The 144,179-nt window shown below is 29.5% G+C and overlaps 5 protein-coding genes across 5 annotated transcripts; 2 read left to right on the top strand and 3 right to left on the bottom strand.

Moving 5' to 3' along the window:
- Nucleotides 1–2,508: 2,508 nt before the first annotated feature.
- Nucleotides 2,509–18,335, top strand: LOC129958370 (uncharacterized). The gene is made up of 6 exons (XM_056070808.1): nucleotides 2,509–3,113; nucleotides 4,315–4,472; nucleotides 8,394–8,566; nucleotides 13,542–13,677; nucleotides 17,054–17,183; nucleotides 18,154–18,335. The coding sequence occupies exons 1-6, from the start codon at nucleotides 2,726–2,728 to the stop codon at nucleotides 18,243–18,245; spliced, it is 1,077 nt and encodes a 358-aa protein (XP_055926783.1). The 5' UTR covers nucleotides 2,509–2,725; the 3' UTR covers nucleotides 18,246–18,335.
- Nucleotides 18,042–32,947, bottom strand: LOC129958371 (uncharacterized). Its single transcript, XM_056070809.1, has 4 exons — nucleotides 32,851–32,947; nucleotides 21,382–21,522; nucleotides 21,064–21,217; nucleotides 18,042–19,144 (listed from the first exon to the last, which is right to left on the bottom strand). Exons 1-4 carry the CDS (start codon nucleotides 32,888–32,890, stop codon nucleotides 19,003–19,005), a joined length of 477 nt encoding a protein of 158 aa, XP_055926784.1. The 5' UTR covers nucleotides 32,891–32,947; the 3' UTR covers nucleotides 18,042–19,002.
- Nucleotides 32,948–34,336: 1,389 nt separating this feature from the next.
- Nucleotides 34,337–39,655, bottom strand: LOC129959380 (uncharacterized). The gene has a single exon (XM_056072199.1). It carries the CDS (start codon nucleotides 39,653–39,655, stop codon nucleotides 34,337–34,339), a length of 5,319 nt encoding a protein of 1,772 aa, XP_055928174.1.
- Nucleotides 39,656–56,607: 16,952 nt separating this feature from the next.
- Nucleotides 56,608–94,294, bottom strand: LOC129958938 (NADH-cytochrome b5 reductase 3-like). The gene is made up of 9 exons (XM_056071688.1): nucleotides 94,147–94,294; nucleotides 86,463–86,603; nucleotides 84,015–84,087; nucleotides 82,848–82,954; nucleotides 80,875–81,004; nucleotides 77,180–77,263; nucleotides 70,883–70,968; nucleotides 66,437–66,536; nucleotides 56,608–58,403 (listed from the first exon to the last, which is right to left on the bottom strand). The coding sequence occupies exons 1-9, from the start codon at nucleotides 94,162–94,164 to the stop codon at nucleotides 58,231–58,233; spliced, it is 912 nt and encodes a 303-aa protein (XP_055927663.1). The 5' UTR covers nucleotides 94,165–94,294; the 3' UTR covers nucleotides 56,608–58,230.
- A 237-nt stretch (nucleotides 94,295–94,531) lies between these two features.
- On the top strand, nucleotides 94,532–130,231 carry LOC129958450 (striatin-interacting protein 1-like). The gene is made up of 16 exons (XM_056070944.1): nucleotides 94,532–94,763; nucleotides 101,698–101,770; nucleotides 102,281–102,355; nucleotides 102,451–102,706; nucleotides 104,835–105,010; nucleotides 105,257–105,384; nucleotides 105,489–105,677; nucleotides 106,332–106,697; nucleotides 115,966–116,037; nucleotides 116,149–116,223; nucleotides 116,320–116,417; nucleotides 117,468–117,695; nucleotides 127,579–127,645; nucleotides 127,742–127,846; nucleotides 128,158–128,362; nucleotides 129,162–130,231. The coding sequence occupies exons 2-16, from the start codon at nucleotides 101,764–101,766 to the stop codon at nucleotides 129,428–129,430; spliced, it is 2,316 nt and encodes a 771-aa protein (XP_055926919.1). The 5' UTR covers nucleotides 94,532–94,763; nucleotides 101,698–101,763; the 3' UTR covers nucleotides 129,431–130,231.
- Nucleotides 130,232–144,179: the final 13,948 nt, after the last annotated feature.

The raw sequence follows: 144,179 nt of genomic DNA, 5'->3' as shown, positions 1-144,179 counted from the left end.
CAGCAGTGAACCCTAAATTCTATAATTCTGTCGTGTCACAGTACCGCTTGCATGAAAGGTGGCCTCACCAGTAGAAATCACATTAAAAAAAAAATCGTTATTACTACTATCATGTCAAAGCATAGCAACAGTTAACTTTAGTCTCTTGTTTTTGTCTGTTGGTTTGATTTCATGTACAAGTTGTACTTTTTATGCAGTTAGACGGAGCCTTTTGTGAACCATCTTATGAACAGTTGATCTGGGTATGTTCAACTGATTACTGCGTCGTCTCAACGATTTTTTCGGACTTCGTTGCCCTGAAGTACGGATTCTATTGACATTATCTTCAGACACTCTCAGCCTATCAGACGACTTTTGTTTCAAGACACTTAACGTTTCTTTAAAAGCACGTAGTCATTGACGTATGGTTTTATCCGTTGTCCATATGGTATGTCCATACTCTCGCCGATAGTTCCGCTCTACATTGGTAACAGATGCAGTTTCTATAAGTCAGATAACACACCGAGGCATTTGTTGAGGTGTCACCATCGCACTGCATTATGGAATGAAAGTCTGCTACATTGTTTCAAACTCAATGACGCCCGATGCTACCTAGTGTTAAAAAAACAAACCGAAACTGGTATGAATAAAATTTGATGAGCTACTGATTTCTTCAAAATTAACTGATCTGACCAAACTCATACCATTAACTCGATATGATTTTTTAAACCCCGGAGTTCTTTTATGGATACCCTGTGTAATGAATGAATCACTCCTTGCTTATTTTAGTTTAAAATTCGTCGTTTTTTGTTGTGTTTTTAATAGAAGTTTTCTTAATTCAAATTGTTGGATAAATCGTGTTTTGGGGGCTGCTACAAATTAGTCAGATTCCTCTGTCTTCATTATTTTACATTGTCTGCTTACAAAAAAATGATTTGTCTTAATATATCTGTAAATGTATACAGATATAAACTAACATTGGATATTCACCATAAAGTAAATAAATAAAAAAAGAAGGGTGAATTTTTCAAATATTGAGAAGAAAAATAATAGAGGTTTTAATTCCAACTGCCGTAATGACAGAGCAATAAGGAATGAAAACTCAAGTTAAGTTGAATTTCGAAACAGATTTTTTTTTTTTTTTTTTTCTTAACATCATTATTTTTTGTCCTTTATACCAATTTTGATAGTTTGAATTATTACGATGTAACTTATTTCTACAAAGTCATTTAAATAATAATTAGAATTTTTATTTAAATCTGGAAAATGTTTCATAAATCATGCATATCAAATGCATGATTTATTGTTATATCCCTTTCTAATGTACTTTGTAATGGAATTCTTAATGGATATATTTAATGGAAATGACTTTTTCTGTAATAGAATTTTCACTAAGTTCTTGCTCTAGTGGTGTTTTGAAATTATACTACGACTGTATTCACTATAACTATACACATTTTATTCAGAATTAGCTTATAAATTTATCTATAAATTTGCTTAAATTTTAATTTCATGTTAGTGGTACCACTTGATAGTGAATCTGAGAAAAAAAAAATCATTCAGTAATGTATATAATAATAATAAATGATCAAAAAGTTAATAAAAATGTGTATAGTTATAGCGAATACAGTCGTTAGACTGGTTAAAAATTTTATTTTATTTCTTTGTTTATTAATAAACGTACTTTTTTTAAAAAAACTTTATTTCATATTCTGGTTGTTTAGTTATATTAACGTCCCGTTGTAAAGCAACACTAGGGCTATTTTGGGACGGACCTCGTAACTTTGAACCGCGGTCAGGTGACGAGGCCGACACCTGAGCTGGCACTTCCCTCTCCACACCACACCAGAGGGAGGACGTTTGGCATGACGGATTTAACGTGCAACAGACCACCTTACACGACGGTTCTTCGGTGGAATAGCGTCTCGAACCTGAAACCCTACGGCTCACAGGCCGATACCTTACCACCAGGCCACCATGGCCTACATGTTCTGGTTGGAAATTGGTTGGGAAGTAGGTATTATCGAAAATTGTTCCCAGTTGAACTCCGCATCTCCTAAGACCGCCTCTGTCTTCTTGAGTGAAAGTGGAGATTTGAGAAGCAGGTTTTTAAACTCTTTTTATTTAGCAATGAGGATATTGTTATTGTGGAATGCAAGTTTGCTGCATAATTTGATTAGAAGTTGATCGCTAGAGAGTTCATTGAGATCTTCAATGATGTTAGAGTAGTTAATATAAATATCTAAGTCAATAATGGACTAATAGTCATTACTAAAGTGCTCTTGTGTAGGAAAAGCAATAATCTGAAGGTCGAGAGCGTCTGTAAAAGATTTAATGCGTTTGCTAGTTTGCTCTGTGCTAACACAATTCGAAGCTCAATTTTTTTTAAAATTGTAGTCCTTAGTGAAGCAATCAGAATGAATCCGAACAAACTTTATTGAAGAGTAAACAGCAGAAGCAAAACCGACTCATTGTTATAACCGAAACTTTATTTTTGCTTGAACAATCTGACGTAACGTTAACCGTGATTGCTAGAAAATAAATGTCAACATTCCTTATAATTTAATTTTTAATACTACTAATTTTCCGGTGTTTTTTATTTATGGATTTGAGCTTTAAGAAATACTTGATCGGCATGAGTTCGTTTGCTCTTTGTAATACATGGTTTCTGTGTGAAAAAAGAATGAATAATACTATCAGAATCAGTTTATAATTTGTTTTTATCTCTATATTTTTTATATTTGCAATGGGTATCCGGTTAGAAAAAAATAATTTATTTTCTCAGGATATAGAAACTTTAACATTTTTACTTAGCCGATTATCTATTCAAAATGAAGAACAAGTAGATTTATGTCTAAAGGAAGCTTTTGATTCAAACTCTTCGCAAGTGAAAACTGATTCTTGTAGTAGCATTGCACTTCTATTTATCTATAGACTATCAAGATTAATTGGGAACGCAATTAAATATTTAGTTACTTGTTCTTTTGTTGTGTTCTTTCTGTATTTATTTATTGTGTCTCACAATACAACCCAGAAGTTTGTCATGAGAAACTGTCAAAATTTTATTTATCCAACAATGCGCTCTCTTCGTCTATGGACATTGCCAATTTTGAGAAAATATGAATTTCTGTCTGGTAATTTTTTTTATAAAATAATTTCCTTTACTCATTGCTTTGTTCTTGAACAAATATCTTAGAAATATTCAAATTAAGTGTCACATTTCTTTGAAGTTTTATTCCTATAAAATTTTCTTAAGTTAGTAATGTTATCTTAAAAATTTTCACCAAGCATAAAATTAAAAATTTTTTTATGAAAATGTTGATTGTGTGATATTTAAATAACCTATCAAAGAGCAGATCAACTGAAGCAAAGCTAATGTTGCATGTGTTTTTTATTTATCCCTAGAGTAAATAAATTTTGGCTATGTCTGTGATATCATTTTGGAAATATAAACTTTTTATATTGATATAAAAGTTTATATCCTTTTTTTAACTAATTAAATTTTTATTTGTTTCTGCAAAATAAGATAATTGATATAAGCTGGGAAATTGTAAAATGTGAATTGTTCTAAAAATATTAATAAATATTGATACTGACTCCAGTTCCAGTAATTATAAAAAAAAATTTATAATTACTGGAACTGGAGTCACATTTTTGTGGAGATTTGAAATAGATTCTGCTGACTGTTTTTGATATATATAATTCTGATTGTAAATTTTGATCTTTAGTTTGTTAGATTATATATATGGAATTTAAATTATTATTTTTGAAACTTTTATTAAAAAAGCACTAATGAGAAAAATAAAAATATTTTAAGTCCTGAATTAAATGTTTCTTAGATAGAATTTATTGATTTTCTTAACCTTGAACTACTGAATAAGAGTGATAATTGAAAGCTGAAAATATATATTAAATTTATATGTGATACTGATTTCTTAATATTTTATAATGTCCAGTATTTTTTCAATGTTGCTTTATTGATACATGTTTTTAATATCTAAATCATTACTGAAACTTTTTCAATTGAGTCTTTGTAACATATATTTTTACAGCTTTCTTTATACTTCTGAAAAGTTCTTAAATTTATTAATTTTTTTTAGTTAAAATAGTTTTGTCCCAAGTTTTTATCAAAAAATAAATTTGTTCCTAAAATAGTTTTTTTATAATTATTAAAATTTTTAATTATTCTAATTAAAAATTAATTTTTTTTATAATATCACATTTTATATATAATCTGGTTTAAATTATTTACTTGATTTCTTGCCCTTTTTTAAAAATTTAATTAAGTAAAACAACATCTTAATAAATCAAAAATTAACTAACTATATTCTGCAGATTGGCATGAAGAAGAGTGCATTCTTCGAAATCCATTCTACTATGAGTTACCTTTGGATTGCTGGCCATGTGAAGAAATACGAACTCTGGTAGATCTTACAGGATTTTCTAATTATAGCAGTAACTATGTGTTTAATGAACAGCCTTTTATTGTTAGAGTAAGTGGATTTTTCTTTCTTCTCAATTGCTTCTATGGGTAAATACACATTTAACTGCCCATGAGTATTTTTAAGTGATAATGTATAGTTTTTAAATTATAAGGAATATAAACTCACAGTATAGTTTATGCTCAGAATTTTCTTTATATCTAGATCTTATCTTCCTTATAAACAAAGCTGTGCTTTATAAATCTTTCATTAGTAGAGTCTTGGCTTCCCTTTCTATTTCTATCCTTAATTTTAGCACAATGCCTAATTAACTTTAGACTTTCATGTGTGTGCGTTTTTTCACATACACAAATTTTATTTTTTATTTGTATGAAGTTTTAAATATATAAAGAAGGTATTTCTGATTTTGACATTCCTGATAATAAAATTTGTTTTAAATTCTATCTGATGCAATGCTTGATGATAAATATATTTCAAACAATAAAAATGATGTTTGTGTTACTGGAGAAAAATTAATGCTTTCTTCATTAACAATTCATTTTTTTAGAATTTTAAGTAATATAAAATGATTAATATTACTGTAATAGTTCAATATGAATAAATCTGTTGCATAAAATTTGATTTTTAGCCTAATAACAAGGAAATGGTTATTAATGCAGTAAATATAAATAATTTAATGTCAAGGAAAGCTGTAGAACATCTTTAATTACAAATACTAATGATTTATAGAATAATATATGCAGTGTAAAAGATGTTAATTTTTCTTTCATTAAATAATGCATTTCATTATTATGAAGTTCAAAATGTCTTGAACTTGACGTAATTCATTATTGGTATAAGATATAAAATAATGTTTAGTACAGACATAAGTAAGTAAAAATTTATGCTAAACACTAAACTTATTTTGAAATAACTATGGAGATCAGCTAGTGATAATAATGTTTGGTTGGAATTTCTATAAAATATAGCATTTGTACTGAGAAATACAATAAGTCATTGAAAGTATTTGTTAAGAACCCTTCCCATCCTTCACCTCCCTCTCACATGCACTTTACTGTGTCCCTAATTAATCCTAGTATTCATTTTTGAACATTCTGTTCTCCTGTCCTCAAACAAAAGATGACTTCTTCATGCCATGTTCTACGATTGCTTCTTTTGCTAAATAAATAATTTAGCTAAATTAATTATTACTCAAGTATTTTCAGAAAAAGAATGACAGCAGTTGATTGATAGAAGTTTTAGTTGATGAAAAATCATTCTTTATTTTACTGATAGATTTTTTATGCATAGTTTTTTTTTTTTCCCCTATATTTTACCTCTTTTCGTAGGTTACTAATATAGTTTTCCCTGTTTGTTATATTTCTTGATTATACAAACTTTTTTAAACTTTAATTTTAAAAGTTATTTCATGGAATTCTAAAAATTAAGTGAAATAAGGAAGAGCCAAAGACCAGCACTGAATTGCATTTTTCAAAAAGAGCTGTTTATTTTGGCATCATGATGATGTAAGCAACCTTCTTTAAAAAAAAAACAAGGTGTAACTAATAAGGAACTTAAATTCAGTTGCAGCAAGACATAGCAAATAGGACAGTCCCTTTTTGAATGAAGTGCAATGATTGCTGAATCTGATTCATTAATTTAATATTTGAAAGGTGATTATTTTGAAGTTGGACCAAAGCATGTACCGTTAGTGGAAATAACTAAGATAATACAGGTCCACACATTTTTTTGCTGTTTTTCTCAAAGCTGATTTTGTATTTCATATACTGAAAATATATATGACATTATTTAGTTTTGACAATATTAGCTCTTGTTTGCAAGATATGACTGTACTCTTTGACTGACTGGCATGTCAGAATTTGATACTGGGTATGATTTTTGATGCACACATTGAACATTCCTTTAAATCTTCAACAGCTTAGTTGGAAATGAGATGAATTAAATAAAAACTCAAGAAAGAGCTATTTTGTTCTATTCCAAAAGTTTGTTTTGATGGACATTTTTAAATGAATATTGTTTACACACTCTCTTTGCAGATTCTTACAACTGCTATAAAATGAGTATCCTTTCTGCCCTGGTTTTGGAACAATATTCTTTTATGGCCATGTGAAATCATTCACATAGTTCTCCATTAGTGTCAACATGAATTTCAAGAAAGCAATCCGAAGGTTTTGGGTGTTTAATTTAAGAACTTTTCCATTAATACACTTTGTAAAACTTTTAAATTGATTGTGAAAAATTGCTACAGCACTCCTCCAAATTTACATTAGTTTAAATAAAATTAAGAAAATAATCAATTAAATACAAAAGTAACAACAATTTTTTTCTATTCCTAAATATTCTTTTATTTCACATTCATGAGTGAACTTTGTTTACTTAATCTTTTTGTAGATTGCTACAGTAATTTGCCATAATATGAGTATTCCATCTGCTGTAATATCAGTGACAATTCTTTATCTTCATTTATCCATAATTGCTTACTAGTATTACCTAGAATTTCAGAAAACTATCTAAATGTCTGTGAGAGTAATGAATATGCTCATATTGTAATCAAAGTTTCTGAAGCTGTTAAACTTACTCTTGAATAAATCAAGATAATTTTTAATCTTATGGTTGTTGAAAAGTTCTTCATAGCAAGGACAAATAATATCCATTCTTTTTGCTCTGTATCATTCAATAATCTGTGAAATGATTCAATGAATTATAGGAAATCAAATGAAAGTTAAATCAAATTCATCAAAATGAAATGAATGCTTTATAAACTGTCTGATTTGGCTATCATAAAAAAAATCCATTTTAAGTTTTTTCCATTTATTCCATGCATTCTTTCCTTTCCTTTCCTTTCTTTCTTTTATTTATTTTTTACTTATGTTTACAAATCAATTGCAGTCTGATCAAGAGTTGTCATAAAGCTATTTCATTTATCCTAATTTTATATGCAGCTCAGGCAAGATAATTCTGCCTCATTAATTTAAATGTTCATGAATGGCATTTCTTTTCATGGCAACTATGTTTTTTCTGAAAGGCTACTGTTTACTTATCCTGCTGTTTTGTTTGGCTCTGCTATCCTATAAATACAATAAATCAAATATTTTATGTAGTCCTCTTGCTGATCAAAAGGATCTTTACCGTTTTAATGATATTTGTAAATTTAGTTTTCTCCATGACCAAATTTATGATATGAATATTTTTTGTTCATCCCAGAATTTCTGTGTGAAAACAAATGCTAATATTCTCCTTTTTTTTATCCTATGTCATTCTTTTATTAAAAGAATTTTCTTCTTAAAGTTTTTAATATTTTGTAATTCAGCTACACTTAATCTCAAAAAGTATTGCTGACAGAGAAGAACTGTATTTGTTTGAAATTAGCACACCAGATGTTGTGAAAATCAGTTACAGAATTCAAGACTCCTCCCCCCACACTTTTGTGCCATGTGCAATAAATAAAGACTACATTTAATATCTGAACAACTTTGCAAGAAAAGAAAGAAAGGGGGAGGAGATTCATCACATATTTTATTTTAAAAATTTCTTGAATTACTTTTTGATGCTTTATTATTGTCTATATTTATGTATTGGTAGATAGAAAATAATTTGTATATTTTATCTGTTTCAATCCTGGTATAAATAATATTAGTTTTGGGATGCTGTATTATATATTAATTTTCTTAATTTCAAAAATTAACTGATTTAAAAAAATCATTTTTGTATATATATTAAAAAAAAACTAATTGGTTACCAATTGTTATATTTCACCTTTAAGCATTGATTCATTTTCTTTGATTGTGTATCTACTTCAGATAGATGCTGATTTTTTCTTATGCATGTGTATGTGTTACATATTCCTAATGATTAATTGAATTTTGAATATCCTCTGAGCATTTCATCATTAATTCAATAGTAAAATTTTATATAACATAAATCAGTAAAAGCCATATTATTATGATTAATTCTTTTGTTTTACACTTTTAGGATAGTTTGCAGGAAATTGTATCCTTTAAAGATTTGAAAAACCTTTATAAGGATTATAACTTGGCTCTTGATCAAGGGACGGCTAGGTTTCTGTGTAGTGAAAAAGACTTTTGTTCTCCCAAGGATGTTTTTTCTGAAAAGTCTGCTTCTAGAAATTCATTTCAAGTTATGTGGTAAGATGATTTCTTATAACAATAATTGTTATTATGATCAGCAAAAAGATAAGTTTTTTTTGCTGTGGCAGCTGGGTTTCCAATTGCTGCAGCTGTACTGTTTGTAGAAAATAATTTAACATTGAAATTTAAAACAAAATCTATTATTGAAGTGGTAGAAATCAGTCTTAAAGTATATAATTCCTGAAATGAATATCTTAATGTTTTTCTGCTGTAAAGGGAAACAAAAACAATAAATTTCATAAACTGAAATGGCAGTGTTTAGGATTTCTGTCTTGTATGTATTGCTCAAATTAACAAATGCAAATAAATCTGTCATTGCTCCTTAAAGTGGTAAAATTAATCCTACTTCTGTCAGAATAATATAATTACGAATAAGGGGTTATATAATATATGGTTAATTCCTAAATATTTTACTTTAATTGCTTAAATAATGTTTAATATTTTCATTTACCATAATTTAAATAGTATTTATCGTATAGCATTAACAGATTTTAGGTGGCTTTAGTTATTAATTTTCAAAGCATTCTAGGAAGAGATGAGTTTCTCATTTAATATTTAAAAACAGTTTCCTTATGTGAAAAGACCATCAAAGAAATGTAATTGTGTGGGTTCAGTTTTGCAATTAAATTGAGTTTTTGAAAATGTGGTTTTCTACAAATGTATTAAATAAAACGTAATTTTTTTTCATCTTGGTTTTTTTTTTTTTTTTTTTTTTTAAATTTTAATGCTTAATGTGTGCATGCTTGCATATGGAAGCCAGATAAAAATAAATAAACCTTTGATGGAAAGATTGTACCTGTTTAAAATTTTTAGCATTATTATTTAGTTTCTAATAAATAAAGTACTGCTGTGTTAAATTAATACTTTTGAAGGCATTTTGATTAAATTTGCTTAAGCTCAAACTTTTAAGGCTGCAGTGTGAAGGTATAAAGAGTAGGGAGCTAATTATGTTATTTACGTAATCCTTCAACTAGGGCTCAAAATTACTGCTATAATCCTTTATCTAACCTTGGAAATACCGGTCATTCATTTTATAAATCAAAGCTGAATATATAAAGTATACAGTGTGTCCCCCCCCCAAAGAAATTGGAGCAAACTTTTATTTCATTAAATATTGCGCCCAGACATATACTTTCAATTACAAAGTTTTATTAAATAAGACCAGCAATTGTGTGAATACGCTTAGGCCTCTGACGAAGTTCATAATAAAAAAAAAATTAATGGGCCCATATTGCAGTAGTGCCATTTATTAAAAATTTTGTTTATATTCATTTATGCATACAAAAAGTTTCACACTTCCATCTACAAAATTTGTAGAGATGTTAAAAGACAAATTTATTGGCTTAGATAACTTTTTTATCTCTCTGACGAAAATGTTTGTTAATTCATCTAGAGTTGTGTATTTCAGGGATGATACACATATTACAATAAATAATTAAAAGGACGAATCAGAAAATAAAAATATATTTATTAAATTGTAAAAAAATAAAATAAAAAAATAGTTTCAAAAATAGCCAAAATCTACATTAATTGAAGCATATGCAAAACTTGTTTAAAATGAACATTTTCAATAGCTATACTAAGTTTCGTATTCATCTAACAATACTTGCATCCGCATTACAAGTACATATTAGTTAAATAACCGGAATTTCAAAACATTACTGTAATATATAATTTTTAATGAAATCTTAATATTGCATACACAATTGCAAACAAAGAATTTATATTTTTCTTTGGAATTGCACTTTTACTCCGAAGTTTCTTAAATATTCAATTTTTAAAGTTTCTCTTCCCTTCTTTATTAATCGAGGTTGAACTGTTGGCGAATCAAAGTGAGTAATAGACATGTTTAGCAAATTTCTTTCTTATCATGATAATTAAATGATATTCTACTAAGCATGCATGAATTTTGTTAAGAATTCGCCCGACATGGAATTGCAGACTACCCGATGGGTGAATGTGTAATGATAACGCCCACAAATTTTCTTTAAATCTTTATTTATTTTCTATTTAAATAGCCCGTTGCTTGAACATGGTACAAAGACATTGTCAAAATCTGTACAGGGGAAGAAATTGCTATGTTGATGATACTGATTATACACATTTCAAAGAATATAATTACCCTAGACAATGGTAAAGTTAACCGCAAATCATGTAATTCTGTTTTCTTAATTAGAGCTGTTTTAAATTTAACTTCAAACAAAGATAGAAATAGGATTCAATAGTCAAATTTTAAATCTTTGAATTCAGTTACAATAATGTGTTATTTGAATGTCTCAGCCACCTCATATTTGTCATTTGAATATCTCTCAATACTTTTGTGACTACATTCATGATATATTTAAGTGTGAGAAAAACTGTTTAAATATTTACATATAGATACATCAATTTTCCGTTCAATTTATGATAAATAAATGTATTACAAAACTGATATAAGCACAAAAGGCAAATTTCTTATATTCTTTTGGAAAATATGATAAACCAGCTCATAACAATAGTAGATCTTGATGCCAATTTAGCTAAATTCGGTGTTTTGGATACAGTTTGCGAAACTTCTCTATTATAGTTCGTCCACGGATTCTGAGACGACCACATTTCGACGACTCCATCTCATTAAGGGGTGAGACGCGGAAAGATGAGTGCATTTCCAGTATTCCCTTTGACCTTGGATTTCGCCTATTAGATACTAGTAAATGTAAACATCCCCTCTTTCATCTTTCCTTTCACCCCTATTTTCAAGAATTAAACTCATCCTAACGCATGCGCAAAAACGCGGAGGGTTTTACAATCCGTTGCTGAACTATATATGATTACAAATCTAATTTTCTTGACCTGGCACTATGTACACCTAAGATCATGAGACTTTAGAACTTATTCTGAATCATGCTAGTGTGCATATAATTTTTAACAATTTGCCGTCTACTGAAACATTTTTTCAAATGTACATGTTGACACTGGTTAATCGTTTGTAGTTTTAATCATTCTATTCATTTCATAAAAGTCTCAGAAATATACTTTTGCAGTAGTAACAGTGTTTTCAGTTTAGATACATTTTGGTTTCTTGCAAAAACACAATGCATAATTCTTCAATTTGATTTATAAATCTTATGCTTTGATATAGTACATTTAACCAAAGCAATGATATTTTCTGTCTTAAAAAATGGTGGTAACTGTGGCAGCAAAGCTTTTATACCTAATAAGCATCTATGACTGTTATCCATCTGTGCTTAGTAAATCTTGTAATATATCTGGTGATTTTTTTAAGGGCATTGTTATAGCTAAAAGTCACAAAAATTCTTGAAGAAAATTTTCAAAAAATTATATTTTTGCCCTAACAGGGAGCATGGAATACTGCACAGAAGAGCCAGGTGTCCCCAGCCCCTCTACAGGTGTCACCCCTGATGACAAATATTTGCATATGATAGTTTTTTGGTACTGGATAAATTTATATTTCTAAAATAAGTACTTTCATCTAAATTTATTATAGCCCTTCTTATTAATAATAATTAAAAAAACCACATATCTGCGAATTTTGTACTTAAAAACATAAAATTTAGTATATGCATCGATGAATGTAAGCAAAATATTTTATTAATTACTTCTTTAACACTATATGGGGTTTTATGAAAATTAAATTTTTTAAACCTTTTATTAAGGATCATCACAGTATTCAGGGCATTTTCTTACAACTGCTTATGTTATAGTATGAAATTTTGTATCTAAAAGTATGTTGTAGGTGCAATATTTAGAGAAATAAACGTTTCTTCCATTTTTTGGGGACATCCTGTATAAAATAAATATTGCAGTTGAAGTTAGAAATAAAGTGTTGGACTTAGAGAAGTATTTTTAAATGTGGATTGGTTCTCTATTTTATACTAGTATACAAGGTGCATCTAAAAATTTCGGTGAATAAATGAATATCTCAAAAGCAACGTGATTGAGATATGCGGTCAGGCGCATGCGCAGAAAGGGACCTATGGGGAGACGCCATGTAGCAAGGAGCGCAAGAAATTGACTCAGATTATTTTGTTACGACCATCGAATGGCGTGTGTGCGAAAACTCAATTGAAATGAAGCAGTGGATTAACATGAAGTTTTGTTACAAATTTGTAAAAAGGTTACTGCTATGCATCCAACGTGTTCACCCACAGTTGTACAGGACTGTTAAGTGGAGTCTGTCGCATGACAATGCTCACCCCCATATTGCGATCCATGCACGCAACTTCTTGGGCAAACGTCATGTAACTGACCTTGCACATCTACCGTACTCACCTGATCTGGCGCCTGCGGATTTCTTTTTGTTTGTTCTCAATGGAATTCTGAAGGGCACATGTGACGCCTCCAATGGAATCCTGAAGAAACATCCGACGACGTGTGACATCTGTACTTCACTCCATTCCAAAAGAGGCATTCGCTGACTCATTCCGACAACTTTATCAACCATATCAAAAGTGTATTGTTGTCAATGGATATTACTTTGAAGAAAAATAAAGATATTTTGTTCCCATTATTTGTTTTATATTCCGATTCACCGTACTTTTTAGACGCACCTTGTAATATTATTTAAGTGCATATGAATGAATGTATTAGAAATACTGTTTAAATACAGTTATTTCTACCATTCAATAGATATAAATTTTAAATGTGTTACATTAGTGAATAAAAAAATAATAAACGTACTTTTTAGTTTACAGAATCATTATTATAAAAAGTTATTGGAATATTTATCCAGTAAACATTTACTGAAATAGAATTACGTGTACATACATTACATAATAATACATTGTGTCATAGCATTTGTTTGTTTATTTAATCAATTCAATTAATTTTTAATTGTTACTGATTATAGTAAATACTATTACTATTATCAGTAATAGTATTTACATTTCATTTTTATTTATGTTTATTTAGTATTCACTTTTGGGTTTTTTTTATTTGCACGTTTATATTATAGTATTTTGTTTTTATACAGGAAAATAAATCGCGTTGCTGCTGCTCGTGTAGTTCGAAAAATTTTCCCTCGTCCATACTTCATACCAAATAATAGTGAAGTTGCCTTAGAACGTTACTTATACCTTAGTGGAGCAGAAGCACCTCAATTTTTCTTGGTATTGTTTTTCTTATGTTAATGGCTCATTACCTAGCTTGAGTGACATCTAAAAAATTGGTTTTAATGCTATTTTAAGCTCTTATCAGTAAATTAATTTAGCTACTACTTTGCTTGTATAAGACTAGCGTCTGTTATAAAATACAGGATTAATTCTTGTAAGCTTATTTTGTGCAGTAGTGTAAATTTTATAATGAAGAAAATTTTAAATATCTTATTTGATTTTCTTTTGTGCAGAACTTTTGTTAATATTCTACAATGATTAAGCAATTCAAATTAATGGTAATCATCATAATTTCATTTTAATAGCCAAATAATATTCTGTAATTTTATTGTTGCAGTAATATGTGAATAAAACACTTGAGTAACTTTTATAAATATTTTACTATCTTAGTTTAAATAATCATAGTAAGCATTTCTTATTTGTCATTCTTGTTAAAGGTTTGAGCCATATAGCTTTTTTTTAATTGGATTTTATTTTTAACTTTCAATATGTTATTTTTATGGATTATGTTTATTTTGTACACAAAAAGAAATGCAAAAATTTTTTGTAAGACACACTTGCATACCATCTATAGGAAAGTATGACATCAATTTCATATTTAATAATTTTACGTTTCTCTTGTTCATCTAACATCAATGAAATTAACTATATTAATATTAAATATTTAAGAAATAAAAAACAGTATTATAAAATGCTGTGTGCATAATTTGTATTTTTAATGTATCATGTAATCATAATATTTCTTTAACTTATTTTATCATCTATATCTTTTAAAGTTTTTAAATCCCTCCTCCCCATCTAAGATGAGATGAAATTCATAAAACTTCAGTCCTGATAGAAATTTAAATATTTACAATAAATAGCATGATTAAATGGCTTCTTATTTCATAAAAAGAGGGTGCAGTAACGATTCTTATCATCACATAAAAACTTTTTCATAGCAATGTAAAAAGAAGTTATGGGCAATTTCATTGTGCAATTCTTTTAGTTGCATTTTCAGTATTTGATTGAATTTTTGTATACAGGGTGATTATTTAAATCCCTTTATCTTAACTTCTGAACGACAGCATCTATTGTCATAAAAGTGTTATATATGTATAGTAAATTGACTATGAGCTCATAATGCGACTACGTACAGCGCCACCAGACGAAAAACTGTAGAGTTAATGTTACTATCTCGAAAAATTTACCAGATAGAAGGAGATGTTGATTACAAAGTTTTAGAGCGTTTTTGTATAAAAGACACCTGGTGTACATTAGCGCTAAGTACAAAACAGTCAAAATGCACATTTATTTTTTCGAAATTGTGATTTCATAATACGAGTTAAAAAGATCACAAGATCCCCTTATTTTCATTGTTCAAACTGCTGTCCGGCTTCTAAATAAATTTGTATTATTGTTTGAAGTTCACGTTGCATACTTTTTAAAATATCAATTTGTGCGCCGATATAAGCAACAGTAATATGTTATCATAACTGTTGCATTATTGGCAAAAAGGTAGCATATACTTAATGTTTGAGTTATTCCTACTGGAAAAAAGTAGTTTTTAGTATTTTTTTTTTTTTTTAGTAAAAGAAAAAATCTTTCTTCCTTTTATCCATGAATTGTGTCTTCAAAATTTCGGAAAATGCGAAAACAAATATACATTTTAAGCATTTTGTTCTTAGTATTAATATACTCAAAGTGCATTTTTATATTACATTGAAATGCCTGAAAAACTGGTACATCAATCTATTTTCATATAGAACCCCCACTAGCGCGCAGAAATGCCGTAACACGGTTTGGCATGGATTCAACTAGTTTATGGAGATAGTCTGTAGACAGTTCACACCATGATTCCTGCAGGGCAGTCCACAAAGACATGGGAGTGCGAACTGGTGAAGATGTACTAAGGACAGACATTGCAAAACATCCTTGATATGCTCGATAATATTCATGTCAGGGGAATTAGGTGGACAAAAGAGGGAACGAAAGTCAGAAGAGTGCTCCTCAAGCCACTCAGTAACTACTGTAAACCAGTGGGGTGGCGCATTATCCTGTTGGAATTGCCCACGTTCGTCGGAATGCACACAGGGCATGAATGGATGCAGGGGGTCAGAAAGGATGTTAACGTACCGTTGACTTGTCATGGTCGAATCTAGACGTATCAGTGGTCCTATTTCATGCCAATTATACACGCCCCATAACATCACAGAGCCTCCACCAGCTTGAACAATTCCTTGTAGGCATGAGGGATCCATGACATTTTCTCCACACCCTTACACGGCCAATTACCCGATACAATTGGAAACGGGACTCGTCAGACCAGACGTTTTTCCAATCATTAAGAGTCTAATGACGGTGTTGGTGAGCCCAAGCAAGGTGCAGAGCTTTGTACCGCTGATTCAACAATGGCACACGAGATGGTCTGCGACTGCAAAAACCCATATCAATTGGGGCATGTTGCACAGTGCTTACGCTGACACTTGTTAATGGGCCTGCATTCAAATCCGCAGCAATTTGAAGAAGTGTTGAATGTCTATCTCGTGCAACGATTCTTTTCAGCTGTCAATGATTCCGTTCTGTCAAGGTCTTTATCCGGTCGCATCGCAGCCGGAGATTTGAAGTTTTACCGGAAATCTGATATTCGCTGTACACCCTTGAAATGGTCTTGCACGAAAATCCAAATTTCATCGCTACTTCGGAAGTGCTGTGCCCTGTCTCTCGTGCGCTAACGATTAGCCCCCGTTGAAAATCACTTAAATCTTGATAATCTGCCTTTGTAACAGGAAGAATCTTTGCAATAGCCTCCTCAGACAACTGTTGTTTTATATACGCAATCAACCGCATCGTGTTATGCTGATTTGTTGAACACATCTGATTATTTGCATACGACCTGCTATACCAGCATTTCTGGCTCTTCAGTGTAAATCAATAATGTTCTACAACTTTGTAATTATCTTATACCGCTTACAAGATAGGAACGCTTACTCCAAAGTTTTCCATTAGATAACTCAATGAGTGGTGTAATCGTTTACCGTACAGCCTTTTTATTGTGTCTTAGTTTTACTTCATTATATGATACTATTGTTCAGAAGTTAAAAGGATTTAAGTGAGCACCCTGTATATTGTGTAAATTTCCTATGAAGAGCACAGTTTATATAACTTTTCATTTTAAAAAAATCCTATCTGCGTATTTCAGTTGTAATCTGTTGAATATGGATTCATTAAAAACAGTAGAAGTATATTTGATTGAAATGCCTTTTGATTTACAAAAAAAAAAAAAAAAAAGGTTGGAAATATATATTTTTGCAGGGAAGTCATTTTCGTGGTAAAAAAATGATGTATTATAAATATTTTATTAGATTTGTTTTCAATAGAATTTCGCTTTCAGCCATTAACAGATTTTGCTAACGTTTGGGTTGCTCAAGGTCAAGGATATCGTCTTATTGTTTTGGATCCATCAGTGCCATGTTTATCCAATTGTTCTACAGTTTCTGTTCTTCTTCGTCCTAAAGATGTTTGTAAGTAGGCTTCTTAATCCACGAGTTATTCATTGTTCAATCCTGACTTAACATTATGTTAAAATCGTTTTATATCGATTAATTAATCGATATAAATAGTTAGTTTTAAAATTTTCTGTAATATTAAAATGAGTATGCATTTCAAAATCACAATATATCATAATTTTGAAATGAGTTCCTTTGATAAATGCGGATTTATTTATTTTTCCCTGGCACGTAACAGCAATGTTGGTATTGTTAATCCATGTGAATATTGTGTTAACCAACTATCTTGTATACTTTTCTTCAAATTGGTTAGAGATGATTTTCAATACATATATTAATCCATTTAAAACTTTATTTTGGATGTCTTTTGAGAAAGATAAAATAAGAACTACAGATATAACAAAAACTCAAATGCACTAACATTTATAAAATAACTTACAGATCGATTATTAATGTTTTAGCTGTTTGTTTATTGAACAAATTCAAGTGCATTACTCAATTATGCAATTTGTAGTGAATTAATATTTTTAACTTCTGAAAAATGCCGCAATCAATAATATATTTCAAAAAACATTTTTGTTACTTTTATAACTTGGCATTTCATTCATTATTCAGAGATTGATGAATTTGTAAAAAGGTAGAAACTAAACTGTATAAATTTTCTAAGTTACGTAAATTATTAACTAACAGTTATCTACCGCCATCAATTATACTTTCTCTTTTAATTAGCTATAGGAATTTTTCTGCAGGTTGAAGAAAGATGCCAGGTTTGTGTTGTAATTTTTTGTGTGTAAAATCCTCTCTCTCCAGTACTCTATGCATATTAATCTTGTATTTCAATGTAGATAATTTGGCAAGAAGGTAGCATACAAATTTCTGGATACCGATAAAAAATTCTTTATTTTCATTTTGTGCTGATTTTTTGCAATTAATACAGAAGTAATTTTTTAACACCAAATTAATCAGTGTGATTTTTTTTTTCCAGTATATTATAACTGGCAGTTTTGGAGGCCACGTTCACGTCCAGCAAACTTTAGTGAAGACATCAGTATAACATATGTTGGTTCTTTTTATTGAGCACTTTATTTAGAGAGAAATATCACTGTTATAATCTGATACAACAATTAGAGTTTAAAAAATATATTTTATTAAACATTTCTAAGAAAATTGACTTTTATTCATATGAAAACATCCATTTATCAAACTTACATGCATATAAAAAGTATATTTTGTGAATAATAAAACCAAGACAACCAAGTAAATAAATATCACACCCATCAAGTTCTAAACGCCACCTAAATATATCCAAATCTGTAACAAAACAATAGTGCAATAATGGACGGAATCAAAATGAAATGTACAAAATGAGATTCACATCACTAACATCTAGAAATTATGTAATAAAAAATCAATGTATATTAAAATATACACAAAAATAATGATACACTATTATTACAAGGAATGTATCACATTAAAATACTTTCTGTTTTGCAAAATGGAGGTAGCCAATACATAAGTGACAACCATCTAAGAATATAACTGACTAAACTGTACATCAATTTGTAGATTGGATAAGGTTAACAATTTTGCAGTCGAGCTAATATTCCACACCCCATTATTTTTCATTAAAACTAGAACTATTTAAAATGTAAGGATACATTATGTAAAATCAAATGTTTATGTAAATAAACTCCTGAGTGATTGGTTGAAAATCTTAAATCAAGATTCCATTAATGAAACATGCTTTAAGGCATACATCTTCCTTGAATAAAAACTAATCATTCATTTAAAAAAAATCTTCAACATTTAGTATATATAACAAAATATCTATAGATCAGTTTCTAAAATGATATTTAAAAATAAACAAACTTATTACAACAAAAATAATTATATATTTGTTGGAATGTAGAAAATGCCCGTGATTGCACCATTGGTCAAACTCGCAAAAGCAATATGTCACTTCATCCCAATGTTCACTGAAAAAAAAGTCAAACAAATTATAAATAATAATCAAAGGGGATTCCTTACAACTTACTATAAGCTGATAAACAATTTGAATGAAAATTACTTCATCCTGACTTGACATTTTCTTGAAAACTTTATCTTTTCCGAGGAAACAATTCTCTAGCAGTTACTGAATTAACTAGCACCATTTAACTTTTTCTTACGATGAAAGGATATCTAATCAAAGTTCAGAATTCAATATCAAAAAATTAAATGAATCAATCTTAATTTATAAGTTATTGAAAATCTTTCAGATCAAGAAACATTAAACTTACAAAGCACAACGAAATTATGTACAGGGTGACAAAAAAAAAATAACGGGAGGTGTTCATAGTCCTGTAGCGTGTTATGTACTGGACGAAATATAATAAAATTTGGCCACCATACACATTAAAGTATGCGGTTTCGATTTATCACGAAAAAAAAAATTAATACCAAAAAACACTGATCGGAAATCCTGGCCCTGCAAGCGCATAATGTGAAAAAAAAAAAAATACATAACTGCCAATGGAAACACAATAAATAACACACCAAACACCAATAAAAAACGTTTATTATAGCAACTTACAAATTTGTCTCAAGGTGATCATCAGGCTGATGTTTAATTAATTGCATGTGGTACACGAGGTTTTCGATGGTGGCTCGCAGCATATTGACATTTATTCGTCTGACATGTAACGTTATTTGTTCTTTTAAAGTAGGAATGTCGGGAGCATGTCCTTGATACACAATGCCTTTCAAGTAGCCCCATAACCAGAAATAATCCTCGGCCTGGTTGTACACCAAGAATTCCTGTTGTTTCAAATCTTTCTACTATTCTTCGTAAGTTAGTTATGGTCATCGGTCCTCTACGTAACTATTTTAACCGCCAATATTCACGAAGAGCAGCACTGACATTTTCATCCCGCTGATAAAACAGCTTGACTAATAAAACACGCTCACGTAGTGACAACGTCATCTACGGGCGAATTCTTGCACAATGACTTAAATTCCAGCAATCCTTCCTTTTATCTTCGATATCATGTCAGAAAGTACTCGTACATGCAAATTACATAATGAAGTTTTCGATCGCAGAGCCAGAATTTTCACTATCGGCGTTTTTTATACTATTTTTTTTTTCCTTGATAAATCGAAACGGCATACCTTTATGTGTATGGTGACCAAATTTTGTTATATTTCGTCCAGTACATAACCTGCTACAAGGCTCCGAACACTTCCTGTTATTTCTTGATCACCTTGTATAATAATTTATATATGTCAATTTAATAAACCTTTTGCTGTTCCGTAAAAATCTGAAACATGCATGACACTAATATTTCAGATAACTAATTCATTAATTTTATATCAAAAGTACACAGCTTATATTATCCTGTTAAGAATTTTTCCCCCTAGAAGCATGCAATGTAAATTAGCAGTGTCAAATGTCATATTCTTGATACCAATCCTGAAATCAAGTGCAAAGAAACCCACCACAATAATAAAAATAGCTCTTATTTCATTTTTGGTGCACTACTCCCCCCCCCCCCTGAACGTAGCAATTCATTAAAATATCAAGGGTTTTTTTTTTTTATAATTATGGTACTTTACCGTCATATATGACAAATTGAAAAACTGAAGAATATGCAAAATAAGCAAAAACCTCAGCTAGATTGGAAAGCAGATGACTAAATATTTTTTTTAATGTTATTTCAGAGAACTGATTTTGCCATGGTCATCAATATTCTTCAACTTATTTTATCCTGCAAATCTATGCATCATAGTTTGCAAGAAACCTTATTTATTTTTTAATGTAGTTGGAGCTTTTAACACACCTCTTATTTAGTGACTCTTGCATAGAAATTTTAAAATCTATTCATTTATTCCAAGAATTTTTTGATAACTTTATACTTACTTTTTAATTTCAAGCTGAGTTATATGATTTTCAACATATACAGCAAGCTTTGGTTGTTCAGCTGCTTTTCTGCATCCATCATATCGATCAGCAGGAATATCTTTCTTTTGCCCTTCCAAATTTGATAAGCAATCTCGAGTAATAAATTTATCCACTAAAACATATCAAGGTGAAATGTAAGATAAAATTAAAAATTCAATCTGAAGTAAATTTAAATTGCCATGTTTAGTTATTTTTATGTTTAAAGCATGCTCTAAATTAGAAAAATGTTTTGTTTATGTAAAGGTTAAGATCACAATAAAAAGAAAAAAAACTTACCTCCTTTCCTTTCGATGATTTTGACACATTTATCATCTTCACGTGGACAGGTTATTGCATGATGAATGCGCCAGTCAACATAAAATTCCTCACATCCAGGTTGAGAACTTACACAACTGTAGCACCATAGATCACAAGAAACTAAAAAGCATGAAAAATCTTGTTGCACATGCTTACAATAATATATAATAAGCTGAGTTCATCTTACTAGTCTCATAGCATAATAATGCTCAAAAAGTCACAGAGGTTTTAAAGCATTTTATATTCATTTTACTCTTAAATTTTAAAATGCTGTGATTTTTTCATCAGGTATCTAGAGGGGAATTCCACTAAGTATGTCACAATTATCCCATGAGAAAAATAGAAATATAACATTAATGTAGAGCAGTATAGTCACATTGCTGCTATAAGGAATTATAATTTCTACAAACAAACTGAGAGAAAGTCAAAACTATGAAGCAGTCTATTCTAAATGTAATAGAGTAAGCTGACATAAGATAAGAAGTTAACATCTGCATAAATTCAAATACATTATTTTAAAGTCACTTGTTTTTATATAATATACAAGGTGTAGCAAGAAATTGGAACAAGTATTTATTTCATTAATTATTGCAATTAGACACATACCTCCAATTGTGAATTTTCATAAAATAAGGTACTCAAATGTGTAAAAATACTCTGGCTTCTGTACAGGGAAATAGTAAAAAAATTACAAAAATTAAATTTTTGTACGACTCACGTAACGAAAAAGCGTCAATGAATAAAATGTTTTTCCTACATTCATCTGTAAAGATATAAAGTTTCATGTTAACACCACTATACTAATAGGTATAGAAATAGTCATACTAATAGTTTAAAGCAAATTTATTGACTTAGATCATTTACCCATATTTCTGATCTGTGTTTGTGCGATGGTTTTGTTTTAATTTTCAGAGATAATATACATATGACGAAAATGCACTTAACATTATTAAAAGGGTAGTGTCAGAAAATAATATCTCATTTATTAACTTTCATTAAATTTAAAAAAAATGGTTATATAATACATTAACTGATGTGCAGAAAAATTTGCTCAAAATAAATACCTTCAACAAAGTTGCATTCTTTTGACAATACTTGCGCATATGCGATTGAGTTCATCACTTGTGACTTAAGATTTTTGAATTTATTGACGAAGATCGAGAACGTGCACTGCCAAAGCCAATTCATTCCTTAGTTCAGACATAATGTCAATCAAAACTGAATGAATATATCAGTCACCATTCAGTATAATGTTGTAAAAAAATGGAAACAACTAAAGAGTTTCTAAAAATGCCACACAATACGTTTATAGAAAAATGACTCTGATGATGGACATCTCGCACGAAGAATGGATTTTACCACTTCAAAATTGATTGGTTTGAAGTTTAATGCTTCTACCTCGATTAAAGCATTCAACTGTCCAAATTGCATTTTTCTGAAAGGAAGAATTTGATTTTACACAAAATGAGGCCTAATTGTAAAATTCTTGGTGTCAATCTGAAGTTGTTAATGTAAATATTGTAGAAGTCCATGGACTGTGCGAATACTATATGGATGCCAGTTATTGAGTTGAAATAATTTTTACATTTTCGACTTTGGAATGTTGAGTTCTGAACTGATTGTTTGTACATTAGCATGAGAGTAGCTTAAAAATAAGCCAAAGTGTAATTTCTAAACGTTCTGTAAACACACTTCATTGAAGGATTCCAGGAATTCGGAAAAAGACTTTTGTATTCTACAATTAGATCGACGTGACGATTACATACAACATAAGCCGTCAGCATATCCAAATGTTCCTTACACAAGTGCAAATAAAGAATTTTATTGCTCAGAGCTTCAGTGCTTCTCCGAGATATCTTAAATGTTCAGTTTCTTTTTCCTTCTTCATAAAAGGAAAGATGTAACTATCAACCAATTAAAGTGAAAACATGAACGATTAGCATATTCATTTGAAGTTAGGAGGATCAAATGAAATGCTGCCAGACAAATATTTGCATATAACAGTTTCTCTGTATTGAACAAATTTGCATTTCTGAAATAAAAATTTCATCTAAATATATTATTAGTCCCTCTAAATTAAAAAAATAAGCATCTCTCTGCAAATTTCATAGACAGAAATATGAAACTATATGTGTGCACAGAAAAATCTAAAAGACACAATTTATTTATTAATACTTTTAAACTATGGGAGACGTAAAGAAATTCAATTTTTCTACTATCCCTATCTACAGAAACCAAAGTAATCAACATTTGGCCACCAAAGTAATCAACCTTTGGAAGTATATCTCAAATTGCAATAGTAAAGGAAATAAAAGCTTGCTCCATTTTTTGGGACATCCTGTATAAATTATTTAAAATAAAATTTCTGCCATGTTAAATAGCGTTCAAAAATTTACAAAAAAAAAAAAAAAAAAAATGTTATGCCCTTTTTTTAATTAGATATGATCTCTTTTATATCTTTTCAAAACAGAATACAAGGTATTAAATGCAAATTAGACAAACATTTGCATATTAGCATGAACCTTTAACATGTGGGTCTTCAAAAGGGGGAGTGTGTTAAATCCACGTAAAATGCAAAATATAATGACAACCCTTGGATTGAAATAAGTCAAATCCACAGTAGTTTCTTTTAAAGTGACATACAACAGACAGAATCTTTTTAAACAAAAATTCCATTATATATTTTTTTTATTTTAATTCAGTTTAAGGTTTGTAAAATACCCCAGCATCAGCATTTTAATGATTTCTTTTAATTTAAAATATGGTTAAGTCAACAAGTTCAAAATTACACTTTTAAGATGAAGATTTATGGAAATATTCAGATTTTTTTAACTGCAAGTAAAAATGTCATGAGAATAATGTAAAAGTTATATTTTGAATATATAATTTACAAAAGTTTTAAGACCATCAACAGAAAATCAGATTTTATGGAATTTCAAAACAATTCCATTAAATCTGAAAGAATAGGGACTTTGATATATTATTTTTGCTTAAATAACTTTGTTAGGCTATTTTTAAAAAAAGAATAAAATAGCCATACAAAGTTATTTAATGAAAGTAACTATTTTTTGGCACCTCCTTCATTTTAATCACAGCTGCAATCCTGTTAAGCGTATCATAACAGACTCGCGGTTAGAAATCTGTACACCAGACATACTTTAATGCTTGAACAAATGAAGCACCTGATGATTGTTTTTCCCCGACTTTATTTTTCATAATACACCATAGATTCTCCATGAGATTCAAATTTGAACTATCACTTGGCCAGTCGATCACTAGAATTTTCTCTGCCGTCAGAGCGTTTTTAATATTCCTAGATCTGCGACTTAGATCACCCCTCGTGCATGAAAATTAAACATTCATGAATATTCATGTGAAATTTTAAATTTTCACATAACAAATTAAGGTAGGTTTCATGTGGCAAAGCAGCGGCACCAGACATAGACACTGCATGTCATATCATCTGGCTTTCATAGTATATATCGTATATCTATCTTTTTCCTCTTTGGCACCGAAAATCTGTACCAAATGCAAAAAATTGCAGCATATTTGACTTCCGCCTTTTTTTTTTCTACTGTAAATAAAATTGTTTTTTCTTTATTTTTAATTATTTTTTAATTATTAATAATAATATTTTTTTTTACCCACAGTTTTTACAGTTACCATCAACTTTATGGTTTATGTATATTTGAATGTTTCAAAATGTTATCTTGAGATTATCGATGTTGTACCATTTGAAAATAATTTATAAAGAATACTTTTATTAAAAAATTATCTCATCCCTACTTACTTCCCCCTGCATTGTCAACAGCAAAATTCAATGAATAAATGGTGATAAACGAGATGGACATGTATATTTATAATAGCAATATATGTCTAATGCAATCAACACGAGATGATGCAACAATCTGCAAAAATGATGAAATGTATTAAGCTACTGAAAATTAGCCGTAAGCTTTTGTAAACAACTGAAAAAGTTAATTCTAGGTATAATACAACTTTGATCAGTTGGTATATACCTTAGAAGTTCTTAAAAAATTATTGGAGAAAAAAACGACAATCATACGAACTATTCGTTTTTAAAAAGTGAATTTACCTTTTATAAAAAAGTAATTAGAACTACAGAATATGTTGTTTTTTTAAGTGTATTTATTAGAACTACAGAAAAAGTCTACCAGATTTCTATATTAAAATTTTAAAAAGACTTAAAGACTTTAAAATTACTCTGTACCTAAAAAAATTAGAAGTGTTATTTTGCTAACCACACTGCACGAAGATACAAACAAGATTTCGGAAAAGCTGATATAACTGTCTTCTTCAATTTGTTCAAAGGCCAGTAGATGACCAGTAGAAGTAATAGAAGTATATTCCTGAAATAAATTTCAAACAGATGGCCTATAGGAATAATTTTTCATTTATGAGCAGTGACACCATCAATTTTTGTGTGTTCTTTCAACAAAAGAAGCCACATATATAATTTTTTAAAAAAGGAAAATAATACATTAAAAAGTTAGCTCATGACATATAGTAGCAAGCTTTTTTTTTTTTTTTTTTTTTTTTTTTTTTTCCCTATTACATATATCACAGCTTCATGCATTGCGTAGAGTTTTGTTTGGAATCATACTATTCTCTAGTTGCAGCTTGACCATCCCATCATACAGTTTTGTGTAATCCTGCAAAAACCATAGGTGGTGCTACCCTTTCATTTGGAACCATGAATATATTTACAGGCCAGAGGACAGCATGTTCTAAACAGAGCTCTAGGCAACACACAAAATTATGATAAAGAAAATAGAGATATTTGCAACATCTGGAGTAATAGCCAGTCCAGTCGCTCAGCCTTTAAGTCTCTCAAAACTACAACAAATTACCTAAATACGATCAAATTTTTATTTTCCAACATACAAACATAATTCTAAACTGGATTAAAGCTAATAATAGCCATTTCAGAAACAAAAAAAAACAAAAAAAAAAAGCTTAATACAATAAATTACTTGAAGAAATTGTTAACTCAAATGTCTGTAGAATCCTAGGAAAGAGAATGGAAAGAGGGAACAACTAGCCACCATACTTTTGATATCTTACTCAAGGTAACACTGATTTTTAGGCAACAGTTTAGGAATGAAATTCTATTCATAAATGGACATGCCCCATTTCAAAGCTATTTTGATAGATTCAGAATTGCTGAGCCGGACAAATTTGCATGTGATCAAGAAAACTCATCCGTCCATTTTGACAGCTCCTACCTTCTTACTAAATTCCACCATATCAAAATTTCTCTAAATATTCATAAAATTAACTGACTTTGAAATCTTGTTTCAAATCCTCATTTAAGAAGAGTGAACAACAAATATTAGGCAATTCATGCAGTCCAATGAGCAGCAGCTTAGATGCTGAAATACAAATTTGTCACCATTACACAAGTACAAAAACTCTGGCAAAACACTACAATTCTACAGATGATACTTTTTTTAAATCTCGTTTCATTTTATTCTTTTTATGTATTTTTTTTAATTTCAAGAATACAAATTAATATGTTTAAATTAAACATATTGATATGTTTATTATCCTTTGTTACTGGACTTCACAACTTTTTACACACACATGCATTTTCAAGTATTAATATTATATTCTTTTCCATTTCAAGAATCTGCGGTTGTAGCCTTGACTGCTCTTGTTTGAACCCTGCTATCCTCTATACAGAAAAACACACTTTAAAGTTGTTAATCTTTCCTTTCATTTTTATTCACATATTTTTTTCATGATTTTTTATTTGAAATTTTATTAGCACTTATCTCGTTATTCTAGAAAAAATATTTAAGCAGTAGGTGAAACTTTCCTATTTGCATATATTTATACAAATTTGGATTTTCCCTTTTATTATGCAGGGGACAGTAAATAGGGGTGAGATATTTTTAAATAAAAGTTTTTTTTTATAAATTATTTTCAAATGGTACAAAATTGATAGGCTAATCAATTCGAACATACATAAACCATAAAGCTGATGATAATTTTTAAAATATAAGTTTTATAATCGAATTAAAATAACAAAAAAAATGTCTCATCCCCTCCTTTATGTAAGGAAGGGGCGGAAATGTTTTCAAAAGTATATTATTTTTAATAATGCACATTATTTTCAAAAATATTACGGGAAAAAAAACAAAAATTATTTCACTCATGTACCTAAGGTTTATTGTATATTATAACACTTATCTAACATTATATTTTTAGAAGGAAAAAAATATGCTGGTGCAAGACTAGTTCCAGCAACCATCTTTCGTGTGTGTAACTTTGCTATAATCTCTACCTCATAGAACAATCAGTTTATTATGAGAAAAATAGTTTCATTTTTCACATAAAGACTATTTTAAATATCACCATATTACCATCTTTGCCCCCAACTCTATTTCTTGATTAAAAATTCATCTTTTCATCATTTAGTTTGTAAAATCATTTAACGTAACAGATGACATCTAAAAATATTATCATGATTTCAATTTTCCTATATTCTTTTCAAGAGATAGTTTGGAAAAGTTCTTTTCAAATGCCATTACTCCAGTATTTTTCTTTTTTTTTTTTTTCATGGTGATTTATAAATTCAGTTTGAGGTAAGAGTTAACTTAATTCTTTAATTTGAGCATTTTCCGAAGTGACTGACAGTGACAACACTGACAAAAGCTAATTTTTTTCATGCACATAAGTGTTTGTGCAAGTTAAATATTTTTAAAATTAAATATATTGCCAGGAAATGTTTAAAACATTTTTTATAAAAATTGAGTAAACATAGAAAAAAATTTCTATAACAAAATGATCAGTATCATTGAAAAAATAATTTTTTAATGCTAAGATGATATAAATCTCCTTTTTGTGCTGTAATATTTTTGGAAATTATAGAAGGAATGCTCCAAAATTTTGCCTGTGTTTTAATAAATTAAAATCTAAATTGCAGATTAAAAAAACAAACACCTTTAAAGTGTAAAATTCCCACCTTCCATAGGGTGTGTGTATGTATGTATAAGCCAAGTTTGATAGCTCTAGATCAAACGATCTTCTCCTACCATACACACATTTATCTTTATTATAAGCACAGGCGAGAATAAAAATTTCTCAAAAGAATTTTTTTTTCCCCCAAACTCTTTGAATTTATTAAATTTTCTCACTAACAGTGTTTCCCAACTCATTAGATTTTGTAAGAAAATTTTCTGGCTTGTCGAACAAGTGTACTACTTTTATGTTCAATTTTAGCAATTGTTTCTTTTAATATTTTTTTAACAAATTAAATCTGACTAACTTTATTCGAGCCATTGGTAGCTATTCCTCGAAAAAAAATTAGGCAATATTTTTAATGAGCTGATGCTGCTAATATTTTCAATACTTTAGTAATGTTGATCGAGTGAATTCCACCAGACTTCTGTTGTGAAACATATAATATTTCTCAATCAAATTTGCCACTTCAATATTTTCGTTAATGCTGTATCCTCTTTAACAGATGCTAGTCTATGAAAAAGAATGAAAATAATTTTCAAAACTACTAAATTTATTTCTTTAACATAAAGGATTAAAAAAACTCTCTAATTGCATTTTTTCACATTAAAATTCTTGAAATCAATTAAAAAATTATTTGAGCAAAAAATATATACATTTCATGAAAATGACATTTTTATCCTTTCTAAAGAATGTACAACACAGAGCATGTTTCCTTATTCTCACACTCACTAGCTTTCTGCCAAAACATTTCTTACTGAGGCATAATTTACTGGAGATCTACCTGCATTTTAACATTTGAGAAACAGTATACCAACAATTATGCTTCAAAAGCATATAATTTAATCGAATATTTTGTTTTTAGAATATAAGTCTTTCAATAATTTGTTCCCTCTTAACTCTTGTACTCATTTCATAAAGAGAAGAACTTGATACATTATTAGAAAAATGAAACATAGCACAAGTAGTTTACAGAAGAGATAACATCATCTAAAAAACTTTTCTTTCAAAACTCTAAAAAAACATAATCATTGTTTTACTAGCTTATCTATATCAAATGTATAAAAAGGTAAAAATGGGCCATCACTCTGGTACATTTTATGAAGTGGCTTAACCCTTTATTTACTGACAGTACTTTAAAGTACCATTTAAATCCGGCTGTTATCTACACAATATGACTATTTTTTTGAGCAGTATTTGAAAGAGCGTGAAAAATGTTTTCCCCATAAAAAGCAGTAAATATCATCCAAAAAATAATATAAAATTTTTTTTATCATTAATTTAATTAGTTAAATTATTTTAATTAAATAAAAATGTTTTTTTCCTGCATTTATTCTGCACCAAAACTTAAATAATGGTTCAAAAATAAATTTGAAAAAATAATGGTGAAGTAATTTGGTAAATAAAGTTTTAACATGCTCTAACACATGTGAAACAAGTAGAAAATATCACCCCAAGACATTTCTACATATTCCCTAATATAGATGTTATCATCATCCCTCCTATATAAAAATTATGGACCTTGGATAAAATTGTGAAAGCCACAAACAATCAGATTTTTATTTTCAGTCATGCACATAAGCATTTGCAACATAGTAAAAAAAAAAAAACACAACCGAATAAGCATTTTTAAAACTTTTCGGCCAGCCAATTAAAACCAAAATTGCCACAGAGCTACAATTTAGTGATGAGACATCTTACAACATTTCAACAATTTTAATTATTATGTTTTTAAGTAACCTCATTTATATGCATGTAAATGTACAGATCGACAGATGATGGATTCGTTTCAAAATTTGATACAAATTTATGTTTTAAATTCCAAAACTGTGAGCTAAATTTTATCAATCTATGTGATTTTTATCTTTGTGATTGGTTTAAATGCACTCGGACAGACAAAAAAACTTACTGTGAATGGATTTCACTTAAAATTGGATGGAAATTGACAAACTTGGTGCAAAGACAACATACAAAATTTTATGTTTCTAGCTTAAATCATTTTTGAAATCACAAATAGACATAATTTCAAAAATGTGTTTTATGTGGCTTGAATTGTTAAGAATGGCCAAAATCTGAAGCAAGACTTTATTTCTTCTTCTTGAAATTACAATTCTTTATTTTTGAATACTTCAGATATAAGCAGGTGTAATCATTAGCTGACTGGACACTCTCATTTGTGCCCTGCTTCCGAGAAGCCCCACAAGAGAGTTCAGTCTATTCTTAACTCAGGTGAATGGCATATCTAGGATAAGGCAGAAAAGACACGTGGCTTTATTGCTATTACAAAAAGCTCCAAGTTTTTAAGTTCTTATTGTAGATGTAATTTGGGTTGAAGTGTAGTTTAGTGTGCCCCCTTCCAAGTTTGTTGCCAATATACCAACCCAACAAAATGATCTTATAGTAATCCTAATGCTGCTTTGTTTACTACTTTTTGCAATGGTTGAGTAGTATATGAACTACAACTATCCTATGAAAAATGTTAAATTAAAAATAATTTTAAAAAATAAAGATTTAAATCAAAGATTTTAATTTAGTTCTGTATTACAATTAAAAGTTTTTTTTTTTCTTTACTACTAATAAGACACTACAATTTTATTTTTAATGTGAATATGAACAGAAAATATTTATTATTTTGCAATTTTTAACTGTTGGTTTGGGCTTTAAAAAAATCGTCTGAATTCTTACTTTAAAAATCTGCAATGGAATTTCTTGCAGTTCTCGTAATTCTTTTTGTGCTCTGATGGTTCCCCTGATAATTTGTTATATTGATAATTCTGCAAGAATGGATATTTGGTGAATGGGATGGCAGGAAGTATTTTAAACCTGCAGAAGGGATGAAGGGTGAGCGGAATATATATATTTTACGAGTTGAAGAGGTTAAGAAAGGAATGTTTGTTTGCATGTACTGTTTCTGCTATCCACACAATCCTTATGTCCAATGTGCTAGCGAAGCTACTAGGTTCCTGCTCCTAGTGAAGCCGTAGGAAGTTGTTTTTAAGTTAAAAAATTCTGCCTTGTGCCTTCTTCAGATGCCGAAAGGCATCACATGCTCTAAATTTTGCTTAATACAACAGACCGGCACAGCCAATTTGAAAAACTTGTTTATTTCTAAACTGTTAAGATAAGCAACGACTGCGATCCCAACAGTTAAAAAAATTTAAATAAAAATCTCAGATACAGATTTAATAAATCTCAGATTAAAATAAAAATTACAATACTTATCTGTAAAGATCACAATTTTGATGCAGAAAGTGATAATCGTAACTTTTTCCAGAAGTGTTTGTTTATTTTATCCGCCATCTTTATTGGCGACTTCGCATCCTTCGCACAGCAAGGGGCACACTAAACTACACTTTTACCATAATTTCAAGGTTTTTCTCTCACACACACACTTTTTTTTAATATGTTGATGAATTTGACATGGATAAATATTTGGAAAAAAATCTCTACAGCAAATTGAAACGAGTCAAGCACTTGATATTTGGAAACATGAGTTAGTAATATCATTTAACAAATTAAAAAATATATATAAGAATGGACAGTATATAAGGAAAATATAATAGAATACTAGTCGATAAGTTTTAATATCTATTTTTGAAATAAATTATAGACAGCCCAGAGGTTAGCAGTTTTCTCCTCTCCATAGGTGTGATAAAAATATTGTCAATTTTATCCTATTAGATTACTGTTATTAATTAGTAAAGATAATATAAATTTTTAAATTCTAAAGGGATTACATTAAACGACAATTACTATTTAATGCAAGACTTATTAAATAACTTGTTTTAAATTCAGTGTTGTATAACTAGTTACCAACTGGGTTTAATTAAAGGATACAATACAACTGTTAACCTGTAATTCTTAAAAGGAGATAAATTACATAATATGGTAATCTAATTGTATTCTTAGTTAATATGTAGCGAATTTTCAACAATTTGGCAGAGATCGGCAAAAAATCTGTAACATGTTCTTTAGTTTTACTCTAGAATTACTGGAAGAATCATTTGGGTCAGATTTAGTATAATATGTTATTAATTTGGCATAAATAATAAATAGGGATAGCATAACTACCCTTGTGCTCTCCGAGGTGTGTTCTCGAATTAATATAATACATGCGCAACATGTTAGACGATATTTACAATAAAATAACGTGAGTCTAATATATTTTTCAAAATTTGTTCACCTAAACATTAAGAGATCTGATATAATGAGCATTGAGGGAGGAGAAAACATACTCCTGGAACATATTTGTGGGAAGAAACCTCCATAATATTGAAAAATAACACTGTCCGAATAAAACCAGAAAAATACACAAACGTAAACAAACATTATGAATATATGCAACACAGACAAACATAAAATTACAATTCACAGAGAACAAATCCTGTGTACACAAACCTAAAGTAAAATAAACGTTGAAATAATTAAAACAATTACAATAATTTAAAAAAATTAAAAACTTACTTTGCGAAATCGATATTACAAATATCAACAAACGAAACATTTTGAATAACAACCACACCTCGGTTTATTTATGTTTAACGATGCCATCAAAGCTAACATAAAAAATTTTTTGAAAAAACATTCGATTAAAGTGTAATACAATCATTATCGATGAATATGATGTTTTCTCAATTGAGTAATGAACAATCGCACTGTAAATAATTTTGTACAATAAATTTGTATCAAACATGATATGGTATTTAAGCTCTGAAAATAATACTGTAAGATAGCCTTTTTTTGGTCGAATGGATTCCAAGAACACCAATCGGAAATAAAAAGGTGCATCTCAAAGTCAAGTATTTTATTAAAATGAAGACTACTAAAGACTAAAATGAAGAAGTACTCCAATTTAGGGATGAAGAATTTTTTAAAAGCTATTATTCTCAAAAAGTTATAAATACCAATGATAAATACCACTGACTAATAGAAAAGATTCATTCATCGACTTGAGGTGGCGCATGATGCATATTTGACGAACTGTTATTTTTAACTAATATCTAAAACCACACAAATAACAGTGGTAAATACTACTCACGGTGAGATGTGATTTAAATAATTAGTATGATGATGACTTTTATCATCATCATTATTATTATTATTACAGTTCCTAAATCACAATAGAATGCTACTATCAATTCGACCTGCTGAATCCCTCTGAAGATCGAGATCGAGATGCATAATCCTAGATTTCTTGAGAAACAAAAAATTTTTGCTATTGTTATTTTTGAATATTTATTCCAAAACACTATGTTTTCAATCATACTTTAAATTTAAATTCTTTATTAATTATTATTAATTTATTATTTATAAAATACTTAATTTATTAATTTATACAAACAGCAATTGACTTGATTCATTTATTCAAGATTTTTTTTTCATTTTATTACAAACAATTTACTTAATTTATAATTTAATTAAAGAATTTTTTAATTAAAAAAATGCTATTTCTTTAAATTTCGTGTTTTAGTTCTGCATTCTGTTTATAGATGGCTCCTGTAGAATGAACGCCAATAGTCATGTTGCTGAAATTCCAGCTGTATGCAATCCGGATACAAAACGAAGAAAAGTCTCGGTCTCATACTCGTTTAATATATCAATATACAAAACTGTAGCATTATTCCTCGCAGTGATTAGAACGAATAGGAAAAAAGTTAGTCTGACGTAGCGGAAACAGCTCTGAGAATATATTGTCATGACAACCATGTAAACAATAAGGTACTTTTTTCACTTTTGGAACGAATATTATACATATACAATATATCATTTTATACGATCCACTTATTCCTACCCAAGCAATTCCGAAATAGTAATTTCATCAATTTATATTCCATTCTACCCGACTTTCTTTAATACGAAAGTCATTAGTAGGTTGGAATATAAATTGATATATAAGAAATAACGTAATTAATACTTAATTCCTCGTGAAATCTGTAAAATTCAAAGGAGTTCACAAGTCCAATTTACGAGGAACTTTTATGGTCCTTCCTAATCTGGTTTTAGTATGGTGTATCTCCTCAGAAATATCAGTCCTTTCAACAGGAGAATTGGGAACCTGCTCAGCAGGTAAATCAGGAACATGATCAGCAGGGGAATCAGGAACATGGTCAGTAGGTGAATCAGGAACATGGTCAGTAGGTAAATCAGGAGTCTTCTCAATAGATAAGCCACTTTTTCCTGAGGTCTTCAAAACATCAATTTCAGTTTTTGCTGACACTTCCAATGGATAAAGCCTTTGGAAGGGACGGATCCTCTCACCATGGGAGGTTCTAATTCTCGCTACTCTAGGGACACCATCTTTGCCAGGATAAACCTCCAAGATAACACCAAGAGGCCAGTCAATGCGTCGAATATTGTCATGACCAATCAGTACAACATCGCCCACTTCTAAAACATCACTTTTCCTTGTCCCTCTGTGGACCAGAAGAGCAAGATATTCATTTCTAAATCTTTGTCTAAGATCCTCACGCAACTTCTGCAAATATTTGGTGCGCTTTACCAACGAAGATCGATCTACTTTATCTAAATCTGGCGTTTCATAGTTGCTGTTTCCGTGAATAAACATGGCTGGAGTCAAAGGTAGCAATTCATTTGGATCATCTTGTATGTATGTCAACGGTCTAGCATTGATTATGGACTCACAGTCACATAAGATGGTTAGGAGTTCTTCATAATTTATAATAGATTTTCCTAATACTCGACGTAAAAGCTCTTTGAGCATTCTCACAATACGCTCCCACCATCCACCCCACCAGGCTGCTGTGGGTGGGATAAATTTCCAAGTGATTTTCTGAGCAGTTGAGTACACAGAAATTTTATCCCAATCTAATGCTCGCAACGCATTATTTGTCCCTACGAAATTAGTACCGTTGTCACTGTAAAGTACTGAAATCCTGCCTCTTCTTGCAATGAACCTTCTTAAGGCTTGAATAAAAGTATCAGTAGTGAGTGATCGGACTAATTCAAAATGCACTGCTCTGTAGACAGCACAAGTAAATAAAACAATCCAGGCCTTTCCTTTCGACTTAAGATAAAGAGGACCTGCATAGTCTACACCTGTTACTTCAAATACCTTTGTCTGAGTAACTCTATCTTTAGGCAGTGGAGCGAAGGGTACTTCAAGATGTTTAGCTTTATAACGCTTGCAAATCACACACTCAGAAAGAACCTGCTTAACTAATCTTTTGGCTCTAATTATCCAAAATTTCTCTCTAAGCCGGGCAAGTAATATTGAAGAGCCTGCATGCATTGCTTTTATATGCTCCTCTCGAATTAATTTTACTACAATATCATTGGCAGGTAAGAGAATTGGGAACTTGAAATCTTCCTTCTCACAACTATCTGCTAGTTTGGTTCTTATTCTCAGAAGCCCATTTTCATCTTTAAATGCTTGCATTTTAGCAAGAAATTTCTCATCTTGAAAGGCATTTGACTGCATGGACTTGAAACACAAAATCTCTGCTTGTCTGAATTCTTCATAGACTAAGCTTCCTTTTAGCTTGGTTGCATTTGAAACGTTATGAATAAAACGTAGAATCCATGCCACTACTCTGATGTTTCTACTATAGGTGGAAAAATATTCACTCTTTATATCTGTTGTTTGAATATTCACCATAGAGGTCACGATAGCTCTTCTCTCTTTATTCACTTCTTCCTCATTGACATCTACTACAACATCACTAACAGGCCATTCATGAGACGAAAGATACAACCAACTGGGACCTTCCCACCATTTCGAACTGCAAAGCTGCTTCGCTGAACACCCTCTACTCGGACAGTCCGCTGGATTCAGTGATCCAGGAACGTGTCTCCAAGCTTTGACTGGTGTCAGCTTCCGAATTTCTTGAACACGGTTGTAAACAAATACACCCCACGGTTCTTCTCTCTTCAACCAAGCCAGCACAGTAGTAGAGTCTGTCCAGAAATAAACATTGTCTGTTGGAAACTCTTTCAAGACAGTGGAAGAAAGACGAGCAGATATAGCAGCACCAAGAAGTTCCAGCCTTGCAATAGTTGTTTCCTTTTTCCCACAAGGTGCAATTCTAGTTTTACTCTGCACCAGTTGTATGTGTACAGAGTTTCCACTATCAACTCGTAGGAAAACAACCGCAGAATAGGCTAGTTTGCTTGCGTCGCAAAAAAAATGCAATGAAATATGCTCAAATCCGCTATCACAGTGTAACCACCTTGGTACTTTAACATGCTTCAAATATTCCAGCTCCATTAGCCACTTCAGAAAATCTTGACGTGTTTTTAGATCTACTTCTTCATCCCAACCGATTTTAGATTTCCACAAATTTTGTAGCCAGAGTTTTGGTAGTAGCAACACTGGACTGGTAATCCCCAAGGGATCAAACACTTTGTGGGAAGCAGCAAGAATATTTCTTTTCGTGATTACCTCTTCCATTAGTTCTCTCAAATCAGGAATATTTATTGAAAGAGTATCACAATGTCTGTCCCAAATCGTTCCCAGGATGATTGTAGGACTTGTTATTGGATCAGATGGGCTAGAGTGCTCCCACCCTCGTAAGTCAAATTTTCTTTCAGCCATGATCTCTGTGGCTACATCAATAAATCGTTCTAGCTCCGACTGGGTTTTGACGCTTGCTAAACAATTGTCCACGTAAAAGCTGTTCATCAACTTTTGAATAATGCACTCAGGGTATCTTCCACGGCCTTGCTGCGCTTCTTCCAACTTTCTCTCCAAGTGGTATTGGATTGTTGACCCAAGCAAGAAAGGGCTGCTGGAAACACCAAACACCACTCGGCAATGTCGGTAATGTATGAGTTCTCCTTTTTCACTGTGCCACAAAAATCGCAGGAAATTTCGATCCTCCTTATATAGACTTATTTGTAAGAAGGCCTTCCGTATATCAGCCGAAATGCCAAACCTATACAGTCGAAACCTTGTTAACATGGAAGGGATCAATTCAATCAAGTTTAATCCCTTTTCCAAACAGTCATTGAGGCTGACCGCTCCCTTTTGTTTTGATGAAGCGTTAAAGACGGGCCTAATTTTCGTAGTGCTGTTCGGCTTCACCACATGTCGATGGGGCAGATAGTGACAAGCAGACTTTATTTCCTCTTGGGGAACTTCTTCAATTATGCCTTCTCGTTCCCATTCTTTAAAGACATCACCGTATTCTTGAAATAAGTTTTCCTTCTTCAGCTTATGGGTTGTCACTTGCAACCCTTTGAGTGCCAAATTGAAGTTGTCTGGAAGAGGCAAATGACCGTCAAGCCAAGGTAGGGAGACAAGGAATCGCTCTTCTTCATCGACCTTGACAGTTCTTAAGAAGTGCTCCATCGACGCTTTATGAAGCTCCTCTTTGGTTTTTTGTTCTGAAGGATCTTGGATCCCCAAGGAATCTAATCTCCATAATTGGGAGATATCCATCTCTTTCACAAATAGGGAGGCCACCAGCATAGCATTGCATAATGACGACATCTCATTCTCAGGAACTTTACCTGACAGAGTCCAGCCAAGTAGTGTCTCCATGGCAACAAGCCCACAGGATAGAACTCTACGCTGGCCAGTCATGAGCTTCCCTATCACATCTGAACCAAGAAGCACTTGAACAGATTGTGGCTCCTCCCCTACATCTGATAGCCTGATCTTCATCTCACGGAGCTCTGTAATCCATGAACCTGGAGTGACTGATGAAATTTTGTCACATATAGATGGCTGGTCTAATGCTTCCAGGTTGCATGTAACACTGTTGTCTTGATTTCTCAGTTTTATCCTATAGCAATTATGTTCGCACTTGTCAGATTTAATGCCCCCAAACAATGAGTGCATCAGAATTTCCTTTCTGAGTGGGATATATCCCATTTTCTCAACAACATTCTTTAATACATAAGTCTTTTGTGACCCAGAATCTAGAATTGCCCTAACTGGGATTTCTTTGTTACCACACACCATTTTTAATTTCAACGTTTGGAGGAACACCCTGGGACTAGAAGTGTTGTTGGCCATATTAACTTCAACATTTGGACTCTTATTCTCACTCTTGAATGAATCTTGATTCTTAGCCTCTAGAGACTCACACATAAGTGGGACATGCTTTTTCCCACATATTACACATCTTAAAAATGCCTTACAGGAACGAGATGTATGCTTTGGTGTTAAGCAAGCAAAACAACATTGCTTCTCTCTTAAAATATTATACCTTTCAGCCAAACTCATCTTCTGAGCTTGAAAACAGTCTGGGCTCGAGTGTTTCCCAGTACAGAAAACACATTCTTTCTTCACTTCTTTTGAAGTTGTAGTCAATAAATTGGCAGCTGTAGGTACCTTTTTCATTGGAAAATCTCTTACTTTTTTCTTATTAAATGATTGGCGATTTTCATCTGCACCCAAGCCAAAACCAGCCATAGCCAAGTTAATTCTTTCTTCGCCCTCCGTTTCTGCTTTAAGAAAAGTCATCAAGTTGGTTAAACGGTCTTTAGCATCGGTTGAGACTGCCGAAGAAGCACTTCTATTCCATGCTTTCAAAAAGTCCTCTTGAAAACAAGACTCCACCATGGGATAAAGAATTGAAGCACATTTATCAGTAGTCACTCCTAAAGTCTCTAAGGCTCTCAGATAAGATTCGAGTTTATCATAGAGAGATGTCATCGATATTTTCTCATGTTTCTGAACTGAGATTATCAGCTTTAATAATTCCCGAACATAAACTTCTACTAATAGTTCATCTCTCCCAAATCGTGCTTTTAAACTTTCAACTGCTTTGGCATAATTGGCTGCTGTTGCCGGGAAGCTTTCTACTACTTCTCGGGCTCGTGATCCATTTACAGTAGCTTGCACAAGATATTGAAATTTGTTCTCAGGCGCGATTTCATCATCGTTATGAATGTGTTGAAATTGGCTCCAAAATTGTAGCCAATCTTTAATATCGCCATTAAACTGTCTAAATTCTAATTTTGGCAGATTAAATTTCTTTTTAGCACCAGATATAACAGTATTTTGAGACTCACCTGTAATTGGCAACGTTGCTCTGATTCTCGCCAATTCCAGTTCGTGTTCTCTTATTTTTCCACTTTCTTCGTATTCTGTTTGCTTTTGTTTTTGTTCTTCTTTTAGTTTTCGCTGGCTCACGGCCGTTACTAAAATATTTGTCACAAAGTCTGGATCATCCAAATACTCTTTGCTATTCAAAATAATATCTTTCAGTTCAGAAATTTTTACCTTATCAGGCAGTGTCTCTCCAATTTCTTCAGCTACAAACAACAAGTCCTCTTTCAAGAAGCCCTTAGCTGTTTTAAACATGTTTGTATTCAAAAACAATGTCCTGTCGCGGACGCCAGAAATGTAAACAATGTCAGTAAAAATATCGTTGCGGACGCCTTTTCTATTACAATTCACTCAAATGATCAAAAGATCTCCAGATGAGTGATATACTCACGAAAAAGTGTATTAATCAGTGTTCTTAAATGCAATTAACGACCTGATTGCATATCACAGCTCTTTATTAACGGACAAACACATTCAAAACAAACTACACTATTTTCAAGATGTTGCCATACAGTACAAGCTAAATCAAAACAAAACAAATAATTCTTAGGTTATAGGTGGACGGTTTGTATTCAGACATTGAAAATAATATTGCACAATCTTAAATTGAACACATACATAAGACAAAAAATAAACAGAGTGAAATGTTTTACAACATGTTACAGTAATCATATTCTAGTAATATACCTATAATTTAAAATATTTTAACAAGTTTAATACTTTTTAAAATTGTTAAATGATATTTAATCTTTCCCAAAAAGTTCTTTCAGATATTTTTGAACTCCACATAATCACTTTTATTGATTAAGTTGATGATATACTAACTCTCAGCATATTTCTTAAAATTTAAATAATAATTAACTTTTAATAAATTTCTATTCACTCAAATAAACTAAAAAAAAAAAAAACTTAATGAACTCAAAAAAAGCGTTAGAAATCATTTCTGAAGTTAAATATTTTTCCCCAAATTTGAAAGAAAATTACATTCCTTTAATTAATCTTGCGGTATTCTAAACTCAAAATATTACCAACACTCAATTAAAATAATCAAAATAATGTCAAATATCTTTATTGAACAAACATAACAATTAACAAAACATTAAAAAAATAACATTTCTAACACATAACGAAAATTCTATAAAGCGAAATCTTTTGGAAGTTCATACGTTTAATTATAAAATTTTGTTAAATATAGATAAAAATTTTACATATAAATGTTGCGGTGAAAAGGTTCTGAAATTTTAGCAGATGTAAATTCAGCTGAATGATTCAGTACCTAAGAAATAAACGCATTTTGATTACGATCAAATTATGCAGCTTCAGCTGCTTTTTTATATAAACAACATTCAAAATTCCCATGTTTGACTATTGTGAATAAATAAGTCATTTAATGTATTTATATACCATGACTTATAATTTATAAGAAATTCAGTCACAATCAATTTGCCTTTCTATCTTGCCCTTTTATCTTGTATAAATAAAATAAGCACAATTAATCCATTTAGTTTCTTTAAACGTGCTATCTGTTACGAAAAAATTAATCAGCATCTTATTTAAAAATTTAAATTATTAATATTTTGATTACACGTATTTGAAATATTTCTATCTAAATATACGAAAATTTAAAAAAAATACCAGTTAAAAAAATAAGCTATCAATATATGCCAGAATAGTTAATGTGGTATTAATTGAATAGCTTTGATTCTTACATGTCAAAACAACTGGAAAATTATTTTAAAAAGTTAGTTTCAGAAATCTACAGTATATATAATAACTATATATTAAAAAATAAATACATTCATAAAAACTTAAAAAATGAACTTAAAATTTAATAAAAACAAAATGCACATTTTACTGATGATAACTAGATTCAGCATGCGGAAAATAATATAAAATACGAAATTTTTTTTATTCCGCGTCTGATTGTCAAAAAAAAAAATCGAATTTAAGTGCTTTATTAGAAACCAGGTAAATATCAATGCTAGAAATATTCATCCATGTGATGAAAGTTTTAAAAAATTATTATATCAGTAATAATTATATCAATAATTATTAATCAGCAAAAATCAAAATGTCATAATTATCCCATACCAAAAATGAAGGTTATGCAGCATATTTTAGTTGCATTTGTGAAATCTGACTTGCTTGCGAATGAACTTTAACGACCATCAATACTGCAATGCTCATTAATCCTTAAATGGGGACGTGCGGTCAGTGAGACCGCTAGCGATGGATTTTCGGTCACCCATATTCTATTTTTAGTACCTGTAGCTCCATGTTTTATGACCTTCAAAACACGTGCACTTTTTTAACCAATGCTTTTTTAAATAATTCAGTAATTTCTTTAAGCGAGGTCTCTAAGACCGGTACTCCCTCTTAGTGTCCCAGTGATAAACATGGCTTAGCAGATGGCGCTAAAACTTGGGCCCCGAAATATCCAGTTTACTGATCCTATTATGAAGCAGTGCTCCAGACACTTTTAAATAAAGCAGAAAGTGATTTTAGTGATAATATAATTGTACAGGATAGTTTTATGATGAAAGTTCGCATTCAACTGATTCTGATACGTAACTTAAAACATAATTAATTTTTCTAGTGATAATGTATTTTGAAAAATTTATAAAAGATATTAATATACCAAGAGATATATATACAGAATTTATAGGTTGATTTTTATACTAGTTCTTAACCTGTACGTTTAAAATGCCATAGAAAACCGTGCTATGAAAGTCACACAACCCGATAGAAAAAGTGCCACTTTTACCCATTGTCTTTTTATTTTTCATATAATTGTTGAATTTTACATTATATTGTCTTCTATATATCTTCATATACTGTAAAAATAAATATGATGTAAGAAGTAATATGTTTTTTCAAGAATATTATTTATTGTAACATGTAATGGGGTCAATTCACGGTCACGTGTCAGGTACCAAACAAAACACTTCTGCTCAATTTTCACCCGTTCTGCGCATGTCGTGATGTCTGCCGATAACGTTGAAGAAACCATTGCTTAGTAAATATTACGCTAGCCTATCAATTATTAAAAACTTCTGATTTTTTTTTTAAAGATATTATTTTGAATTATTTTCTCCAAATTTTCTTAGTTATATAATTTCATTTCTTATATTAAAATTTTAATTAGCACTTTCAATGGAATTATTGTTTTTGCATAATTAATTAACATTGCTTTTTAATTCGTTTGGTGCCGCTTTATTCTTTCCTTTCTCATATCCTCCCCCCTTTTTATACGAAGGATACATTTTGACAAATGACTATGGCAGTGTTTTTGAAAAATTACATATGTTCTTTTTTACATATTATTTAAATAGTATTGAATGCTGAATCTTATGAATACAGTTCCCCCAGTTAGTTCTTTTTAAAAATAATTATTACTCTTAGATAAGTTAATATTTTAAAGCTTACTAATAAAATTATCATATTTTTTTTTCTCATGTAATTACTTTTATAAATATTGAGACTTTGATGTTTTCAGTTTGCTCAGAGGAAAGAACATGAAACTCAAATTAGTATATATTGAATAAATTATGTTTACAATTTCAAATTATGAAATATAAAAGGTATGGATACCTTTTTTTAAATCTATGCAACTTATGAATAAATAATTACATTTTAATTTGTAGAAGTCATTAAAGGAAAACAAACAAAATCATGCTTTCATAATTTTTTTTTACTCATTACAAATATATATATATATATATATATATATATATATATATAGAGAGAGAGAGAGAGAGAGAGAGAGATAAAATATATGTGATAATTATTTGAAAAAATATGATCAAATGTATTTTTCAATATACTCACTAATTCAAAAAACTAAAAAAAACTATTTACTATTTATCAACATTTATTTTTCTAGACACTTAGAAATAATACAAACACAGTATAAAAAGAATGTCAATGTAAATGATGAAATCAATTTTATTCAACAGAAACATCCTAGATACTAAAGAACAGTTTTTTTTTATCACTAATAAAAACATAATGTTGAACAATATACTTTTAAAGTAGAACATTTATGGAATTTTTTTAAATGCTAAAGTTACATTGAATAAACATGTTTAAGCATGTTTTACTTTTTTTTTATGGTCATGATATATATATATATATATATATATATATATATATATATATATATCATGACCATAAAAAAAAAAGTAAAACATGCTTATAGCAATGAAGTTGGGAATCAAAATTATATAATAAATGCTGATATGGAAATTGATTTTCAATGAAAAGACCTGTATTTATTAAAACAGAATACACTGAGGTGCACAATGGTATAACATGATATTATGATAACAGTCAATTTCAGTTTAAATACAATAAACTATTGACATTTCATTTTTAACAATAGAAAAGTTGTTTGATATAAATTCACTCTGAATCCATCACAAATCTGCAAATATAATTAGAAAACTAGTAATATTCACTTCCACCTAAGTTTAGCATTATAGCAGTTGTTATTTTTGCGACAGGAGTTTGTTTACTTACATAAATGAAATTTAGATAAGATTTTGTAGAAAAATGCAATGTAATATTCATGTAAAAATTTTAAAACCTTCCAAGCATATTCAAAATTATCAGAAATTTCATCAAATGTGAATAAAGTAAATTAGAAATGCACTCACGATTTTGTGTTTGATTGTTTTTGACGGCAAATCGCTTAAAGATTTCTTTTTCTTTGAAGAGATTTTCTAACAAATTACTGGAACAGCTATATTTAATAAATGAACACACACTGAATGAATTCTTCAAAATGATCGGAGCATATCACCGACTTCGAAGGCTTGAAAAAATCTATACCAAAGCTATCAACCCAAGTCAGGATTGTTGAAAGGAAAATAATAAAACATTTTATCATGACAGTCACTCTTGTGTTTCGCATTAAAGCATGCATACATCAGCACACCTGTATTTCCTCTGTTAACACATAATAAGAGGAAAGAAAATGACTCAAAAGTTATAACTTCAAATGTAAACAAAAAATCCGCTTCATACTTGGCGGAGAACGTTAATGGCAGACTAATCGACGAGAGCGGCGCGGATGACACTTAAATGCCATGTGCAAGAAGTACATGACATGTGACTTTCACGTCACATGAATTGACCCCATTTGAGAAGAAAATGTATGTTCTAATGCATTTATTGTTTTCAATGATAATATATTTTGAAAAATTTCCAAAACCTATCTATATATCAAGAAAAATATCTGCAAAATATATTGGCAGTTTTTCATATTAATACATTCATTAGAAAATTTAATTTCAGTGTAAATGAAACGCGTTCTTGTAGACCGCACCTCCACAGTTAAGTCCCAAAATTTCACTTCCCCAGTTAAGGGTTAATGAAAACTTGCTCGCTGCTTTTCTTACTTACTGCTAAAATGTGCTGGTGCTCCATCATGCATTAAACCAAATGTTCTGGAGTACAGTTGTCGGTGTTCCCTGCAGTAAATCCAGAAGAACGTGCTGGAAGAAAACAAGGTACTTTGTGCCGCTGAAGCGTTCGGGCAGAAAATACGGTCCCAATAGATGACCCTGCCCAGATATTAATATAACGTTCGACGAGATAGTGATGCGGGGATATTCAAATGACCAAATATTCGCATTGTGCGTGTTGAAGACACCTTCTCTCATAAAACAGGCTTCATCTGAGAATAAAACTTTAGCAGAAAAGTGTGCATCTTCCCGTGTAGCATCAAGCGTGTTAACTCCACACGATTTGTGATTTTCACAGAAAAATGTTACCTGCAAGCCTATGTTATCTGGTAATTTTTCATCTACTTAATGCCTATTATTCTTGTTCTGAATTCATCATTCGAATTTGACAATGCTCTCTGCGAGCTTCGGTACTGATTTTGCAGCGATGTTTTCTGATTCACATTTTAGTTTTTCTTGAATATCTTTAAAACTCTCAAGGTCTCACTACGACCCCCTGGATCATCAAATCCACATGTTACCAACATAAAAAATAACCTTTAAGAATGTACTTTCACTTAGAAAAAATTCATAGTTGAAAGACCCTTTGTTATTTTTTTTAAATTAATTTTTTACTGTTTTTCTGTAACAGTAATTTTTTACTGTTTTACTGCTACTGTGTTTTACAGTTCTCCGACTCCCTATATTTTTGCATTTTGACCTACCACCTAACGTCGTTTGGGACCCTATGTTGTATGGTGATTCTTTAATCTCTTAGTGCCTATCACCCATAGAGCTGATATATAAATGGAGGGAGCTAGTCGCTTGTTTCTTGTCTAAACAAGTGTACGCAATATGAATCACGTGACTTCGGAGAAATCTAGCCTTTAGAATACCTTTTTTGGCGCCATATCGTAAATCTTGGCACACTCAAAAACTGCAGCGCAACATTTTGCTTTCCGGCATTATGGCCGGTCGGTTTTCCTTTCCTAAACAATTTTTATATATATATATATATATATATATATATATATATATATATATATATATATATATATATATATATATATATATATATATATATATACCCCTATTGTTCTTTCTCCCGTTTCTGGCTTTCTCATATGCCATGATAGAATTAGTATGCTTTCGGTAGCACAGTGAATTGAGATTCTGTCTCTCCGCAGTTACAGTATGGCGAGTTGGTCAGTGGGATCTGTGAAAGTATGTTGGGAATGGGTAGTAGTCGTATCGGTCATTCGTCCAATAAAGAATAAGATATCTGCTCTGTTCAAGTTGGTTGCATGGAGAAATATTTTGGACATCATGTTGAACGTTGACATGCCTATTTCATCTTCCTTCCATTCCTTCTGTCATCATCTCGGTTTTAAGGATGTTCTTCAGGTGACATTTTGGAACCTTCAATGTATTTTAAACTTGATTCGAACTAGCTTGTTTTGATTAAGTTCCTGTTATTTTACTCTCATCATAACCTACATGGACCTTCATACATGAGACTTGAATATGGGGATTTGCAAGGAGAAAGAAGAATGTGTCTCTGACTAATTTGCTATAGGATTTTGGGGAACTTGAGGCTTGGCCTATTGTCGACATAGATAGTGATTTGTTCTGATTAGGTGAGTGAAACTGCAAATTGGACCGCTCTGTTGAGTACAAGAAGCTCTGCTTGGGAAAATGTATTTTTTTCAACAGGGTGATTGCCCACTTGTGTGTAGCGATGGTTGCATACTGCATGACAAAATATGCTACCCCTAAAATATTATTTATATACTTAATTAATTTTTTATGGCATTAGACTTTGGATTTCGAATTCAAAATTTATTGAAACCACTTAATTTTGTGAGTGAAAGACATTGATAATTTTTTTTTCTTTTCTGAAAAATGAAAGAAACTTATATTTTTCAAATCAATAGTAAAGAAAGTAAAATTACACAAATCAACCCTTTATTAAAAAAAAAAATATCATGATAAATTGTAAACTGCAGACTGCTTCAACAAAATATTATCGCAATACACTTTTGAAGTAATTTAACACAATTACTTTTCATTGTGGATGGAAAATCCTGCATATTTTTATTCAGAATTTGTTTGGCGACATGATGGTTCAGAGAATTGTTATTTATAATTGCAATAGATAATGCAAAAACGTGGTTAAGTTCGGGGTGCAACAAACCCTCCCTCCGATTTTTCCCGAGTCGGCATTTTGGTCAACAGACAACAATATTTAAAGGAATAATCGAACATCTTTTCTTCTATAGTCGATGACATGTGAATAAATATGATGGGGGCAAAGGGGGGGGGGGGGTAGACAATGACATTTTACTTCTGAAATCCCTAGTTTTGCGAAATACGTACAGATATTTTATTCAACTAATTTAGTCAACAAATAAATTTTTTGCCTCTGCGAAAGCAGCAAAACCATGTTTGCTATGCAGAGAAAATGTCGATTTTGCTTCATGTCGATCATGTAGTACTCGTATTCGCCAAAATAAACTTTTTAATTGCAGATTCAAAATTACATTATTTATTTATATATGAAAAAATAATTCGTACTACCGTTTTATATCTATTTTTCTCTCGAATCGATATATATCAAATCGCATAATCAATGCGATTAGCCGGTAAAGGATGATAATGCTAAATACAAACAATTAAATGAAAAACAACAGTATGAATTTTCGACTTTCAATGAGAAGACAAATAAAGACCGAAAAAAAAAAAAACTCAGCAGATAAAATTTTTAAAAATATATCATATGCAAATTTTAATAAACAAATGTCTTTAAATTATAGAAAATTTTCAAATTATATATATTCAATTAATGTGCCATAATAAGAAAACTAAACGAATTTCCAATTATTAGACTTTAATTAGTAAATAACAGAAATAACCTAGTTACACAGATTTGACATAAGTTACGGATACAGTGAAAATGTTAATCTTGGAACCAACAGGAGACCACACCGCACATTAGAGAGATTACCGATGCCAGTCTTGGAAGGCCCCTTAATGGGAAATGTCTCATGTAATGCTTTTAATGTCATAAAACAAAAATGTCAACAACACGATCTTCGTAGGATTCTTAAAAATTGTTCACGTAATTTTCAGTTCCTTGAAATTATTCAAAGGATTCTATTTGCAGTAACACCTACTTACAGTAATGATAATAGTAGAGTAATTACTATTTACAATAAATTTTTGAATCAAATTCATAATAATTCGATCTTTTTTTTTTTTCCTTTAAAGATTTGATGAACGTCAAAACATTGTCCATAATTTGAAAATATTTTAATTAGTTCAACACATAAACTAAAATTTTTATTAATTTCTGAATTGTTTTTATTATTTAAAAATATCCGCACACCAAGTTTTCAATAATCGAAAGATAATAATTTTAGAATTCCTTAATTCACTCGAAAGATGGCAAGAAGTTTTATAAGCGATTTAACAAAAATTCATTGATGGAATATACAGTTTCTATCAAATTTCATAATTGTTTTCTTTTTTATCTTCACTTTTTCTATTCGTAATATTTATTTTTACCTGTATTGAATTAGGGAGAAAGCCGTGGTATTTTAATAAAAAAATGTTAATTAATAATAATGTTTCAAATGTAAATATTTTCATACTCTATGGAAAAAATTATGCATAATGATACTGTTATTAAAACTTTATTACTACTTCTGTATACTAAAGGCATTTCGATAAAATGCATATGTATCACTAAAACTGTAATAGAATAATTAGGACACTCACTATGGTTTGAACAAATTTATTCTATATCTTAAGGTTTGAACAAATTTATTCTATATCTTAAGGTTTGAAGAAATTTATTCTATATCTTAAGGTTTGAACTTTCTCTCTCTTTTGCTATTTCCAGCAAAGAGAAATAATTATTCAAATGAAAGAGTAAAATCAATGGTAAAATCTCATTTCAGAAATTCTTTAAAAAAAAGTATATTTACATATTAAATTGAAATTGCTTTGAAATTCAATTAAAAATATCGAAATTTTATAGACATTTCAGAAGTAGCATTTAAATTACAAAATGTTCTACCTTCAATTTTCAAAATTGTTCGTTAACATTCTCTTCATCAATCAGAATCTTGTGAAAGATAATTTAGTGACCCGAAAATGGTTTTCAGCCATATTCAAATGTGCATTAAGTGATGACAGTTTTGTTAACTTAATATTGCCCTTTTCTTTAAAAGACATGACAATGTTGAAACAAATAGTGTCGATTAAAATTTCATAAAATAAAACTGTAGATCAAAATTTAATTTAAAGAAAAAAAATCCATAAAATTTATTATTATTATTTATAAAAATTACTTGTATCCTGGCAGAATTTTTTGCTTATCATAATTCATGATTCTTTTTTTTTGTTATTTTAACAAAATTAATTTATAGGAATATTTTTCATATCACCGACATCTCTTATTTTCTAGACTCTTTGATCATATATGGTATAACAATATATTTCTAATTAAAAATAAAGTCAATCGAAAAAAGATATTGTTCCTCACAGTATATTTCATAATTACACTATTTATGACTTAGACACTATGAAAATATTAACTTTTTAAGTCGGCAACGTTCATCATAAAATTACACATTTTTACTGTTTTATCCCCATTCCCCAAAGTAAGATGCTCACCACGTCCTGCAAAGAAGAATTTTGGTTATCGCCCAGTCCTATTCCACATTCATATAATTTTCTATAGACAAAACTGTAAAAAATTTATATCATAGACTGATTATTTAATATGCATAAAAATCATATCTATCACTAAAATAAAAATTTTAGGCACATTTTGGGTAGAGAAATTTTTTAAAAATTGTAATCTCTTCAGAAACATTTTTTGCAGCACTGCTATTTTCTGAGTTGACAAGCCGTCGCTTCTTATGACTACAACTTCTACGTCGTTAGAGTTTGAAAAGTTATCTAATCGAATTAAGAATAATAATACTCTTAAGATTGTAGAAAATAAACAATAATGATTTGTTAAATCTTAAATATACAAACTAAAGAAAAAAAAAAAAAAAAAACCAATCAATGTGTCAGATATGAAATGAAGCAATACCAATATCAGAATTCTGTGATTCATGGCTTCTATATATTTCCAATACATCTTTCTTATTATGATATAAGCTTTTTAAAATTTACTGTAGTACCATGATTCATCAAGTTTCTTTGTAAACAAATTATGCATTGTAATAATAGGAGAATGTTTTAATATGGCGCATCCTTCGTAAAGTTTTATTGTCATGCTTTGCTTTCAAGATTTTTAAAAAATCGAGAGTTTTATTTGGATAACTCTGTTTTACCCAATTATAGATACCTTATGAACTCAGCTTCACCAGCGTTTCCACCGATATAAAGAACGATCTTGATATTTACTAACTAATTCAGCCCAGATTTCGGATGAAAGCAAGTGTAAAAGAAATCCATTGACAGCACAAAGCAGTTGATTTTGTGCGAAAATTTCCAAAGAATGAGTCATCACGATTTCAATCTCATTTATCTTTAGTTAAACCGTCATTTGAAGAGAAAAGATTAATAGCACTGAAAGATTTGCAAAATTGTTGATAGTAAATCACAGTCCACTTTCAAAAAGTTTTCCTGACATATGCACAGCATGCTTTATTTACTTAATTGTTTCTGTGACAGAAGCTAAGGTTGCATTTTCATTTTGAAAACTAAAATTAATTAAAGACCATTTGGGGTAAGAGATGGGAATGGCTTGCAATTTTAACTTCATTTTCAATTAAGAAACACCGAGCCCCAAAAATTATTAATGAGCTTGCACCCTTAACAGTTAAAAAACGTAGATATTTGCAATTCAATGTAAAAATAACTTACAAGCAAATATTTTGTTTTAATAATATGGCATATGTTTTAGAATAGATAGTGTACAACATTAAAAGTTTCGGATATCATATATTTTTTGTTAAATTGTATAATTATTGTTTTGTTTTGGATTAAACAGGAAAAAAAAAAATATTACGTAACAGTCTACTTTAGCGAGATGTTTATCGAAAAATTCTTTATTTAGATTAAGGTGCATAAAGTTAATTTAATTATAAAAAAAATCACCGATCTTAATTATAAAAAAGTGTTAAAGTAGAGGTAAAGAATGAAGAGGGGTGGTCTAATCTCATTTGTTGTCTCAGGGCTCCCAAGCGTATAAGTACGGTTCTGGTTACTATCCAATTTTTTGAGATATTTTTTTTTCTTTCATTTTGGAAGCACAACTTTTTAATTAAAAATTGACCTCTGGTTTATTGGCTTTGTTCGAAGAAGGAGAGACCGTAACTAGTAATAATTTTTGGAAGAATGCTTATATTCTTAAATATATTTGCAATTCCTTGGTTATAAATGCTTTTTATAGCTTATATTAGTTTATAAAAAATATTCCACAATATTGATAATTTTAGTGCCAGATATAAGTATGTCGGCCTTTATACTTTATAACTTGCCCCGACTATGGGGCAAACTGTAACATACGACAGGCAAGTTGTAAAAAATTACAATTATATCCTCGCTATCATTCTTTTATATATTAAACTGCATAAAGCATTTGGAATTATTATCACTTGGATAGTGGTAATAAATGATAGAAATTAATTAGCAGTAAAATAAAGAAGAAAAAAATTTAACCAATCAACATAAAAGAGAATCTGCATCAGAATTTCATTTAACGCAAGCAACTGATAAGACTGTTTCCTATCGCGTACAATTTGTACTCGCATTTTTGCAAATTAAGCATTCAAACCATTTTTTTTACCACATTTGTGGGCCACAATGACGTGGTTCGTGGTGTTTTTTAGGAATGTTTCTGGTTTAAACCCCGATTTTTTCGAAAAACTGCCATGTAAGCGCTCTTAGCATGCGCTAGATATTTCGGGGATGCCAGTCTAGGTATGTCCCCGTCATGTGACCGCTGTTCAAAATTATACACAGGTTCCAAAATAACCCTAAAGTTGCTTCATAATAGGATGCTTATGTAAAATAATTTAATAAAATATATAGCCAGAATTGCAGTGCGCATATCTGCAAGCTTAAACAAAACGATTCTTTTACAGAATCTGCATGTTAGTTCAAAATCCTCTTTTCTATCCATTTTTCCTTTGTTTTCCCTTCTGGGGATTTTTATTTTAAACTTTTCATTTTCCCTTATCCTTTTTCTTGTTTTCATTCTTTATTAATTATATCGCTATGTTTATAATTAATAAAGACACACACACACACACACACACACACACACACACACACACACACACACACACACACACACACACACACACACACACACACACACACACACACGCACACACAAAAAAAAAGTGAGCCTTTGTTAAACTCTTTTCTAAGGGAATCTTCAGGAAGAACCTCATCTTTGAGAAGGCATGCTAATAATTAAATCGGAACATGAAGCGAACACATAACGAATTGGAACTACATGAACCAAATACAAATAAAAAAAAAGGGCGCAATTTGTTATGTGTTGCAACTTGCAGCATTCCATAGTTTCGGACATTTTTGTTGATTAATAAAAAAATTTAGCTATTAGAAAAAAAAATTAAAGAAGCTTTTTTTTTTAGAAATAATATATAGACAAAATAAATATATAAAATATTTCTAAGAAAATCAACTAATTTATGTTAAATTAAATTTTATAGAATATCCCCCTCCCACAAATAATTAGCTGAAACAGAGAACATGTACACAACTTCTCAATACCCATTTCGGCTGGGAGCTGATTGTGTCGATGTGATAGTTCCTTTCATAAAAATCCTGTTTAGTGAAAATTTTGATTAAAAATTTTAAAAACCACTGCATGTTACAAATAGACACTTGATTCCCTATATAATATTTTAAACAGCTAACAATTGCAGTTAAGAAGGGATTTTAATTTTATAACCTCCGTGAAATGTCATTTTACAGCAATTTTAAAGGCTATAAATTCAGAATATATCACTTCAAAGCATTCCATTTGCAGGAAAAGATTTTAAAATATCCTCTGCATCTTATTTGACATAGCATTAAAGAATAACATTATTTTATAGTTAGCCTCTAAAACTTTCATTAATTATTAAGAAAAATGCAAATGCATCTATTTTTTGTCATTTTTAGGGATTGCAATACCGGTATTTTGAGCCATTTGTACAATTTGTAATACCGGTATTCACCAGTTTATCGTTTTTTCGTTATTTACTAGAATTTTTTAAAATTTTCTCCACTATATGTTCAGGGATCGCCAACATAGCAAAATAGTATACGTTTTTGTTTTTATTAGCTAATTAATTGTTTAAATCTAAATTAGCGAAACATGGATTATCCCTGAAAGAAGATATTGTATCCATAACGACAGATGGAGCAACAGTTATGAAAAAAGTTGGAAAATTGATTGGTGAAAATCAGCAATTGTGCTATCCTCATGGAATTTAATTAGGAGTAATAGATTTGTTATGCAAAAAAATAAATAAATAATAAATAAAAAAACAGAAGAATCTAAATACCGTGGATATAGAAACTTCGGATTCCAACTTTGAAGAGAGTGAGAGTGATATTGACAATGAAGATAATAACAAAGGAGAAGATACTGCTAATGAGGATGAAATATTAACCCATCAAGAATCGCATCCTATAATTTATAAAGTTCGAAAAATTGTTAAGATATTTAAATGTTCCCCTTTAAAAAATGCCATATTACGAAAATATATATAAACTGAAAATAAAATAGAATATATGTTAATATTAGATTCTAAAACAAGTTGGAACAGTTTACTCCTAATGATGGAACGATTTTTGAAACGGAGAAATCCAATCTAAAAAGCTGTAATCGACTTAAACCTGTAAATTAATTTTTCAGATAGTGAATTCGACTTAATATCCAGAACTGAGTCAACTCTACTTCCAATAAAACTGACTATTGAGGCATTATGTTGGAGAGATTCTAATTTATTAACAGCTAATGCAAAAATAAATTTCATGTTGCAGTCACTGAAAGAACAGCCCACATCACTATCTGAAGAATTATATATTACATTGAAAAATCGCAAAAGAAGAAAGGTATACCGAAATAGAAAATGTCTTATGGTATTTACATAATTATAATGATTTTAAAAATGAAAATGAAAAAAAGAAAAGAAAATAACTAATTCAAATCTGATTAAATTTAGAGTAAATTTTCTTAAAATTTTTTTACCCACAAACCTATCCACATTCAGAAGAATTCGGTTCAGTTATTGATGATTATGATGACACTAATGTCGATAGTGAAAAAGAATTGTCTCTTGAACAAAAATTAGAATTAGCGGTAAATAAAAAAAAAATTTCAACGGACCAAAATACAATACAGAAATCAGCTATATCCAAAACCATCCGGCGAGAAATCGATTTACTTGAAGAGGTAAATACTTGGAAAAAGTATATCACGCATTGCTAACACTAACCCCAACTAGCGTAGATGCCGAAAGAGCGTTTTCGATAGCTGGTAATTTTTGTACAAAATTACTTTTCAGGCTTAATGACAGTACAATTGAAGCATTAGGTTTTTTAAGATCACATTTCAAAAATTTGTAACAGACTGAATAGTGATATTTACACTTTTTTGTGATTTAAATAAATAAAATGTTCCTTTACTTTTTTTGTGATTCTCTATATACTGTTATAATTTATAAGTTAAAAATTATTTTTTGTGATATTTACACTCTTTAATAAAACTGGCAAATAAAACAAAGAAACACCTGCGTTTTCTTTCTTTTTCTAAAATTTCTAATACCGGTATTAAAACCGGTATCCCAGCATTAAGATCTAAAAAATACCGAATAGCGGTATTGAAATTTCGGTCCGATATTGCAATCCCTAGTCATTTTGTATGGTAGAATAGAAATTTCATATTTTCCTCCATTTACAATACGTTTTGAATTTCTTATAAAGTAAAATGGAGTAATATAAGTGCTTCAAGAAGTATATATGACAATACCAGATCAAAAGATATCAGTAAGAAAGCAGTTAACAGTTGTCGATACTACGATTGATAAAAATTTCATGCCCCTCAGTGGGGGGAGGGGGATCAAATGATTTACTTTTGTTCAAAATTGATAGAATACATATATACATATATTATATTTATATCGGAAGAATAAGAAAGATTAAATATCAAATATAATCGATAAGTGTAGCACCTTCACTTAGCTTGAGGCCAGTACATAAAGATTAGATTGTTTAAATTAAGGGCAGAAGATTAATAACAGCAATTTTGACGCTTAAGTCCATTTAATAAAGATCATATGTGATTTTGTTTTCAATATTAAATATTTGCAGGAATTTTTTAAGGATTTTTTTTATTTATTTATGTGGAAGTTTATAATTTTTTATTATGTTAGAGCAAAAAAGGAATATTGCTTATGTATGAATGAAAGCAAAGCTCAAAATGAGGCCAGCAGTTAAGTGGTTACTGTCACAAGATTGCCTCAGAAGAATTCTTGTTGTTTCAGAGGGAGTCATACGATCAAGAGTATCGTTGCAACTATTTAGGAGATGCTTTAGAATGTGGCGGCGGGAATGTAAGTGTCTTCTGTTTTACATCAACTGATTCCTGCGCTCGATGTTCATCTGGATTGAACAGACCAAATCATTAGTTATTTGCGATCGCAATTTTATAGCTATTCGAAAAATAAATGCCATTAAGTTCATATCGATGATGGAAAATTTCTCCGTCGATAATATTCATCACTACAGAGAGGTACAAAGTTTGCTTAAAATAATATGGAGATGAACTTATAACTTAGCAAATATATGTTCAACATCTGATCATATAATAATGGTAATTTATTTAAAATTCATACAATCATAATTTTGCCTTGTTATAATATTTATTTGTGATATTAAGAGTCGATTTTATCAAGGGTAATTTTGACGTTAGTCATATTTCAATTTATAAAAGATCTTTAAAAAAAAAATATAACACTCCTAAATGTTATATTTCAGATAAATGTACAATGGAATAATGCTCAGTAGTTCTCTTTTTTCTCCACCAATGTAAAAACGTCCCATCATTTGAGTAGCGATTGTTCTATCCCACACTATTTCTATACCCCCACCAGAGAAACGAACATCAACTCCTACATCAAAGCCTCTCACCTCTATTTTTGAAGTGCTCCCCCCCCCTACAGTGGACATATCGAAGAGGTAATGGCTCTTCTGCAGTGCTATTAAATTAAGTATTACACTGCTCTATATAGGAACTATTTTTTGGTATGCAACTATTTTAATGAAGCTCTACGTAAAAATATCTGACAGCGTTATGCTTAGGCTTTGGAGACAGACAACTGGACCTCTTTTTGTAATTCAATGTCTAATAGCTTCTAAAATACCAGTAAACTGGAAGAGATTTATCACCGACTGGACGTCTGCTGAGACACTAATGGAAGTCAATACCACGCTAAATTCTGTCAACTTTAAAAAAACCCCCAGAAACTGAAGTCTAATGCAACAGTATAAGCTATCACTTTTAGAAACATTCAACATATATAATCTGTATTTTCAAATAAATACGCGCTTTGTGAATATTCTTTTTTGTCGTGACTTCATTTATCGCTGGTTATATAAAGTATTTACAAGATCATGAAATGTGACATGATGGACATATTCATTTATGATGCCCCAAGAATTTTTTGCAATTTTTATTAGAAATCTACAGTAAAATGAAAGTGTTACATTCTATACGGCATACACAGTTTAAAGATTTTTAATCAACCTTTTCCACAATACAAAGTCTGAAATAGACTAAACCTGTAATAGTGTCGTTTGTCTGCAGGTTTATCGATATCCAATAACCAATAAAGCTTTGAGTAGCAAATTTAAACAGTCAAAATACAATATATGAGAGAAAGTGGAAGAAAAAAATTTAAAAAAAGCCAAAAGTATATTAATAATTCAAACTAAAAACACTACAAATAAATGAATGCAAACATCTATAAAAACAAATATGGCTATAAAAAATATTTTAAAAATGTACTAATAGCAAAACTTAACTGAAAACGATTTTTTTTATATCTATACTTACATAAAGCTCAATGTGTGTGTGTGTGTTGGCGCTCAACAGAAAAGTCCATTTGATCTACAGCTACCAAATTTGGTACGTGTATACCTTGGAGGTCGGGAATGTGCACCTGGGGTCCCTTTTTTTGAAATTTTAATTAGAATTTTAATTATTAGTTAAAAACTAACTTTCCCGCCCCCCCAAAAAATCATTTCTTACCCCAACCCAATCATTCGTTACCCCAACTGGAATAGAAAAATTCACGCATTTGCGTTACCATAACTGGCGTAGAAAAGTTCACGCATTTGCGTTACCATAATTGGCATTGAAAATTCACGCATGCGCTTTGTGTTCTGATTGTTTACGTCTATTTTCAACGGAAGCGGACTTGATTTAAATTACTTTTAGGTTAGTTGTATGCTTTTGTAATTAAATTGTATTTATGTTAGTTTAAGTTCATCGTTTTTTAAGTAATTTTTTTTACCTGTTTTCGACCTATTATTTTAAACGATTCTGCTAATTTTCCTAGTGTTTGATGCATTTAAAATTAAACATTGCTAATTAATAGACCTGCTGATGATGAATCTGAAAAAATTTTGTTGACAAACTCTTGAGATATTACATAAATTACGAAAGATATTCTTTAGTGCCCATAAGGTTTAAATGCTCAGTGACTCTGTTTTCAGTAATCATATTACAAAAAAAAAAAAAAAAAAAAAAAAGCTTCGTTTCAGTAAAAAATATTATTATATTAATTGCAGATTAATCATTTCCACTTTAATTTAAAGCATAAATTCTACGGCTGCTAACAGAAAATTAGAGATATACAGATTACGTTATGACTGAAGGCCTTTATAATATTATGAGTGAATTGAAATTTGAAGTTTAAAAATATTTTAATGAAGAAGCTTTTAAAGTAGGAATTACATAAAATATTTAATTATTAAAATTTTAACGAGCATTAAGATTTAAGGCTAAGGCTAGTATTTAAATAAGCAAAAGAAAAAAATTATTAATGCCCTAAAATTATGAATTGAGAAGACGGTTTTCGATTTGATATGCAATTGCAATTATTCGACAGATAAAATTTCACTTAAAAATTATTTAATTATGTATCAAAGAAAAATTTGTTTATAAAATTATTTAATACATCTGAGAGTAAATGAAAATTACAAATGCTAAGTTATCTTGGAGTACATATGAAAAATTAATTGCACCATAAATTGCCCTTTAAGCTCATGTAATGAATTGAGATAAAGGATTAAAAAAGAAAAACCTATATCTCTCTACACGTAACAAAAATTGTAAGCGAATCAGTATGCAAATCGCCACTTTGCATCATAACCCAACTGATCCAAGTTCGGTACACAGGCGAATTTAATCATAGGAGGAGGACCACACATGACAATAAAGATGCCTTCCCCAGGAGGTGGCAGATGTTCAGTAATCATGTCAGCAGAAATAAATCCACTGCTGTATTTCCATCCTGAAATAATTAAAAATAATTCACATAAATTTTAAACAAATCTTAACTGCTTTGGAAGTATGCATCGCATGCAAATTATTATCAGAAAGCACATCACAGAATATTAGATGATAAATCCTGATTCAAACTGAAAAAAAAAAAAAAAAAAACGAAATATGCTAATTATTGTTATTAACAAAATTATCTAAATAATATAGTAACTACTATACTATTTAAAAAAGAATAAAAATGTTGTAAAAAGTGAAAATGAAAAAAAAAAAAAAGTTGCTACAATTTTTCTAAAACATGAATTTATTTCCTGGCAAAAACACGATCTTAAAAACTATGCAAATAGAACAATTTTACACGCTCTTGGCAAGTGGAGTATCGGGATTTTTTTAAGAATTTCAATACATGTAAGCACAATGAATCGGCAGATATTTTATTATATCTAGCAACACTATTAGAGGAGGTGAAACAAATGTTACACAACTTACATATAGGATGTCTATTCTAATTGTGGTCCAATCGTTCTAAATCGTTAGAGATAAGCATAGGGCTCTATCTAATGTTTCTAAAATGCGTTCTTTTAGTCCAAATGAGATAAAATTTGAAACTACAGATAATTCAAACGATGCGCTTGACACATACATACACACATATATAATTTAGTACAAAAATTACCAATAACTGGTCCTATATGCATGATATTTATTTGCATATAGTGAAAATATGAAACATCTTTTGCTTAACAGAGCATGCTTATTAGCATTATACTTTAGAGAAAAAGAAGGCGGATTCTACACGAGCATTAGTTCTCTTCTGCACATCATGCCAATATTGCAAGAAAAGGCGTTACTGATAAAATTGTTCTACCAGAACCAGTAAAACTCTGTTTCAACAGTAAAAGGATGCCATCGCATAATGAGGATACGATGAAATCCAATGTCTCCATATGCCCTAGGCAAGATGCAGAAATCTGAAACGATTCGTCATTCTTCCAGGTAGAGGACGAATAGTGTCTGTTAGCGTCGTAAATACGGCTACCGCAGTCAGTCGTCGCATGGTAGTGTGAATGTGCAAGTCATTGAAGCCAGCCAGCAGTTAGTACTGAATATTTTATTGTACTATACGAAAAACTTAACGGCAGATTTTGCATTTTCCTCCCTACAAAATCAAGCCTGTGCACTAAGGTGGGACAAAAATAGCCTTTGAGATTCAAAAAGAAATTTTAATTGATTGCAATACTCCAACATCTTGAGGCGCCGCAAAGAGTTTAAAGTTTGTAAAAAATTTAAAAATTATAAACTTTGAGAAAATATCCTTTATGAATTTTTCGTACGTATAATATTACAAAGGATGGTTTTAAATACATATATAAGCATGACAAATAAACAAAATTATTAATTACATAATACAATAATAGTAATAAAATATTTTTTAATGCCAAATTTTGTGTTTCGCCCTTCTGTATCCATAATGATTAGAAATGTTACAAGTGCAAAATGCACGTTTCTACTTTATTGCCACATTTAACTGTCTTTTTTGGTATTTACTTTTGTCATACTCACACGTGAATCAATTTTTATTCTTATGTATCGTTCTCTTGCGATTAAACCACAGAGATTTTGAACCGATTCGAGTTTCACAGCTCTTTCCACTGCCTGCGTGTGACAAGGAAACCGGAGAAAGTCAATAACCGGGTCCATTATACTGTTTGGCTCAACTTCAGATGCTTTGCATATAAATGTAATATAACGAGTTAAATATAATACCAATATTACCTAAATGGTTATAGGTAGTATTGATACCTAGTTAGCTACCACAAGCGCTTTGAGGAAGAAAGAAGCAAGAAAAAGTAAATAACTACAAAAAATAGTCAAGTTTAACCAAGAACGGATAATAAATACTAGTGTTTCAGAAACGGTTATTGGTGACAATGACAACGCTGAAGATCAACAGTATTCTTTACAAAACGAGGCAAACCAACCAGATCCTTCAAATATATCTTAAGACTTTGGTTGAGTGCAGTTTGAAAGATATGTCTTTGTGTGGTTTAATATTAAATTAAAACCTTCATATATTTATGGTTCCAAACATCTGTTAAACAGTATCTCATATTCAAGATATCTCAACAAGGTTACAGACCCGATTATTCAAAGAATGCTGCTCCAGAAAATATCCCTTTGTCCATAATAAGTGATAAACGTAAAATTCAACGTGAACTTGGTTTATGACGTGTTTTAAAAGCAAGAACAGAAAGTAGAGGCGGAGTCAAGAGGTTTAAAGTTCCAAAGATAAACTTTGATGCAAAGGCTTTACATCGACATGATCTCATGACGTAACTGAACCCGCCACATTTTGTTAAAACATGTTTCCAGAAACTCTCTTAAAGAAATACATATTTCACTTACAGAATCCTTCTCTGAAGCAATTTTGAAGTTATGTTTAATGTAACACCAGCACTTTGTAAGTAGACAGTTCAACTTCAAGCAAATCACCAAATTTTTGCCAAAAATAGGATGTTCTAGCATTTGTCTTGTCTCCTCTAATTTAGTCTGAGCCGTTTCTACTCACAACAAAGCATACAGACTAACAAATCATTTACGTTAATCAGTTAGACGGTTACGTTATCACAATAGACGGAGATGCCAACTCAATCGAACTCGTCAAAGTTGCTGACCTGACACCAGCTCTGAGCTTGTCATCACACGCAGACAAATCTCCGCCTCCCCTCAATAACACTTGCTCTGCGATGACTCTTGAGTCCTGTATGCCATACCAATGCAATAGTAAAACTGCTTTTATATTTCTATTCATATTGCAACGCCTATTTAAAACTTTTTATTTCACAATCGTGACATGCAAAAATCCTTGAAAAAGTTCCAAAAAGTGTGTTTTTATGAAATTTTAACATCCTTGCGGCATCTCAAGATGTACTCCAATTTTTTTCATATTTTTAATTAATCTTATTCACAACAAAAGTCAAATTTTTGGCGCTATTACAAATTAAAAATCAAAAGCTGATTTTTTTTCATTCCACCCTACTGTGCATCTATTGCAGAATGGGGAGTGAGGATCGTAAAACTTTCGCACTTTTTCTAGAATGGTAGTTAATGTCTCTTGCCCATGGAACATTCTGTGGAGTAACGAAGCCTAATTTTGCCTCAATAGGAAAGTTAACTCCCTTTTCTCACAATTGTCGAATTTCGACAGTGAAAAATCTCACGCTATCCAGGAGCAACCCTTGCAAGCTGAAAAAGTAACAGGAATATATGGTTTTGCGATTACTTTTATAACTGGGCCATTTTTTTTTAAAGAGATAACTGCAAATGGAATTCAAACTTGTTCCGTCACAGGACAACGGTACCATAATAGCTGAGGGATTTTATAATCCCACAACTTTAACTGCGTGGATGCCTTCAGAATATCATCATTGTGTAAAGCAATTGCAAAGACAGCATTTCACAGATGCACGGTTGACCAGCAATAATTTTCCAGTAACATGGCTTTCTCATTCGTTGGAAAGTCCCTTTGGGACTTTCGGTTGTGGGATTTCCTAAAGGACAATATCTACTGCCTAAGGTTAGCCTAAGAGCTAGATCTGAAGAACAGCATTCAGTGGCATATTCTTGATATTCTGGCAAACGTATACCGGTCAGTTGAGGAAAATATGGTTCTGCGATTACAGCACATTGTTAAACATTAAGAGGAATATATTAAAGATGTTGCAATGCTACATTTTTCTTATTAATTAACTTTATACATAAAATTAAATGTTTTTATATGTATTACAGAATCTATCGGCGAATTTTTGTAATATATATATATATATATATATAATATTATTTGTTGTGAAGCATGATGCAGTTTGAAGACAATGAAGATACTTTTAATATTTTTCAATTCTTTTTAATATCCATCGGGAAAGCATAATTATTTAAAAGCAAAGACTCGGACATTGCGCATAACCACAGCGCGGAATAAAGCAGAAGTGGGGAAGAAAAGCCGAAATAAATTATCCCTCGCCTTATATAACCTTAGATTTTGATAGGGAAAATATTTCTCCACAGTGCTAATATATTAATAAGATTCTGATAGGGATTTCTGACATATGTCAATCACATGTAAGGGAAACACAGGGATCTTTTAAGAAAGAATGTGCTTACTGGACATTTTTACCCCTTCACGCCGAGCGTGTGAAAATATCGGCGTTTAGCTGACTAAGCAATTTTATAAAGCTTCTCTTGAATGAATTAAGTAGAAAAAGTGGAATTGGATCACGAAATAAGAGAATGAACTTACTGTGGGCTAAATTAAGATAAAAGCTTGGAAATTAATTAAGTTGAAATTAAGAGTTTAAAATATCATTACATTTTTTCCCCCACTGCAAGACGTGAAAGTATGTCGGGCCCTTGACACACAGCCTTACCTTACAGTGGTGGTCAAATAAGAAAAATTAAAATTTAAAAGCATATTAAAAGCGATACCAAAGTTTCCCTTACCATCACATTATATAAACATTAATTCAGAAATCCCATTCATCATATTACATTAGAAGCATAAAAAGAACTATTTTTGTGAAAATAGTATATAAAAATCTTAATAATCATCAGTAATAACAAAATATTAAAAATTAAATGATATAGTGTACAAATGTATTCTTGTTATTATTCTGTAGTTCACTTAATTTGATGAAAATAATCTGACAGTCTTGCTTATATTATTCTTAAATTCTAGAAAGTCTGACTCAACAAAATTATTAACATAAAAATAAATTATTAAATATAATATCAATATTATGATTTCACCCAAATGAAATATCAGTATAGTAATGATTTTAAGTAAAGTATTTTAACTGTAAATAAAAACACAAGATTTAAAACTTCAGGTAAAAAACTTGGGATATGAAAATAATACTTGCAAAATTGAAATATTTCATATTAAACATTTGGAACTGAAACCATAAATATAAAATTCAAAAATATGTAATGAAATTCTTGAAAATAAAAATAATACTTGTAAAATTGAATGGTTTCATATAAAACTTTTGGAAATGTAAATAAATGAAGATTCATGTATTTCAAATAAATCATTTAGAAATGATAATAATAATTGCAAAATTCAAAAATATCAAACAAAACACTTGTGAATGAATGTAACAAACGCAAGACTCAAAATACTCTTATAGTATTTGGAAAAGAAAAAAAAGTATGTAATATAAAAAAAATATTTGTATTTTGTAAAAAACAAGAATTTGGACACAGTCATAACAGACGGCAGCTCAATAACTGTCAGTGGTGCAAAAATTTCCCCTGAGGTATTCACTACATTTGTCTAATTATCATGTGCCATTAATTATTAAGTATATAAGAATCTTGGTATGTTACTTTTTTCGTTCACAAGGTTTGTATGCATAATTTTTTAAAAACCTTTGAGTTAGATAGATACAGCAGAAGGCTGGCCGGAACGAAGAGCGTCGGCGAAGAGCTATTGCAAGATTCATTTTCCTTTCACGCGGATTTAATTTTAATTATCTTAGTTCTTTTCATAATTTTTCACAGGAAACTATCCTGTCCACTTTTTAATATGTAATATTATTTGTTGTGAAGCATGATGCAGTTTGAAGACAATGAAGATACTTTTAATATTTTTCAATTCTTTTTAATATCCATCGGGAAAGCATAATCATTTAAAAGCAAAGACTCGGACATTGCGCATAACCACAGCGCGGAATAAAGCAGAAGTGGGGAAGAAGAGCCGAAATAAATTATCCCTCGCCTTATATAACCTTAGATTTTGATAGGGAAAATATTTCTCCACAGTGCTAATATATTAATAAGATTCTGATAGGGATTTCTGACATATGTCAATCACATGTAAGGGAAACACAGGGATCTTTTAAGAAAGAATGTGCTTGCTGGACATTTTTACCCCTTCACGCCGAGCGTGTGAAAATATCGGCGTCTAGCTGACTAAGTAATTTTATAAAGCTTCTCTTGAATTAATTAAGTAGAGAAAGTGGAATTGGATCACGAAATAAGAGAATGAACTTACTGTGGGCTAAATTAAGATAAAAGATTGGAAATTAATTAAGTTGAAATTAAGAGTTTAAAATATCATTATATATATATATATATATATATATATATATATATATATATATATATATATATATATATTATTTAATAAATGTCAAGTGTATCATTTGAAATATCTGTAGTTTAAATTTCATCTTATTTGGATCAATTTATCACATTCTAGTACTCTTAGAAGTGGGAAATTTATTTTTTGCTAATTTATTTTTTGCTTTTTTGCATTTTCAGTTGGAAAACTGCTATAAATGATAAAAGAACGATATTGTATGCTATTTGAGTCAATATACTTAACACTGGAAAAAAATTAATTGTCTAAAACAGTGATTCATAATTTAGTCAGTCTTGGTCGCGGAAGAGTGAAATTTTTGGTTCAAAATATTAATAATACTTTACTATAGTAAAACCTCACCAAGTCGTCACTTGGTTTAATTCGTCGTTTCCTTTTGGTTCTGACAATATCTCATACGCAATAATGTAAAATAAGTGTCCTTTATACGTTACCAAATTTAATTTTACTCCAGATAATTCATCACCCTCAAAAGTGACCCAACTTAACTTTTCTTCTTCTTAACTAATATTTCTTCTCAATTTTGCATGCCATCATGTTGTCTTTTCAGCCCCGCCCCTTCACTTTAACCATTTCACTTCTAACCAGGCCAAATCGGCCCGGCAAATTCTAAACTGGAGAGCCGATTTCTGTTTCAAACGACGAGTGTAGATGTAAAGGAAAAAATCCCTGGTGATAACTCTTTTTACATCGCATACTCCCAGTTTGAAACAGAAACCGGCTAACCAGGATAGAATTTGCATAGCCGGCTGAACAAACGGTTGAATGATAGAATGAGCACAGCCGTCAGTGGTCAAAATCTACGCCACTTTAATAGATCTTGAGGGTTGCATAAAAATTTCAAAATTTCCTCGGCTCAAAACAGGCTTAAATACAATTTTATAATGTCATTTAAAGCATTTTTCCCAATTAGAAGTATATGCCCCTTTCTACTTTCTGATATTAGCTACTAAATCATGATGAAAGAGGTATTGAATATCCAAACTGAACTGAATCATCTTATATATATACATTTGAGTTTCATGCTGCCAAGATTAAACTAGAATTGCCCAAATTATAGGTGATAACAATAGAGCAAAAATCAAAACGACTTATTATTCCTTTATATTTCTTACACATCTACAGCATAAAAACAAAATTAAAAGGAATTCTGCATTTAAGATTTTCAGTTACATTAAAAGAACAGCAAAAAAGAGGAGATAAGGTAAAAAGTTCAACAATTTTTTTTTATTATGTTAGGTGATCTGAGCAATTCTTCATTACTTTTCAATTAAAAACTTAACTGATTTTGAAATTTTTTAATATTTTTCTGCAAACATCCACATAATAATAAACAATTTTATGCATTACTATATTCTAAAACATGGTTAACACTTAAGTTATGTAGTATTTTTAGAGATACTGATTACTGTAAGTAAATGATTATATTTACTGTGGAAAAAACTTTGAAGAAAATCCATATTAATGAAGAAATGTAAACATAACCATTTTGGAATCTCTCATCATCAAATAAACATAATTTCTTTTGATAAGTCAACCATCTAACTCTCCGACCCGCCCTAAGGCACACGGATTTAAACCATAGAACTGAATGACCGGACCGCCGCAACAGCAATAGGCGGGAACTGTGGTTGAGTCCTAAGGGCCGTCACCGGCCACAGTACAACCTTCCCCGAAGGAAGTACGTCCCGTCATCGATGGGGGGAGCCAGATCCCCCACCTATTTGTGTACCCTCCAGGGTGGCGAGATCCAACCACCATGCCGGAAGCATCTCATCCTCATTTCGAGGTGCCCCCCCCCCGAGGGTCTTTCTTTGATAGGAAGTAAAAGAAGTTCCCCGAGGGAATTTCTTTTGATAAAATAAAACGCAAATTAAACATATACTAACCATCTGAGGGACGATCAACTGTAAACCACAACTGAAACTGGTCACTATGTTGTGCTGCAATGGTCTGTAATTCTTGTCTTAACAAGATATCATCTTCAGTCTTAAAAAAGAAAAATAATTTAGAATAAGTAGATATAATATGCTAAAAATAATTTCACAATCACAAAATAACTGAAATTTTTGTGTACAAGAAATGCTATAAGTTGATTATTTCTTTAAAAACCTCATTAAATAAAATTTATCACATTAAAAATAACACTTTTTGACAGAGAATACTAACTAACACGAATGCATATACAAAAGGAAAGAATTAGACCTTTGAAACATGATTTAAATAATATATTAAACCATTTAATATATTATACAAAATTCGAATGATGTACATTTGGGGGAAAAAAAGGGAGTCATGCTGCTTTATGCTAACATTGTTCAACGTACAATCCTAAAAAGGGTATCATTCAAAAAGAATTACCATACTCTGAAAGATTTTTGAAAATTTCCAATACCAACTGCTAGTTTTCTTCTCAAATTTCATTGGTCTAGGTCTATTCATTTTGAATTATGAGCTACCAACGTTTTGATCTTCTAATTTTAAAATAAAATTTTAATTTTTTATTCATATCCTAAAAAATAATATAATTATAGATCTCAATTCTTTTTGTTATGGAAATAAAATATTTTACATATTTTAAACACAAACTTACTACTAAAACTTATCATTAAGTAATTTTTAGCATGCGAATTCTTTTCTTTCAAAATTATGAGTTCGAAACGAAATCGAAGGACAAAGTCATTTTAAGGAGGCATGTGAAATTATCAAATCATTCCTATGAGTAATTTTTCCTTTAAATTATGTTTTCTGTTTTACCTTTAAAACGATGCATGTAGGGTTCACACATTTCAAAATGTCGATAGCATTTCATTTGGCACTCAAATGCAATTGATCATGAATTTTGTGAAACAAATATCATTTTCCGCGCTTTTGTAATGTAAGAATATATATATATATATATAAGAATTCGTTAGAAGCAAAAAATATGAAATCAAAGATAAAAAAATATTTCTGTAGCGTTAATATTTTATTAATAGTAGCTACATTTAAATGTGGATGATAGTCTCTGTTCTTGTGGCAAGCTAGATATGTTGCGTCGACTCACGTAAAGTCACTAACAGAATATAAGAAATTACTGAAAAATAGGAATCTCATTTCCTAATAAATACTTTGTAAAATGAAATAGTTACAATTCTAGTGTGATGACCTAGTTATTTCTTTTTATAATTAATGCATAACGGATTCTATAACGAATTTTCCATATGCTGTAACAAGAAAATGATTATTTGAGTTTGTTTAAATTTATTGATATTTGTTTATGTGCTCAATATTTCCCATAAAAGTCTCAAATTTCATAAAATCTGCTGTAATTGCAATTATTATAACAATTGGTATTTTAGTTTACCATTAATTTTGTTAAGTATAAAATTACTTCAGTATTCAAATGAACAGTAGAAGAGGATCAAATAAAATTTTAAAATAATAAACTTCAAATTACTTGAATGTCGAAATAAATAACCTTCTTGAAAAATAAAGTATTGTAAAAATTACTCTGGATAAGCAAAAATAATTTAAAACAAAAAATTATACAAAATTTTCAATGAATTTCATTTTTAAGTTTCTACTTTTTTTAAAAAATTTGATAATTACAAAGAAGACAAGAGATCGTAAGTGACTTTTTTATAACATATTTGGGGTCATTTCTTTTATTTGTTCTCAATTATATGAGCAATCGCAATTTGTCAAATAATTCTGTTGAAACGCATAAAAGGGTTATTCTTTTATCCTTTCGAAAAGAATTTAAAATTTTTAAGCATGACTGCAAAAATTACACCCATATTTCACAAAAATTATAAATTCTAATATAAACGAATATTAAACTTTCTTAAAGACATCCTACGGTATAATATTCTCATAATTATATAGATTATCATTATTCCCCTTTTTAGTTTCCGTTTGTAAGTTTCTATTATATCTGCTTTTTAAGTTTCTATTCATATCAGAAGCAGCAAAATATGTGATGAATAATGGCGTAGAAAAGTGCAACAATTATGGAATTATAAATCGGTAGAATAAATAAATGAACATTTAGAATGATGTTCTGTTATTTACTTTCCACGTCTGCAATCCTGTATATGTATCTTCATATAATGAATTCTTTAGTAATAAAAAAAAACATTTGTATAGAACGGTAAGTTGTAGGTAAAGCAAGGAAGAAAACTAATTTAAGAATATCAGTGAATAAAATGCACTGTTTTTAAAGTGCTAATAAAATAAAGTGGTGCATCACGTCTATTTATGAGTAGCAAGTAATGATAATAAGAATAGTATATACTAAAAACGAAAAGTAATAAAAAAGGGAAAATAGAATAAAAAATAAATTAATTTTTTTCTGTCCCTCTATCAGTAAGAAATTAATTTTAACTCAAAATTTAATATTTCTTTCAAAAATGAAAAAGAATATATACTCAATTTTATTTATTTACTCACACAACAAAGCTTTCCATTTTGATGCTCTTAGCATAATGGCGATTCAGACTAAAATGCAATTTAAGCAAAACTTTCAATGTTCTTGAGTATTTACTCAAAGGAGAAAAACTACTTTTTTAAAATTAAAATTTCATTCTGCATGAAGTAGCAACCAATTTTAACACGTAGATCGCGACTAAAAATGTCTTTAAAGGACCATAAAAGTAAAAAAGATCATTGCCTTTAAGAGGGCGAATAAATCTCAACTTCTAAATACGGAAATGGCCCCTTACAGAAAATGTCGATCATCTCCCGATGTAATCATGGCATATTAATCAAAATTTATATTCTGGGTATTTTTCCATGCAGAATCTATTCATGATATCAAAAAGGTTGTTGCCATAAGAAATTCCAAAGTTCATACAATATTAATTATGTAGACGTTCCCCTGTGAACACTTTACGTACATCCTTTTTTAGTATACGTTACTAGTTTTAATTTGGTATATTTGGTTTTCATATATGATGATCGGGGGTAGAAAAATTTGGTGGCTCCTTTTTTCTTCCGTAACTGTACATACTTTTAAACATAATTGCAACAATTATTACAATATTTGCAATTTCATCTCTCATAAACATACAAAAAAAAAAAAAAAAAAACCGTTTTTAATGCAATGATTTAACTTGCATTAAATACAAATTTCTGCATGTGTATTGGTGGATGTGTTTGTGATTATTTCAAAACTAAAATGCAAATTTATACCATAAACTTAAATCTATAATGTGTTAAATAATCGTATTTCTAAATTCTAGGGAAAAATTATCACTAAATTCCTTCAATAGAATTTTCTTTTAATTTGATGTGAATGTCCTTGTTATTATTATCCTAATACCAATAAGAATAGTCTAAATCATTTTGAAGTGGCACAGTGAAGGGAGCGTGAGAGGAGGTATCAATACCCCGAGGCAGCACTCTTTAACGAAACTGGGAATATATACCTTCGTTTATTTCAGATTTTCAAAAATAAATGTGACTAAGGGATGGAAAAAGCCCCCTCCCCCTCCATAATATTATAGACGTCGTTTATGCCAATGATCTTGCTATTATTATTCTTATTTTTAGTAATATAAAAAAAGGTTGATAAGCTTTTGCAGTTCATTTCAGAGGAATAATGGTAATTTAAGCTAAAGAATATAAAATAAATTACTCACAATCATAAACCGAACATTAAGCAATTTTATGTTTCTAGCATCTAATTCATTTTTCTTTCTTTTAACCTCAAAACTAACAGCATTCAGTATTATGGCAACATACATATATTTTGCAACATTTTTTGATGCAAAAGAAGAAGGAAGATAAACTTTTAATTTGGATTTGCATTGCGCACAATAAGTTTATTTTAATGCTTTTCACTATTATCATCCGAATTGATAAGATTTACGATATTTTAGTTCTTTGCCAAGTTTTTGACATGTAATATGAAGATTTTAATTTAGCAAAGTTTTAACTCGTAAGAAAAGTTTATCTCAGTGCATACTCAGATTAAGCACTCAGAAATATATTTATTGTTGTATGCGAAGTACAAGATTTCAAACATAATTTATAAAAGTTTAATAATCTTAGAACAAATAAAAATGCTGGTGTTTTTTTATATGACGACTCTAATCCGATTGTTTTTCATATTTAATTGATTTCAGCTAACTTATTTATGTGACTCAGGTCTTGGTCATGTAAGTATATACTAAATGAAAGTAACACTGTCAATAGTTAATTTTCTTCAGAGACTTACAATCTTTTCTTGAAGGAAATTCACATTTGTAAGACTATCTAGCTTTGTTTAGTGACATAAAACAAACAGGAAGTTTCTAGTTACATTTTCTCTTTTATCTCATGTTCTTAAATATATGATAAAAATACCACTTTACCTGATTGGCAAATAATAGAGACATCTTCAGCTTATCACCTGGATCTTTGAGGACTTGTTTGATCAATTGATACATAGGAGTAATACCTATGAAAAACGAAATTTTATAAAAACAAAAATTTAAATAAAATGACATGGTTTCACTGATATTTATAACTTTTTCAACATTCCTTGGATTACAAAAATTTAGAAACAAAATATATACATTGAACGACTGGTAGTAAATTCAAAAATCAAAATGATATTGACAGCAATGTTGCATAAAGCAGTAACGGTTGCATTGCTTTAAAGTTTTATAATTTAGAGAATTATATTTAAAGAATTTTTTTTTCGCTTGTAAGACTTATTTTTTTTATGCTCTTAACAAATTTACTCATTACAAAATACAATAATTAGGTTTAACCAAAAGTAATAATATGCCAAAAGCAAAACATAAAAAGTAAAGCTATGGGAGGGAAAAATTAGGAGAAAAAAAAACAAGAAAAATTGTTAATAAACTCATTTTAAGCACTGGTTTAAAAGTCAATCAAAATAAAAGAATTAAAAAAGCATGATATAAAATGATAGGAAGAAAGTAAATGAATTTTATTTGGAATATGGGTCATATCAAAAGAGAATCGATCAAAATTACCATCATTAATAATCTGCAGCTTTGCTATATTAAAATATTTCGTAAGATATCAATGGATAATATCTATATGAGAGGCAGAATAAACAATTTTTTCCCGTTACAATCTTCTTTTTTCATTCAAAGTGATTTTTTAAGATAAATTTTATACTTGTTCAAATACACTGGTTTCCGAAAATTATAGGGGAAGAAACCGCTAGCAAATTTCTGGTCATAAACATCAGAGCATCATGTTTTGAGTTTCATTCGTCTATCAGCCGAATTTAGCCCGATTGCATCAAAAAGTGCATTCGATGTGTAAGTGACAGACTGCTCAACTCTTTAGTTTCTCGCTTTTTTTCACACTGCGATTTCCGCATCACGCAATTTTCAGATAGTATGGCCGCTTATTATCTGACCAAAAAACATTACCACGTAAATCCAGAAAAGAGCAATTACTTTGTAAAATTTAATAAATTTTCAAACAAGTCATACAGTACATATAAAAATGATGCCGTATCAGAATATATTAATATTAGAGAAACTATTGTCTTTCAAACAGCATTGGGCACATGATTAACCAGTTAATTAATCGTGCTCATTAACCATTAAACAGTTATTTAACCAGTTAACTGCGTTCGGTGCGCAAATACGTCAATCCGAATCTTCATTTTGGTGCGTACGACGTATATATACGTCGTGTAAAATAAAAACACCAGTAAGCCTGCGATAAATTTTTTAAAAAAAGGGGGTAAATTATTTGGTATAGTTATTCTCTGCATAATATATTACTTTTTAAAAAATGAGTTATTTATTTTTCCTATTACATTTTGTATTCCTCGTACTTTACTTGTATATCGAGTATTCCCCGTTAATGATTGCAACAGGTTAAACAAAATGCGCGAATTATGAAGACCCTTAGTAATTTCTGGTTGCTGGGAACAACGTCATTATTTTTCAGTTTCAAAAAAAAAAAAAATACTTTGGTTTTTTAAAACTATTGTCGACATTGGTCGATCAAGTATATAGTTGCAAAATACACATTTCTTCAAAAAAATTTCCCCAACTTTACACTAGTTATACCATTAACATTTTCTTCTTCAGCAACTTTTAAATTTTTAATAACAATATTTTTTCCAACAATGAATTGTTAATTTTTAACCTAATAAAAATGAAATCTTATTCGCATTACTATGATTTTTTCGCAAAATTTATTTTACATCTATATATTTTGGGTTTGACATGTATATATATCATCGTTTGATTTTGATTGCGCACCGCATGAGGAACTAAATAAGTTCTGCAGTTAATTGGTTAAAAACATTTGTAGTTTTGTACAAATAAAAAAACACGAGAATGCAATTTTCAAAACAGTCGTTTTTTAGATATGAGTATTCAATATCAATTATCTAAAGAATTACGATGGCATATCTTTGGGGGAATAAAATGATTTTTAATATATTTTCGATTTCTTGATTATAAATACTTTTTTTAATAGCTTAACTATCCATTCAATATATGTCTCAAAAACATTCAAAAGCTTTTCTGAATTTAGCAATATTTTTCAAAAATCATCTGCTATTACAACATGCTCCAGATATAGGGCAAGTTGAAATCATAAAACTTAAAAATGCTTTCTCTTTACCATTATTTTTTTATTTAAAATTCATAAGACATTTCGAAATTATAATTTAATACAGTGATAATAACTGTTATCAAGTGATTCACAGTGAAATATAGAAACATTATTTAACGAATCAACATAAAAGTCTGTCTAAATCGAAATTGCAGTTAACGCACGCAAGTAATAAGCTTCCTATCGCACACATTTTGCAAATTAAACATATACCCATCTTCTTCCATCAGAATTGCAGCCTGTGGTGGTCTCTTTCTAATGTTTTGGCTTCGGACCGGAGTGTCCCTGATTCGAGACTCGATTTCACCGAAGAACCGCAGTATAACCTGGTGTACGCTAAATCTGTAGCGGTTAAACATATTCTCGCTAGTGTGTGGTGGAAGCTTAAAAACTGAGCAGCAGTTCAGGCGCTATTCTCTCCATATGAATGCTATTCAAAATTGTATGCCTAAAAATAATCCTACCGTAGCTTTAAAATGGGGTGTTAGTGCAAAATATTATAATATATTGTCAAAGTTTGTGTGTGTATCATAGTGTAATACTGAAAGAAAAGCCTCGAATATGCATGCACACATCCTTATTTGAGTGCAAATCTACAAAAATCTGTATTCTTTACTGATGAGTCCAGATTTTGTTTGTAAAACAATCAAAGAGGATTGTTGGTTTGGAAGGAATCAGAAACTTTCATTTATGCCAGATATATCAATGAAAAAGATTTGGTGGGTCCAATGTATGTTCAGATATCTCTTTAGATGGTCATACTGAACCAGATATTGTTCTAAGAGGTACTGTCAACACTTATTTATACAGAGAGGAAATTCTTGATCCAGCAGTTTGTTCTTATGCAAATGTAATAGGTAACTCCTTCGTCCTAGAAGACAATAATGCAAGACCACACATAGTTCGATTGATGAAGAACTATTTTTGTGACTAGACGAATATGTATCTCAGATCTGAACTAGATTATGCATGTACAGGATGCTCTATGGAAAAGTATAGCAGCTCATAATCTTCTCTCTGCAACCTTGACTTCAAGTTGCCTTAAGAAAGCAATGGGCGTGCTATCAACAGAGTCGGTAAACATCAGCATTTTCAAAAAGGAACATTGCTATCATGCTTGTATGGCTGTTATAGATCATTACTTTTCATAATAAACTGATCATACATTAAGCTTGGATATTATGCTTTTTAATGTGTTTGCATTTTGTGCATTTGCAAGACAAAAAAATTAGTATTATTTTCTTTTCGTGTCTAATTTGTGAAGCATTTTTTTTATTAATGTTTCTGGCAAATTTCGTCATATTCCAATTCATTATTTTCCTCTAATTTTAGGAAAGCTAGTTTCAAAACTATAAGAGATGAATTTCGAAATTATTTAAATCTATATTTCAATAAAATAATAAACTGTCATAAAATTAATGTAATTATGTGTTAAGATATGAAATAATTTACATATTTTTTTTTTACTTCCATTATTATTTTGTAAGTGTGGTATTGATATAATGATCTATTTATTTTTATTTAGATAAATTATACTGTAATGATAACCGTTTTATTTAAAAATAGCAACTGCTACCTTGACCAGAATAAAATTATATAAGGTACTTTTTTTTGATAGAGCCATCTTTTTTTCTAATTAGATTTTTTCCCTTTAACTTTGAACTAGCGTTAACGATGTAAAAACTATTGAAAGAAATCAAAATTCTACCTTTTTGGTAGTTTTTCTGTAACTGTGTTACCCTACGAAAATATTTTTTGAGGGAAGATGTTGTGTATAACTTCAAACGTTATTACCTTGTTTTCATCTGAATTTTAGAAACAAACATTAAAAACTTCTTTTCTTAGTCACATGCAGGTGACTACAAATAGTGAAATGCATCTGCTGATCTCGCACTTCCTGATGAAATGGTTTTGGAGACGGTGTCTGTTTGGTAATTCTGGAACATACCCTGTTTAACATGCAGCCACAAAACTGACTCCTGGTTTCTGCCTCCCCAAAAATTGGCAGCTTACTGTGTTCTCCTCGGAAAAAACAGATCGAGCATAAATTCTTTACAGGCCTTACTAGGGCCAATAAAAACTGAAAATAATCCAATTAGAGTGAAGAAGATTGGCGATTGGATAATAGAAGTAGCAATATATATATATATGGGATAAATTAGAAAACTCAGTTGGAGAAAAGAGAGATATAACTTTTTTTATAACTTCAACTGGGTTGTCAATCTGAGAGCGCTACATTCCGAGAGGAGAGCTATTCTTTACAACTTCCGCCGATTTAGGGTTGACACATTAATAAGGTGATGTGATAAAGTAAAGAAAGCTATGAGTATAGGTAACGTTCACGGACACCCTCTAACATTGGGGGCCTCATGGGAATCAATACCGAATTTATTAACAGAAAACGAAAGAGACTGGTCCCTTGAATTAGAGATGCATGTGAAGAGAATAAAGGAATGGCCAGCGTGCTTGGATGCTACCTCAATGATGAACCATGGTGAGTGACTCCTAAAGTTGTAGATAGAGTGATGCTTGCAAAAGGCAAAATCCTAGTTGAATGATAAATCGCCCCCTCCCCCCCCCCCCGACTACAGAAGCTGCAACAGAAAGTGGAGCGTCTGCCTATGTAGTATTCACATGTTGGTATTCCATTGATCACATGCTTTACTTCGTTTCGATGACAACTTTAATCTGTGGAAAACCTACTTTCATTGCCAAGACTATGTCTCAATTTCGATGATTTTTATTTTAAACTGACTGCATTTCCTCACCTATGGCTAATTTTGAGGGAAATGAGTGACCTTTTTTCCAGCACAACAAAAAGATAAGTGAAGATATTCTTTCATCAACACATAATTTTACATATTTAAGAATCCCATATCTTAAAGTTGAAAAGAGAAAATTCTTCTAATTAAATAAATATGAGATTTTATGCATTTTTGTGCACACAGATTTAATCTAAAATTTAGTAATTAATATATTTTTCAAATCTTTACCATGTATCAGTGTAATATCATCAATTTGGATGTTAATTCAGAAATGATTTGAGAGTGAATCCTAAAATATTGAGTTAATTTCATTATTATTTTCATAATTGACTCTGAATATTATTGTCATATTATTTATAATTGTGAAGTAGATGTCAGGTGTTTTAAGTGCTAAGTTTTACTTGATAAGATAAGTCAGTATTCTTTGTATTTATTTTAAAATGTTCTTGCATAATACTGACATATTGTTTTGATTCTAAGCAAATTATTTGAGTGAGAAGAGTAAAGTTTAACTAAAAAGTGATTGCTTAAGTTATTAATTGTAAATTCTGCAGTGTTGTGCATATTTGTATTAATTTTCTCTTAGTGCTAATATTTTTTTTAACTTAATTCATGTAAATAAATGTTAAGACATTTGTTATTTTTGATAAGGCTGTCTTTATTTCCCCATTCTCAGAACCTAACAAAACGCTTTTCCAGTTAGACCTTCAAAACGAACTTGCTTATTATTTAATGTTATATGAAATTTATGTAGAACACAATGCTCTTTTTTTGTTTGTGGTACTTTAAAGCTTCACTTGTGAACAGCTTAACTATTTGCTAATTAAGAGTTTCAGTACTTCTGTTTAAAGAATTAAGTATTTAAATAATCACAAAAAATACTTTTATCTTTATAAATTTAAAGGATATATAAAATAGATTTCGAAAGGGAATCTGTAGGTTTAATAGGCTGAATATTAATGCTCTACATGTTTTTTTTTTTTTCTCAAAATAGTTAAGATAAAAATCTGATACATTGAAAACATTTAAATTATACATTTTTTCACTTAATTCATTTAATATAATTGTATTAATATATTTCAAATGATTTAACAAAACAAAGAAATTGTGAGGAACCAATGTCAAATCGATACATGGATTTAAATTTTTCACAATTACTTATTTTGACCATAAATTAGTTATCTTTTGAATCAAGCCGATTTTTTTTCCATTCAATTATCGTTTCAGATGCAGCATTAAGAGTTGTGAAATGAAGGGGAAAGGGGAACAAAATAGTTAGGCATATCTTACCAGTTCCTCCAGCAATCATTCCAATTTCTTTTACTTCGTAAACTTGGGGAGGAGACTTGTGATCTATCTTTACACTGAATTTGCCTATAAAAAGGGAAAATAAGCAGCTGACATGAATAATAAAAAAAATATATATATCTCAAAATAAAAATATCAGAAACATGCAAAAATCAGATTGGTAGAGTTCAAGAATGTTGACATTTAGAAGGCAATGGGAAGTTATGGATTTTTCCTCCTACAATTTCATAAAATCGTTATTTCCTTTATCCTCCCCCCCCCAAAAAAAACAGTCACAAAACAAATCGTCAAATAAATTTTAATAAAGAGCCTCTCACATTATGTTTACAAATTACATAAATAACAGAGAGTAAAAACAGATTTCACTTTCGTGAATTTGACTTCATTATCTTGAACCAATCGCGCTATAATCTAGCAGAGTATATAAATAAATATCACATCAAAAAAGACTCAAACAAAATGGAAATATATGTGGAATTTTTAAAATCCACATGAATATAGTATATGTTCACAGAATCTTTCACATAAAAAATTGATTTATCTCGAAATATTTAAAGTAAACTCTTTGCATTAATATCTTGAGGATAATTTTATTCATTACTTACTGGCTTTTTAAAAAGGCAAAAATGAATATAAATATATTAGAGAATGCATTATGTCATTACAAAGGTATATTATTATTAATTTCAAATTTAAAAAGCCAGGATACTCATTTGATTGTGCAGAAGAATGTTAGAAAAATTCTTTTCTGAGCACTAATTAATTCTCAATGTCACTAAGTGTGAAGAAATATAAAAAATATATAACTTCTCAATTTTAAATAACCATACAACAAACCTTTTAAGAAGTAACATTTTTAGTATGAATATATTTGCTGAGCTTCTTCAGCAGTGATACGTTGCAAAAGCGACCTACAAAAATTAATAAGGGGCATTTTGGGAAAGAATTATGACTTAAAACGCTTTTAAAAATTTAGTTTGACAATCCAATTTTACACTTTTATTTTTGTTTCCCCAAGAGACTACTTAGATTTTTATATGCTTTATTAACTATAGAAAACTCTCATTTGTTTAGTAAAGCAATTAAATCATATCAATGTTTCGCATTTATTATATCTACAGCCAGCAGATACCAGTATCAACCAGGCGGTGATGGGCGGCGTTGTCGTTTTGCTCACAATGACCTGTTTGCAATTTTAGTGAGCACTTACAGAATGCCAAACCCCCTCCAGCTGTGGGATAAATACAAGTACGTTTTATCAGAAGATATCGTGCATAGGCTGGATGGCACTCACAATGACCTAATCATTAACGGAGCTTAGGTATTGATTGATTGCGAACGAAGTCGCGGGTAATTGCTAGCATTTACTTATTTAAACACCACTCTTGGATCCCCTTCTTAACTCTGCAAGAGTCTATTAAAATAGACGTAAAATTTTCATAAAAAATTTGTTACCCCCCCCCCTCTCTCTCTCAAAAAAAACCAAAACAAAATGAATCTATTTTTCAATGTTTTTAGAAATTATTTAAAGTAACCAAATGTCCCACCTCCACTCTATTTGTAGAAGGGAAAAATTTGCTAACACTGAAAGCACTCTCATATAATTATTGCTTGTAGCTTCATTAATATTTTATAAAAAATTTATAGCATTTAAATTTTTCTAAGTGTTTGTAAAAGTATGTTTGCAACATCATCAAATTTCATTCTAAAGTATGCATTGTTGAGAATTCAGTTAACCACGTGATATCCCTGGGCGGAACTAGCTGCCAATCATGTGTCACGTGGTCTCCCTGTTGTTTAGTATATATTTTTTTTTCTAGCAGAAGCGAACTGGACTCCTGTACTAGAGGGAGTGTTATCTCGGCTCTCGGCTCTTTCCGAGAGAGTTTTATGTGTAGTTCTCTAGGTTTTCTACACTAAGGCGTATTCATGTGCCTTTTGTTGTTATTGTTACCAATAAACCCCAGAAAAGACAACATGTGTCTTCAAGTCATTTCACTCCAGAACACAATCTTCACTATCGAATAAATTATTGTTCAATCAAGAAACGCAACGATAATTTAACATGCACCACAGTTTCTAATTAATAATAAATTAGTAAAAGTTTTTTTTTTTTTTGTTAACATTCCCTAGAATACAATCCACTGAAAACGGCGAATGATGTTCTGCAGCCCACAACTGGGGATACAGTATTAATTCTATCGTAAAGAAGGGACATTAAACGGTATAAGAGAAAGATTTGTTGTTGATGCTACTGAAGTTAATGAGTGGCACGAGCAAAACTTGCTTGGTAAAGACTAATTTGCATTCTTTGTTCTCATCTTCTCAATTAGCTTCTTTGTTTTTCTGTGGTCAGATATTGTACAAAATCCCTTTTTACCATAATAAGTAAAGCGATAGCAAAGAATGCACAGTACTTTTTCACTGACATCAACCTTTTACATACTTTCTCCAACCAATACATCACTTAAACAGTTTTTTTCTTTTTCGATTTTTGTTAATGTTCTGCGATTTCGAACAACAGGAAACAATAGTCGTCATCCTGATGTCACAAAAATGAGATCAATATAACGTACAAAAATGAAAGAATGTTAAAAAAAAAAAAAAAAAAAAAAAATCGCAAAAATAAAATGGCTGATTTCAGGGAGAGCTAACAACGCTGAAATTGCGAGTAGTTGCTTTCTTTCATTCCGGATATTTTTTGACTGAATGAAACAAAAAGGCGTGAAAGAAAAACACTTATAAACATCCCTCCAAATGCTAAAATTTGATTTCGAAATGCGACCAAATCCCCCGTTCTTTGCCCCATACGTGATTTGGATTCTGAATGGCATTCGGCAGGATTGCGCAATATCTTATTAAATCAAAACTTTTTCATCTTAGAACCGTACATAAAACTTTGGAAAAATGTGCAATTTTTGTTTGCATTACATGCATCTTTTGTGAATTCAATCCCCCCCCCCTCCTACTCTAACAAACTAACGAAATTTTTAATGCAGATTTGCATTAATGTGAAGGATGATAGAATTCGTTTCCAAGAATACTGAAATCCGGGGGAAAACACTGACATTTTTGCAGGAAAATGCCATGTATGACAAATGAATATTAATTGATTGCTGCAAATATTTAAATTTTAAAACTTAATCCAATTACTATCTTATGAATTGTGCAACTAAATGTATCGAAAAATAAAAAATACACATAAAAAAATCAAATCTTTCAATCAATCAATCTAAATCAATCTTTTACATACAAAAACATCATATGCTAGGTATAATACTGAAATAATAATTATGATATGCTCATTACAACATTAACACAGAAAAAACTTAACATACATTAACTGTAACAGCGGGGAAGATGAAAATCTAACAAGAGAAAAATTCCAGGTAAAAACAAAAAATACCTTGCCAGGTAAAAACAAAAATACCAGGTAAAAACAAAAAATACCTTGCCAGGTACAAACAAAAAATATCTATAATAAATAAATATAGTGTATTTTAGACATTAAAGTCACGCAATTCTAACTATAATTACAGCTATACTTACTAAAAGCTGTATTCATTAGATTAAAAATTATCCACTTAGGCAATTACAATACATATATAAAAAATTATTTACAGTTACAAATATGATTAAAACAAGTAGTACATCCATGAAATAGCTATGTTACAAACCTTTTCCTAAATAAACTAATTTGCCAGAGGGTCCTCTCACATCAATGGAATCACCAATTTTCATATTATTTAAGTACTGTGACATTTTACCACCATCTGGGAATTTTGGATGCACACCTTTGAAATAGACCTAAAAAAAGTCCTTTTATAAGCAATTTTATAATTTTTTTTTTAAATCGTTTAACTATTTTAATCAAAACACATGATCAAAAAAAATTATCCAAATATTAAAACATGAGTATAAAAGAAATCGCTCAAATACTTTTTTCACAATTATTATTTATTTCAGGTATCAATTCATATCATTATTATATAAATTCGTCTTTAATATAAAAACAAAACTTTTTATCAATTTCTGAAAATGACAAATGCAGTCGAACAAATCTCATTACGTTTGAAACCAAAGTTCTGCTAGATAAATATTTGAAATGTTACAAAGAGTCATTTGAAATAACTAAATAATAACGTGGTTACAAAGAGTGGCATAAAAGGATGAACAAAGACGCGAATGCATTAAATAGAACGAAGATGTGGTAGATTATCAATTTCAGCAAATGAGCAATATATCAATTAAATTATGGATTTGTTGTCTTTTGACTGTTTAATAATAAAAGATATTATTAAGGAGAATTCCTCTGATCATAAATAATGTTGGCTTCTAAATTATTCTAAAAACATTCGATCTCCCGATTATGCATAAACAATTATTAATGAAAAGACATAATTTTATACATCTGACACAAACATAGCTCAGCAATCCAGTAAATTGAGGCGAAAAAAAAAATATTATACATTGACATGAAATACTAAAAATTAAGTATGAAGCTTTAAATGAAATGTAGCATTACATAAAAGCAAGTCATAATATAATGTTGAGCTATTTTTGCAATTTATATGGCTCTGTAATGCATTATACATTCTAACAATTAACCAAACTGTTAATTAAAACATATTATCTAGCGTTTAGTAACTTTTGCAAAAAAAAAAAAAAAAAAAAAAAAAAGAGAGAGAGAGAGAAGAGAGGGACCTTTATTCAATAATGGCTTTTGGAAAAATATTGATGCAATAACTTAAATAAAAACCATTGTATATTTATAAAAACTTTCATGAAAAACAAATGAACAAGTTTCGAGTATTAGAAAAAACCTAGCCAAAGTGAAAAACAATTGGGGGAATTATTTTAAACAGCATGCAATAAGTGATGATCAATAAACTGAAATCTTGTGTTTTATTAAAATTGATGGGCTTTCTTCTTTTTTTATGCATAAAGCTAAAATGTAGAAAAATCAGATTAGATTGAGTTTCTATTATGGTCTGTCTTCAAAGAGTCATAAAAGTGTATATGATTATCAAGGGCTGACAAACAATTGTCAAACAGGAGGTAGTAATGAAAAACAACTGATTTTTTATGCTACACAAATATTTCAAATAAACAAATAAAAAAAACCCAAAGCTTTGAGTTTAGTAAATTTCGAAAAACATAAAAATCAAGGCATTTTGGATAGCTTCAATCATGAAACAAAATATGACAAATACATTAATTTCTAAATCCCAGTTCTCTTTACTGTTATTAAATCAAATATTATTTCAATGTTGTATTAAACTGTATTCAGTATTTTACAAACTCAAAAATAAAAACATTAGCAGTATTAAAATAATAACTCATTGCAAAATCTTAAGTTAAGAAATGATTATGAAACATAATAAATGATTTTTAGTTATGGAGAAAACTACGAAATTTTTACTATCAAATAATTTCAGAAGATATTTTATTTTTGAATTCAAACGGCTGCAGTATTTACTTCTCTAAAATATTTATCAAATTTAAAATAAAAGTACTGTAAAAAATCATACAAAATAAAAGCATTCCTACTGAGATCAACTCTCCCCATGTGCATTCATCAATTTCAGTAATTTTCTCCATTCAGCAATTTCTTTCTCTCATTAAAAAGTACACAAATTTAAGATTTTACCTTAATAACGAGATCAAAATGTCCTTTGTCATCATCGCTTGTAACAGGAGTATAAGGCCGAATAACAATATTGCCATCAATTTTGGCACTCAAAAAGATGTGCTGACCTATAAAGAAACTTTGCTTAGTTATTCAATATCAGAAACACTCTTCCATGAGAAATTACAAGTTGTACTTAAAATAATAAATGATCAGTAGTCTAACACTAATGAGCTTTCAGATCAAACTCAGAAGTATTTATAATCTCTATATAGACAAATATTTATATACTAATTACATGATGAACTAATGTGGATTCTGCAATGCTAATTTTAAAAATGCAATTATCAAATAAACAGTTCTTGGACGAGTTTTATTCAATTTAAATAATAAAATATCACAGTTGCGTATTTTTCCAATTTGAGGCTATTTAGTAAGAAATTGCTTAATTTAACTCAAATAAATTAAAATTTGAACGTGTATTTTGCATAGAAATAATGTTTTCTTAATGATGTTTTATGAACATCCAGAAATCTGATATTATTCAAAACATCAAACCAATTCATAAATAACTGTTTTAAAAATAAATAGCAATATCAAATTTGGATGCCTTAAAGTTACATTTTGCATCATTTCATTAAAACTTTCCTTCCACAATTTATTCGAAATATCAGAAAGATTGTAACAAAATGTTTTTAAATTTATTTGAGTATATTTCTCACCAACTTCAAATATTGATTTAAAATGCTATTGACCTACTGTATATTGTACTTTTCTCCTGTTTAGTTTTCAGTCTTATTGGCGACAGTAAATATTTTAGAGTACAAATGAAGGAAATATCTAAAACATAACACAAGTAACCTTTAGAAATTAAGTGAAATAAATGGTATGATAATCCTGATGTTAAAATAATATGAATGCGGAATGTCAAGAAAGTGTTAAACAAGACTACAAGCAATGTTAGAGTTAAAATACAAATACAATTAATTCATTATAAATTTCATTTGGGAGAATGATGAATGTTTGACATGAATGTATTAATGTGTTAAGAAATTGTGAGGAGAATGGTACTAAACTTTGCCATGCTTTCTGCACTTGGCTCTACTCAATTATAATTAATACATAAAATTAAAATAGAATTCTTTAAAAAAATTTCCAGAAATATATTCTTATCATTGATTTACTTACCAACAGGAAGACCAAGGATATGATTTTCACTAGGTAAAGCAAAGCGAAATCGCCGAGTATCATGACTAATAACCTTTAATAACAATAAAAAAATGTTACATTTCTCAAACACACAAATAGCACAATGGTAAGAAAATGCAGCAATAGAATTGTCACTGAAACAAATTCACTCTTTTGTCATCTGAGAAATCATAAAATTTATCACCTAACAGCATTTTCTTTTTCTTCAAATGACATATAAAACTATTCATTGCTATTCAATTCTATGTATTTTAGGTGGATAAAATATTAAGTGGTATCTATCAACAATACAATACAAATATATATCCTCTTACCATTCAACAAATTTCCCACATTTTCCAATAGATATAATGATAGAATCCAAGTAGAAGCGTTAGATTTTGAGCAACCATGCACTTTGTAATTATCGCATACTATCCCTTATCAAAATTATGCATAATTTTAAATATACTTTGACACCCATCTCAAATGAACCGACTTTCACAATGTTGTATTTAGTCGCACTATAATGAGTAGCCACTTTTAAAAGTAAAAACATTATGCAAAAACATTACTAGTAATCAAATTATCAAAACAATTTTAAGCGGAACTACATTTAAATGAAAACTGATTTAGCAGATTATTATTATTATTTATTTTTAAGTTTAGGACTCAAAACATAAATAAAACATGTGTTAAAAATACAGTAAGAATTTTGGAAAAATATATAAATAGTTAATTTTACCTGAACTTTAATTTTAAATCTAGTTTTAATAATAACTAGAAGAAAAAAAGCACATTTTTGCAACATCACTACTTTTTATTACAGACACTAAAAAAACACAATAATACTAATGGCAGTAAAGAAATGCAAAATGGTGGATGGAGAAGAGGGGGGGGGGTACTTCTATGCTCATGCTATTTTACTTCTATGTGTATAGGAATTAATTATATTCCGCAGGTGTATATAAAAAAAATTTTAAAAATCATACATATATTTAACTGTGCTTAAATTATTTTGGTAAAGGATTTGCTCTATTTTTATTTATAACAAGTCAGAAGATAACAATAAGATTTATTATGCAAATTTATACTGAATTTTGCATAATATCATGAATTTTATCAACTATCAATCAAATATATTCATTGTAAAAACAATAATTTATTTTAAGGTAGGATCAACAAAATGTAAGCAATTAATTGCCAAGTAAAATTCATTTATTTAAGTAAAAAGTCAAAAAACTGCGATACCAATTTTTATAACCCTTAATAATTTTAAGTAGCCTTGATGTTCCAGTAAAAGCATTTTTTTTTTTTCACCAAGCAATATATGTGTTAAAAATTTATGAGAATAAAGTTCGAATCATATTAGTATGCTAATTCAATTTAATTTCCCTTTTAAAGGATTTTGATACTACTTCCTCAAATCACTCCTACGTTTCTTACATTTCACCGATTGACATTCTGAAATTTCAAGCTCCCTTTGTACGAAAATATCTGGGAGTTATTCTCTTCCTGCTTGTGAGGTTCATATTTTTTTTATCTTGGCTAGAGCAGACTGGATTGGTTGAAAAGAACAGTTATGCTGTTAGGTTTGGGTTGAAATCAAAACATCAATAAACCACTGATAAGTGCGATTGAATTACGAAAGCAATATATATATATATATATATATAATGATTTCAGTGTTAAAGATGCAAATTTTTAACAAATGAGAAAGTTTACCTAGGTTTGGGGAAAAAATACCCTGAATTTCATAAAATAATAAACTGCACCAAACATATGTACCGAAAAGTAAAATAAATATGATTACCTGAAAAAATGAATAAATGTATACAAAAAGTGCTTGAGATATTAAAAATATTGTAAAATCGATAACTAAAAGAAAATTAATTGATCTCAAGAATAATAAAATTCGATTTAAAAAAAGATGAAATCCGTGTTTCAGCGGAAATGTGTCTGCTAAAGAGTAAAACCGACATTGAATCAGATGAAAATTTTACAGCCTCGTTGCAAAAATTTGAAAAATAATAAATTTTTTTGTAAGCAACACTAAGCAATAAATGTCAATGATTCTGAAGGGAAGTAAGGTGTTAAAGAAAAACCTCCAACAAAGGCCGAAATGTGTCAAGCTGTTACTATTTTAGAATGCGGCATGCAGCATCGATTCATAGATTTTAAAAAATAGTACAGGTCCGAACTAAATGTTACGGAATAATTGTCGAAAACCAATAGTTAATGATCTTCCGAATTGTAATTTTTGAAATAAACTACAGACACTCCCCTCAGGTAAACGTTTGTATTCTTTTTCCTTGATGTGATAAAAAGATAGTTGATTTTATCCTATTCGGTTACTATTATCTATCGTTAACGTTATCAAAATTCTTAAGTTCCAAGATAATCACATTAAGTGGCAGCTACTGTACTTGTAAATTCGTGAAAAATTACCTCTTTTTCAATAAGCTTCACACTGTATTTGACTGTAGGATCCTTTAAGAGCTTAGGTGTGGATTTTTTCTTTTGTAGCAAATAACGCAGAAGCAATGCAGTAATAGTCACAACTCCAAAGGTGACTGCATATGGTAAAACCTGGAAAAAAAAATAACATGATAAACAAGCATTCATAAAAATTCAACTTGCAAGCATATAATTAATTATGTATGAAGAAAAAAAAAAAGATTAAAAATCTTTAAAAAGTTTGAATTTTGAAAACTTAATTTTTTTAGATAAGAAAATTATATAACTAACAACATGAAACGAATGAGATTCTGCTTATCTATGAAAATCACAGTTATTTTATTCTGGAATCAGCAGTAATACAAGCTGCATTTTCAATGATTTTTTAAAAAAAGAAGAAGAAACAAATAGAGTAAAAATTAACATATCTTTTGCTATAGCAGCCATATTATGGGGAATTAATATAGGTAATATTCATCCCTAAACAGAGACAGGCGTAAACAAATACATTTATAGGTAATAATACTGTTGAAAGGTTAAATTAAAAAACGATAGGAGAATTTGATAAATTATGATATATAATTATTTAACTGTCTAGCTCTTGTGTCATACATATATTGAATTAACATATTTCTGAGCTTCAAATTAATTAAAAGATAATATAATTTGCTATAAAAATTATGCGGAATACATAAATCTCTTAAGCATTCTATTGGTTTTTAGTTATATCAAAATGACCAAACATTTCCAAAATTGAAAGTTCATCTAATTGAATAAAAGAGAAAAATGAATGGTCGTTTGGTTAACTCTCAGTTGATTAGGATGGTGCGGTCTGATAGACTGCAAAATGATTTTCCCATCGCCACAAATCTATTTTTGCATCAGCTGAATGGATTTGGCCAACAGCTTCTAATTTCGAGATTTTGACTCCATGAGTACATTTTCTTGAAGTTCGGTATCTGTTTCCTTTATATTCCAGTTCTTTATTTTCTCACAATTTAGTAAACCGCAATTCCTAACTACTATTCCAATACTACCCTAGAAAATGGTATAAAAATTTGGTTTTCAGAATATTATTCAACTTTCTGATCCTCATTATGACGCAAAACTTTAAAGACTTCATCTAAATAAAGTAGGAAAGATTTCAGTGATAATTTAATAGTGGATTTTTTTTATTATTATTATCGAAAGTTTGCATTTGGCTAATGCTGAATTAGCCACCCTTGAAAAATGGAGAAAATCAATAAGAAAGTGAATCATTTTCATATAAAAATAATTTCTATAAAAACAAAAATAATTTAAAACGGTCATGTGTTGGGCTAAATCCGTATATTCACGTAACAGATGAATTAGGTCACAGCTTATGATTAATTTCTATAGCTATTGGTAATGAGTAGGGCTGGGCGATGACCGAACTTCATCATCACGATATATTGTCCAATACAAATCGATAATTTCCGATATATCATGATATCATTATTTATTTATAGCTATTATAAGTTATAAATAGCATCTTTTTACATAATGACTGATCAGTATGATTGCATATAAAAGGAAATTTCAATTTATATAATAAAAATTATTCAATACTTTGCTACCAACGCGCCAAGTTGGCGAGCGCCCATTATAGGGTTGCTCCCTTTTGTAACTGCGCGGGTCATGACCCACGAGAACTGGCTTAGAACTCGGAACGCCATGCTTACCGTTGGTAGCGGGGTGACTCCATGCCCCTTCTCATAGTAATAAACCGCATTTTATAGAAGCATCGTTTCATCACTTATAGCTACACCGCAATTCCGTAGTTTATTTTAACTAGTTACACCGCATTATTTAGTTCATTTCCCATTCTCAATTGTGGAGCCATCATCGTCCTCCACAACAAAAATATTTGCTTCCTTTTGAATAAAAATAGTTGGAAAATAAGTGTGTTAAAACCCCTTTAATAAAGCGTGCCAATGCCAAAGTAATGTCTGCATGTTACAATAACAAATCGTGAATGAATTACATAAATTTTTATTCTTATTTTAATAGTATTACTTAAAAAAACAGCACTTTTTCCAAAAATAATCCAGCTCATTGCATAAAAGTTGCCATTTGGCAGCAGCAGTTCATTTAATCTTTTTAATATTTCTTTTTGGTCAAGGCTTTGAAGAGCCAGAAGCAATTTTTTTTAACTTGAAAAAGGTAAGCAACAAACAATACACAAAATGAAAAAAAAAAAAAAGCAACGAAAGAATGGTAAATGAGTTAATGGACAACATGTAGTGATAAGCGGGAGGCTTTCTAAAACTGCTTTGTATCTAAAAAAAATTCCATTGATGAAAATGTCCAGTAGCAACCATAACATAAAAAACATAGACGACTTTTCAGAACTATCCAAAATCATTTATATAAGCTTTTTAAATTGAAACATTATAATCCTAGAACACAAGAGGAGATGACTGCAACATCTATAAAAATTGCGATGGAAAAAATATTTCTGAATAAGTGTCCTCAAATATGACGGCTGATCAGAATAAAGTATAGGCTGTGAAATTTTTAAAATCCATTCAAGAGTGTAACCTTCGAATATATCAGCCTTAATACCAACAAATCGGGTATTCATAGACATAGATTAAATATATTGTGAACTTTGCAGAAATATGGTTACCTAAGCCTAGTAATTGATGTAATAATATTGGTTTCCAAAGCCAGTGAGCCAGTTAATAGGTAACAGCTATTCAATTAAGATTGCCACACATCGTTCAATCGGATACAGAAAAACGAAGCATTTTTGTATATACTTTTGTAAATAATTATTGTTTGCTTTGCAATTGGCAAGATGTTATATTTGCCTTTAGAACTATCAAATAAAATAAGTAGAAATTTAATAATCTTGAGCCATGTTTGACTCAGTAATTACTGTTATCTGATTGAATTATCTTGCCACTTAGAACACTTACAAGAAATTAAAAATGGCAGTGGAGTGTTATTAAGAACAATGTTTGCTCAGAGTATGTAGTGAGACACTGCTGCAAAAATTACATCTTACTTAAAAAAACGCTATGCAACTTTTTATATGCATGCTACGTAGATCAGCTTATTTTCTAACCATAGGATGTTTTCTGTTTTATAACAATGCAAGTTTTTTATAGAAAAATTTATACATAATTTTAAATTTGTATTTTTAATTTTAATATTTATTTCTGTATTTGCACAATGTCTTTTATTGCAAAGTAAAGGATATGTTTTTTAGTATTTAACAAAAAATAAAAATGATAAGATAAATAGTAATTACTAAAAAATTATGTCAGCATTTATAAGAACTAATAATAAAAATCAGTGACCTTTTCAAATGTGTTTTAAAATCAATAAATTACTCTTTAATTTGGACATCATTTCTGAAAAGGTTGTCAATGATGTAGAAGCATAGCATAACAAAAAAACATCACGTTTATACCATAACTGAATCAAAATTAAAGGATGCACTAGAAAAATTAACAAAATTTTATCCTGTAATAAAAATGGACAGTAAAAGGCTTTAAAAATTATATATACTGAATTTGAAAATTAACCATGCCTCTTATATTTCAAGTCATAAATTTTGTACTTTAAAAAAAAATGTTCTGCGGTATATTATTTAGAATTATAGCATTAAAACTAACTAGCAATTAACGTAGTCCTTGGGGTTTTTTTTTTAATTTTTTTATTTTTACTTATCCTATTTTCTATCAGTAAAATTTATAACACAGAAGTACATATGTATTTTGCAACATCAAAAGTTTCTAAAAAGTAATAAGGACTAAAGTATTTAATACCATAATTTTTTCATTTTCTTGTATTTTTAAGAAAGTTTTATACTTATTTTGGTGAGTTGAGCTTTTAGATTCTCACTGATATCAATGAGACATTGTAGAAATGAGCTATTACAGAACATGAAAGAATCAACTTCATAAGGAGACTAAATTTAAACGACAAATTGATAAAATAAATGAGAATGTCCTGCAGCAGTGTAAAAAAGCCAATGAAAAGTTTTAAGCTGAAAGGAGTGCACTAAGACAGCAAAGAACAAAGCAACCATCTATATTCATGAAAAAGTTGAATGACTGTATGAAGCGTAAAAGGAAATTCATAAATTAACTAGCTCACTAAAATTAACATCTAATGTTGAAAACAAATTTGAGAAATCATGCAAAACATGAGACAATCATGTATTACAAAAGACAGGACAGCATATTTATAAATATGCAAAGAAAAAAATGTTTGTAAAGAAAGTTAATTACAAGAAATAACGACTTTGCAAAAGAGAGTGAAAAGGATTGTCTATTCTGTCAGAGAGCCTTCTTCACAGATGGATTGTGGATGAACCTGTACTTTTCAGATGAACATAAAAAATTTTGGAGAAAAACAAGCAAATGCAGTGCTCTAATTAATGAATATGAGAGAAGCTGTTAAGTAGAGATGGTTTGGGGGTGGCATAGCAACTTCTGAAAAAAGTAATGTGATTAAAATCAAGGAGAATTAATATTGATAATAATCTGTATATTTTGAAAGGTAATGCGCATCAATGTTCCATATTAGAATCTGAGAGATCATACTTCTTCCAACAAAATAGGGATTCTGAGTATACTGTTGGAATTTATTCTTTAACGTATGAAAACAACTTAAAACCCTTCTCCAGGTACTAGGCATTACCTTTAATACCATTTGTAAGACTAGCAAAACTGTTTGTTCAGCAAATTGATCACAAAATGGCCGTTCTAGACAAGAGACAGAAATTATCATTTTCTGTCACAAAATTTAATTAACTGAATGCTATTAAGAATGAAGGCAGCAACCAAGGCCAGAAGCCATTAAAAACAGCAACTTGTTTCTGACATTTATTAAAGAAATTTGCCATATTTTTCCTTTTTGTTTGCATACTACTTTTTATGATGTAAAATAATGCTATTTTAAGTTAATTTATTAGTAAAATTAAACTTTTATATTTTTGTAACACTTTTTATTATGAAATAAAGCAGAACTTTACTGTTATTGAAATAAATTGTCATTTTTTAGGCAGTTATAACATAATTTTGATTTTTCTTCAAAAGGTAGCAATACTCTATATATTTGCTTTAGTATCTAAGCATTTTTTTTTTTTTTTAATCAGTAGGAAAGATTGCTCTACCAAGTAAAAATATGAATACAACACTTTTAAATCTTTTTTCAATTGTGTCCCTATATTTGTTTGAAAAATTTAGCTAAGATCAAATAGCTAATCCAACAGTAAGAAAATGAAAATTTCATTGATCATAAATGTAAAGAAAATGACTTTTCAGCAATTATTAAGCATATTTTAATAAGTATATTAAATAAATAAAAAAAAACCTTTTTTTCATAAATTTTAAATAAATAATTTTACAAATAGTTCATAAATGTTAAAGAAATGTGCATCATCAAAATTTTAAAGATTTTATATTGGACTGGAATTTTCTATTTGAGAAGCTCTGATCTAAAAAATATAAAGCTTATAGCTTCATATATAAAGCAAGCATTAACAGAGCAGTTCAAACAACTTTTATCTATTATATTTGATTTAATATTCATGATAAAACTCATTTCATCTGTGACTATTCAAAATCAAAAAGATCAAAATTCTGTATCGTTTACATAAAAGAAAGTCAAAGAATAAAAACATATTCTAAAGGAACATCTTCTCAACTGTTTAAAGCATTCACATCTCAAGCTTATTATATCACTGCCTACAAGGCTTAGACCAGAGTGGGTTTTGCTTTTTTATATATACTAATATCATGGCAACCAACTTTATCATCATTAAAAGAAAAGAATAAAAACACTAATTCATAATTCCTACTTTCTCTATGACACAGACTTCACTTCGATAACAAAATTAAAATTAATCAATAATACTTAAATATCAATCAGAAATACTGGCAGGAATAAATTTCCTAGAATATTCTAAAAAGTTCCTTTTTATATAATATAAGGTACCATATTCAGAAAAATTAATAGTGTCAATGATACTGATTCTCTCAGAATTGCAATAAGTAGAGAAAATATATATATCAGTGAGTTCTTGCATGATTATAAAAATGAAGTTATTCAATGTTTTGTTTTGAAAAATTTAAGCAAACTGAAAATGAACCTGAAAAGAGCCAGCCAATAGTTACAGAATATAAACCATATTGATTCATAATAGAAAACAAGAAGACACCTGTTAGAAAAAAACATTATTGTTTTAAGAAAGCAAAAGAAAAATTCACATCATTATTGATATTAATGGAAAACTAAAAATACAAAAGTGAAGGGGCAAGAATATAATATAGAAAGTAGGCAGACGATAAAAGTAATAACTTGATTTATTGAAAATTATTTATAAATCTTTCAACGCTGGTGTGGTAATGCAGAGTCCTTTTGTCTTCTCCTTCCATTTAAATTTAGAACTTAATATTTCAGTCGGAGAGATACTTCCCCCCCCCTCTAGTTATGATGTCTACAGATGCAGAGATAGTTGAGGATTAGATATTATTTGTGTACTATCTGCCATCTCCAGTTCATTGAGTAATTTACAGAATACACCAGTTCACTTCTTATTTAGATCCAGTATTAATAAGGGGAGTGAGATGAGTTTGATAGACTAAATGTTTGTAACAAAGTGTATAAATAGTAATTATGTATGTTAAAGAAGTTTTAATGTATGCAAATGTTTAATATATATTAAAAAACACTTAAAACCTCTCATGAAAAAAATATTGAAAAAAAAATATAAAGCTTTTAGAATTAGAAGACTTGTTTATCATGTGGCTGAACAAGTATGTGAAAAAGCGATTTTTGCAACATTTGTTTGCATTTTAATATGTTAAAATACTCATTTAAATTATTATATTAACACTTCAAAATGAATTAAAATAGAATCAAACTGATATCACCTGATGAAAGTGTACAAGCGCAGCATTACCACACCAGGATTAAATTGGACTACACATTAATAATTTTAGAGATTTGGGCCTTGCAATTTGTTATTTGTCTAAAAATAAGGACAACTCTAACACAAAAGATTTAAAAAATATTAATTTAGGTCTCTAGCTCTAGATATATTTATACTAATAAACAACTAATTTCATTGAGAACAAACACAATTTCATCTAATTATCTAAACAAGTTTCCAATAGCAATACAAAAAAAAAAAGGCAGAAATGAAAGCTTGATATGCAATATACAACAATTAGCTCATCACATGCCTATTATCTGTGGCAGATAATGCATAACATTGGGAAGAGCATGATTATTTATACCATTATCACACAGAAAGTATGATAGCCAACTAAAAAAGAAAGAAAATGAATTTGAATATTTGATCTGAAATTAAATTATATGTTTTTAAGATCATTCAAAAATATTACTCTTTGTCTACTTAACTAAAGAAATCTAAATTTAAGAATTTATTTCCGATTTTTTTTTGGGGGGGGGCGAAATCAGAAAAGATAACACATATTATTTGAAAAAATAGCGCAGTTTATTCAGGCCAAAATCATGTAGCAGACAAGAAGTCATTTAATTCTAAACAAATTATATAACAAGCATATCAGATTTCTATTTTAAAAAAAGAATGAAAAAGAGATAATTCAAAAAATATGCAATTTCAGTTCATTTTCAAGGCATATACAAAATCATGAAACGGATTTCTACTTACGTTAGCAGTACTGATCATTTTCAAATCAAAATTTAATACGATTTCACCGCAAAACAGAAGAAAATATTTCCCGGTTTCACGATTTAATATTTATATAATCAAACAAATTCTACAACTTTTTATTTACAAGGAAAACCGGTTTGCTAAAGTTGCCAGATTGGATAAGATCAAGATAAAAATTTTCCCCTTAAACAGCTTTAAGGTTATGGTAGTAAATCTTAAAAGGAATCTTCAGAATTGAATAATTTCTTAAAATGCTCGGTTTTTCTGTCAGTTTTTTAAAATTATTATTTTGTTTAATAATGCTGAAAATGAACCACTATACGCCCGTTTATTTATTTAGAAGTTAAAATATTCCCTATTTAACTGTAATTGTAATGAAAACTAGGACTATAGTTCTGTTTACTAACATAGTGAACGGAAATTTACTTTACTTTCGAGATATATCAGACATTAGTGAACATAATTATAAATATCAATGGAGTAATAAGAATTAATTCTCGTCTATTTTGTACTTGAACATTTCTTGTTGGATTTCAGATTAAACAGTAATCCTGGCGGACAACGATAAATTCGTGACTTATCCGGGGCCTTACCAGCCTTCGAGAATAGTGGGGGTATGATATTGTTTGTAGTATTAACAATGATCTTGTAACATTCCTCTTGTAATAAAATATTTTTACATGCATCGGCAAGAAAAATTTTACCGTTTCACTTGCTTTTGTTGAATTGAATTCCGATAATACTGACCTAAACTATCGTCTCCCCTTTTCTTAGTTTATCCTAGACTTTAAACCCATTAACATACTTCATATCATGAATTTAAAATAACTGATTATTTACAGTGTAGTGTTCCTTTGGCTAAAAATATGTATATGATAGTGATTTAATATAAACTACTCGCTTGTGGGACCAGTTTCTTCGTCCATTTTATTATTTTTAGACAGTTAATTTACAAATATGGAATGTATTAAAAAATGTACCTTGATATTTGATAAGATTTAAAAACTTTAATTGTATCAATCTACTCAAATTACTGCACATGCAAATTGAAAAGTATGTGTAATGTAAAATAAAAGTGAAAGTGCAAATCCTACTTCGAAGTTATTGTTTAAATGAAGCAATTTTTTTTTAAATTTGAACTTTGATGTTAGAAAATGTGTGCAATTAAATATTTCGATAGTTGAATTTGAATTTCCTATTAACTTTGAGAATATCTTTACAGTTTAAGTGTCAAATTAAATTAAAGAAAAAATTGAATGGGAATGAAATGGATATTATTAAAAAGATAATGTTCTTAGTTTTAAAATAATGCGAAAACCGTTTTTTTTGAGATAATAATTTTGAAGATCTGATTATCAATATCCATAGGCAAGTCATAATAATTAGCCAATGGTTAAACCTGTTTTCCCGCTCATTAATCTTTCTGCTTGATGTCTATTTCTTGATTTTATTACTTTTTCTTTCCTCTAATTGAATGAAACTTTTGATAATATGGGGAATCTTTTCCAGAACAATTGTAGTAACATTCTACAGCTTCATTAATTTATAAAGTGTTGAATTAAGTGAAGTTATAAAAATGTTCATTTAGCAATTTGAAGATTTGTTTACATTTTATTGTTGTCATTCAATAATAAATGATAAGAGTGATTTCTTTGCCACATACATTAGTGTTTTTTGTATAGATATTTTCTGTATTAGGCTTTGTTCAGTTTTAACTACAGAACTGTATTTTTCATTGATTGCTAAATATTTTAAATCACCCTTTTAACAGTTTCTAAACTTAAGAAAGTTATGAAACTTTTTTTCAACCCTTTATTTTTGTAAGTACCCAGTAAAGTTTCACCTACTAACATTTTTTTTATTGAAATTCAAGAATGCTTCATATATTAGGAAAAATTATACTAATTTTTTTAATTAAAAGTTTTTACAAATACTTTTGAAACATAGATAGCTGTAGATGATCTAATTATTTAATTTAAAAATTATATATACTTTTACTTTTTTTCACTATAAAGAGATAGTATTTTAATAATAAAAATATTTATTCATGTTCTTCTTATTACTTTCTTTATTTTAAAAAGTATATATTTGAAATCATGTATCTCAATAAAGTTTGTTACATAGTCTTTATATCAAAATTTTATTAAGTATTTTTAAATACTTAGCATTTAAAAATTCTTTGGGCAAAATTCATCATCAAGAAGTCTATCCGTTTCTTGGATTATATGCATGATAACATAACCATATAAACATACAATGAGATAGGTGTATGATATCTAGTGTATTTTTGTATCACAAAAATATAGATTTGTATCAACCAAATCTGCCAAAATTTTAACTATTTATCAGTCAGTTTATTCATATGTATACAAATGCAATAACTTGGAAATGTAACTATCTAAATTCATAAGTTTTAATGCATGATTTTTGCATAAAAATTATAAAAGAAGTTAAATGCAAAGAGACTGAAAGCTAATAGAAGAACATTCTTGCTGATTTAATTCATTAAATTATTATAAATTTTGAAACATATATAATTCAGTTACACATTCATCATACATTTTTTTGTTGTTGTACAAATTATCTGTTATTATTCATATAATAATATGAAATCTAGCTTTTTGGCATACTAGCTTAATTTATTAGATGGAGATATTATTTATTAATTATCTGCGTGCATTTTAAAAAGCCTATATCATTAATTCAAATTAATAGATTTTCATTATATCCAAATTTCTTCATGTGGTGTACCATCATTCTGTGCTCTGAAGACCATTAGCAGATTTAGGTGTTTTGCAGCCTTAAGCAGTGAACATCATGAGGCCTGAAATTTAATAAACTGTCGAATTTTTTTTCACATTTCAATTCAAAATTTTAGTGATCTATTTTTAGGTCAATTTGATAGCTTTGTTATTTGAAAGTATATATGTTTTCCTTTATCACTGTAATAATTTAGTAATGAAATAGGAGACTAACCTATTACAGTTGATACTGTTAATATTACACTTATGTTTTATAATTTGTATTTTTTTACAAATTTATTTATTTGGTAATCAAGCTAATTAAAAATTTTTGTCTCACCTACATCTCTCCCCCAAATCCAGTGGTGCCAATCAATTGCTTAGTCCAAAAACCCATTTCTGGGGGGAAAATCATTGAGCTATTTAAATGCCATACATTGAAAATGAAATTCAGGTCAGGAAGAAAGAAAAAGCTGTTAGAATATAATTTATTCAGACTGGATTTAATTACTTTAAAATAATTATAAGAATTTGTGTTGAAATATTTTCATTTGGCAGATTAAATGTAAACTCTTAGAAGATGTTTTTTCTGGTACAGTACATTCATCAGATGTATTCTGCTTAAAACACACCCTTCTTCATCTATATAGATCTTAACAATTATATAATTTATCATAAGATAACTTTTTAATGTACTTTTTCCTGGTTGATAGTTATCATTGACCTGGAGAAAATGACATTTTTGCCCAATGTTTAATTAAAATATAGCCAGTATAGAGTCTGATGTAATATTAAAAACACTGATTTTTGATTAGATCATTTTAAAACTTTCATTTTTCAGTATTATTCATTTTAAAAAATCTGTATTCTTTTTCTTAAATATGTTTTTTAGTTTGTATATAAATCTGTTTTATATGTTTTAATTATTTATATGATAAATTTTATTTTTATTTTTTATTCTTTATATTCAAGTCTTCAATAAGTTTAATCATTCTAAAATATTTGCTTTGACAACCCCTTGATGTTTCAAAAATTAAAAATGTGAGAAATATTATTGAATTTTTTTCTCTTTTAGATATTAATAACTCAGGTCTGTAATGAAAAAAAATGTCTGAAAAATAATTAGTGTTTATAATAAAGATTTTTTGTTGTTGTTAATTACTAAAAAACTGATTTCGAAAAAATCCAACTGGCAGTTTTAACACGTCACAAGCCTGATTTGTTTGAATTTTATATGTGTGATATTTTTATCACATTTTAATTATATTTATATATTTGAAATAAGACTTTGATCTATATAAATTCTATGCAAGAATGAATAAACTATTATTTATTCAGGATTTTTCCTTAAACCATTAAATTGTTTGTTAGACACAGGAATAAACCTAAAGAAACCAAGTTGAAATTATTCACTACCCTGTTGATGTAGATTTGCCTTCCGTTCATTGTTCTTTTTTCTGCCATTTTTCCTAATCCCCTGTCCTTAGGTTATTGCTGTATTGCCTATAGGCAAAACTAGTCATTCAAAATTCTCAAAATTGTGTGGAGGACTGTTGAAGGAATAAAAATTTGTTTCAGGAGTATTTGAAATGTCTGATAAATTGTGGCAATCCAAGAGCTTTACCTGACCTGAAAAACAGCGCTTCATACCATGTAGTCAATATTTGTGTGTACACATGTTGAACAGTTGTAGAACATACCATCTTGCACTTTTGTATTGTATCTGAAAATGAAGAACATCATGTGAAACATGTTGTGCTATAACTTTCTTCTGCTTCAATGTTTGTTGCAATCTGTTTTGTTCTAATAAAAATTGTAGAAATTGTTCAAAGTGTAAAAGTTTCAAAAATACTACTAATTGTACTAGTATTTTCTATTCATACACATTGTAAAAGTATTTAAAGTTCATATAAATGATCAGACTTTGGCTAAATGTGTCATTTCATGATTTCTGGGCTAACATATGTTATCCCCCCCCCATGAAACAAATTTCCATCTCAATATGCAATCCTCCACACAGTTTTACAAATTTTGGTTGAGACTAATTTGAAATAGGACCTTTCAAACTTTCAGTGGAAGTGCTTTTTACTTTTAGTTTGTCTTGCAGTTGACAGAAATGGCTTCTAGAGCATTACCTAAATTACTGGTTATTATGTTAACTAAACCATGCATTTAAAATTTTGTGAAAAAAAGTTGTTTATTTTATTTTATTTTTTTTATTTTGATTTGAAATTGTGGAATAGTAGAGAGGAAAAAATTAAAATATGGTACTAAAAGTATTAAAAAAAATTTTGATTAATCCGTAAAAAGTTTTATCTCTACTACTTCATATAAAATTAGACTTTGTAAAATAATTTCTTAAAGTATTAACAAAAAAAAAAAAAATGTTTCAAGTACTTTTGTGAATAGATCACATTTTATCTTAAACAAATCTGAAGAAGGAGGTATTTACAGAAACTGACATCAGAAAAAGAAGAATGAAAATTTTGAGTTCAAAATGGATGGAAAAAAAAAAACACACTAGAAAAGACTAGAAGTCTTTCAAACTAATAATGGTAAGCTTTCCTGGAAATCAAAGAGATTCAAATTACTGATCTTTCATAGAAGAAATGTCAGCAAATGAAGACATTAGGGTGTAATATAAGCATAAATGCTAATTTTCTCCATTTGCTCGTGGACTATTGTTCTAAAAACTTAGCATGCAACAAGGTGAAAGATTTCACCCATATTGGTAATTGAAGAGATCTAAGAAATATCAGAAAAATATGGAATAGCAGTATGATTACCAAATGTTGCTGCATATTGAAAAGCGATTGTGCCTGTTAACCAGTGGCAGCTCGTCCATTAGAGTAAAAAAACTATATATAGAGTATTTCAAAACTATATATAAGCTTATTTTGTGATGTTTATTGATGTTTTCTTCTTAATAATACATTATTTTAACGACTGCAGTTTAGACTATTCATTATGTATTTGCAGTTAAAACAAGAAAATTTTCCATCACTTTTGGAAACATTGCATCGAAAAAAAAATATTGAAATTAAAACCATATTATTAGCTTCTATCAGGCTTCCAGCATAAAATAATTGTATCTGTGTTCATGAAACACTGTTAAACTGAGGGAAAATTTGAGAAGAAACAGTCTTCTGAGAGCTGCACTGAGAACAGCCTAACATAGGTGCTCTTATCTTCTTTTCTTTCTACCAACCTTGTTTCTCTTAACTTGTCTTAACTTAACTTGTAATTTCACTTTCATATTCCTGTGAAGGAAATGTTTTGAGGTTGGTATGTTCAGTATTAAACTGTTTTTCTTTAATCAATCATTCACATATTACAACTGAGGGAAATAAGCATATTTTGGAGGTGATACATATTAATCAAGAATAGGAATAGCAATTTATGTACTCATAGGATATCATTTTGTTGATGTGTGTCGTTCATTTAGACTAGACTTTTGTCAATCACTTAGATATAATTTCTAATTTGAGTACCTTTAAAAAAAACCTAATATGCTGCTTATTTAGTTCCATTAAAATGCAAAGAAAGGAAAAAATTTCTGCCAGGTTGTAATTAGTTTAAGAATTTTTTTTTTAATAAAAGTACTGGCAACTTTTGCTTTTTTGTGAATAAAAGAGAGTTGGAATCATTAAAAAAATTAAACTTCAAAATTTGTATGAATTTGCTTATTTTGTTAACTTTCTTAAGTAAATAATATATATAAATTTGATAGTTTAAAAATGCTGCATGGTCGACAAACGAAATTTAATATGTAGTCTTTAAATCAAATTTATAATTTCCAGTGAATTTTGACTAAAAAAATTTTATAAGAAATTCTATCTATATGTCTGAGTGTGTGTATGAGTTTGATAACTCAAAAATGCAGATCAAATTAAATAGACAAAATTCAGCTTTTGGTTTTATTACTAGAAAAAAAAATTGATACTTCTAGATTTGTATCAAATTTTGGACTAAATCTGTTGAAGGATTGACTGTCAACCAATCTAAATATGCTTTCCCATTTGAATGTGATGACTCATAATTGCAGCAAGCTAGGTGAAGGAATTTTAGAATATGGGTTTATTTTTCCAAGAATTAAAGATGTATCTGAAATTCCTTATCATATCCATTTATTGGAATGACTGTCCATACATATAAGAACATGGTAACTCCAAAACACAGTAAGTATGATAAATGAATTTTGATGTGTATTCCTGACATTAAAATCATAAAATTTAGAACTTATTAGACCATAAGGAAAGTTACAAAATGCATAGTTATTATCTTCACTATATAAAGCTAAATACAAAACATGTCAGATTTTGTTAGCATTCAAAAGAGTTGAAGATAGAAGATTCCCTTTGGTTTTGATAGATAATGTATTTCAAATCTTGAGAAATATTTTTTGAAGCACTACTGGATTTCAAGTTGACAAGCTGTCTCTGCTATCAAGTTCTCCAGAAGAAAAACAAAAAGAAAGGGAGGGGGGAGAGAAGCCACTGCAATAAGGAATAATAACTTTTTTCATTAATTCATATATCATTTGAATTGCAAGATAACTTGAGCATACTTGCTAAGTATACATTTATGAGGTAATAAAAATATTAGAATATCCTAATTTGAATTTTATCCCATATGAAAATGTAATCATTTTGTGAAAAAGCATAAAGTGATAGGAAAAAGAAATGGATTTCATTTTTGGAATCACCATTTAAAATCATATAAAAACAACTTTCAGAATTAAAATAATTTTTTGAAAGTATTTTTAACAGATCTGTATTATTATTTACTGCATATTTTATCTCTATAGAACCTTTCTTCTGAATCTTCAGACCTTGATTTTGTGTATAATGATGCCGATGAACATGTTAATGAAATGGCAGGTAATGATCATTATTCAATTTTTAAAAAAATGCTAATACATTTTCTACAGTATTAGACTTTATAAAGTTTAATATGTAATGTTGAATTATTTTAAAGACTTCTAGATAAATAATTTCTTTTAATTAACGAACTTTGTTAAATAATTTGAAAAGACTGTTATCGTGATTTACTTTGTCTCATTGAATCTTAAGATATTAGAAAAGAATGTTCTTTTTTATTATTATGCAGTTTTTAATATCTTTATTCACTTTGATTATGTATATTTTTTGTACGATTGCAAAATTATGAGAGTACCAAGTGGTTACTCACCTTCCAGAATCATTAAGGTTGCAAGTATTTATTTTATTAGGAATTCTTCTGCGCATCTTTTAATTTCAATGGTAAATTGATTGTTTTAATGAGAAGAATTATTTCCAAAATATTTTGTTCTTGATACTCATGTATATTTAATTTTTGCATTATTTTTATATTGCGCTCATTTTTAAATATGCATTTTTTTTAAAAAATAGAATTATATAGCTATACAGAGGAGGCTGATTTTTTTATTCACAAAAAAGCATTTGAAGACTTAATGGAAGAATATGGTAAATATATTCATTTACATAGCTATTTCATTTTTATTCAAGATATTTTTTATTGAATATTGCTAATAACAATATTAAAAAATAATATTTTGAAGGTTTACCTATTCGATGGACATCTATGAATGACAAACAGAAAGAAAAGGCAATTCTACGTCTTCTTGACTCTATAGAAATGTCTCAACGATCTACTAGAATGCAAGCAGCTAGAGCAGTTTTGTATTTAGTTCAAGGAGTTTTTGGTGATTGCCTTGTCTTAGAGACACAAGCTGAACTGGCACGAGCAAATGTTTTTCTTTTGTACAATTATGGTTTTTTCCATACTTTTGTACAACTTTTAAATATGGAAATTGAGTATGATATACTTTTTATTATTTGCTTTCATGTAAATGTAAAAATTAATAAGTTCGTTTTTTAGCTTCAATGGATTGTTTTTAACGATAATTTTATAAGATAGAGATAAAAAGATAAATTTAATTCTGAATATGAGGTTATTTAGATATAGAACAATGAATTATTGGTGATTACTATGAAATTTTTCTTCAGTTTTTGAGCTGTGTCTAGAGTGATTGTTTACCGCTTTTCACCATTGTAACAGTCATTTGCAGCTATTGACGGTAAATGCAATTTATAAATTGGAATTAAATATTACTAAGATTAATTGTGCATCAAATATATATTGGGATTGTATGAATATTTGTTGTGTAGTAAATTTGCAAACCTTTTTTCCCTTTATTTTAATTAACATGCATTTCACATTTGTATGAAAAAATGATTTTAATGAAGGCAATTTTCAAACCATAGCTAATTTCCTAGGGTTTGTTTTTTCTTTTTATATTGGTAAAATTTCAGTCTCTCTTTTCAATCAGAGTGACTGAAAAAACCCCAAAGATATCTGTTTTATTTAGTTTTTATTTCTTAACCAAATACTTTCTAAAACTTATGAAATTGCTTTTGAATGTTTGAATGAAATTCATGACTTAAAAATTCAGAAGTTTCAAATTATGTGAAAATAAATATCTAATATCAAAACCTGATATGTTTTATATATGAAGGCATTTTGAATAGCTAATGATAAACATGTTTGGTTCTATTTCACTCTGGAGTACCATTCAATACAAGAAATTAGATTGATTTTTTATAAAGCAAGATTTACTGTTTATGAAATTTCGAATTTAAAAAAGTCATTTTTGCAACATTTTTTTAAAATACCTTATTTGCTTTTAACAATTTTAATGCATTAAATAAATTAATAGAGCCAAAATCAAATGATAACTTATTGTTTTAAGAAATGGAAATTGGGTTCAAGTTCATTATGAAGCTTACTGTTTTTATTAGCACCATGTGTTAATCTCAATTACATATTTTGGTAGTTAAAGATGCATAATTTCCAGACTTAACATTTGTTGTTACAATGTAAAAAATGAACTTATGAAATAAGTAACTGGGAAATGGTAGCCAAAAAATTCTAATTAAAATGTCTTGGTTTTATAGTTTAAGTTCCTTCAGTGATGTACCATTATTCTTTAAATTATATTATTAATATTTATTTTTGGAATTGTGTGATGTAGAAATAACTAAGCAAGATGGGTTATGAATTTCTCTTGCATGAAAATATAATGTCTAATGAGAGACATTGGTTAGGTAACAATGTCTCAGTTTTGGTGGAAGACAAGATTTAAAATCCAATTTCACAAAAGATTTGTTGTGTATATGGGCCTGATGCACCCTAAATCTGATGTCAGGAGTCTATTGTTTTACTGTTAGTGTGACATGGAAATTTAGGTGAAAGATGTTGATACAGGTGCCAGTGTTATTATTTGATCATGGTTCAGAATTAGGAGGTCTATTTCAAAATAAAACATTTATGTAACTAAATTTAATTAAAAACTAAACCAAAATACATTACACATATGACTTCTAAAATATGCAGTTTTTTGCCAAAAGAAAAACATTTTTAATAATATTACGTTGTCAGATATAATACATTTCCATGGAATTCAGCATTTTCGGATTCAAATTTTAGTGTTCTTGAGATCTGTTAATTTTCTTTTAAGAAATAATTTTACAATATTTTTAATATCTCAAGCACTTTTTGTATGAATTATTTTGTATTACTTTATTGCTCAATTAATCATACTTATTTTTCTTTTTGTTGTTCATTTTGGCACAATTCATTATTTTATAAAGTTCGGCCTTTTTTGTTGGAAACCTGTATCATGTCTGCATTGTCTGTTAAATACTTCAGAATTTTATATATCAAAATGTTTATATCATTTATTAGTGATACGTTAAGTAATATAATGATTAGCTGTTATTATTTTCATATTAAACAGTTTACTGAACAGATTTATTATTTTTATTATGAATAATTTGCATTTCAATATTGGTTGTAACATTTTCTGTTAAACAAAGAATTACGAAACTGTTATAAATGTTCATTTTTTTACTGTGTACTTTAAATGTTAATATTTATTTTTAGAAATAGTAGTGCTGCAACATCTGCATTAAGAAAACCGGCTGTATCTTTAGGAGATAGTACTGATATTCGCATCATTTTGAATGTTTTGTACACTTTTGTTGAAGTCATGCGTGTTGAAGTGGAATCAGATACAGATGAGATGAAAAAATGCAGAGAAACTTTTCAGAAAGAAATAGGTTTGTTTGGATTTCATTTATTATATTAACCCAGATTTTTCTTTTTTTTTATACATATATTTCATTTAGAGAGTTTGTAATTGTTACAGTTTCATTATTAAATAAGTTGCTATAAATAGTTAATTGTGAGGGTTTTGTAAAAGCTTTAAAAATTATTTTCTTAATTTTCTGGAGAATGAAACTATAATTCTTCTTGAATTGATGTTGTTAACACTATTATGAAGTTAAATATTCATTTTATTTTAGGCTTACCTTTATTAGGGGAGGATCTTCTAGCTCATGTTTTATTTCAAATGGTTACAAGATTCTGTAGTGGTAGTGCACCTCACTTTCCAATCAAAAAGATTTTACTCTTGCTGTGGAAAACAATTTTGGTGAGTTCAGTGAATTTATGGATGATATTGTTTTATTTACGACAAGATATAAATTTGAATATTACATTTCAAACCAATATTTCTAAGTAAACTCTGATTTATAGGTCTCATTAGGTGGAACAGATGAGTTACGGAGATTAAAAGCAAAATATCGTGCTGAAGCCGGTTTACCACCAGTTCCTGATGATACTATTGAAGTTACAAGAACTATGAGAGCAGCATCTCCTCCTGCCTCTGCAGCTGATCTGATTGAATCTCAACAATCAAGAAAGAACTACAGACAATTCAGACGTGTAATTAATTTTTTGTAATTTACAATATTTCTCTGTTATATTGAAATAAATTTTATTTCAATAGTTAATCAATTAGTATATCAAACCTTCGGATTACAGGTTTTTATTATAATAAAAATATTACTTGTTTTAAATACAATTTATGTCTAAATAAATAAATTTAAAAGTTAAAACTTTTGTTTAATTTATGAATGGAAAATCAGTTGATATATACATATTTATTGCATTCAAAAGGGTTTTTTTTCCCCCTTTGTGGTGATGATTTCAAACTTAAAGAAAGCCATGAATCATAACTTAAAGTAAGGTTCATTACAAATTGCTTTAATTAGTTAAAACAAATTTATTATTTATCATTACATCTTGAAATATTTTAAAATGATCTAGTAAGTCAAGTGTTGGGAATTAATTTCATTCTAGATTGGAGCACTGACCATGTTTTAATACCAAGAATGCCACTGTTTCTAACTGCAGTTTTTTCAAAAATAAAAAATAATTAATTCACATGTATGAATAATTATCAGAATTATATTCTGAGGATTTATATATTCAAATTATCATTTCTTTAAATGTTTATGAATTTTATTTGTTTGTTAATATTTTAAATTTATAATATAAGTACAAATAATAGGGTTTCTTTTTTTCTTTTTCCTTTAGCAACAAAGTTTGGTGAAGCAGAATAGTATGGATGAAGCATATCAAGACTTAGATGGAGATTCTTTGTCAGGACCTGATGATGAGCTGCGTTATATTGAAGAGCATCAAGCTCAAGCTGTTGGAGAGGATGAATATAGACCTCCAACTCCACGACCTTCAACACCACTGCCAACATCAGCATCAGATCAAAATAATTCTGCTTCAAATAAAGGACTTCCATGGGTTCCCAAAGTTCGAACGAAAGATATTATGAATTTTTTAGATCATACAAGAATAAAATTTGTTGGATTTCAGTTAAACAATGACCAGACATCTTTGGCTGGACTTCCTCTTCCTATACATGAAGGACTTAAAGTTTTAAAACAGGTAAATTATAAATTTAGTTGCACATTTTTTTCAAAGAAAATAAATCATAATTTACCCGTGTTTGTACTCCAAACTATAATTTGTTAGTAATGCTGGTTTTATACTGTGCAGACTCCAACTTTATTCTAAATTAGTTGATATACCTTGCCTGGCACAAAATTGAAATAATTTCGGCTTTTATTCTTTATTAATTAAAAATTAAATACTTTCTAGTTATGAATCTTTTATTAAAACCTTCCTTATTCCTCAGCATTTGTGAGCAAAATTTGACTTGCTTATAACATAATAAGTATTTACATAATAACAATGACTACAGTTATTGTATATCAAATCAGATGTTGACATATACACAGTATAATCATCATAAGCTAAAAAGTAAAAACAAATTTAATGTTAGTGTTTAATGGAATGTCCAACATGCATATAAAAACCTTTTTAAAAAAAATAATATAACACTTGCAATATAAAAGAAATAGTTTTGTATAAAATATTGTAATGTACAGAATCTCTTGTTATGGGCAACTTTATTTTTAATTGAGTGAGAAAATCAGTTGCACTATTTTCAAATCTTTTATGCACCTTGAAAAATTGCAAATTGTTTCAAATGACTTTTAAAAACTGTCAGAAGTTTATTTTTTCCTCAGTTAACAATTTTTACCGAATGCATAGGTTAAATAAATGTTTGAAGTAACAAATTCAATGCAAATATATAAAATGATCAAATAAATAAAATATAATAGTCCTTTTCTTATATGGATTTTTTTTTTTAATTTATAGAAAATTAACTGTTTAACAATCACTAAAGCTTCACTAAAAACTTCTTAATTCTATATAGTATATACAAATAAAATTTTTAGAAAATCTATTCAGTAATTTAGATTTCTATAATGTACAAGCTATTTATGAATTTTATTTTTATAGATTGTGTCTCTGTCTTACTGTATTGATAGATGTTTTCAAATATCTGTTTATTGATAACATTCTTCAACAAATTTTGGTGAAATTTTTCTAAATGCATTCAGTTGGCGTTATTTACATTTTTATAACCCTAAGGGGACATAATATATTCATGTCATTGCATTATTACCTACAGTATTTAAATTATGAAATGTGAGGGTGTGAAATTGATGAAAAACAGAATTCATCATTACAAAGTGAAATTAGCATAAACCTTCCACACATTTATTAGGGATTTTTTGAAAACTATGGTTACATAAGCCAATTAGATAATAAATAACTACATTTACTACAATTTCATGTTTGATGCTTTCACTTATCCTGCGATTTGTATTGCATTTTTAAAGCATCTTTCTTAATTGTTAACTACAATCCTTCATCATTCTCTTGCTCCATTTTCTTTTAAAACGTTTCTCAATTTTCAGCAATGTCCTAATGGAATCTCTCTTGTGTTCATCCTTAATAGATTCACAATTCTCTTGAGAGAAATCGAAATAGACATAGAGACTATAGACTATAGATCCCAAGCAGCAGGGGGACAAGGAGGGCTATTTCCCCCCTGTCAGCAACTACTTGCTCCCTCCCCCGTCGGCAAAAGTGTTCACCACTTCAGAATGGTTCCAAAGAGTTGCACATTATCGAATAAGATTATTTAAAAACCACCTTAAAGTTAATATTATGTAAACATTCGAAATATCCAAGTAACGGTTAAAGTTTTTTGACTATATTTGGCAAAATAATCGATCGGGTAATAGGTCAATATGTCGTATTTTGCGGACAGTTTTTGATAGACCAATTAAGAACTAAATACAGTGGCTGTCGAAGACGTTAAGTTCGTAGATTTTCAGACATCTGATTCAAATGTCGTTCATTAAATTTATAATTTGTATTACTTTTGGCAATATGATCGATAAGGTAACGAGTGAATAAGATATCGATGAGGTGATAGTCTCATTTTCCTGGCAATTTTTGGTCGGTCGACTATGAACTCAATGCTGTGAGTACTGAAGACGTTAAGTCTGTAGATTTTTTCATTTAATCGTTCATTTTGCTTATAAGTTGCACTAGATTTGGCAATATATTCGACGAGTGAACAATATATCGCATTCTGCCGACAATTTTTGAGCGGCTGACTATGAACTGAATGTGATGAATGTCGAAGACTATATCCACAGTTTTTTTAGACAGTTGATTCATTTGTCGTTCATCAAGCCTTTAATTTGCACTACTTTTGTCAATATAACTGACAAGTTGACATGTGAATAAGAAATAATACATGTCGCATTTTGTCAAAAAATTTTGATCGATTGACTAAGAATTCAATGCGATGGATATCGACGATGTTAAGTCCAAATTCTCAGTCACCTGATTTAAATGTTATAATGTTCATTCAGATATATTTTTATTCTATAATTAGCAGAATAATCAATAAGCTGGTAAGTGAATAAGACGCCACATTTTTCCCGACTAATATTTGTCCTTTGACTAAGATTTTGTCATAAATTAAGGAAAAAAAAATCGTTTTCATCGCGCATTTAGATTACCTACCAGTAGAAATATTAGAGAAATTGATGCTTTTATACTATTCATGAAAAGGCAATAGAGTTGTTTTCCATAATTCATCATTCAAATTCAAAATTAATCGTCATCTTATTCATCTATTTGCTACTTCCTCGGTAACGAGTTGGTAAAGTTTATTCATTCCACTATGATAACTGTCAACCTAAAATCTAGCTAATGGTTAAACTAAATTTCATAAAACACACATTTTTTTTGACACTTTCGTGCATATGCATGCTATAAAGAGTAACTTTGCTGTAGCCAAATTATATTAATTCATTATAAATCACTGGAGTAAGTAAATTGTAAATTAAGTTTATTTAACAGTAATTTTTTTTTTTACAATCTAATTTATTAGGCTACAATTATTACACTAAAGGGATATTACCGACTGCAATTGGCGACAATAAATAAATATCTCTGGTATAGTAGCTTTTTATCTACATTAAATGAGTTTATCTAAGTATACACTGGATTTGTTAAAAAAATTACTACTGAATTCTGCAGACTCTGTATTCAATATTATGACTATGTAATCGGAGAACGTATCGTTTTTATTTTTTTCTTTCAATTCTTATTCGCGGCAAAAGCTGTATAACTTCAGATGTTTTTAAATTTTTAATGGACTTCGTATAAAGATGTCTTGATAAAAAGATGATTAAAATAGTTATTCATAGAATATTTATAAATAACGCATTAACCTCTTGATATAAGAATTTATTTAACTTTCTAATTAGATGACATCTTATTTGGGACAATTATTATTATTATAATTCCTAGAATAATGGTAATAATTTGAGGTAATGATGCGTTTTCAGGGGATTTTTTGCGTTTTAAAATATTTAATACTTTCATTTAATTGTAGATTAAAAAAATTAATAATTCCATACGCGAGTCAGTTCGCCATTGTATACGAAGGGGTTAAGAAAAACCAATGCATGCAATTGAGGAGATAAAACTCACTTATTGGGAGGAATATTAGCTTGCAATAACTTCGAATTAAAATAAGTACTTAGCCATAAGAAAGCATGCCTAAAAATAGAGATAGTGGAATTCATATTCAAGATCTAATTGTTTTTTAATAAAATGCATTGATTTTTTAAGCCTAAATATATATTGAAAAATAAATACATGGGGGATCTAACGTTTAAGAAATCCATTTTTCATAAGAATATATTTCAAAATTAACATAAATTAGTAAGTTTATACATGTATTTACAAAATATTTTTTCCAGCCTTCTTAAGAAACAACATCGTTCTATATTATTTGTGTCCAAACTATAGTAAATTTTTGTTGAGTACGCGCACTTATTTTTTTCGGATTCGAAGCGTATCTGAATTCTTGTTCGTTGTAGTAATCCTTACATAACAAATATTTTAGGTAGAGGACGAAACCGAAAAATCGAATTTTGGCGAAAACATCGAATATTTTTTATTTATTTTTCTGGATTTCTAAAAAAGTTTCTTTTATAAAACTTTTTGTTTCAACGTTCATTTTATAACTAATTAAATAAGCTTCTAATATAAAATTGTAAGAGCATGCATTTGTTCATTTAGCATGACACGTCATTCTGGCGCAACCTATGTTTCTATCTATATACTACAATCTAAAATGGAATATAATCACATTTTTTTTCTAAAATTAGATCTCAGAGAAATTAAATCTCAATAGTCTCATAAAGAAATACTCAAATATTGGCAATTTTTTGATAGTAAAAGAAAATGAGAACATTTTTTTATACATACATTTGTAAAGCTTTAACAGCGAAAGAAAGGATCAGCATCTGAATGTAAAAGAAGCTAAATAATACTTTATTTTCTTTAATAAAATGTAAAATTAATTATTATGAGTTATTTTGAAGCCAAATTAGTAATATTGTGCTTGCCCCCTGTCGGATTTGACTTGCTCCCATGTCGGCAAATCTCTGCCGCCCCTCTGCTCATCCTTTTTTAGTTGGATGTACTTTTGTTTCCCAAAATTTATAATCCATGAACCAACACTTTTAGATCTATTTCGTACTGAATTTCTATCAATTTAAAAATATGGTGGAACTAATTGCCTTTGAAAATCTCGCTAATCGAGGACCAAAGAGACCCTCTATTAACTTTGCATGATTTAATCTAAGAAATTTTTATGGCAACTTCAATTTCTTGTCGTGTACTCTTAAAAATAATTTTTTTATTAGTTTGTCCTTCTTTGATATGTAGCAAAAGGAAGGAAATCTTAGAATAGAATTCATTTTGTGCATGTTTTATGTCAGATTGGAGAGTTTCTCTTGCAGATTAGATGTTTTTACTGGAATGGAGCTCATTAGCTTTGCTGTTCATTCATACATGAAATCATAATACTGATGAATTCCTATTGCAGTCTCAATAGAAGTGCAATTACCTTGATATTATGGTATTTACTTTCAACTCAATTCAGAAGCATACCACGACAATAAGTTACCATCTCTAACCAGCACGGTATTGATCTGCCGAATTAAGCCATAAGATCAATTGTAGAAGATTGTAGTGATTTACATCTCCATCACCGGTTGTAGTAATTTTGTTTATTGTAATTATTTTCTCCTTTCCACTTGTATATATGTAAATAAACAGTTTCTCTTCTGCCTTGTTAGGATGTGGTAGTACTAATTTCTTTCCTTTTGTAAAATGTAGCATAACTTCCCTTGAATCAGTGGTTGGACTATTTAGAAAATATTTTTATTCTAAGCATATTCTATTGCTCCCCCACTCTGCTATATACATTTATTCTTTTTTATAGCCTTTTTATTAATTAAAAATATATTACTTTTTTTTATAAATAAAAAGAGTCAGATATTAAGGTGAGTTAATGTTCTCTTTCTTATTTAGTGACACTTCAAGTTTTCCACTGAAAGTTCCTGTGATTTTTAGCACTAAACGACCTTTCTTGTTTTCATATGATTCTTAGATATGAGAATTATGTTCATTTGAGATAAAAGGAAATTTGCAGCTCTGGTGAAGAGGAGAACAGCTTTCAAACTCATATATGAAGCATTTGTGAAAGGTCTCCACTTATCATATCCATGATTAAAGTAGAGAGCATTCATTCAATCATCTATCTTTATGCTTGCAATACAAAGTCAGAAAAAAAGGCGTGAACTTCTTTCTAATATGAAACAGTGAAATATTAATGAATGTTCAAGCAACTTTCAATATTGTAATCTTGGTGCTAATTCATGTTGAGTCATGTTATAAGGGTTGTCATCACTTCTACAGGAAAAATCAAGATAATTTGAAAGACGCTCTTTGGAATCAATTTTTCCATCATCAGAGTTCATTTGATATTTTATTTGTGCTTCTAGAATAGGTCAACATTCTTCATGTGAAAGAGGTTAAATGGCTGAGAGGGATGTTCTTATAAGTTATATTACTGTTCTTTTTAGATATCCCTTGCCAAACTAGTGATATATAGAAATGGCTGTCTGTTGATTGATTTCTGGGTTTTCTCCAAATAATAAGCATTGCTCAAAATTTTGATTGGCCATTCATCCAATTTTAGAAGTTGCAGGAGCAAACTTGCAAGCGATATATCATACCCATGATTTATTTTGATCTCTACTTCGACGACCAAAATAACAGTAATGATATATAATCGTATGATGCTTTACACTGTTGTTTCTATATCTTCACGAAATTGTTCAATATGTAGAGATATCACTTGATATTTTGTACTGATATTGATAATTCAAACAGGGTGCGACCGGTTGTATCTGATTGGAAAAGGGTTACATTACAAAAGTTTTCTGGCTAGTGTACACAAATTCGAGGCATTTTGAAAATAAATTCATGAAATTATAAGCAAACAATAACAGACAATTAAAATGTGAAAAAAGTCGAAATATTCACTTGTAGCAGTGAAGAATTTAGTGCCTGTAAAACCCCCATTGAATCCAGCAATAAGCAAAACAAATGTTACTCACACTGTTGCTAATCTAAAAAGTTACTGTATTTTTTTATTGCCAATTAAAATGAAAAGGTTCCTCTAGGCATTGCCGATCTAATTTGAATATATATATATATCTGCTTCCATTTATTTATTTCACTACAATTCTCCGCAATTTGCTCTGTAAACTAAAAAATACAGCTAATTATCATTTTTTCTATCATTTTGGTTTTTAGCGACTCAAGTTTTATTTAAGTTGACTATTTTTGTTTAATTTATAATTTCATTGTTGTTTAGTATTATTTGTTTACATATTTTAGCTTTTTAGTGTCTGTTGCTCAACGTTGTTAAGACTTTTAATTGATCGTTTAGGCCTTAGTATTATATTTATGATGACTACTTTGTTTTAGAAGTGAGATGTATGTCCTTTCCTATATTTTCTTGGTAACAGCAAATATTTATATCAATGTGAAATTCTTAAATGAACTCTTAGATGGTTAATTAAAGAAAATTGAATTTTCTTTTTAAAAAAGAGTTTTTGTGAATTTTAATTTTTTTTAAAAATAATATTTACTGTACATCATCTGCTAATTTTTCATTAATATCATTCACTTTTCCGACATTCATATTTGTGGAGCTAAATAAAATGTTCCCTCAGTGATAATGGCATGAAGCCTCTTTTGATGGACTAAATCAATGTGCTCTAACGTGTGAAAACTGACTTTTCGGATAAAATATTTGTCAACTTTTTCTGAATTCTTATATACCATGACTTCTTAATAGTTTTCTTTACAAGAAGGCAGAGGGAATTACAGTAATTCCAAAGTTAGAAAATAAATATGGAATTGTTGGAAATAATACGCTGCTTACTTTCCGTGTTTCGTCTACACTCATGTCCATAAATTAAGGATAATGCAAGTTCAGTAAAAGAAAGAGTCAGAAGCAAAACAAATGTGATTTATTTGTAAAGCCTATTTATTAAACAAAATGTAAAGAGCAAAAAAGATGCTATATGTTTGATATCATTAATAAAACATTGCGATTTTTCTCTCCTTGGAGAGTAAATTATGAAAAAAAAAAAAAAAACATTTTACAAAATTAATATTACATGGTTGGTATGATGGTTAATACATAGTATGTATCCCAGACGATGCAATACAGTCCAATTCCTTGGATACTTCCAGCTGGGTACGCTCACATTCCAGATGAACGATAATTCTACCACATAAAAATCATCCAAATGCGTCCTTTGTGTCATAACTATACGGTTATTGCACTGAAAGGCCTATAAAACGCTTGCAAACAATTTTACTTCTTTGCCTGTATTCCTTATTTATCACTCTCGTCATTGTGACGTAATATCGGTGTCATCTGGTGGCTCCCTGCGATTTGCATATGATTTTTGATGTGTGTAGTCATTTGACGGGTGATATATGTATTTTAGAGTTCGATTTCCGCATGACTCTGAATTATCCTTAATTCATGGGCATGAATGTAGTTTAATATTCAACCAGTAACAAGCAACTGGGATGATGTCATACATACAGTCTTGTTATGATGCAATATGTCATTGGATGACGTCAAGGAGAATTGTTGAGATGTGATCAGATGTATAGCTTATTATATGTGCTTGTAAATGTCTTCAAGTCTGTGCCGTTATAATTGTCTTAGATTTAATTCGGAATAAACGATAATTACTTCAAGCTATTTCTCATCTCTGCATACTACATTCTGCTAATTTCCTCTTCGGAAATTATTGCTTTAATTAAAAAGTAAGAAACATACAATTAGAAGGAATTGAAAGTATAAGAAAATTCATTTAAAGAAATAAAAAAATCCGTGAAAAGAAATAAAAACTTTTAAGTCAAGACGATTTTGAAAAATCTGAATTAGTGGCACTGAAGTTTTTGAAACCCAAATATTTTTCTGTGCAAACCCATCTTGGAACATGGCTCACAATTTAAGAAGACTTGTTGTATGCAATGGTGGTTAAAATAATTAAACATTCCTGCTTTAATGCTTGTTAGATGTTATTTAACTAAAAAAGAAGAGCTAAAAAAAGTTCTAACTAGAACTAAAAAGAAGAATTGCATTCCAAACAGGATAAAAATATGTTCACCTTAGAAAAAGTTGCTAAGATGCTTGATTTTAGTTTTTAATCAGTCAGTTAATATAGATCATTCCATTTTATGTATTAAATTTTCCCCTTAAAGTATTTTAATATTTTGCAACTTATTTAGGCTTTCAATTCTCTTTGTCTCAGGTTTCGTTTGGTTATAAAGTCTCAGTTTTATCAATTTTTTTTCCATTTTTTATTTTAGTTTATTAAAATTTTTTCTTCGGTTTAGAAGAAGCAACTTTTTTTTATTCTTGGTTAGTTTGTAAGCTTTTGATAGTGCAAAAACTCTTATATAATTGTTCAAAACTTCTTAAAGTAAACCACTGTATCATTATATATGTATTTTCAAAATAGTTTTTGTAAAAAATACTGTTATCTTCGTTGAGTATATCCTTTATCATTACTGACCCACATGCATTTAAAATGACTCTGCAGCTTTTGTTTAAAACCAGCACAAACAGAAGCAATATCGACTGAAATGAGTATTTACAAATTCATATAAAATATAGCGTGTTTTCTTTCAGTAAAGTCATTTTTTTCATGTGAAGTGATTCTTGGCACAAAAGAATTTATTTTAAAACTTATGATTTAATACTTGAGCTTATGTGCATTTAAATATTCAGTTCTTTGATTTTGTTATGTTGAATTTTATTCTGAAAGGTTTCAGCATTATAGTCTTTATTTTAAAAACAAATAGTATTGCTAATTATTATTTTTTTCAGCATATGTATATATCCCTAGCAGAAGTTCAAATAAAGAAAGAAGAGGAAATTGCAAAATTACCTTTATCAAAAGTAATTATTAATTCATTTGAAATTATTTTCCTGTAGCATTGCCTAATTATTTTAACTTTTTAAAGAATTGAAATGAAATATCTTTTGTGCTTTGTCACGAATTTATTTTAGAAAGAAACTTGTATACCCCAAACGCCTGTTGAAATATTATACCAAGCAATTCTACCAAGTTTGCCGCAGTACATGGTAAATATAATTAATTTTATAGATATTCCCAAATACTTTAGAAAAGTAAAGTAACTTGAATAAATTTAGGCATGCTCATGGTATCAAATTTTTCAGATTGCTTTGTTGAAAATACTGTTGGCTGCAGCGCCTACTTCAAAAGCTAAAACTGAATCGATCAATATTATGGCTGATGTTTTACCTGAAGAGATGCCGTAAGCACTATTATGTTATCGTTATTCTGAACATATAATGAAAAAAAAATTAAAGATACAAATTTCTTTAAGAATTCAAATGGAAAATAATTTTTGGTATATTTAAGTTATTCAGATTTATAAATATTATTATTTATCATGGTTTCTAAGGATTTTTATTACTTAATTGAATTCCTTCGTTCCTTTGAATATCACTTGCATTCTTATATTTATCACGTCCTTTGATGCTGTTACTTGGAAATGCTTTTGGTCCCTCATGGTAGAAATATAAAGATTCATTATATTTAGTAAAAATATAAAGATTATTGTTGTTTTCAATTAAAATTGTCTTGTTAAGAGAAAACGTAATTTTGATTGTCAAATAATTCATTTGATTGGAATTTTGTGTATGAGGTCTTCTCTATCTTCTATTTTGTTCAAAATAAAATTAGACTTTTGTGTTTCTGCATGCTGCCGCTGTACAGACCAAACTGTTTGCCCTACAACTACCAAATTTAATTCATATATTCCTTTCAGGGTGGGAATGTGCATTTTGGAATGACATTTTTGAAATTTTAATTAAAAATTAAGATGGAATTTCGCATTTTTTTTTTTTTTTTTTTTTTGCAGTAACTTCCAAAAATATCAATACACAAAATTAAACTTCACACCGTTCCAAAATTTTTTAAATTGTTATTTAATGCTACTAATTCCAAAGTCCTCTCTCACTTATACAATATATCCTTTATCTGACTGCATTTCTGTCTATGTTATTGTGGTTCTTAATGTTGGAATCTCTATTAAATGTGCTGCTTTATTATTATATATTTCCCCCCTGAAAAAACGCTGGACGAATATTTTTAAGATTATATAAAATATTAATATCCATGCATGCCTTATGCATTTCAAGAATTGAAAAAAAAAAAAAGAAATGTCTATTATAAAATTTAGAATGCTAGTATTCCATGAACAATCACCACTGGACATCTATCTGTTATATCAAATCTTTATAGTTATGCTTTCTTTATCAGTATGCTTACATATTTGTGTTTATTTTATTTTGTGTTACAGGATGACAGTTATTCAATCTCTTAAGTTAGGAATTGATGTTAACCGCCACAAAGAAATTATTGTAAAAGCCATATCAGGAATTATTTTGTTATTGTTGAAGCATCTGAAGATAAACCATGTTTATCAGTTCGAATACATGAGCCAACAACTTATGTTTGCTAATTGCATTCCACTGGTTCTCAAGTTTTTCAATCAAAATATTATGTCTTACGTAGGTGCAAAAAATACGTAAGTATTTATTATTCAACCTTTTTTTTTTTGTTTTAAAATATGCTTTATTATTTTAAAATAAAAGGAGTAACAATGCTGTAAGCATTTAATACATTCAGTATCGTTTTTTGGAGATTTTCTAAATAGTAAAATTTATATAGTTGGAATTTTATTAAAATAGCCAAAAACTTAAATTTCAAAAACAATATTTACCATTGAATGTAATTGCTAGCGTGTCACATATTTCACAAACTTCTCTTAGGTCACTTATTATCTTTAAGTTTCTAGTAAAAATCTGAGTTATTTCACAAAGTAACGAAATAATTTTCTTGATTTTTCATTTGTTACTAGGTTAGTTTCCAAATATGTACTAAACTGCCACTTAGCATTGATTTTAGTTAATAGGGCTTTCATAAATATCATCTTGTACTTGGAAGCTTTGCAATTAATTAATGATGAAAAGTGAACTATTACCAGCCGGTATTAAAGAGGAAACGCAGATAGCAAGTACAAATTAAAACAGAGTTTTTTAATTTTATTTTAATATATTTAGAAAGTTTAAATTATACCTGGCAAGGAATGTAATATAAATGTCACGAAAGCTTTGGCGTCAATTCCTACTGACTTGTTCTTTAGTATCATTAGTAAGCAAAACAAGTAAGAAAAGCAATTTACTTTAATGTGATTATCTTGAAATATACTGTATGGTGCAGTACTTAGGTTGTGTATATTTTTTCCTGCTTTTTGAGCATGCAAACAAAATGTACTTTCTTAATATGCGTTTAACTTACTGGGACGAAAGAATGTCCGCTTGAAATAGGCATTTTGGTGCACAAACTAAATTACAGTTATTTGTAAACATAGCTGTTAACATTGGGTTAAAAAATGAATACGTTTTCATAACGAAAGATCTTTTTATAGAATCTAGCAGAATATTCGATCGAAATTAACTGAAAAAAAATTGCGAACAGTTTCTTGAAGCAAATATTCCTTAAAAGGTATTGCACACAAATATATTGAATTTGCATATTTAAATCTAAATCTTCTGCTGTCTATTTTTTTCTGGTAATAAGATAGTTTGTAAATTAAGGTATAATATCACTATTTAATGAAAGAGTCATAATCACACATCAGTATGAAGACCAGTAAATATTAACAATCGTCAATAGGAAGACTTTGTGCTATACGATTAATAGTTATCTTCAGTCTCCTTCAAAAGAAAAACAAGTTATTTTTTTTTTCTCTATTTTCATATTCGTACATTAAAAGATATAACCTGCTAAAATAATATACATGATTATATTTTGTCAAAAATTTATAAACACAGATTTATAGATCAAAATCGCATTATTTGTTTTATGTCAGCTTATTGTTAAAAATTTATATCTTGTTTTTCTTCTGAAAAAATTGATTAGTGTTTTGAAAATGGCTGGGTTTGATTTTGTACAGGATGAGTTCAATCAATTCTGACAAATGAAAAAGGGCGATAGAAGAGCTCAAAGGAATCATAAAACATTATAGCAACCTTCTTCCATCTCCAACCGTTTACAAGTTATGGCGGATACAATGATTTTGCGCAAAAGCGTGAAAAATTCAAATTAAAAAAAATCTGTGCAAATCTTCAAGGAAAGTAAGCACATATTCTGAAAATACAATTAAAATACTTTAAGATGACACAAGTTTTATGAAAATACGTGGATTTAAAGCTGAGTAATAAGCGCCGAAACATTGGCAAAATTCTAAATGGAAGTGTTGCCAAGCTTTTTAATTCTGAATTCCATAAAGGCTACACGAGCGAGCCACAATCTGTTAAATTTATCAAAAACTTGTCCATATCATCGGCTTTCGAATGAGCCCACCATAAACCATACAAGTGTTTTATTTCAAGAAAAATTCCTTTGTTGGCAACATATCCCTGTAAGCGGCGTTCGTCGAAAACCTAAGAGATGTCATTGCCACTCTTGATTTTAATTTCCTGTTCACTTTCGTCCGGCTGTTTAAGTCAAGAGTAAGAAAGAAAGGCTTAAAATCAAATAAGAACACTTTTATTGAGAATGTGGGAAAAAAGTACGACTTTTCACAAAGAAGTATGCAAAAATAAAAAAACGTCAAACCTAAAACAATGTAGTGAATTTTAACTCTTGCTACCTCCACATCTAATACATACTCTTGCCTTTACCGAATGAATTTAATTGTTGTTTTTAACCATAGTCACCTTTAAGATTTAATATCGCCTCATAGAGCCGACTTCTTAAGTCTTCTAAACTGACAACTTCGGTGCGGTAAACTTCTTGTTTGAGAAAACCCCAAAAAGATAAATCCTTTGGACTCAGATCTCGCAATTTAGGTGGCCAAAGAACTGACTGCCTATGACCAATCCGTTGTGGATGATGCTCATTTAGGAAAGTCTGAACTCCCATTAAAGAATGCGCCAGGTGTCCCAATTTGTTGTAAAATGATTTCCCATCGTATGGGTTCAAGAATGGCATCAAGTAATCCTGATAGGTGACGTTCAAAGAATTTCAAACACGCATTACTTGTCGAATGACCCTGGAAAACATGTGGAACAATTAAACAATCATCGACAACTCGAAGCCAGTCATTTATAATGAATCGTGTCTGGAACGAAGAGTTTTGCTTTACGCCCGGATATTGTTGCTTGTAATAATGCCAACTTTGCAAATTTAAAATATCGCCGCGAGTAAAATGCGACTCATCCATCGACAGTATCATTCTCAGAAAATACTTTTTTTTTTTCCCCGTTGTTTCTTTGTAACTGCCAATGGCAAAATGTTATCCGCTTTTAGAAGTTTGAACTCCGTAATTCTTGCACCTGTATAAAATGATATAGGTGATACTAGTTTTCTTGCAAGATTTGCATCACTGTATTTTCTGAAGTTCCAACTTCACTAACAAGTGTACAAGAAATCACACTTGGATTTTCATCTAATTTGGCGAGTATACTTTCCTCAACGGCGAAGGATCGCCGATTCTTATTTTTGTCAAACATCTTACTAAATGAACCAGTCTCCCTTAGCCTCTGGTGAAAAGTGGAAAATACAGCAGAGTTAGGTATATGACGATTTGGGTAACGCTGATGATACTCTTCCTCGACAATTGCAAAATCCGTACATAAAATGAATATCTGCGTACTCAACGTTTGTAAAGTGAGACATACCCGTTCAGACGCAGGTAGTAATAGGTACAACGTGGAAAAAAAATCGATCGAGCTGAAGCGACGCCCTGAAATGTTGAACAATAAAAATAAAAAAAATCTAAAAGGTTGATATGCTAATGAAATATTCATTGGAGTTTCTTGATTTTTGTTGTTGTTGTTTGTTTGTTTATTTATGAGATGTGCTCACAAATAGGTTACAACACATCTGAATCTCCATAATAGCGGATGTGCATACTTTCCATTTATCCGTAATTGTTTTACATGGTGAATTTTTATCGAACGTCTCTTTCAATTAACATTGTTTTCCGTGATGTATTGTCAGTGCAAGACTTAATTTCTCCTGAAATAAAACACTCATATGGCTTATGGCCTGCTCATTCGAAAGTCGATGATATGGACAAATTTGACAAATTGTTACTTGTACAGTATTAAGGAATTCAGAATCAATAAGTTTAACGACACTTCGATTCAGAATTCCGCTAATGTTTCGGCGCTTATTACTCAGCTTTAAATCCGTGTATATTCATAAAATTGGTGTCATCTTAAAGGATTTCAAGTGTTCTTTCAGAATATGTGCCTACTTTTCTTGAAGATATGCCCAGAATTTTTTTAAATTTGAATATTTCACAATTTTGCGCAAAATCATTGTATCCGCCATAACTTGCAAACGGTTGGAGATGAATCAGTGTTGCTGTAGTATTTTAGGATCACTTTGTGCTTTTCTATCGCCACTCTGTCATTTGTCAGAATTTATCGCAAATTCACCCTTTATATATATATATATATATATATATATATATATATATATATATATATATATATGTTATAATGAAGCTTTTGTATTTAGGTCAAATATAATTAAAAAAATAAAAGAAGAAAAAGAATTTTTGTGTCTCAATAAGGCACTGTTTTTCAAAGAGATTTGTCTACTATCAATGATTGAATTATATATGTCATAACTAGGGCGGGACGATGACCAGACTTCATCATCGTGATATATCGTCCAACACATATCGATATTTTTGATATATCGTGATATAATTATTTATTTATAGCTATTATAAGCTATTAATAGCATCTCTTAACATACTGACTAATCAGAACGCCTCCAAATAATGGAAAGTTTCATTTTATATACTAAAAATATTCGGGTTGTTTTTTTTTTTTCCCCACTAAAAATAGTTAGAAAATAATTGTGTTAAAAACCTCTTTAATAAAGTGTGTTAGTGCCAAAACAATGTTAGCCTGTTGCAATTTATCATATTGCGTTTTTTCAATATAATAAGTTTTTTAATTTTACCTTTTTTTTACAGCTGATTAAAAAAAGTTTCTTTCATTCATCATAAATTTAAAAAAAAAAAGGAAAATGACATAATAATGCTTTTAATAATTAAAATTAAGTAGTTTTAATAAATCCTGAATTAGAAATCTGATGTCTTGAAAAGTTTATTTTGTATATGAATGGCATAACTTTTTATTCTTATTTCAATAGTATTATTGGCAGATTTAATTTAAATATGCAGTAGAATTTTAACAATAGGTATGTTATATAACTAAAATTAATCATTAAGTTTACTATTTCGAAACTCAAAAAGAGACGAAAAATAGTAATTCCGAAATGTGTAAAACATTATTAACAAATATTATGGAGTGTAAATTTATTTATGGACGAATGATGTAATACATCAAAAATTTTAGAAATAGTTCTTGATCATGATCAAATAAAAGAAAATTATGCCATTATATATTATTATTAATATAAACTCAATGAAAAAATAACCAGTTCTCAAATACAATGTTATTTTCGGAATATTAAAATTTCAGTTAATTATCTTTTATTTCTAATTTTTCTGTCAACATTTTGGCACATTATAAAATTCGAAATGAAATTTAAAAAATTAAAATGAAGGGGTTAAATTAAAAAATGAATATAAAAATATAAATTTAATATAAAAATTTTTGTATGAAATTATATAAAAAACAATTAAAAGATTGAAAAATTACCACTAAAATATCTTTACGTTAGAAACGGAAAAATAATTTCACAAAAAATTCAATATAATGCAGGAATTTTTAAATCAATTCAAAATACTATATATTTGGGGGAAAAAAAAGAAGAAAAAAAACATGAATAAAAAAAAAAGGGGGGGGGGAGAAAAGAAAAATCTTTTAAACTGCGTGAAAATTTAAAAACAGCGCAACATTTAATCTGGTCACATAAAGTGAAATAAATTGGAGTAATAAAACTTATCCATTAAAAATAATCTTTATCCTAAATAAAAAAAATAAAATATTGTAATAAAAATATATAATGAAATTGAAAAGGAGCATTTTTTAAAGATGTAAAACAAGAAAAATTTATACACTTTTAGAAATATAAAAGCACATACTACAGAAAAGCATGCGGATCAAAAAGAAAAGAAGAACATCACATATTTTCCATCGATATGCAAAGCAATGTTTTAAAATCCCCCCCCCCCAAATATTTGTTAAACATTCCCATGATTGATTCTCAAAAGTCATACAAATTCAATCATTATCGAAATCTCGAAATTACCCAAAATTCGATAAGTATCAGGAATCCGATATGTATCCAAAATTCAATTAGTATCGGAAGTTTGATCAAGACCGATCGAGCACTCAAACTAGAAAGGAGTTGGAATTTCTAAGAATCTTAATGGCCATCGTTTTAGGAGTTGTTGATTTCTTTTCCATTGCCCATTCTTGTGCTCTTTAAGGCAGAAGGGAATGGATTCCCATTCACAGAAGCTCATTTGCACATTTATTTCACATGTGTTGTTACCATTTATGCAAAAAAAAAAAAAAAAAAAAAAAAAAAAAAAGTGCATAACCTAGTTATATACACTCATGTCCAAAATTAAGGTCACAAAAATGTTTTTCAAAGTAATTCTAAATGGCTACCAGTAAAATGTAAACAAATTATATTTTTTATATTATGAAGCACCGGTAACACGATATTAACCTCTGTTGTGGGAAAAAAATGTTGTTTAGCATTAGTTTTTGAGGAACTACTGAAATTAGACCGTTTAGGCATCTAGGATTTTTGCCTGCAATTTTGTGAATATTGCATTAAAACAAAAAATTTAACCTGTTTCCAGTGAGAATGAGTTCTCATAATCGTTTAGACGATTCCTTGAGATGGAGAGCCGTTGGAAGGCTTGAAGCTGGGCAGGCTCAAAAGGTGGTTGCTCGATGGTTACAAGTGGCACAAAAGTGCTTTCCAGGTTGTGGAATCAATTCCAAACATGTGATACTGTAACCAGGAAGGCCAGCCAAGGCAGTCACAGAGGAACGACGCCTGCACAAGATCGCTATTTGACATTAAGCGCACGACGGCATAGGCTGACAACGGCTCCTCAACTTGCTCTTGGCCTTGCTGCTGCGTCTGGAATAAGAATTTCCATACAAACAGTATACAGACGTCTAGAAGAGAGGGCCCTTTATGCCAGGCGACCAGTTGAGTGCGTCCCTTTGACTGCATCCAAAAGAAAAGCCCGGTTCTTGTGGTGCCTAACACAGCAGTCTTGGGCACAGCAAGAATGGGAGCGTGTTCTTTTCAATGATGAGTTGAGATTTACCACACAGAGTAACACTCGTCGAATCTTCATCTGGAAAGAGCGATGAGCTCGATATCATCCCTCCTACGTAGAAGAAACTGACAAATTTGGTGGCAGAGGAATCCTTGTCTGGGGTGGCATAATGTTGGGCAATCGTACATCACTTCACGTCTTCGATTGGGTACTGCCAATGCACATCGCTATAGGGATGAGATCCTTGAAGCCTATGTGAGGTTGTTCCGGGATGCTTTTGGCCCAGACTTCATGTTTATGGACGATAACGCGCGTCCACACAGAGCCCAGATCGTTGATGATTTTCTTGAGGAAGAGGATATTCGACGTATGGACTGGCCCTCGAGGTCTCCGGATATCAATCCTATTGAACATGTTTGGGATGGTCTCGGAAGAGCCATTTCACAGCGTAACCCCCATCCTAATACCCTCCAAGAGTTAAAAGCCACGCTTTTGGAAGAATGGGCTTCGTTGCACCATGCAATTATTGATACTCTCATAAACAGTATGAAAGCTAGTTGTGAAGCCTGTATAACAGTTCACGGTGGTCACACTCCATATTAGACAGGCTTTCCCCGAGATAAATGCTTTATCTCTGATCCATAATGTAACACTTTTTGATATACCCTGTTTCTTAATTCCCAATTGAAATCTTTTCCATGTTATGTGTCTGTTTTCTTTCTTCCATTGTAATGTACCTCTGTGCGAAATTTAGTAGCAACACGGTGAATAGTTTTCCATTTTTCGCAGATTTTATGTTTGTGACCTTAATTTTGGACATGAGTGTATGTAGAAAGCATTTTATGGCAGATGATTAAGCTTTCGCATTGTAATTTTGTCTTGCATGAAAGAGCCTAATACTAATATCTCTTAAATGTATTATTGTCTGGAGATCTGAAAGACTTCTGATGCTGATGCATTTTTCTTTCCTGATTGTTTGAAATCACATATAGCTTCATACTTATACTAAATTTTTAACTTCACTGCGCAACTGAAAATTTCAATTTTGCGCCGCTGCTTTTACGTTTGTTTATATCTGGAACATAGAGTTTGAAAGTTATCTCTTACGCTAATTTGGAGCAAAGCTTTTTTTTCCCCTCGTGGAACAATCGCTCTACATATCTCGGCTATATTTAGCTGTTAATAGTGTATTATCTTACAGTAAGCTATAATATTTGTATTCTTTATTAAAAGAAGTTGCATTTTAATTTTAAGTTTATTTAATTAGAATATTTATATATTAAGTTGTAAATTCTGTGCCTCTGGCTGCCTAGAATAACAATGCAGAGATTTAAAAAAATGCCAATTTCGACACTAAAAATATTAAAAAAAATTTTGTACAAAATTAAAATCAAACTTTAAAAAATCATTATACCCCAAAAAATTTTAAAAACAGGACTTTCGTTTAAATTGAAATTATAGAAAATACTAACAAAAGAAATATTAACAAAAATTATGTACAAAAGTGAAAAAAGTGACAATAATTATGTATGAAATGAAAGAGCAACCGGAATAAACATTAATCGGTTGGCAAAACGAAATCGAAAACGCAAATTAATTGTGAATATAGATTTATTGTGTCGCGATTCATCGTGAGCCGCCAGGCGAAAGCTGTAGTAAACAGAATTTCTTTTTTTATGCGAATGCGCTTGAGTGCGAAAATGCAAGCTGCAAATAAAATTGTAAATTTAATCTGAATGAATCCTTTTTATTTCTGATGATAAATATTAGCGATATGATATTAATCAATATTGTACAGTATTTGTGTGCTACTAGGGTGATAGCCGCAATTATTTTTCCGTAATTATATCATTCAGTTAGGGAATGAAAAAGAGTTTATACCAAAATGGCATGCTTAAAACAAGTATTTTTATATATTAGAATATGCCAGTATTTATGGAAACATTAACAAAAATTCTGTATGAAAGTCAATAAAAATGAAGAACAACAAAAGTAAACACTAATCGGTCGCCGAAACGAAATCGAAAACGTAAATTAGCTGTGAATATCGATTTATTGTATCGCGATTCATCGTGAACCATTATTCATGCTATCGATAGATCGATATTTTTCGAAAACTGGCACCAAAAAATCGACTTTTTAAAAATATCGATTTTTTTCGTTAAATCGAAAATAGGCACGTCCCTAGTCATAACCATTTTTGAGTGAGTTTTTTTGTGTGTGCAGTCTTAATTTTTAATATATTATTCCCTTATTTTTTTTTCTGTTATGTTTATTAAACACTGAATTTTGAAACAGTAAGTGTTTATGATTCATTTACATAATTTAAAATTGCATCAATCTTTTTTTTATTATTTTTTTTTCTCTTATTGAAACACATATTGAAGCAAAGACTTAAAAATATTAGATTCCTTTACACATTTAGTCTGATAACCTTGTATGCATGCATTATGAATTGGTTTCAAGTAATCATACTGATTAAAGAAATTGGAAGGAGGAATAGATATGTGAATGTCAGTCATTCTGCTTTTCTAGGGTTGAAGACATATTAATGCTAATAAAGTTATATTTAACAGTGCTTGAAAGTAACATTTAGGAAAAAGTAAAGCCCTTTTCCTTAGTTATTGTAGTACCTATAATTATTATTGTTATTATTCAGACCCATTTATTTATCATTAAATAAAATTAATTTTACGACACAACTATTAAAACTGTTTTTTTTTTTAAATTTTTATAATGAGAATTAAATAGATCGGAAGTAGCTTTCGCCGTAGCTAAGGAAAATGTCCGAACGGTGTTGACTTTTGATATTCACATGAGACGCATATCAATGTTAGACAGGTGAAGTAGCAATAATTAAATTTTGTGAAACATGGGTAGAAAGCAAATGTCTGCACTACTCAGAATTAAAGTAAAAAAGTTTGAATTTAAATGAGTTAGAAAAAGAATTCATTTCAAAAGCTTAAATAAATTGAATTTATTATATATTTATATGCTTGGTCCCTTTGCTATTAGCCTTTATTGTTTGAATCTTTTTTTCTGTTTCAAAGTTACATATGTATTAGAAGCTACTGTAATACATACTCCAAAAACGGTATTCTGTGAAATTTCACCAAAAGACTTACAGTATTGCATACAAATTCTAATTTGTTTTACATCTTTTTCGTTGTAGAATCTCTGTAATTGATTTCCCAGCGTGTGTTATTGGTGAAACACCAGAAGTAACAGAAGAAACTTTGGTAAATTTAAATAATCATTAACTTATTTAAAATTTCAATTATTAAAATATGTTGCAGAATACATTATGCGCTTATCATTTGCCTTTTTTCTCTTAGGAAATGGGAGATCAACAGCCTTATTGCTGGCGAAATTTATTCACCTGCATTAACCTGCTGCGCTTACTAAATAAACTTACGAAATTAAAGCATTCAAGAATTATGGTTTGTAACTTTTATTCTAAATTTCCTTTTTTTAATTAAGATATCTATAATGAACTAAGTCTGCAGAAATTAGGACTACTGCACGGTTTTACGTTTTCATCATTGTGAGTGCAAATAATAGTTTAGTTAATTATTTCTTTTTGTTTGTAGATACAATTTATTATAAATTATTTTTTTCCCATTTGTCTATTTCATAAATATTATTTATTTATTACAAAAATTGTTCAGTTCAAAGGATGTAGTGTTACTGTAGGTTTTGCTTATGTTACGTTTTTATATTGTTTAATCAAAATATTTTCATTTATCTGCAGATGTTGGTTGTTTTTAAATCAGCTCCAATTTTAAAACGTGCTTTGAAAGTGAAACATGGAATGATGCAGCTTTACGTCTTGAAGTTGCTAAAAATGCAAATGCGTTACCTTGGGAGGCAGTGGCGCAAAAGTAACATGAAGACTATGTCTGCAATTTATCAGAAAGTTCGGCACATGTTGAATGATGACTGGGCCTATGGAAATGGTATGAATCTCTACGCTTTTTTTTTTAAATCTAAATAAGTTGCAGTTTTGAGCCTTTTTTTACGAATTTTTGTATTATGAATTTATAAAAAAGATAAGAGAAGTGAGTCTTAGAAAGATCTTAAGATGAGTTTGGTCATTTAAAGCATGCTTTAAAATCTCTTAAAATGCGTAAAATCTGTAATAAATATTATTATAAATAAAAAAGGTGACTGGCCAAAACTGGGATTTTGAATCTTAACACAGCATCAAATGTTTCACAGTTGTATAATTATAATCAATTTAAATAATTGCACCTTTTAGGTATGGGGGGGATGACAGATCAAGAGAAATTAAAAGCAAAAATTAATATTAATCACTGTAAAATACTCTTCTTGAAAAATATTAAATATATGGTTCGTATTCATCTCTTCTATATATTTTATATATCTCTGTCAGATTTGTATTTCTTTTCAAATTGCGTTACGCACTTATCCATAATTGCTTAATACAGAAATGCCAAGCTTGAAACTTAGAAGTCTTTGCCAATTAATATTTTGATTTAAAAAATGCTTTTTTAAATGTACGAGATGACATTTTATATTATGTTGACTTTCGATAGTATTTACGACTTTGCTTACAAATATTTGATTTTGCATGTTCACTTTTTCCTGCACAATCTTTCACTTTATCTAAATTTCGCCAGGCATAAATGATACTTCAATGAATTATTTTATATCTCAGTACATAACCAAGTCTATATTTATTAATATATATAACTGTATTTTTTAAATATATGTGACAAGGGTCTTCTGTTTCAGACTTAGATGCTAGACCATGGGACTACCAAGCTGAAGAATTTGCATTACAAGCAAGCATTAATCGCTTTCATAATAGAAGATATGATCGTTCTGGATCACTTTGCAATGATCCTGATTATCAAGCAGTTGATAACAATATCTTAAGTGTATTAGGCAGAGAAATCGAATTAACTGATGATTTTAAATATCATTATGAATCATGGCTTAAGCGAGAAGTGTTCCAACTGTCAACTGATTGGGATCAACTTCTGAATTCACAATATTTGTAACATGTAGAAGTAATTTCATATTTTGTACATTCATTAATATTATTATTCATTTGAGAGAAAGGAGTTTTTCAGGATGTTTATCAAACGAAATTTCAGAGAAATTAAGTTCTTATAAAATTACACTTTATTCTGTAGCTTTTTGTGGAAATATATTTAATATGCTTGGTGTTTGTTATTAAAAGTTCGCCTATCTTTAGTAATGTGGTCAATGTAGCATAATAAGGAATTTCACATATGCAAAAATCAGCTCAAGAACTGTTTCCTAAAAAACTTCATTTCTAAGCATAATGTGACAAATCATATTGTGTATAACAGTTTTTGACAGATATTGCATTCAACTTCAAAGTATACTTTTCTGATATTTCAGTATGTTAATTATCATTATCTGCAGTTATAAGAATAAAATAGAAGTTGTAAAAAAGTTTGTTTCATACCTCTGTATTGTTTTCCATTGACAACGTCAATTACTGCTGATAATTTGATGAAAGGCGACTAATTTTCTGTGAAAATATGTGAACTTTAATTTGTAGTCATTCTTCTATCATTGCTCAATGCAATTTTCAAATAATTTTTTCAGATAAAATATTCACCGATTTTTGACAATATATTTGTATTGAATAATTAAGCATTTGCGTTAGCGAAATTTGGTTTAAAAAACTCCATATTATTTATTGCCATTATTTATAGAATTTTTTACTATTATAAAAATTATATAGTGTATTTTTTATGAAAGTGCATTTGTAAAATGAGCTATCACTTAATAAAAAAAACTGATTGGATGATGACATTTCTTAAAAAGTATGCTGTGTGTAATAATTTCATTTTCTCAGCACTGTGCATACACATTGCACCACTTAAAAAGCGAGATTTTCTTTCATTATTTTTGAAAAATACTGTGTTGTTGGGCTAATACTGATGAATTTTATTGCAAGTGATTCTATGCTAACAGAAGTTATGCTGAAAAATGACAACTAATTAAATCTTCTGAGATTCATTTTTTTGATATGGTTGATTCAGGCTCATAATTATTCTTTCGTCAGTTAAATTTCGGGGGGGGGGGGTCATTTTGAAGGATTTAGAAATAAGAATTAACTCTGGAGAGGATATACATTTTTTATTCTTAAACTAGGGTGAAAAAATGCTAAATATTCATTGATAGGTATGTAAATATCTGATTAGTAGTCACAACTTGAACTTCAATGAAACATTGCAACCAATGATAAATGCATAAAAGAGAATAGTTGATGTTCTCAAATGTTGAGCTTCAATGTCATTTCAATTCGGTCTGTATTAATACTCAACAAATCACCTGGAACACTGCTGCAGTGGTAATGTATATTTCAGTAATTTTCAAGTGCACTATTCAGTTTTTTATTATTTATTTTAAAAATATGATTAAAGCAAGGTTAAAAGTGGCAAAATATGAAGGAACTATCCCAAGCAGCAAAAGATCGTTGGCCAAGCATCGCCCCACGGAACGAGCGAGATCGGAGGCGATCTCGCCCCGACATTGATCATGTCCCCCGGCGGTTCGCCGCGCGATGGTCGCCCCGACTTATTTTCGACGAATTTGCTGATCATTTGACGACATTATACCAAGCATTTCGCGACCTGTTTTATCAATGGGTGACCCAATACCAATCGTTTCCCCATGTGTTTTAGCAATGGGCGACCCAATATCAATCATTTCCCCATGTGTTTTAGCGACCCAATACCAATTATTTCCCCCATGTGTTTTATCAATGGGTGACCCAATACCAATCATTAGGTGATTTATTTCTGAACACTTGCTGGTGTCAAACTGAAATATTAGTTTAGTGGTTATTCAATTTTCTGAAACTCTAGAAACTAGTGTCATAATATTTAAAACTATCACACTTTTAAAATTTTGTCAAAAGACTGAAAATACGAGATATTTTGAATAGTTTACTTTTCTTTTTTACCTATTAATAATAGTGTTTGTTACTTATTTTGATAAATTTAAAATTCCATAAAATACTTGCTTTTGATAAAAATTCATGGAAAATGTCATTCTAACAATTCTTCCAACTTTTTTTAACTATTATTATAGCATAGATTTTACCACAATCTTACCCTATAAAATGTTTAAATGACATTTTTTTACTGCTCTTTAAAAAAAATTAACAAATGTTAAAATTATCTGAAATAATTTTAAATTTCACCACATCTATCTACATATAAGATTTATTTCCTTCTTTGATATTTCCTATTTATTTTCATTCTTTAATGCATGGGAAGAAATGTTAACATAATCATAGTTTCAATTGTATAATTAATCAGTATAATTTTAACTGATATTAGAATTTTAAAAGTAGATGTATTATATATATTGCCTATATCATCTGTTTTTAAAAGCTATTTCATAAAAATTCGAAACAGAAAAATATATAATTCTTATTAAAAAAAAATATTTTCTCTACTATACACAATTTTATATTGCTTAATGTGAGTAATAAAAATTTAATTTCTAAAGAACAATGAATAAAACACAAATTCCTATTTTTAACACCCTAAAATTTAATGTATTGGTTAAAAATAGTTTTAAACACTAAAATATATAATTAATATTATATGTTTCTTCAATAGAAAACATTCTACAAGGACAAATTAATAAGTTACTTCAAATTTCTAATATTTTGATAATTTATGTTTAGTGAGGTTTAGATTTGTAGCAAAATAACCAAATTTGATTTATGTTAAACTCCGAATATTTCACAAATATGTTTCATAAAAATTCCATGCACAAAAATGTAACGCTTCTTTCAATTTTACTGATTCTATTTACTATTAACTTTACAAAATTACTATATGAAGAAATTTTATACCTCATTATAAATTTTAGTGTTAGCTAATGTCCAATAGATAACATTTTACAAGCACAAATTAACAATTTACTTCAAATTTCTAATTTTTTTTTTATCTATGATTAGTTTGGTTTTGTTTCATGGCACAAGAACCAAATTTGATCTATGATTAACTCTGAATATTTCACAAAAACTCCATAACCTAAAAATGTAAACACTACTTTCAGTTATACAAAATTTCTTTAGACAAATATTTTTTTAATTATTATTTCCCCCTCTTTATTTTTAGGAGAAAAGAAAAACAACTATGCAAAACAATTTATTTACAAAGACCTTCATTAAATAATATTTTAGAAATACAAAATAAAATAATAATTTACTTGAAATTTTTTACTGAATTTTCTGTAATGACTTATACACCCAAGCAAAATCCTGAAACTATGACTTATAATTTACAAGAATAAATAATATTGTCACAAAGTCATTTATAAAAAATTTATTTAAACTTTATTTATTACTTGAAGAGTTTGAAACTTCTAAAAATCCACACACATTTATATAAATATTATATATATGTATAACTGAATCTTCAGTTACATATAAAGAATTACACATTTATTTAAACATTTCACTTTTCCTTTTTGATGAAGCTAGAAAACAATTATAATAGTAATTGAGATTTCGCTTCATTTAAAAGTACAAATAAAACATTTGTTGACAATTGGAGATGAGTAATTAACAAGCAAAAGTCTTATAGAACTTCATAAGCATAATATTTTTGTTCTGATATTGGACTGCGTAAGCAAACTTTATAATAATGTTTAGGATAATAAAGAAAAAAAAAAACTCAAACTAATGGGAGTAAAATTTATTTTACTGTTTTATGAAATGTGAAATAATTAGAAACTATTCATATAAGAGTACTCAAAAGTGAATGCATAATCTCAAGTTTTAAAGAATTTTTTTTTTTTGAAGTTTACAATAAATACATTTCTGCTAAACTTTTTTTTAGCCTCATGTCAAAGTAAAAATAATTAAGCAAATGTTATTTCAATACCAAAATATAAAAATGTTATTTAATACTTTTTTAAACTTCTCTCATAGAAAAATTGTAAATGAAAAGGAAAATTAACTAAGCTAAATAGAATTAAAATCACTTGAATTGTCAGTCTGAACAAATAATGAGGTTGAAATTAAAGAAAAAATTATTCAAATTATATAGAGAAAAATAAAAGTTGTACAAAACAAAATTTATGCCTTTCAAATTAACGCAAATAAGGTTTCAGATAAAAAAAAAATCAGAAATTATAATTTACCTACTTGTCATTCAAGCCTATCATATTGCAACATTTTGAAGTTTTACTACATTTTTCACGAAAAGACATTACATATTTTGGCACTTTGTTTAACACATACATTTGATAAATCCTTGGTTGCTTCCACTGCTCTGAGTAATTGCAACTGACCAGAGAGAAATTTTGTGATTTGGAATATCTTCAATTCTAAACAAGTTCTTAGGATATAAAGTGAAATGGGATCTCACATATAATTGTTTTAAATTTCCTTCTGATGTTCCAAGTCGGTAGAAACCATACTCCGTCACATTAATTATAACTTCCAATATTTTGCTCCTTTTTGAAGTCAGGAATAGAAACTTGCACAGTAGTTTCCAAACAAATAGTGAGTTTTTTTTTTTTTTTTTTTTTTGCTTATATTTATAGATTAATTTTAAAATTTATTTTATCTTTAATTGCATTTTCAATTTTGAAACAAAAGGTGCACAAAATTTTCATTTCATTGATTGAGAGATGTATTTCATACTTCGCCAGGTTGTCATTTGGAATTCTATAGAATGCTTAGAAAATGTATGAAATACAAATTGTTTCATACATTACTAGCTTGTTTTAGGCATTATATACAATGCTTGGACATTCTATAGAATACTGGATTTCATATTTTGCTGGTAACACATATAAAGAATTATACATATACTTTTCTTCAAGTTCACTCTTCTTTTTGCAGATTTGATGAACCTAAAAAACATATTTCTTAATTAGAATAATGATTGAGCTTTCATTTCTTTTAAAAGTACAAATAAAATAGTTGTTGACAATTGGAGATATGTAATTAAGGAGCAAAAGTCTTATAGAACTTCATAAGCTTGATAATGTTTTCAATCTGATAATGAACAATGTAGGCAAATATTATAATAATGTTTAGGAAAATAAAGAAAAATAATATAAACTAATGGGTGTAAAATTTATGTTACTATTTTATGAAAGGTGAAATAATTATAAGCTATTCACATAAGAGTATTCAAATATAATTACATAATTGCAAGTTTTAAAGATTTTTTTTGTTGTTTTTGAAATTTACAATAAATATATTCTGCTAATCTATTTTTTTAGCCTTATGTCGAAATAAAAATAATAACACAAATGTTATTGCAAAACCGAAACATACGAACGTAATTTAATATTTTTTAAAAACTCTTTTCATTAGAAATTGTTGTTAACAAAAGGAAAGGAATTGTAAATGAAATGGAAAAATATCTGCAATAATTTAAGAACACACACAAAAAAAAGATAACAAGAAATAAAATCACTTGAAAAGAATACGAACAAGAAAAGAAATGATAATGGTCGCTTACGCCTAACGCTAATAATATCACTTGCAACTCCATGTTTCAGGTAAGCAACGAGTTCGAACGGCTTCAACAAAAATAATCTTTACTTACTTTACACTTACCAAGTTTCTTGAAATGACAGCATGCGTTGCTGGTTGAATTTCAAAATCCAATACACGCCAGGTGATTCATGGGAAATTTCTAAAATATATTCGCATAGCGCCGCCTAGGAAAAGCAACTTTCCAGACATCGAGGCGACTATGGGCCGATTGCTTTGAGCCGGTCTTTTTCACTGAGTCGCCGTAGGAGTTCGCCCCGATGAAAAAGCAACCTTCAGAGGCGACAAAAAAAAATATGGTCAGAATCCGATGTCGCGCCAATGCAAAGGTGACGTTGGCAAAATATATCAGATGGATGCGATGGTTGGCCAACCGTTTGGCAACTTCTCTTGCTGCTTGGGATGGCAGTGAAATTTATATTTAGCTAAATTATTAGACTTGTGTGTAAAATTAATCTTCAGCAAATCAACAATTAACTGGAAAACAGAGAAAAATTGTGATTTTTTTTCTACTGACTCATTTTAAAGTTGAAAATATGGATAAATGAATTTTGCTATGCTTACCAGTTCAGTTCAAATCCTCAAAGAGATTTGTGCTGTAATGATTTAGTTTTAGTCAGTTGCTAATAGATTAGTGCAGGATTTTAATTATTTGAGGCCACGGGCGCTAAATTAATTTCAGGCCCCTTCAAAGCAAAATCGATTTATGACAAGAGAGTAATGTCAACTGTGCGTATTAACGCTTTTAACTTGACATTTATGCTTAAATCTTGGTATTCATTATTTAAATTGAAAGCAATTCCTGTATTGCTATTTACCGCATTTATGACGATTATTTTCCTTCATTTGTACAGAGAATATTCTTTATTAAGAATAAAGTATGCAGGATGTCTCAAAGTGGAACAAGTTTCTATTTTCGTAAATATTTCATTTAAATATTGACAAATACTTCCAATCAAAAGGTTTCTTTAAATCAGGTTGGAAATTCTGTGAAAACATTTTGACTATTTTGGAGGTTGATAATAAAACGTTTAAAAAAATAAATCTTTATACAGGTCCCACTGTGTGTCAGTGAAAAGTGTCAGTTAACAAAATGTCTAGTTTCTTACATTCATCTATGAACACACAAAGTTTCAGCTTCTCTCTAAAAAATTTGCAGTCACATGCTTATTTTAAAATCTAGAAGGGCTTATGGCAAATCTGGATGGAAACATTTATTGTATTTATATTTCTATCTAAGCATTCATTATATCGAAATTTGAGAAATTAAGCATTTATGATTCTTAGAGAAATAGTGAAATAATAAAAAGAAAAGAAAATTCTTTTCTTGCTATTGCATATGTAATATTAAGTTTTCTAAAAGAATGACATATTTCGGTAACGAAGAACGTTTTGAAATGTTAATGATTTATATTGTATGTAATCGCTGTGTTGGCCTAGTTGAAGAAGAATACTGATGTTGTTTTCCGAGTTTCCAGCTTCCTTCTACAGTGACTGATTTTGACAATATGAGGCTACAAGCACTAAATTATTTTGAGGCCCTTAGTAGGAAAAAATCTATTAATAATAAGGAAGCAGCTTGAACTAAATTTATTTGTACTTTTAAATTTGCTTTTGTTCTTATTTCCTAATGTCCTTTATTTAATTTGAAGGATATATTATTATTTAACACATCAGTAACATTTATTTCCCACATTTGTTAGAATATACTTTACTATGTATATACTTTATTTCACTTAAATATGTATTATACAAGATTCAATATTGTGCTAGCATTTCAGATTGTATTATTTTTCGAAAAAAAAAAAAAAAAAAAAGATTCGTTGAAAATATCTATAAGAAATTTTCTGTATGCCGGGGGTGGGGGGGAATCATATTCTAAAAATATTTCATAATTTAAAATATTTCTTGTAAGCTAAATTTAGAAGTAAATGAAAGTTACACATACGACAGCCATTTTCCGAAAAACTTTAAAAATTAGTATAACGGTGCATGGAATTGGTAATCGGAAAATGGATAAATGGTAATCGAAAACTTTCTTCTGAATAACAATCATAAAGAAACCATTTAGAATTAAAAAAAAAAAAAACTAGAATTTACATAAAGTATTTATTGCCTTTTTCAACATTGCCACCCCCTCTTTTTTCCCTTCGAATTAGTTGAATTTTTTAAAAAATAATGTGGATTTCGATCTGAAATTTTTACCAGATATTTCCTCCTGTTTTTGTAGTATTGCAAAAACGTCGCTCAAATGATTCTGTTGATAAAATCTTAAAACAAATTTTAACATTTACCTCGAAGCTTTCCCGAGTTTTTCTGTTTTTATGCGCACGAACAGGGTAGTAGATAAACTTCACGTTTAAATTAGATAGAAATTCATTTTGTTGTGTTCACAGCAGTGGCGGTTTTCCGCACAAGCGTTCCGCCTCGTGCCTCAACATCTACAGGGCACTTCAAAATCTATTTCGACGTATACCATAGTGCTTAGCAGCCGGAAGATTTTTTTCCCCACAGTCTCTTCCCCCGCCCCCCCCCCCTTTTTTAAGGGATGTATAAAAAGGAACCAAATGAAATGTTGGAGATATTAAACACTGACTTGAATACGAGCGAAAAACAACAACAGATTACTAAATAATTTCGAAAGCCGTGATATTCAGACAGTTTCTAAGATGTGTGTGTGTGTGTGTGTGTGTGTGTGTGTGTGTGTGTGTGTGTGTGTGTGTGTGTGTGTGTGTGTGTGTGTGTGTGTGTGTGTGACAAAAAACCGATATTATTAAATCAACTATCTATAGCTAAAATAATAAAGGAATAAAACATGGTCAGTTACCCAACCTCAACCACCAGGTAGATTTCGCCAATTTCTATTTCACAGGAAACTCCTGATCTCCAGATAAATCATCGATGATCATCTGTCAGCCCTAACACCCCATTTTGAGAGTTACAGAAAATAACACTATAACGTAGCAATCAGCTTTAACAACCAGACAGATTATGTCCGTATTATTCGAAAATTAATTTCGCCTCTTTGCATGCATAGCTAATCAGTCAGTACGTTCTATGTTTATTGTGCAAGAATGCTTTAAATATTATTTCGTTTTTCTTCATGAAATGCTGTTGATCAAAGGTAATTCAAATGGCTAAATTATTACTTTTAATATGAAGAGCGAACAGCTGGTCGCCAAAGGCAGTTAGTATCTTTTAAGCTGAAAGCATAAAAAAAATATCTATCAGTCTTTTGTTTATCCAATGAAAAGGATTAATTTTGAATAGTAATCATTTGCATCAGTCGTCGATTTCTGATTTTGTAATGTAATTTTTCTTCTATGCTTGAAGCAGAATTGCCGGCAATGAGGGAATTCTATTTTTTTTTCTCCCTTAAAAGTGTCATTGCCCCTCAAGGGGAGTACTTCCACTTGTAATATTGTCAAATCACTCAAATTAATGAGAATAAATATTACTACTTTTTTTTCTAAATTAATGGAAGCATTCTAAATTCAATACGTTATAAAAGGTGATTAAATATTTAAAAATTCTTTGATTGCTTTTTGTTTATTAATTTTCTCCAAATTGAAATCTAACGGAAGGTCACGCCCATGTGTAATGCAGGTTGAAAAAGATCGTTTTTTTTTTTGTTTTTTTTTTTGGTTTTTTTCTTATCTAAAATAATCGAAACTATTTGCGGAATAGTATGAGTCAATTGTCTTGCTTATTTATTGAAAAGGATATGATTAAAGAATTATAGACAAGTTTTTCCAATTAAAAGCAAGAAAAGTGACATTTTCATGCCTTTTAATATCTGTTTCTAAGTATGTACCATTTTACTTTGTCTTTTTTTTTCATTTCTTTTATTACCATATCAAACGTATAAATTTAATACTATTCTATATGCACTTTTGTACCTCCCTGTAAAATTTAATTAAATTTTGTCTGTTATTTGGAATTAATACTTTTATCAGAAAATATACTAGATTATAGAATATACCATTCGTATTATAGAAACTGGAAACATTTATTTCAGTTAGAAATTCAGAAAGAATATAAAATTTTCCGATAATAGTCCGCCGTTTATAATAAAATTTATTATAATTCATAAACCAAAATTGTGATTTATGAATTTAGGTCCATTTTTACTCAATATTTCAGACTTCCCCGAGTCCCTAAAGAACAATTTGGGAATTATGTCGAACACAATAGCTCAAAAACGTCTTAAGCTAGACAAATGAAAATTAGATTGCGTGGTCTTTACAACAAATTTGTAGATTTCTATTAAATATTAAATAAAATCCATTGACATGACATCTGTCTGTTTGACTGTTTGAGTACAAGTAAGCCTGATAGACAGTAAATAGCTATACGAATAAAATCGGTATACAAATTTAGTATCTAAAGTTAAATATTTATCGAATTTTGAATGAAATCCTTCAAAGAGTTTATCATTTGCTGGTCTGTATTTTTGCATACATGTAAGCGCGATAATTTAAAAACACAATACTTAATAATAATTTAATACTTAATAAATACAATAATAATTTAAAAATACAAACTTAAATCAATAAATTTTGATATATGATCTTGATATTTAATCTGCGTTCTCTGTTAAATTTTGATTTCAATCGGTTGAAAAAAAAAATGGCATTCACAATACATATTTGATTTTCTTCACCATACTAAAAAAAAACTTTTCTTCGCCATACCAGCATAAAACTCGTGTGTGGGTGTCTGGAAATAAAAATCTAAGTACTTGTGGCGTTGACGGCATTGCCCAATGTCCACGATTTTATAGAGGTGGGAGTTTACACCTTTATTAGAGAATATACTGGATATTTTTGGAAATACCATTCCTGCTGGTTAAATTGAATGAGCTTCCTTTTTTAAAAACAATTCAAGAAAAAAATGATATATTTATTAAGTATATTTTTTTAAAATTTTGTTCTCATTTAACAGTGCTCAAGCATTCGAATTTTATGTTATGTCCATCCGAATCAAAAGATAAAAATGTGTATATATATATATATATCATTGTCACTTCATTTATTTATATTATTTAAAAATGTGTTTAGAGGGAAAAATAAAAATGAAGGGCAACAAAGCATTGTACCATTTTTTTTAACTTATTTAATCATATACCTCCTAGATAAAAATAAATCTATTAATCCACAGCGAATATATAAATGTGTGAATTACAATTTGTAATTAATCCATTCTCTAAAAAATATTTCCTGTATCTTTAAGTTTTGAATTGCGCGGGGTCGTATTTTTCTCACAGATGCGTTGATTCTCAAAGCTCTGCGCTAGCAAATTCTTTCCTCAAACTATATAAGTTCAAAATATTTTGTCGGCTTTTCTTTCCTACATTCTGCCTATCTATTCTTATCATACAGTGTACTCACCAGAGCTTGGACAGAAGATTTTGATAGTGTATAAAATCTGAACTATTTCCTTGAAATTATAAAGAAAAAAAAAATCGCTAAGGAACTCCACGACGCTTGCTTCAAATCAAATGTTGTTCATAAAATCATATTTTACACACACGCACGCACGCACACATATTGTGTTGATAAAAAATATATTGTCTCTACAAATGAGGAGAAACAAAATCTGTAGATGTGTTAAATAGCATACAGGAATTGCCTTGAAATTATGAAACGATATTAGAAAACAAGCATGAAGATAGTCAAAATCTGAAATAAGTTTAGTTCCCTTTAACTTCCTGGCATCGATATATTTTTTCCAGGAGGGACCTCGAAATATTTTGGCACCTATCAAAATCCGCCACTGACCTCTTCTAAACAGTAATTTTTAATAGCATTAGAACCGGCTTTCAAAAGAGCATTGATCGACTGTTTTATGACCAGTTCGGAAAAGTCATACCATCGATTAAAATAAACTGGCCCACCGAAAAGGGAAGGCTGTCCCTCATTAATTTATGTCCGGAAGAAATGTAAATGTGTTTATTCTTTCAACTCAAATTGGTCAGATATCCCCAACTGTTACAAAAGATTCAAGACAGGGATAAGAACAAAGACGATTTTCCCCCCTTGTTTTATTCGAAACAATTGTGAAACATTGACAAATACTGCAAACTGTATAGCTAAAACTAAACCTGTTTTGAAAGAAATGAGAATTTTTTTTAATTATTATTTTAAGCTTTGTTGTATTAAATATTTACTTATAAAATCCTTATTTTTTAAAAAAATTTATTTCCTAAAAAAGTTCAGCAAATATAAAGTTTTAATGTTGTTGTTTCTTATGGCCCATACCATGGACAAGCCCGCTGTTACGAGGACAGCGATTTTAAGCCGGTGAGGGAGCGTCTCTTGTTTTTTCAGTAGCGCCAGCTAGGGCCAAGAGTACGACTCTGCTACTCACGCATCACTCATTCGCTTGCACAACCCCTTTTTACAGGAGGGCACATTTGCACATCTCACAGAAAGAACAACCATACCCAAACCGGGACTCGAACCCAGGACGCCCAGATCACGGGGAAGACGCGCTTCCCCTATGCCAGGACGCCGGCATAGGGGTATAAAGTATTAATAAATGTTCTTGATATAATAAAACAGAGCATATATTCTATTTGCACTTTTTGACATTGTGAACTTAATAATAAGAAATAGAAATGCAGTTTCAGTTGGATTTAGAAGCAGTTTTATATCAGAATAATTTCTTGTCTATTATAAATTTTGATTGCCAGAAGTAATAGGATTTTACTCTTTTCCTCGATAAATTTTATTTTGAGGTTACCCCTAAGTCAAAAATCAGAAGAGGTTAGGTCAGGTGAATATGGAAGCCATCTTGTAGAAAATGCACGACTGATAATGCGATCCTCAGTAAAATAACGTCGTAGCAGTTGTTGATTCACTTGTGCTACACTTGTACCATCTTGTTGGAATAGTGTTGTAGTGAAGCATCCACGCTGCTGGAGTTCTGGATTAACAAAAGTTTGCAACATATCACGATAACATGCTGCGGTTTCGGAACAGGTTATTTGGCCCTACGGAGTGATTTCTTCAAAGAGAAAGGACACAATCAATAAGGTCGCAGTGGAGCAGCTCCAAAGAGCAGTGGATGTAAGGGTATTTGTTGAACCAGGTGAGGATTCGTAGTGGACCACATACGGCAGTTTTGAATGTTCCTGTTCAGCTCATGTGAAAGAATCTCATCGGTCCATAGGATGTTCCACGGCCAATTCTGTTTTACCTCCATCCTTGCCAAAAAAGTTAGAGAACATTTCACGCACATTGGTATTGGTTGGTTTTAACTCTTGCAAGCGATGGATCTTATACGAATAGGCTTCGAGTGCTATCCGCATGCAATTCTTAACTATAATGTATGGCAACTCCAGTTGCCTTGATATGACGCAAGTACTAGATGTTCCTGCTGTGTTCTAATTGGCTTGCTCAACGTCAGAGATAGCGACATCTTCAATCACCAGCGCTTTCTGTCTTTTATGTCCACGGCCTGCTTTAACAGCCAAGCTGCATGTTTCATCAAAACATTTGACCATTCATTGCAGAGCGCAAGATGTTATTGGACACGTATGCAAAAATTTATGCCCTAGGTATAAGCGAAGCGCTTTGGCAGCATATTTGCTGATTTAGTAAAATAACTTTAGTAGCAACGCATGCTCCGGCAAAGATAAAACCATTGTCGTGGCCTACGAATGTTCGGAACCTGTACGCCCAGCCTTTTATCTATTACGAACGACCTTTTGTTCACCTAATATGCAAATTATGTTCTCCAGTGCAGCTCGCAATGTCGAATATTCGAATTTTCCTCTAGTTAGCGAAATTTGTGTGTTAGTATTGCAATAATATTTATTACAGATACCTCGTATTCTATCCTTTATTGTTGGTATCATGTTTCATATTCATTAACTTAAACCGATTGCAGGGCCACATTTCACCTAGTGGCCTTTTTTTAACTAACTTATTTTATTGCGCCAATCAATTTCCCATGGCCTATAATGTTTATCCTCGAAATATGAAGGTTAGGTATTGCAATATCGGACCAAAAGTTCAATACCAGTATTCGGTATTTTTTAGATCTTAGTACTGGGATACCGGTATTAGAAATTTTAGAAAAAGAAAGAAAACACAGCTGTTTCTTTGTTTTATTTGCCAGTTTTATTAGAGAGTGTAAATATGAGTAAAAATAATTTGTAATTTATAAATTATAACAGTATATAAAGAATCATAAAAAAGTAAAGGAACATTTTATTTATTTAAATCACAAAAAAGTGTAAATATAACTCATCAGTCTGTGGTACTATTACAAATTTTTGAAATGTGATCTTAAAAAACTTAATGCATCAATTGTACTGTTATTAAGAAGGAACGCAATTTTGTGCAAAAATTACTAGCTGTCGAAAACGCTCTTTTGATATCTAAGCTAGTTGGTGGTAGTGTTAGCAATGCGCACACTAATAAATAAAGCAATCATAGAGCTGAGATACTGATAGAGGGAGTGCAACCCTACTTTGGTGTAGGACAAGATAAAATCAAGTGACCTTGGGAGAGAATTTGTGTTCGCTGTAACTGCATTCTCCGTTCCCCATTAAATTTCAATGGCAGATTTTATTCTCGCTTTTAACTATTGGATTTTAAAGCTTATTTAAGCCATGATTAACTATTGCTGTGCAATTGGATGCAAAGAAAAAGCTTCTAAGGATAGTTCTGTATCATTTCACAGGTATGTACAATAAACAAATTCTGTTTATATCCATTTTAAGTCAATTTAAAATTTCGTAACCTGGATCACTCAGTGATTTTGGTGTTATAACTGAATAATATTTCATAGTTAGGTTTAGTTATTGTATTAAATTTATTTAACTTGTTATTAAGGTTCATTTAAACTGATGTAACTGCACAATATTTAACTACTTGCTTTATTTTAATCTCGAATGTGTTGCAAGTGCTTGGCGTGATTTTTTCTCGCCTATACAAGTGTTTACATAAACATTATTGACCGATTAATAATTGTGTATTTATTTTAGCGCAAATAAAGTTCCTTATTATTTCCAATATGTTGTTTCTTTTTTACCGTAAATATTCAAATCGTATTATACCATGAAAGATATTAAATCACCATTATGAATGAAATAGTGAAACTAAAACGTATGTTTTATTAAAAATGTTATATAATAAAATTTCATAAATGGGCTAGCAGTAATTGCATGTTTTTATAAATTTTAATTAAGATCTAAAAAGAAACTAGTGGATATTCTAAAGATAAGAAAC

This window comes from Argiope bruennichi, chromosome X1, assembly GCF_947563725.1.
Source record: "Argiope bruennichi chromosome X1, qqArgBrue1.1, whole genome shotgun sequence".
Lineage (NCBI taxonomy): Eukaryota > Metazoa > Arthropoda > Arachnida > Araneae > Araneidae > Argiope > Argiope bruennichi.
Note: the sequence above shows the minus strand (reverse complement) of the source record. Positions and strands in the feature narration are given on the sequence as shown.

What these genes read in the sequence shown, in the direction of transcription:
- LOC129958370 (XM_056070808.1), top strand. Translation starts at nt 2,726, where the DNA reads ATGGGTATCCGGTTAGAAAAAAATAATTTATTTTCTCAGGATATAGAA. An exon ending in AAAATATGAATTTCTGTCTG is followed by an intron (nt 3,114 to 4,314) that starts GTAATTTTTTTT and finishes TATATTCTGCAG; the next exon opens with ATTGGCATGAAGAAGAGTGC. An exon ending in AACAGCCTTTTATTGTTAGA is followed by an intron (nt 4,473 to 8,393) that starts GTAAGTGGATTT and finishes TTACACTTTTAG; the next exon opens with GATAGTTTGCAGGAAATTGT.
- LOC129958371 (XM_056070809.1), bottom strand. Translation starts at nt 32,890, where the DNA reads ATGTTTCGTTTGTTGATATTTGTAATATCGATTTCGCAAA. An exon ending in AATCATCGAAAGGAAAGGAG is followed by an intron (nt 21,218 to 21,381) that starts GTAAGTTTTTTT and finishes GATATGTTTTAG; the next exon opens with TGGATAAATTTATTACTCGA. An exon ending in ACTCAGCTTGAAATTAAAAA is followed by an intron (nt 19,145 to 21,063) that starts GTAAGTATAAAG and finishes CTTTTTTTTCAG; the next exon opens with TGAACATTGGGATGAAGTGA.
- LOC129959380 (XM_056072199.1), bottom strand. Translation starts at nt 39,655, where the DNA reads ATGTTTAAAACAGCTAAGGGCTTCTTGAAAGAGGACTTGTTGTTTGTA.
- LOC129958938 (XM_056071688.1), bottom strand. An exon ending in ATTTTGATCTCGTTATTAAG is followed by an intron (nt 81,005 to 82,847) that starts GTAAAATCTTAA and finishes GACTTTTTTTAG; the next exon opens with GTCTATTTCAAAGGTGTGCA. An exon ending in AGTTGATCGTCCCTCAGATG is followed by an intron (nt 58,404 to 66,436) that starts GTTAGTATATGT and finishes TAATTATTTCAG; the next exon opens with GATGGAAATACAGCAGTGGA.
- LOC129958450 (XM_056070944.1), top strand. An exon ending in AGACTTAATGGAAGAATATG is followed by an intron (nt 102,356 to 102,450) that starts GTAAATATATTC and finishes AATATTTTGAAG; the next exon opens with GTTTACCTATTCGATGGACA. An exon ending in TGACTGGGCCTATGGAAATG is followed by an intron (nt 128,363 to 129,161) that starts GTATGAATCTCT and finishes CTTCTGTTTCAG; the next exon opens with ACTTAGATGCTAGACCATGG.